The sequence below is a fragment of the Lycium barbarum genome, chromosome 3 (assembly GCF_019175385.1).
Source record: "Lycium barbarum isolate Lr01 chromosome 3, ASM1917538v2, whole genome shotgun sequence".
Lineage (NCBI taxonomy): Eukaryota > Viridiplantae > Streptophyta > Magnoliopsida > Solanales > Solanaceae > Lycium > Lycium barbarum.
This window is the reverse complement of record NC_083339.1, coordinates 143,046,945-143,154,090: the sequence shown is the minus strand read 5'-3', so window position 1 is coordinate 143,154,090 and position 107,146 is coordinate 143,046,945. Positions and strand designations below refer to the sequence as shown.

The 107,146-nt window shown below is 35.6% G+C and overlaps 7 protein-coding genes across 8 annotated transcripts; 5 read left to right on the top strand and 2 right to left on the bottom strand.

The window, feature by feature from the left end:
• The first annotated feature begins 13,060 nt into the window (after nt 1–13,060).
• LOC132634327 (uncharacterized) lies at nt 13,061–20,669 on the top strand. Its single transcript, XM_060350593.1, has 6 exons — nt 13,061–13,416; nt 16,270–16,419; nt 17,110–17,592; nt 17,799–17,875; nt 18,691–19,527; nt 20,296–20,669. The coding sequence occupies exons 1-6, from the start codon at nt 13,254–13,256 to the stop codon at nt 20,386–20,388; spliced, it is 1,803 nt and encodes a 600-aa protein (XP_060206576.1). The 5' UTR covers nt 13,061–13,253; the 3' UTR covers nt 20,389–20,669.
• Nucleotides 20,670–27,908: 7,239 nt separating this feature from the next.
• On the top strand, nt 27,909–30,990 carry LOC132633216 (RNA polymerase II degradation factor 1-like). The gene is made up of 2 exons (XM_060349485.1): nt 27,909–29,696; nt 30,079–30,990. Exons 1-2 carry the CDS (start codon nt 28,492–28,494, stop codon nt 30,929–30,931), a joined length of 2,058 nt encoding a protein of 685 aa, XP_060205468.1. The 5' UTR covers nt 27,909–28,491; the 3' UTR covers nt 30,932–30,990.
• A 1,827-nt stretch (nt 30,991–32,817) lies between these two features.
• On the top strand, nt 32,818–36,370 carry LOC132633218 (uncharacterized). The gene is made up of 5 exons (XM_060349487.1): nt 32,818–33,217; nt 33,306–34,145; nt 34,284–34,392; nt 34,932–35,067; nt 36,190–36,370. The coding sequence occupies exons 1-5, from the start codon at nt 33,135–33,137 to the stop codon at nt 36,309–36,311; spliced, it is 1,290 nt and encodes a 429-aa protein (XP_060205470.1). The 5' UTR covers nt 32,818–33,134; the 3' UTR covers nt 36,312–36,370.
• A 143-nt stretch (nt 36,371–36,513) lies between these two features.
• Nucleotides 36,514–53,617, top strand: LOC132633217 (uncharacterized). The gene is made up of 10 exons (XM_060349486.1): nt 36,514–37,794; nt 37,889–37,966; nt 49,978–50,092; nt 50,299–50,522; nt 50,665–50,767; nt 51,200–51,300; nt 51,413–51,587; nt 52,500–52,670; nt 52,779–52,879; nt 52,952–53,617. Exons 1-10 carry the CDS (start codon nt 37,582–37,584, stop codon nt 53,009–53,011), a joined length of 1,341 nt encoding a protein of 446 aa, XP_060205469.1. The 5' UTR covers nt 36,514–37,581; the 3' UTR covers nt 53,012–53,617.
• Nucleotides 53,618–54,361: 744 nt separating this feature from the next.
• Nucleotides 54,362–57,958, bottom strand: LOC132633220 (uncharacterized). The gene is made up of 5 exons (XM_060349488.1): nt 57,153–57,958; nt 56,059–56,214; nt 55,170–55,265; nt 54,935–55,087; nt 54,362–54,803 (listed from the first exon to the last, which is right to left on the bottom strand). Exons 1-5 carry the CDS (start codon nt 57,738–57,740, stop codon nt 54,669–54,671), a joined length of 1,128 nt encoding a protein of 375 aa, XP_060205471.1. The 5' UTR covers nt 57,741–57,958; the 3' UTR covers nt 54,362–54,668.
• Nucleotides 57,959–72,534: 14,576 nt separating this feature from the next.
• LOC132633215 (uncharacterized) lies at nt 72,535–78,537 on the top strand. 2 transcript variants are annotated; one of them, XM_060349483.1, is made up of 10 exons: nt 72,535–72,725; nt 72,848–72,917; nt 74,371–74,438; nt 74,825–74,886; nt 75,663–75,744; nt 76,163–76,396; nt 77,330–77,458; nt 77,534–77,595; nt 77,674–77,790; nt 78,162–78,537. In XM_060349483.1, exons 1-10 carry the CDS (start codon nt 72,687–72,689, stop codon nt 78,208–78,210), a joined length of 912 nt encoding a protein of 303 aa, XP_060205466.1. In that variant the 5' UTR covers nt 72,535–72,686; the 3' UTR covers nt 78,211–78,537. The 2 variants fall into 2 exon arrangements, with proteins under 2 accessions (XP_060205466.1, XP_060205467.1); XM_060349484.1 differs by having other exon boundaries at nt 72,536–72,725; nt 78,168–78,537.
• A 355-nt stretch (nt 78,538–78,892) lies between these two features.
• LOC132633214 (golgin candidate 2) lies at nt 78,893–86,540 on the bottom strand. Its single transcript, XM_060349482.1, has 10 exons — nt 86,237–86,540; nt 84,682–85,836; nt 82,707–82,817; nt 82,505–82,564; nt 81,847–81,904; nt 81,323–81,366; nt 81,120–81,212; nt 79,932–80,057; nt 79,633–79,680; nt 78,893–79,539 (listed from the first exon to the last, which is right to left on the bottom strand). The coding sequence occupies exons 1-10, from the start codon at nt 86,288–86,290 to the stop codon at nt 79,174–79,176; spliced, it is 2,115 nt and encodes a 704-aa protein (XP_060205465.1). The 5' UTR covers nt 86,291–86,540; the 3' UTR covers nt 78,893–79,173.
• Nucleotides 86,541–107,146: the final 20,606 nt, after the last annotated feature.

Genomic DNA, 107,146 nt, shown 5'->3' with positions numbered 1-107,146 from the left:
AAACCTTCTAAGTTTATCTTCAATGATTAGAGTCCATAACTGGAATATTAGGAGCATGAAGTTCCATGCCTCTACTGAAAGGCTTAAATTCTTGATTGACAATCATAAGATCTCTTTGGTTTCTATTCAGGAGCCATTCATAAAAAAAAAGACAAAAATTGAGAGGTGCAAGTATTCTCTAGGTATGCAAAATTGTTATGCCAATTGCAGCAAAAAAAATTGGGTGTTCTAGAAACAAGAGCTTAATTGTTCTATTTATTCTAGAGAAGACCAGATGACTACTTGTACGATTCAAATAGATGGTCAAACTCTGTTTATTTCAATAGGATATGCAAAATCTAGTGTATCTGGCAAAGAAGATTTGTGGATGTACATGAAAATACTTGCATCAATTATCAACTCCCCTTGGGCTGTAATAGGGGATTTCAATAGCACACTAAGCATGGAGGAGAAGCAAGGGGGTAATCCACACAAACTTAGTAAGAGTATGCCTTTCATGGAGTGTTTAAATGACTGTGCCCTTACTGATATTGATTACACAAGCAGTAATTTTTACTTGGTGTAATGAAAGGAAAGAGGGAGATATTATATGGAAAAGATTAGACAGAATGGTATGCAATAACAATTGGTGTGATAATTTCTCTCACAGTAAGGTACAACATTTGCCTAGAGTGGGTTCAGACCACTTTCCTATACTTATCACCTTTGGCAATATTGTTGAGCCTCATATTAAGTACTTCAGATTTTTAAACTTTTGGACAGATTTTGAAGATTTTTAAGGAGAATTGGTCCTCTCAGATTGCTAGCAACATATTTTGGCAGGTGCACCAAAAAATGAAGAATACTGGTAAGGCCTTAAGTATTTGGTCTAAAACAAAAATAGTAAACATTTTTTATAGAACTCAACTGTTGGAAGAAGAAACAGCTCAGAGTGAAGAGAAATACATGAGCTCCCTTAACCAGTCTGATAGAATGAACATGAAAAGAATTAAAGCTGAGTTAATCACTCATCACAAGCATGTTAATAATTTTTGGAGTCAAAAAGCTAATCTAAAATGGAACTTGGGGGGTGATGAAAACATTAGGTATTTTCACTCTATTGTCAAATGCAGAAGGAAGTTTCTTCAAATTCACAGAATCATAGTTGATTATAACTGGATAGAAGGGGATGATGAAATTGGCAAAGCTGCTACTGACTTTTATCAAAAACTTTTTTCCAAGGGAAATAACAATGTGGATAACAACATGTTGGATTTGATTCCTAAATGCATCAGTGAAGAGGATAATCAAAGTCTGCTTAAAGATCCAACAGATGAGGAGATCAAAGAAGTTGTCTTTGGAATAAATCCTAATAATTATTCAGGTCCAGATGGATACGGTGGGATGTTCTTTCAAAAGGCATGGGACATCATAGGATCAGATATAACTCTTCTAGTCAAAACAGTCTTCAATAGAGAGCAAATGCCCAAGTATTTCACAAATACTTGCGTTTTACTACCTAAAGTAGAGGCTCCTCAAAATTTCTCAGAATTTAGGCCCATTAGCTTAAGCAATGTTACTCAGAAAATAGTCTCCAAAGTAATGAACCAGAGACTCTGTCATAACCCAACCGGAGGGCCATGACTGGTACCCGGAGCTAACCTACCGAGTATCCCTCGTCATACTTTCATGATCATATCTAGGTGAGCCACATGGCTAACTCATAATTACCATGCATCCATAACACTAGTTCCATTGGACTGAAGCACTTTCATATAAACATCGTTAACTATGCCTATATATATACACAAGCCGACAAGGCTATTAAAATGATATACAAAATATGAACCCACAAAGCTAAGAGATATCTAGCTTTACACATCGGTCTACGAGCCTCTACGAAGAGTATGCATTGTCATAAAGACGGGACAGGATCCCGCCATGCCCATGTATGTACACAAAAGAATAAATACCAACTATTGCAACTCTAGATCAAATGGAGCTCTTCTAGGCAATCTCTGTGGAAGCAGCCTAAGGGTCAAGTCTGTCTCCTTGTCTACCTGCAGGCATGAACGTAGCGTCCGCAAACAAAAGGATATCAGTATGAATAATGTATTGAGTATGTAAGGCATGAATAGTAACATAATAAAAACATGAGGAATAGCATAACATAAATGAATCATTTATACCTCATAAGACGTTCATCATGCTAACTCAACCTTTCACTAAAGGAAATATTTCATACATGTACATATAATGATACCATACCCGACGATATAGGTTCGATGTCATCCATACCCAGCCATAACAAGGCTCAGTATTACCCGTAACCAACTGTAGTGGTGTGCGCTATAGGCTCAGTTTCACAACATAGCTTCATACATAAGTATTCGAGAGAAACATTACAACACTATCGGGGTGACACAAGGTCGGCAAACCCCCCGATTTCTATTATTGAATCACCATCATCATTATCATCATCACCATTATCATCATCATCATTATCATCATCACTATTATCATCATCATTATCATCATCACTATTATCATCAACATTATAAAGAGCTTTTACCAAAAGTATCTCAAGAATATTGGAGGTCATGAACTTCTAGCATTTCTAGGAATAGGACATTGCGAATATTTTAAATGGCATCTGTAGAATTGAACTCATCATCATAATCGTTATCATTATCAACACAAGGAACATTGTCAACATTATCATGAGAATTTCGAGAATCATGGGCTTATAGCATTTATGAGAATAGGAATATTGTGGCTATGCAGCATAGGTTCACAATAAGGAAATCATGCCTTTAGAAAGAAGGGTTAGCCTTACATACCTGTACGTCTTCTTAACTACTTAATGTTCTTCCCCCAAAGCCTGCAAACTCTACATTCAAGAGAATTTATACTAAGGTCAAGTCGTTGAAAACATGCTTAAGTTCAAATTAGAGCAACTAAAAGGCTAACGGAATTTGGGCAGCACTTCCCCTATTTCATCAACTTCCACCATATAGCAAAACAATTCCCAAACAACATCAACAACATCCATAATATCATAATCAAGAATTTATATTCAATTTAGTCTCAAATCTACCCAAAATCCCCTTTTTAAGTTCATCTCAAAGTCATCTTCTTCACTTCAACAATTACGACTTCTCCGCTTTAATTCTTTTCCTTTCTAAGGGGTACTAAACCTTTACATCAACTCAACCATAAGAATAGGATGGATAACATACCTTGTAGTAGTATAATTTCACCTTACTCAACTCTCTTTCTAAGATCAATTTCACCACAACTTTGAAAGAAAGCAAGAACCATCACTCTACATGGATTTACCTTGAGGTTTTTGATGTTGATTCTCTCTTTGGATGATATGGAAAGGTGTGGAGTGTTAGGTAATATTAAATAGCTCTCAAGAAGTCTCTAGAAATGTAGGGAAATAAGTGTGGAAGGTTGGAATGAAAATGAGGTCCTTGGGGATTTAAAAAGGTGGCAAAAATCGCTCCCCGACTCAATTGACGGTGAGTATGCGGCCTAGCACACTAAATGGACAGCCGCACACTCTCTCCATCGCTTGGGGGTGGTGTTGGAAAGTGAGTACACCCAAAATGGGGAGTTGGAAGTCAATATGCGGCTCAACATACCACACAATGCATAACACAAACAGTACACCCAAAATGGGGAGTTAGCGGTCGTTTGACCTCCAATCCTTATGGAACCTTCTTGGCACTTGTATAAAATTTCATTAACCATCTAAGGGGCCTTATAGCTTCCCCCTAAAGACACTATCACACAACACATAACTCAAATAATACGAAACCTTTCCAAAACATGACTCGAATTCCAATCTTTCAACAAACTTACTTTCACCGCTTCATATGACCCTGAAACTTTAAGGTATACATTTAAAACTATTAGATAACATCCTTAACCTTATAAGGGTTTCATATGCACTTTGGGCTTGTGCTAGTTTACTCATAACGCAAACGACACCAAAATTCCAAGGTGTAACAGACTCACTCTTATATTACCAAAGATAATTTCCCTCAATTAGAGTGGTTTGATTAAAGGGAGAGCAATTGGTGAAAATTTGCTTCTGGCACAAGAGATCATTCATGAGATCAAAAGGAAAAATAAAGGACGCAATGTCATTTTCAAAATTGATATGAATAAGGCATATGACAGGATATCTTGGCAATTCTTCTGCACAGTTACGAAAAGAATAGGTTTTGATGATAGATGGATCCATAATGTGTGGAATCTCCTATCCAAAAATTGATACACTATTATAATCAATGGCAAAAGACATGGATTTTTTAAATCACAAGTTAAACATGGAGACCCTATTTCACCTTCTCTTTTCATTATTGCAGCTGAAACACTTTTTTTAATGCTTAATAAACTATATGAAAAACCTTCTTTCAACGGATTCTCAATGGATACCATTAGACCAAGGATTAACCACTTGCATATGCTGATGATTTGATTATTGTTTGTTCAGGTAAGACAAAAACACTGGAACTAATCAGCATATGCTGATGATTTGATTATTTTTTGTTCAGGTAAGACAAAAATACTGGAACTAATCACAAAATGCTTTAGGAAGTATGAAAAAAGGTCTGGACAACAAATAACTAGAAGCAAAAGCTATTTCATCATGGACAAAGATATCTCCTCAAAAAAGGTCAAGATAGTGTCAAGAATCCTTCAAGTGAAAAAAGAAGAATTTCCTATCATATACTTGGGTTGTCCCCTATTTGCAGGAAGGAAAAAATAGAGTATTTTGCAATTATGGCCACCAAGATCCTCAAAAAGACCGGCTCTTAGCAATGCAACAGGTGGTAAGGTTATTTTAATCAAGCATGTTTTAAACACTATGCCTGTTTATCTACTTTCAATTTGTCAGCCTCCAAAGGCCATCATATATTAGATGGAGATGATATTTTCCAACTTTCTTTGGGGAAGCAAAGAAGGAAATCAAAAGTACCATTGGGCCTCTTGGGATAAGCTATACTTTCCAAAGAAGGAGGGTGGTATTGGATTAAGATCTACTATGGATATTTCAGAAAGTTCAGATGCTAAAATATGGTGGCAATTCAGAAGCAAAGACACTATTTGGATCAGATTCATGAAAGTCAAATATTCAAAAAGAATTCATCCAGTAACAAGAAAATGGAGATACAAGCACTCTCATAATTGGAGAAGAATGATGAAATCAAAGGCAAAATTGACCATATGATCCAATAGAGAGGGAATAAAGGCAACTCAAGCTTTTGGTGGGATAACTGAACATGTATAGGTAGGCTTTCTTTGTTTGTTGATGCATCTACCTCTATTAGAATCAAGATTTCTAATTTCATGAATAATGATGAGTGGAATGTCCATAAATTAAACCAATGCCTGCCAGTTCACTTAGTTAATTTGATCTAAGGAATTACTATTAAATCTTCAAATCTAGATGATGTTCCTATATGGACAATCAACTCAGATGGGAAATTTAGTAGTAAATCAGCTTGGGATCTTCTTAGGGTAAAAGGAAATAATGCTCTTGCCAATAGAATGATATGGCATAATAAGAGCCCTTTCAAAATTTGTTTCTTTCTTTGGAGAGTATTACAAAACAAGATGGCAGTGGATTTAAATCTCACTAGATTGAAAGTCCACTTGTCTTCTAGATGTTCTTTTGCAGGAATTTTGATCAGAAAACTGTTGAACACCTTTTTTACTCTGGACAAACTACTCAACTCACTTGGAAGCATTAAAACAAGCAATTTGGGATACTCTAAAGTCACAACTGCTTGAAATTATTGTTGATTAACTGGTGGATTTCAAAAGGCAAAAATCCTGTCCAAAAGCTCATTTTACAGATTCTTCCAAGCATTATTATTTGGAAAATTTGGAGGGCCAGATGCAAGCACAAATTTGAAGACATAAAAATGAATAACATAGGCATTATATATCACATTAATGCACAGACAGTGATGGTTGCTTATAAACAGTTCAAAAGCATCAACCCTTTCATGCAGTGGGAGCAATTCTACAACATCTATGAAATTGCCAAGGATAAAATCATTTCAATTCCAGTTATATGGTCAAGACCTAGCCAGGGGTACTACAAGCTCAACACAGATGGCTGCACCAAAGGAAATCTAGGGCCAAGTGGAGGAGATGGCATAATTAGAGATGATCAAGGCAACATGAAGATAGCATATGGAAAAGCTTTTGGTAATATCACCAACAACATGGCAGAGGCTCAAGCTCTAGAAATAGGTCTCCAATGTTGCATTGATAATAATATCAAGAATTTAGAAGTAGAAGTTGATTCCAAACTTCTAATGGACTGGATCCTTAACAACATTGATACACCATGGAGCCTATGGGACAAGATTTGCAAACTCAAGACTCTTCTTGAGCAGATGGATTATTGGAATGTATACCATTGCTTTAGAGAAGGAAATAAAGTAGCCGACTGCCTAGCCAACCGGGGTCTTCAGTGCACAAGTAGAGCATGGATTACACAACACCAAAAATTGCCAAGAGAAGATAGAGGAGAAGTTCTTATGAACAAGATTGGCATGCTTTCATTCAGAATGGTTAACAAAAAGAACTCTTTTTCGTTAGAAAGAGATATGCATAGATTCTACACTTTTGATGTTCCATGAGGAACTTGTATAGTTGAGGAAGCTACCTCACTAATTTTTTAGAGCTGACATAGAAATCCTACTATCCTTATAGAATAGGGGATGTCCTATTCTAAGTAGGTACAAGGAGGCTTTCCTCCACTGCTGTGTAATTTTGCTCAGCAATAAAATGCATCCACTCTCAATAGAGTTAGATGATTTAAAAAAAATATGAGATATACACTCAAATCGCGTCTCCGGAGAATATACTCAAATCTTTCGTGAAGGGCAGTACCAAGGCTGGCGATTGCGGTGGCGCAGAGGCAGAAGTGGCAAAGATGGTGGAGGAGGAAGAGGCGGAAGCACCGGCGGCGGTTGAAGAGGAATGGAGGAAGATGGGTTTTGAATTTTGATGCTGGGAAAGGAACTGTATGTTGTTATATTAGTTAGCTTGTGTAATTGAAATACAACATTTAGCTATCAAATGTAATTAAAGTGTAGTTACTAAATATAAATACCTCTTATATGTTCTCTACACCACATAAATTTCCCAATAATCTTTCTCCACGCAATGCATAGGATGAAAAACATCTGGAAACAAGATATATTGGAATAATCACTTAATAAAATATAGATCCCTTCTTATCTTTTCTCCTAATGAAAACATATTTAGTTGAGGCAAACTGTAAAGAGGAAGGAGAAGAATTTGTTTGAATTAATATAGTATGTTTTAGAAACGAATTTGGACAAAGGACCCCAACATTCATGGAATCGGCTACTCCAAATGGAATTGATTACTAACTTGCCCAAGCATGTTCGACTCATTTGACCAGTCGTATTATTCGATCCCACATTTGCATCAAACCCACGCTCTTATCATTTGGTCCCCCCCCCCCCCCCACACCCACACACACACAACATTAATAATTTTATGACTACATGGATGCTAATTTTATTTAGAAGCCATGTCATAGAATATAAGTTATATGCATCAATAGTGCGTAATGAAATTTTAATTTCATCGGTATAATTTAACCTAATATGATGTGTTGTTAATCATTTATTCTAGGTCATCAATGATGAAACAAACTCGAAATAACCAGTTCACACACAATGAAACTGACTTGTAGTATTGCAATTACTAAACAAACTTACAAGGAAATAGCAATGGAAATTACATAGGAGACTTGATAAGAAGAAGGAGATGAAAATTAGACTCAAAGAATGGGGGATGAGGGACGTTGACGTTGTCGAAGCATCACAATACGCATAAGCGTTCTTTCTAACTCCTAATCCTTTTTAACAATTATTGGGCCTGGATTCCAAATAAACTAGGGAAAATGACCTAATAATACTGCTTAAGATACTTAGATTACAAAACATAAGAATACTTTTCCTTATTTACAAAATATAACAACTTAATTACAAAACATACCAAATCTGAAAAAAATTAAAAATCCCAACCCTTCCCTTCCCTTCTGTTCATGTAATGAAAATAGAAAGAGAACAATTTCTACACACGGAGTGAGAAGAAACAGAGAGCAACGTTTTTTTTTTTTTTTTTTGCTAGCTTACCCGAACAACCACACCACCACCATAGATCTTCATTAACACCGCCGCTCTTCAGTCGAACTCAATCGATGTACAAACACAAGCGACATTAATTCGGCATTTGTAACTTATGACTTCGATTCGAATTTCGTGTAATTTTTTTTTTCTTCCTGATGAGCTACACTTTTGTTCCTCCTGGCTATTTGATGTACTTCGTTATTAAAGAGTATCAATTTGACATCTGGGTCTATGTTTTGTTTGTCACTATTCCTAGAGACTATACATCTAGCATTTTGAACTCAAAGGTAAAAGAATTAGAATGAATGGATGTTGTTTTTTATTTGATTAATTTTGTATCCTTTATTGATATTATGTTGCAGGTTGGTGAAAATGCTGAAAGGTTTGAGAAGAAGGGTGTCTCTTTGAAAGACTTAATATTTCAAATTTTAAGTGGATTCAAAATTGTATTAATATTGTATGATAATTGTATGTTGAGTTTGTATGAACATTGAATTTTAAGTTTTGTATGTTTTATTATTTATATTAAATTTGTATAAATATTGTATGAAAGTTATATACAATGTAGTTGTAGTTGTATTAAATTTTCAGAAATCTAACATGAACTTTATACAAATATTATACAGTTATATAAATATTTTATACACGAATTTGTGACCGAAATTCTGTGCCTTGAGCGATACAATAAAAATGTGAGAATTCTAAGCCTTGAGCAAGATATACATATTTCATACAGTTTTCATACACAAAATATTGAACGAAATTTTATAGCCTTGAGCCAAATATACATATTTCATACAATTTCCATAGAGTTTTCATACACAAAAAATTGAGCGAAATTTGTAAGCCTTGAAGGAATTTTTTTTATATGTTTTGTAAGAAATCTATTGTTATGTTTTGTAAATTGAAAAATATCGTCATATTTTGTAAATATACTCTGTTTTACGTATATATACGTCAATCTCCCATAAAACTATCCAACATTTTACTCGGCCCAATAATCTCAACTGAATCAGTCTTATTTATCACTTCTAAGCAGTAGGCCCTTATGGAGTCAGCATGGTTTATAACAAATGATGTAACTAAATGTAAGTACTTACAATTACAATTTGACTAACCTAATCGTGTAAATATATATTATGATCATTAGTGCGTAGAATTTAAACTCATGTTTGCAATATTATTAGTGCATAAAATTTAAACTCTATATTGTTAACACATTGTTCTCACTCAACTCCGTGTGTTTCGGCAAAATATTTGGTTGAATGAACATGGAGTACTTGAGCTTGCTGTTGACAAAGTATTTGAAAATGAAAGTTAGAATTCGAAATAAATACATGGGGAAAAAAAAATGAAGACTTGCGAGTGAAATTAATTATCACTTAAAATACTCTTTGAACAAGTTTTTCGATAGTTGACCCGTATCTCAAAATATTATGGCAAAACAGGTGTTGTCAAATCATGAAAAAAGACAAGAAGGCCTCATTGGAACACATATATAGTTAACTAATTTAGAAGTGGAATCTCATTCACCTTTTAGAGCCTATTTGGATGGATTTATGCCTATAAGCTGTTTGCAGTTTATAAGCTAAAAAAAATAAATTAGGGTAGTCTAACTTATTTTTTTTGGCTTATAAGCTGCTTTAGATAAGTTAAGTCAAATGGGCTAAATTATTTTTTTGAGCTTAATTTAAGCACAAAATAACTTTAAGCTGATCAGTCAAACACTCAAAAAAGCTGAAAACGGCTCACAAGTCTATCCAAACGGGCTCTTAGTCTTGGAAACTATTACTATCACAGTTCATAACACAGCCGGGTCGCATTCACGAATATTTTGGGCTTATTATAAGTATATCTGGGCTGAAACTTTAATATGATGGGTCACGCAGTCAGGCTTTGTTCAATTCTAGATTGTTCGTAGGACCCACAAGCATAATTACTTGGAACTCCTTCTTTTTTTTTTTGGATGGGCACAAGCCTTCGATTATTGTGTTTCGAATTATACACGTAGACAACTGAATGGTTTGTTTCTTGATAGAACAACCCCCACCTTCTTTTCTAATCGAATGGGATGTTGCTTAATGGTATTTTTATGTTTTAGAACGATTGGATTCGTTTTATTACATCTCTTTTCTTATATTTTTTTTTCTATGTTCTAAGATTTTCCATCTATTCTGAAACAGGGGTTGCCATATTTTCAAGTTACTCTCCACTTCTTTTGCAGAAGTTGCTACTGTGAAAAGTGACCTAACAAATGATGACACTTGCATGTCTATTGACAAGAAAACACAAACATTTTAGTTAAATTACTAGGAAACGTAATGCTTTTATAATTGCATTCTAAAGAAAATTTAAATATTAAGCTAAAGTTTGAAAAAATATAATATGAAAGGAATCATGATGAATGACGATACAACATAAAGCTACTTAAATGGGAAAAATAAAAGAACGAAAAAATAGAAAAGAAGAATTTATCAAGATAAGAATTTATTAGTTGATTCAAACATGACAAAAAAATGAACTTTTTAGAGAAACCCTTAACATGTATATTGTGCATCATTAATTCCTTCAAATGTGAAAACTCCAAAGAAAAAAATTAGACAAGATAATTATAACTATAATTATAATGTCATGTTTTCCTCCCTACTCAATTAGGCTATCTAAATAAAACTAATTCATCAAACAATATAACTTGCTAACAGTGAGTCCATTATTTCGAATTTAATCTTTATAAGATTGAACAAATAATAATAAGAAGAGTAAAACTAATTTATTCCGCCACATTTAGGATTTATCTACATATCTTCATTAGTGATAATTACGTTTATCACTCATAAGCAGTTAGTGTATTACTACGAATTTAAATCTTTCTAAAATCGAATTACAAATAATAATAATAATAATAATAATAATAATAATAATAATGATAAACCCAATTTATTCGGTCGCACTTAAGCGTAAGCAACACATGATCGATAAATTAAATTAAAATCATTATACCTAGCTAGTAATAATGATAAATATAAGAACAACAATAATAATAATAGAGATAATAATAAGAATTTCTTTGAGACTGGAACATAATTATAACTGAGATATAAAAGATAACAACAAAAATACACTTAGTAACACTTTTTAAAAGTTTCGTTAAACACTAATTGATTCTCAAAATTTCTTTTTAAATTGATTAGTCAAACACAAACAAGCTATTTATGCCACAGATAAGAATTATATTTCCACAATTAAGATTTTTTCCTTATTTTATTCAAAATTCTTATACGAGAAACCGTTTGGTTGTTTATCAGCATTTGTTCTGTTCTTTTCACATAATAACTGGTTGTTTTCTTTTATCATTTTTTTATGTTACCAAAATTCATAAGGCTATAATTTAACAAGAAAGACTAGGACTTTTTAAGAGAGTGATTAGTCTGTCAGAAGAAAAAAATAAAAAAAAAGAGTATACAATTCTATTTCTTTCACTTTCATTCATTTGGGTCTTGTGATTTGTTAAGTTATTATATTTGTATATGATTGTTTAATAAACATCAATGTGAACTCACATTCTTAAGCTCTAATTCTAATAGAAAATATTTATATTTTTCTAATTGATTCATCAAATTCAGTTTTATACACAAAAAATTTCGTCTCTTTTGTCTCAACTAAATTTTTAAATAAAAGATCATCTCATGACGTTACTTATGTCTTTAAGACCGCCCGAAGCACCGATATTTCTCTAGGTATTGTAATAATAATGGCGGAGGCTGGAGATAGCTATTTTGATAAGCAGTGACATATTAATTGCCCAAAGACTAGTAACAAATTTATTCACATAAAAATCTCAAATTGAAACAAAAAATTAGCTTCGAATTCCATCCCTTCTATTATACTGATGTCTGAAAACTTAAGTCTAATTTCTAAATTTTATATGACGAAAATAAAGTAAATAAATTTTAAAAGTTAAAAATGTTAAGTCAATTTTCATATTATGATTCAAAATTGAATTTCAATCTTTAACATGTCTATTCTAAATCAAATGTAAATATAAAAAATTTATTGGCCTGATTCAGACATGACCAAAAACGTTCTTATTAGATGTGCAACTAATAATCCGTGCCAAGTTTATAGTTTTTCTTAGGTATTTTGCCTAAAATATATGTAGGAATTAATTGGATATATGATGATTTGACAGTGATATATGAAGTTCGTGAGTATACAATTTAATGACAGAAAAGGAGAATGGAGGAAAAAATTTAGATAAAATTATGTTAAATGTTTATAACTTGCTAATACTAATGTCCATTACTAAGTGGACAAATGGAGGTAATGAATAACATAATTTCTTGAAATCGCATATTCCATAAGGTATACGTTACGACAAAATCACTATGGCTGTTTTTGGTATAAGAAAATATAAAAAAAATATATTTTTAATATTTTTTTCGAGATCATTTTCAAAGTTTAGTTATAATACAATGTGGAGGATATGATTGGGAGAAAATTTTATGACACTTTGGATGCTAATAGTTTAAGTGACAAGGGGGTGAGCCGCTCCAAGCGGAAAGCGATAGTGAATCCCGAACTTGCCCACGCTCATCTAAACCGATCTCAAAAAGCGATCGGAAAGCGAAGCCCTTCCTTCCAAAATAATATATAAGTATTGGTTGAAACAATTGAAATGGAATAACCCGCTGAGATTCCATAAGTAATTGAAGTCATTTTTCCTTATAAATTGAAAATATTTTCTTGAAAATACATTTAAGTAACTAAACACGGAAGAATGATTCTATCAAGTAAACATTAACTCCATACAAATCTCTAAGAGGAAAAGGGAAAAAAAAAAGACAAAAGTATACCCTTGTCTTGACTCAACAAAGAAAGAAAGAAAGAAGTAAAAAGGTCAAATGAAAATTATTTATATGGTCAACACTAAACATGCTCAATAGCTAATAGAGGATACTATGAGTAGGATTCGAGGGGAAAGTGCACTCCACATTAGAACTTCAACTTAGAAACCTACCAAAAGAGCTTAGCGTTTCACTAATAAATTCAGCCTTATTTTATTTCTTGTATCTCCTCCTCGTTATGTCTGAAGAAGAAAATCTGCAAACTGTTGAAGGAATAGATAAACCAATGACAACTCCTTATTATGGTTTGATAAAACATATTATTCGTGTGATGCTGATTGATCATGACAAAGAGTTTGTTGATGACAGGGTCGATTTGTTAAAATCTTACGGATATAAAGGTAAAAATGGTGACATCTTTATATAACTTATAACCTTTGTTTATTTAATATCAATCTCTTTTGAGATTTCATTTCTCTTGTAGATCGATCTTGAGTTTCTCTTTTTCTTGTTGTCATAACACTATTTCTCTGCTTGTTTATGCTGTTTTTTTCTAGTTATTAAATGAGTCTTTTAGTAGTTATAAAGAACCAAATTGGATTCTACTTTTGATCCTTGATATAAACATGTCACCCACTCGATTAGTTTCTTTTATAGAGATGTATATGATTTTCGGGGTCGATAATTTTATGTTAATCTTTGTGTCGTTCCAATTTTATCGGATGTCTCGATGAGATAGAGTTGATGTTAATCATTTTCTTTTATTTAATCAACTCGCATATGCATTTTACACTTGGTCTTTTTAGAAAAAAGGGGGCAATTTTTCTTTGCCTTGGCCTAGAATGACATAGAGTTGAAGGAGAAACTTAAATCCCTCAAAAATGAATATTGAAGGGGTAGATATTTGATTTTTACATATTTTCTATCATTTTAGAGAAAAAAAATAATAAATTTTCTTGGGTAGGGTGGTGGAGGAACGAGAGTAGGGCAATGAAAGGGAAGAGAAAGGGCAAGGGAAGAACTTGATAAGAAGCAATCTAACAAGCATTATTGTTGACCTTGAGATATTTTTTTTTGTCTTTTATTGGATCTAGACACACAAATAGAGTGGCCTGATTTTCATGAAAAAACATTTCTCTTTCTATTTTCTTTTTTTGTTCTATTAAAAAATTTCCTCCTTCCTTTTGGATTCATGATATCCATGGTGCCAATGTTTTTTTTTTTTTTTTGAATGTTTTAAATAAATAAGAAACAACCTTTTAAGCAAATAAAATCCAGGATGCCAATGTTTTTTTTATGCCCTTTTCATTTCATGGAGCTTTTATTCCTTTAATTTTTTATTGCAATTTTTTATTTAATGTTTTTTTATGTACACATGTTATTTCATCCTTTTGATTAGATGTTTCAAATGGGCGGGTTGGACTGAATTTTGGCGGATCAAAATAGACCGATTTAATAAATGGGCGGATTATTAACTCGCTCAAAATTTACTTCTGCTGAAATGCGTTGGGCTAAAATGGACCAAAATACATGTCATAACCCAACCCACCCAATTTTTATTAAGTTTTAATTGCTTTATTTGTTCTTTTATGATTTTACGTACCTTGCAAAATTATTGTTTTTCTTTATTATGACTGTATATAACATATCAAATAAAAAAAATACTTTTTTGAAAATATTTTGACAAGATTCCTCATGAGTCAATTTGGGCTACATATCAGCCCAATTATAATAGGTTGAAATGGGCTGAGTTAATAAATGAGCGGGTTATTGAACTTGCAGGATATGTTTTCATAGGCTAATTTTGCCGCCTCTACTTTTAACCTCGCACGCCTTGCTTTAAAAAAAATCATATTTTAAAAACTTTTTTTTTAATTTGAAACAAACAACCTTGGATCAACTATATTTTGCATTTTGCCTCAACCTTAATGGTCATTCAATAACATTCTCTAATTTAATTTTGTGAGGACTTTAAACAATTTTTAGAATATTTGAAAATTAAAAATTAATTAAATGCAACTATAATGATCTTATCGGAAACTAGCATAAAATGGTGATTCACTTGAATTATTTTATCCCGTAAAGAAAAAGTGCAACTGAAAATTTCAGTATAATTTAGGTGTGTTTTTATTTCTTTCCCATTATTTTTTGTTGGGTTTCTCAATTATTTTTTAGTATTCATTGATTATTCAAGAGAATCGTTTAGTTTTGAATTGCTTTGTTAGTTGTTTTTGTATGTAATGTAGTACACATGCATACAAGAAGTAATTTTGTAGTAGTAACAAAAGTAACTAATTAAGAGTAGAAATAAACTTAAATTTGCATGATAAAATAAAGAACACATATAGCAAAATCTAAGAGAAAAAGGAAGGGTTTTTAATATTTTTTTCTGCTTTTAGAAACTTCCGAAACTCAAAGTCAAGCCTAAATAGTGGGTTAGTGTTTCATTTTAGATATTAAATATAGAAAATAAACCACATTGTAATCCATCAAATACTATTATTTTAGGTAATGCCTTTTTTTTTATTTTTTTAGAAAGTATGATTTGTCGACGCGGCTCAATTCTATAAAGATTTATGACTTCTATCGACTTGTTATCTTATAATTGTTTGTGCTTTTGTTGTCATACTTAAGATTCTTGAATTCAATTAGACGATACTATAGTAATATATGAGACATGTGATAATTAACATGCGGATTTCATTAAACTTTCTATTATTATCTTCACATTCAGTTTTTTTAGTTATATGATTGATGTCAAGACTAAAAATGTCATTGCTACGATATAGACAAGTCAAATGAGAATAATTAAAATCTATTGATAAATCTGATCCTCTTTACTAAATCTTCTAAACTTAATAGATGCATATTCATGAAATATGATTATCTCAAAACTTTGGCTCCTGTTATCTATGGGTGTTAATAGTATTTTACATTCAGTGTTTGTTTACAACAAGTCATTTGAATAAATCTGAATAGATTCTATAACAGTATATTTCTATATAATCTTCTCTATTCTATATAATATAATTATTTATCCTAAACAATATATAAGTTTTTTTATGTGAACCTGTCTAAGATTACACATATTGATTACAATATAAGTTGATTAATATGTGGAATTACATAAAATAAAGTGTAGAAAGATAACATGAAATTTTATAATTAAATTTGTGCATGAAAAATAACAGACCCTCATGATAATATAATTTTATTTTTTGTTATTCACTAACTTTCAAAGTGCATTGATATAGTTACGATAGTTGATACGGCTTTGGCAGCAATGTCAATACTCTCCAAAGGAAAGGAAAAAATCGATGTGATTATATTCAACGTCCATTCACCCGACCTACTTTCTTTTCAACTTTTGGCTCAAGCTGTAGCCTTAAATGTTGTTTCATTGTGTAAGTATTTATTCTAGTACTCTTCTACTTATGACATCTATTGTTATAGTGAGTAAAGTTAATTATTTTAATCGATATAATATTTTAAAAAAATTAGCTATGAAATTCATCATTTGTATGTTGCTAAATAGCTCGTAGGTAAATGATTATTTCTATAGTTCATCGTTAAAAGGGTTAGCGATGGATTTTTGTTGTTTAGCGACACAAAAGTTATTCGTTACTAATTTCTATATTTTTGGTATATGATAAATTGTTATTTTGTCAAATTACTATTATAATGATAAAATTTAGTGAATATAATGAAATTAACTAGTCACATAATGTTTAAAATATGACATGGATATCATTTATGGATTCATCATTGTAGTGGGTAAAATTAGTTGTTTTAATTACAATACAAAAAAAAAAAAAAAGAATTAGCCACATAATTAGTTGCTAAATAATCTGTAGCTATGTTATTTGATAATCATCGTTAAATAGGATTAAGGATAGATTTTTATTACTTAGCAAAAATAAGTGATATGTGGTAAATCCTTTTTTTTTTTTTGGAGTTATATGATAAACAATTGTTTTGTACAATAGCAATGTTATAATGGATTAAGTTCAGTAAATATATGTGAAATTAACTCTTTAGATAATGTTTACAAGATAATTCAATTCTAATGCTAGCTTCCCGAAATAATTATGCAGTTATATGTGATGAAGACAATGACCTCTTAGCAATGAAGGCTTTGAACATTGGAGCTTGTATTTACCTGAAAAAGCCACTAGACGAGGAAATCGTGGAAGATTTGTGGCAATTTGTATTGAGGAGAACCATCCAAAAGGAAAAAGTTCGAGAACGATTAGAAGAAAATAGAGATAAGATGAATGTTGGTGATGTTGATGATATTGGTAACAATAATATTGTCGGAGATGAAGTACAAGTTGGAGAAACGAGTATACCTAATATTGAGAACCAGAGCAATAATATTGAGGCTGAAAATGATGTGGTATCCAATGGGAAATACAAGCTAGGGAGGAAAAGAAATAGAAAAAGCACAAAAGAGATAAATGAAGGAGAAAGACAGAGGAGTGCCATTAATAAAAGCGTTAGGCAGAAGCTTCGCATAGAATGGACTGTGGATCTTCACACCAAATTCATGAAAGCCGTGCAACAACTTGGTGAAGGAAGTAAGTTTACTTCACGATTAATTAAATTTTTCGACTATTTATTATATCGAGCAACATGAACAGTGAAAATTTATACTGTTAATGGTCATAAACTTGCTTAGAATTAAGGCAAAATAACTATTGTATTTAATTGTATGTAACTCGGCTTAATCAAGAGATATTAAATTTAAGTAAATTTATAATATTAGTATGGAAATAACATGTAGGTTGTTACCCGAAAGAGATTCTTGAGATGATGAATGTGCCTGGTCTTACCAGAATGCAAGTTGCTAGCCATCTTCAGGTACTTTCCAAAAAAATTCTAAGTGGTAAACTTTATATTATTTGTGCGTATTTTGATATGAGTGAAGTCATTTCCAAAAATTTTACTTATAAGGAAGTCATTTTCTTGTTACTATAAAGTGTTTTTCTCGAAAAGATTTTCCTTCATTAGTTATAAGAAGAAATCATTTTTAATACAACTGTCGCAAGTTTGATTTTATATCACTTTATTTAGCCAATAAACTTTTAGACATTATTATCAATATGTAATACTCAAATTTTTTAAAATACTAAATATTATTATCAATCCTTATTTTATATTTTGTCTAAAGATATTTACCGTTCGCCGATTATCAAACACAAAAATATTTTTCTTTTAAAATGACTTTCATGGTAGTAAAGACACTCAACTCACAATGAATACATATGATGAATATACCCAATTATTTTTAGAATATCACAGTTATATATCTATCTCCATGTTATTATCTATACGTTGAAGTAAGTTTTTGTTATCTTTTTAACTATGAAGTATACATGGTTGATGGTTTATGTAAACTAAAAATAATTTTCTTGGGTGAAGGAAACATAATATTTGATCTATTTCCGTATAGCTCATGATATATCTTAACTTGAAGTTCATTTCAAGTGCTACAGATGATCCTCCTACAACCTCTATCTCCTTTCTTTTTGAACCAGTCTATTCCTATCAAAAATCATATTAGAAGATTTAAATATATAATCTTTATTTTAATTATGTTCAACCGTAGTTCGTATTTTTTGGATAAAGAACTTCTTATTTAGTTCAACTCTCCTTTCATTTTTTTTTACTTCCAGAAATGTCGTAACGACAATTGGAGAGTTCCAAAAAAGCGAAAATCTATTCGTCACCCATCAGGTCAGAGATCTTCAAGTGGTTCTAAACAAATAAGTAGACTTAGAAGATTTGGGACAATGGCTCGTCTTAAAACAAATGTTACAAATCCGCAACAACAACAACAACAATGCTGCCTAGAAATCCGAAGAGTTCCAAAGTTTCCATTTCAACCACACAACATCAACAACATTTTTGAAAGAGGAGAGAGTTCAATTCAACAGCTGGTTTATCACCCACAACTTAATGTTGGACCCACCTACCTTAGCATTGACAGTCCATTCAATAACCCATTTTTGTCGGCACAAAATAATGTTGGCTGTGGGCTACAACAACAACAACATAGCCCATTATTTGAAATGTTGGGACCACAAGGACTACAAGGCCCAATTAATGGGAGCACTAATTATAGGCCTGGGCTAGTGTTTAATGATGGATATTATCATGCTCAAAATGACTATAAGTTGAATGTCAATGGGTACAATGTAAAAACATATTCAAATAGTGCAATGATATCTGATACAGATGTTGGAAATGCGACTATTATTAATGGATTAGGAGTAACCAATGCTAATTTCCAGCAATATATGGGTGAACAAAACATGTCTGATCCTAGCAATATTTTTGCGGCATCATATCCGAGTGATATGGAAGGAGGTGATTCAAGGAAGAATGAAAACTATGATGTGTATTTCGATTACAATAATATGGATTATCTCTTCCAAAATCTTAAACTTCCAAGTGATAACCTACCTAGTGACCAAGACAGTGAATTTGATCAAGTTTACTCTGGTGATCAGGTTAGTGCTTCTATCTAACTTTGCTTATCTCACAAATTTATTTATTCAATGTGTGTGTTTAGTATCACATAAGTTAATTATTGATAAATACTTTTTTTGGCGTATATGATTTGAGTAAAAAATATATTTTTCCAGAAAAAGTAATTTGAAGGAAAATCAATCTAAGAATACACAATTTTCTCAAGATTCATTTATTTGTTTCACTAGTCGACAATGCAATCACATGACCAAAACATGAATTACACTGCATAAACTTAGCGTCTATAATCATACTTTAGTTACATAACATTATTCGAACGCTTTGAAGAAGATCACTTTGGTTATTCCTACGAATCATTCACAAAGAATTCTAGGGAAAGAAATATATATTTGTTGTGTTTTCACTAAAGAAAAGTTACGGTGAAGAGGAATAAAAGTTCTATTTAAACAAGACACTTCTTGTTTAAATGACACATCTATTCTCAGTGTGCCTTTTTCTTCCTTTTTTTTTTTTAAAAAAAAAAACTTTGTTTTATTTTTTGGGTTGACCCACATAGGTGACTGATATTATTTCCTTCATATTTATTAAATATTGAAAATAATTATGAAAGGAAATAACTTGTGTCCAAAAGTGAGGGAACTCATTATCCCCTTTTTGCTGGAAATGTTTTTCCTGAAAATATTTTTGACAATCAAACACAAAATAAAAAATTGTTTCTCCAATATGATTCGTCATACCAAACACACTTGTAATCTCTAGTAAATTTTACCTTAAACTTACATATGCAGGTGGCACCAACATCGAGTGTCGAGTTTCCAGAAATAGCAAATTTTCCTCATGGCTCATCAATAAGATCCAATGCTATCAGAGACTACCAGTGACAACTCTCACAATGGCTCTTTGCAGTGATAAAGTTGTTTCCTCAAGTGGAAATTGCATCTTTCATTTCTCTGGAGACTATTTTGTTTCGTATGATTTGGATTGCTTCAACTAAATGACATTTTTTTCCCCATTTGAATTAATGGCCAGTATTTAATTGCAGGCTTGCATTTTTTTCTTGACTTGGGACTATCGTTTTGCTTAGTATCCCATTAATCGTCCCGACATTACAAACCTTTGGTTGACTGATTAAATATTATGGGATTGATTATCTTTGGACTAATTGCATCTCAATTAAGTATAATATTTGCTATATCCTTAGCATCTACGGGATAACGCTTTTATTATTGCACTCGATTGACTTTCATATAAGCTCTATGCAGTTTTTCATCATATTTTACTGTTCTTTTTTTTTTTTTTTTTTTCATAGTGATCACACCGCAAGTTTTTCTTTCAACATCGCACAACAAGTTTATTACTACTACCCGTTTTCTTTCAACATCGCACAACAAGTTTATTACTACTACCCGTTTTCAAATAAAACAATAAAATGTCCTCTTCTGCATGTCTTAAGTGTTTGGGCCCAATGTTTTTCATCGGATGTTCTCGAAGGATGATTTACAAGAATAACCATAAATGTGATGGTCTTGACTATCTGATCCCCCATGCTCCATGGATAAACTTCAAAGTTTAACAAGTCTTAACTTTTAATTTTGAATGTTTGTTAATGGGGCAAGCGAGAGTCAAAAATTCAAGACCACTCATCAATGGGTGTAATTTCCTGATCCTCGAATGGACGTTTTGGCCCAATTCATGCCAAACCTCTTTATGAGTTCAGAAGAGGGAGAGAACGCTCCTTTAAGTTTGGGTCCGGAGTGCTCAATACTCTCTATGCCCCGCTTCAATTCCTATAAAAATTAATTTCCACATTATTTTTAGTTTATGTTTGATTCACTAAGGTTTAAGAATCAACTGCAGGTAATTAAGTTTTACATTACATATGAATCAATCAACTTGAAACACAGTCATCGATAAGAGTTTCTCACACAATAGGTGTGATTTCGATTTTCGTTATTCCTTTATTCCTTTTCGTTCCCCGATCCTTATTTAATTAAAAAAAAATAATAAAAAATTCGGATAACATACAAAAGTCAGTGAAATTCACACCAAAATGCAAAAAGACTTTATATCGTACGCAAGAGGGAATATGTTTGACATTTGGCTGCTCAACTTAGTTAAGTCGTTCTTCCACAGTATACAAGCTATTGCTTGCGTAGAGTTCCAGAAAATTTAAAATAGAAAGGAATGACGACAAAAACAATTATAAAAGACATTCTTAGCATCGTCTAAAGTGTAGCTTCAACTTGGAAAAGTTGTCGCAAGAACACGAAATTAGACGTGGAAGCTATTTGTTGGAAAATGCGCCATAATACTTCTGTTAGATAAAAGTAGAGTTACTTTTACTCAGCGGGGATTAGCACCTCGCTTATAATACCTTAGTCCGTTTCCAAATTGTTTTATATGAGTACTTTAGTAGTTAGTAGAAAGAATTAGACTATTTTTGTTTGAATCTTAATCCACAATACTTACCTTGGTTAATTTCAGTCCTTTAATTTTGTTGAACTATACTTCTTTGAGTTGAAGGGAAGTTATGGCGTAACTGGTAAAGTTGTTGTCATGTAACCAGGAAGTCACGAGTTTGAGCCGTGGAAACAGTCTCTTGCAAAAATGCAAGGTAAGACTGCTACAATAAACCCTTGTGGTCTGACTCTTCCCTGGACCCTGCGCATAGCAGGAGCTTAGTGCACCACGTTATCCTTTTATACCTCTCTGAGTTGAGTAAAATATCTCGAAACTTTGAAAAACTACGCATATTACAAGTAAATTGGAGTCGATCGTATGGATTCTCACTGATCATGTTGCTCGATTTAATCTTGTCTTTGCGCAATAACAAAAGAAAAAAAAAAAAAAAAAAAGGACACCATTTGAATTTGTGAGGAAAAAGATTGGATTTAATTAAAATTTACAATTAAGCTAGTAGGTGATTTGTGTGGCCCTAATTATTTGTGTGAAACTAGGTACTATTGCTTTATGCGACAGTAACTTTAATTTCGTTATCCATTAATGTTGATTATGCATGAACTTAGGATTGATTATGCATGAACTTAGGAAACATTGTTGCTTTAGGTAGTGTAAATGTGACTCACTACACTTAACAAGTCGACATGCATGAATTTGTCATACAGTCAAAATACTTTTTGACTTATAATTCGACACGTAATATTATTATTTTTCATTTTGGCTGTGTAACATTTAAGTTATTTCTTTTAGTACCCATCAAGTATCCAACATTAAATAGGATGTTGTTTCGTATAGAGGATAGTGAACAAATACAAGTTATTGGCGAAGATTCATGCACATAAACTATGTATCAAGTTTGAATTTCTCTTATCAACATGACAAAGTAGTACTCCATGCCCATACTTAAATTACTCAGTAAAGTATATACATCTAACTCTATTTATATTTTCGAACATATATAAAATTTGATTTCGAAATATTAGATTTTGCCGAACGTACGAGTTCATGATTGAATCCAGCTATTCAAAACCTCAGTTGCTTCATTATACTCAAATGATGAACAATGTGATAAAAGATAAATCACATAGTAGTAATAAGAATAAAACAGAAGGATTTTTTTCCATTTCACTTTTATTTGTCCAGTTTGGACTTTGCACATCTTTTAAGAAATAATAATTGATATGAATATTTTACTACAAAATATTAATTGATATTTAGTCTTAAGTCTTGAGAAATCTACCTTCCAAGGTGGGGGTAAGGTCTACGTACACTTTACCCTTCCCAGACTCCACATTGTGGGATTCAACTGGGTATGTTGTTGTTGTAGTCTTAAGTCTTGAGAAATGATTTGGACAATTAGTAATTAATGTTAAGGGTAAAACATTAAAAAATCTTATATTTTTTTTCTTGACGTGCTAAAAGTGATACATGAAAGTGAAATTGTGTTTTTGAAATAGTGGACAAGTAAAAATAAATGGAGAAAATGTTATGGTGTCTTTTGGATCTCCAGGGCAATGCCAATGCAGAGTAGACTCCACGGGGTTTCCACGCGAAGAGTACAAACTTCGCAAATCTTAAGGAAACACAAAGCTAAAGTTTTTATGGAAACTTGGATTGCTTTTAATATCCGCCACTACCCTCACTACTTCTCATGCATACATTGCACACCACCAAAAACTAAAAGTAAAAAGAGACCACTAAGTATTGTGGTTGTGTGTAAATATTGGTACCTTACTATTTTTCAATAAGAGATTTCGGATCGACCTTTGAGAATGAAATCATTTTTTATAAGTAATGATTTATCTTTAAAGTGAAATTTTCTAATGTGAATTTAGATTAATGGAACCTCAAAATATATATTAAACATGAAAGTCAAAAACCCCAAAAGAAGAGAAAACAAGGGAGAAAAACCAAACTCCAATTTGCGGTAACATCTCATGTGCCAACTGCCAAGTAGCCTGATGTGTTGTCCTACCACACGTGGCTTCCCAAGTCTCAGCTCCCCTTTTGTCTCTTCGATAAAATCCCCCATGTGACCGTTCACCACCCCCCCCCCCACCCCCAACAAAACCCCCCAACACACTGCCTCCCTCCTTTTACCACAAAGAATCCATACTGGCAATTTTTTTTTTTTTTAAATACAGTACCTTTGATCCTGAAGAGAATAATGGGTCTTGCATGCAGTATAAAGATAAATATTTAACTTTTAGTGCCTATTTGGAAAGTCACCCAAGTAATTGAAAATGAGTGTAATTACACAGTTTTACCTATTTATTTGGTCAAGTAATTACAAAGTTAAGTGAAAATTGGGTATAATTACACTCTCCAATTTTCAAGAGGGGTTTGAGAATTGGGTGTAATTACATGATTACTTTTTCGTTTTATTTTAGTTTCTTTTTTTTTAATTTATTTTTTATTTCTATTATTTTAATTTCTTTTTATTTTTATTTTATATTTTATTTCAATTATTTTAATTTCTTTTTTAGTTTTACTTTTTAATTATTTTTATTTTTTAAAATGTATATTTCTTTTTATATTATTTATTTTTCATTTTCTTTCTTCTCATTCTCAACTTTTACTTCTTGTAGTTCCATGTAATTGCTCGTATTTTTTTATTCTATTCATTTAGCATAACCGTGTTATTATTCTAATTTTTGAAACTACGCCTCTTAATATTGGAAAGATTGAGTCACTAACAAACTTGGCATATAACGAGTGACACTATTAAAATAGATTTTCGTTTGAATGAGGTTACAGACTTATATTTTCCCTTTTTTTTGAATTATTTACTTAAGTTACGTTGGAACTTACTTATGTAATGTTGGAATTTGACATAAGAGTATTATGTTAATTTTTTTTTTTTTTTGGCTTTTGAATTTAGGTTATATTTAAGTTATTTACTTTAGTACCATTTACTTGTTAATTCACATTGCATGCTGTTTATTTTTCACTTATACAACAACAACAACAACAACCCAGTGAAATCCCACAACGTGGGGTTTGGGGAGGGTAGAGTGTACGCAGACCTTACTCCTACCAAGGTAGGACGACTATTTCCAAAAGACCCTCGGCTCAATAAAAAACATAAAAAGAGGTCAGATAATGCTAAGAAATTCAAAGCAATATGGAAATGCAAATAACGAAAGCGACACAGATAAAATAGAATAATCAAAGTACAGGAAATAACAGATAATAGCAGAAATCATAGCACAAGAAATTATACTGCGATAATGCGCCTACTAATAAGAAAGGATAACGAGACTATCTACTAGCCTTCTACCCTAATGTGAGTCCTCCAAACCCTCCTATCTAAGGTCATGTCCTCGCTAAGCTGTAACTGCACCATGTCTTGTCTAATCACCTCTCCCCAATATTTCTTCGGCCTACCCCTACCTCTTCTGAAACCATCCATGGCCAACCTCTTACACCTCCGCACTGGGGAATCCGTGTCTCTCCTCTTCACATGCCCAAACCATTTCAGTCTCGCTTCTCGCATCTTGTCTTCCACCGAGGCCACTCCCACCTTGTCCCGAATAGCCTCATTCCTAATCCTGTCACTCCTGGTGTGCCCACACATCCATCTCAACATTCTCATCTCGGCAACTTTCATCTTTTGAACGTGAGAGATCTTAACTGGCCAACACTCCGCCCTATACAACATAGTCGGTCTAACCACCACTTTGTAAAACTTGCCCTTAAGTTGTGGTGGCACCTTCTTGTCACATAGCACTCCGGAAGCGAGCCTCTATTTCATCCACCCTGCCCTAATACGATGTGTGACATCATCGTCAATCTCCCCGCTGCCTTGCATGATAGATCCAAGATACTTGAAACTACTTTTCTTCTGGATGGCCTGGGTACTAAGCCTAACTTCCACGCCATCCTCTTGAGGTGCTTCACTGAACTTGCACTCCAAGTACTATGTCTTGGTCCTACTCAGCTTAAACCCTTTAGACTCCAAGGTATGTCTCCAACCCTCCAGCTTAGCGTTAACTCCGCTACGAGTCTCGTCGATCAGAACTATGTCATCCGCGAAAAGCATACACCATGGCACCTCACCTTGAATTTGTCGCGTCAATCCATCCATCACCAAGGCAAATAAAAACGGACTAAGAGCTGATCCTTGATGCAACCCCATCACAACTGGGAAGTGCTCTGAGTCCCCTCCTACTGTCCTTACCCTGGTTTTGGCTCCCTCATACATGTCCTTGATCACTCTAATGTACGCCACATGTGCGCCTTTAGCCTCCAAACATCTCCATAGGATCTCTCTTGGAACTTTGTCGTAAGCCTTTTCTAGGTCGATGAATACCATGTGTAAATCCCTCTTCCTCTCCCTATACTGCTCCACCAGTCTCCTCACAAGATGGATGGCTTCTGTAGTTGAGCGTCCCGACATGAATTCGAACTGGTTCTTTGAAATAGACACGCGTCTCCTCACCCTCATCTCCACCACCCTTTCCCACACTTTCATAGTATGGCTTAGCAGCTTGATACCTCTATAGTTGTTGCAACTCTGGATATCCCCCTTGTTCTTGTATAGAGGGATCATTATGCTCGACCTCCATTCTTCGGGCATCTTTGCTATCTTAAAGATGACATTAAACAACCTAGTTAGCCACTCCAAACCTACCGAGCTCGCACTCTTCCCAAATTCCCCAGGAATCTCGTCCGGTCCGGTCGCTCTTCCCCTGCGCATCCTACGAACAACACTCTTAACCTCCTCAACCTTAATACTCCTGCAATACCCAAAATCGTGACGCCTCCCTGTATGTTCCAAATCTCCCAATACAATGTCTCTGTCCCCTATTTCATTCAAGAGTTTGTGGAAGTATGACTGCCATCTCCGTCTAATGAGAGTCTCCTCTACCAATACTTTTCCATGCTCGTCCTTGATGCACTTATAGTTGATGGATTTTTTCGTCAAACATGCAATCCATGCCGTTCTCACAAAAAAAAGTCTTCTTTTAAGTTTCATAATTAATTAAAATTAAATATTATTAATTAGAAAAATATATATCAATAATTTTTTACAATATTAGTTACAAATATATGATTATTAATTAATATATTTTCAAGAAACAATGTGTTATTAAATAAATAATTAATATCATTTATAAAGGCAAATATTTTTTAAATATTAATTTTAAATTTTTTATAATTACATTTTATTTTATTTTTAAATTAAACTAACTGTGTAATTACACTTGTGTAACCAAACAACACGCTTGTAATTACACTGTAATTACGTTATGACAAACAAACAGGTCGTTGTAATTACATTACTGTGTAATTACTACCCTAGTAATTACACCAATTCCAATTACCAGATGGCTTTCCAAACAGGCCCTTAGAGTGAACTCAAATATGAATTTCTTGAATGTTGAAATTATGTCTAAAATTTACAAATCTAAAGAACTGCATTATATGTATAATAAGTAACAATTTGTCATACTTTAAATTTCTTATAAAAATATTTTGTAAAGAAAATGAATCTTAGCTTGGATCTAACTCCTCGTAAAAAATTAGTTTACGAAGTAAGGATAGTGCATGACAACACAATAGTCTTCTCATAGCTAGGACTGGCCTTATGGAATGTTGACAACCACAATATGCTTGCCCAATTATAATATATAGTTTTGTATTAAACACACATATATTTTACGGATTCCGTCTGAAATGTGCTCGTCGAAAATTATTTCTGATGGCATTCCGCCGTAATTCCCAAATTTTTACGGGATTTCGATCGGAACGTTCGTTTGAAAAAAAAAGGCGTTTTTAGTAGCATAAACCAAGAACATAAATGAGTTTAGCTTTGATATCATTTGAAAAAAATAGACCTGGGTCCTAATGCATTCTCAATCTAACTCATGAGTTGAGAATTAACAAGGCTATAATATAATATGACAGCAGTTCATTCTCTCAACTATTATGGGATACTTCAATAAACTCTTGGAAAAATAAGTGTCAAATATTATATGTTGTACACTTACCATGGACTCCAAATAAAGTTCCATAGATAAATGGACCATTCACATCTTGAACACTTATTAGGTGTTGCCAGTAAGTTTTTGAACTCTGTTTCCCTCTCTCTGGTTGTATGCTAGCTGGATGAAATATAATACTCTAAGTGGTCGTTTGGTTTAAGGTATAACATGGGTTATACCGGTACTAATTTTTATACCACGTTTGGTATAAGGTATAGATTTATCCCGGGATTATTTTATACCTTGTACCAAACGTGGTATAAAAATTAGTGCTGGAATAACTCAACTTATACCTTCATAACCCACTTATACTGGTACTATTTTATACCATCTTTCAGATGGTATAAAATAATACCAACAGATGGTATAAATTAGTCCCGGGATTGTAATCCCGGGACTATTTTGACCTCAAACCAAACGACCACTAAAACTACCAAGTCTGCAACTATTTTAATTACTAGTCCCTAGTGTTACACACTATTCTCCCAAACTCCCTCAGCTGTAGATCTCTCATTAGTCCATTTTCATCTGAAATCAATGGATCCTCCACCTATTCCTTGCCATATCACTGCCACTCCCATAGTTACCAATATTGCCCAACAAAACTATCCAGATTCTGCAAGCTCCTCTCCGCGCTCCCGGCAAAATGATACGTGGGACCAGGAGTCTCTGCCACCTGTCCCCGGTGCAAAACTCCGCCTCATGTGTAGCTATGGGGGTCACATCATTCCCCGTCCACACGATAAGTGCCTATGTTATGTTGGTGGTGACACCCGCATTGTGGTTGCTGACCGTCATTCCTCCCTCTCCGATCTTCAAACTCGCCTTTCCCATACTCTCCTCAATGGTAGGGGATTTTCCCTCAAGTATCAGCTCCCTAATGAAGATCTTGATTCCCTTGTATCTGTCACAACTGATGAAGACTTGGAAAACATGATCGAAGAATATGATCGTGCAATGTCAGCTTCGCCTTTGAAACCTTCTCGTCTTCGTTTGTTTCTTTTTCTTGCCAAACCTGAGACTGCTGCTTCCATGGGTTGCCTCCTTGCTGATTCCAAATCCGAAACGTGGTTTGTCGATGCTCTCAACAATGCTAGCTTGCTCTCCAGAGGGCTTTCTGATTCAGCAGCTGTAGATAATTTCCTGGAAATTGAAACCATTCCGAAAAGTGATTCTGGTGTAAACCTGGATCAGGCTCAGAATGAGTCCTTGGCTGCAAACAATAGGCAAATGGAAAAGACTCCATTAATCCAAGAAGTGCAATCCACTATGCCTGATTCACCAATGGTTGAAACAACCTCATCATTTGAATCCAGTGTTTCATCCCCATCTATGCCAAATTTGCCCCCAATTAAGGTCCGGGAAGATGGTCAAATGACTGCAAGATTCCACGATCAGATGCTGGGGTTAGATGAGCAGTTTTCAAATGCACAAAAGCTGGATAATGGTTACATTCATGTGGCTGCACAAGCAGCAACACCCCCTCTTCCTACTGTGATTGGCGGTGCAGCCGTTATGTCATCAGCTACTTTGGTGAATGCTGCACCGGCTACAGGGGAAAATCATGGCCGGGTTATCTCTGATGATGAAAAATCAGATCATAGTGCGCTCTCTGCACGCAGAAAACCTCCATTGCCATTACAGCCTATTCAGCGGAAAGTTGGAGATGGTTATAACTTGCCATCACCTGATTCAAAGCATGCTGGAGGTTACAACTTGCAATCACCTGATTCTGTAGCAAGGTATGGCTTTCACTTCTCTGTTCATTTGGTCGACAATTAGTGTCATATCACTATGTTCAAGATCAATTACCAATAGCAGGATATCTAAGAAATAATCACTGCGATAACTTAACCCCTCTTTTTTTTCTTTTCATAAGTGAAACATCAGTAATTACTTTTCTCCGCGCTAATGCATCATACAACTCTTCAAAAGAATATGATTAGATTTATTATGTATATCTAAACAACAAAAAGGACTTGGGATTACAAAAACACTAAGAGATAACAGGACTTGAAGGTATTTTGTTGCTCTTCACTATTAGCATGTTTTAGTGTACTTGGGATTACAAAAATTGAAAAGCTTTTACTTTCATCAACTAAACACTTTTGGATTTTTTTCCAGTGATAGCAGCATTGCATCAGGTACATCTTTCTCGAAACACACGGTTTATCAAGATGCACCTCCAGCGACAGGTCGCGAAACCAGAGTGGCTCCTGCTGTAACTGACCCCAAAAATAATGTTATGGACTATAACTCTCAAATTCAGATGCAGCAGCAAGTTCAGGATTCTGTAGCTATGCAAGTTCCACAGCAAAATCAACAGCAGCAGCAGCAGCAGCAGTTTGTTCCTGCTAACGCACATTACATCCAACATACTGCAACAGGTCCAGTGGCTTACTATCAAATGTATGCACCCCCAACCCAGCAACCACTTCATCAACAAATGGATCAGCAATATCAAATGTATTATGTGCCAGTACCTCAGACTCAGCCGTATAGTATGACAGTGCAATCTAATATAGCTGATGCTAATGCTGCTACAGCTTCAAGCCAGCAACAAACACCACCAAATCCAACAACGCTTTCACCCTCAGCAATGTTTAAAGAAGCACTCCCACCGATTTATCCAGCAAGGACAGTCCAGTCCACTAAGCCTGAAATGCCTGCCAATGTATACAGAACAGCGACCCAGGCGAATCCAACAGTAGTTCAAGTTCCCCAAAGTCAATTTCATCAGCAGTATTACGGTGTTCCCCAGGTTCCTTCTCCATCACAGCAAATGGCTGCTGTTTCTAACGGCGCTGCTAATTTCGGCTATGAATATTCTCACCCTATGCATGAGCAGGTGTACTATACCCAACAAACAGCTCCACCACTTCCTTCTCAGTACCAAACTATGACCCCTACCACCGCAGTTTTATTATCAGCACAGATAGCAGCAGAGAATACCACAGCTCAGAACAGAAATTCATAGCCTCCATAAAAAACACTAGGCATTTCAAAGATTTGATATCAAGTGTATTTTTCTTTTACAGTATGGAGTATATCATGGCAGAGAATAAGGTTATAGCAGTATTCTTCATCCTACAACATGCTGCTGCTTTGATGGGGGTGAGAAGATACTTGCTTGTGGTGTCATAAGGCAAAACTAAGAACAGTGCTGTAATTGCTTCTCATGTAGTTATTACTCCCCTCCTGGTCATATATTGTCTTAATATTAACTGGTATTGGATAATAAACAACATAGACTAATCGTTTGGTCAACAATGTTACTAGCATGCTTCTCTAGATTATGTCAAAAAGGAGAATAATTGGTTTCCTCAGGTAACTCGTGCTTGATATCTGCATCATGTTGAGCTCAATAATATGTCTAAGCCTACTGCATTTCTTTTTTATAGTGCCTTATTCAGAAATGTGCGATTTATGGCTAAGAAAATCAAGAAGCTCAGTCCAGTGGAAGGGCACAATGAGTTGTAGTTCGGTCAAGTCAAATTCAACTCTTCCAAAAGAATTGCTGTAGGCACTTCGATTCAAAATTTATCTGCAGCATTATTAACAAGACGTAAGAAAAAAAGAACAGGATGATCTCTAAAGCTAGCAACACAAATCATAAATCCTTAACATTGCAAAGATTAGAGAAGCAGTTAGGCCAAAACAAGTTGAATTGCCTATTACCTTGCACTAAAAACTAATCATTCTTTCGTGAATCAGATGAGCCAAATCAAAATCTGTAAACAGATTATCGTCTTTTTCCTATAAACTCAGCTATGTTTATGTCTCAGCTTATCAGATAAACGATCATGATTATCTCATTTGGCTACTAGATCTAAGATACTGCAGCCTCAACACTATCAGGTAAGTCAACAGAATCATGTTCTCTTAATGTGGAGTTCCCATTGGATGCTCAATCCATAGCGGGATTTTGACTTCCAACTGGGCAATCAGATAGAAAATTGTATAATAGGTGTGCCGCTTACAAATGCAGCTAGCTGGCTTAATTATCTCATACTACTATAGTTGCTATTCCATTGTAACATGGCCTGTCTGACACTCCTTCCTTGGAAAAGGGAAAAACCTCTGACTTTTTCACTTGAATAAGAGCCGAGATTGTCAGAAATGAAACTCATATGAATATAATTATAACTATGATATCTACAAATTGCTCATTGTTTTCATGCTGCATACTGCTTTGCAAGCACGTAGTTTTCTTAAAACCCACATGCCGTCAAAATGAAGAGCATGTGCAAATTCATTTACCAGTTATCAAGAAATATAAAAAGAAAATGATCTCCGACGGATGAGTGACTTTAGCATCATAAACAGATGGCAACACAAATTTTTATCAGTCAAGACATGTTCAAAGTTCAGTATGACTGAAAGAAAATTTGCTGTATGTAAAAACTCAGATGGAATAGAACCCAATGACCATAAAGCCATTAGATAATAATAATGCAGCTGCACTCTCTCAGCGCCATTGCGAAGAAATTCCAGGTGGTCATTGGCAAATACCCACATAGTCCAATTGATTCCACAACTACACAATTTTTGAATCAAGCTCCAAACTTTTGGTCTAAATCTGTCACATACATGGTGTATAATATGTAACATATGTTTGGTCTTAAATTTGGCTTATATTACAGTTACTTCATCTAACCTATTTTTTGTTTCATTATCATATTATCATGTCATCAATATCAACCAATTCATGTCCAAACGCCTATTAAATCCATGTACTAACTGGAAGATATCACCGTTATCACCACATAAGTAAGTTAAAATTGAGATTTACACTCACCTGTGCCTTCCAGAGTTGAGTCCTCCCCGAACGACACTTAGACAGATCCATAAACAAATAACCGAAATTGTTTACGTCTTAAATCAAATAACACAGAAGTTAAATACAATTAAAGAACACAAGCCTTTGCAAATGTTGCTATCAGAAGACTCATTCACATATATAATTGGACCAGACCTGGGACCTTTAGCACAGTATAAGAGGTTGGAAGTTGTGTCAACATTAATCATTGGACAAAAAGCATGAACTCAAATTTCTATTCATCTACCAACCTAATTTAAAACACTATTATGAATGCAAAATCTTGTAAAGATCCAACCTTTGAGCAGACAAATGTGTCACCTGAATCTTGATTCTTCCTTCTTCACATTATTGGTCAATCATGTTCACGGCCATTAATTCACACTCCCAACTTTCTCTCAACTGTCGCTACTTTCAAACCCAATTCTCCGTTCCCAAATCAAGGCAGGCTCTATTTCTCTACTCTAACACAGTCCTCATCTATATATAACTTTTTTTTTTGTATCTAATGTGTATAAATAAATTCTTTCAGGTATTTCAAGATCAGTAACTGTTTATCTCTCAACAAACCCAACAACAAAACCACAAATGCATCAACTGACAATCTTCGAATCATATTGGCAGCAGGTGGGACAGGTGGTCATATATACCCCGCAATCGCCATTGCTGATGATCTCAAAACCCTTGACCCGAAAGCCCAATTACTCTTTATTGGCCGTCAAAACGGAATGGAAAGCACTTCAGTACCAGCAGCTGGGTACCCATTTGACCCGATAGCTGCCGCTCCATTGACCCGACCCGTTTACTCTCTTTACAACTTATTCATCCTCCCTTATGTGTTAACCAAATCCCTAGTTAAAAGTTTCCAAATACTTAACGAATTTAAACCACATATAGTTATTGGAACTGGTGGGTTTGTTTCATTTCCAATTTGCTTAGCTGCAGGCTTACGTGGCATTAAACTTGCAATCCAAGAACAGAATTCAGTACCTGGAATTGCCAACCGGGTGCTTTCTTTATTTGCTTATAAAGTGTTTGTTGCATCTAATTCTACTGTTGATTGCTTTTGGCAAAAGAGCAAATGTGTGGTGTGTGGAAATCCGGTTAGATTGTCGTTGAGACAATATGCGTCGAAGGCTGTGGGAAGACGTCATTTTTTTTCGAATGCTGTGGTAGGGAAGGGGGATGGTAAAGTCGTGTTGATTCTTGGAGGCTCTTTGGGTGCAAATGCACTTAATGTTGCTGTTTTGCATTTGTATTCTGAGATGTTGAACGAACGGGAAGACTTGTTTTTAATATGGCAGACTGGGGTTTTAGCGTATGATGAGATGGAGAGCCTCGTGAAATTCCATCCCCGATTATACATAGCCCCGTGAGTGTTTTTTCATTTTAACAGATTGTGTATTACTTACTATATGGCAAAATTTTGCATTTCAGGCTTCGAAGTTTTCTTTGAGAAACAGCTGTCTTTTTCTTCGTTTTAATCTGCTTTGTTCCTAACTTGGTGAAGGTTCTTGCACTCGATGGATTTAGCCTATGCAGCTGCGGACCTTATTGTATCTAGAGCTGGAGCAATGACTTGCTCTGAAATCTTAGCTGCTGGGAAACCTTGTATTCTGGTAAGTAAACACATTCTATAGGCTACTAAGATTGCTTATAAATGATCTAGTTGATGAAAGATCACTAAGTGTTGCCAAAGTAAATATTGGAGGATTGGAATGAACTAAATGTAGACGACCATTGTTGTCTATTATGTACAACTTCAATTCTATTTATAGACATTTAATATGACTACTTTTGGGCCTTTCCAAAACTTATTTTGGCCTTGTTCTCCTAACTTTTGTCTAAATTCTTTGCATATTCTGCTCTTCATGGCCTAGTATTATGGAAGTAGCTGTTAACTGTTGGTATTCCTTTCCTTAGGGTTTGCATCAGCTAACTGAATCGTTTGATGTAAAAAGGATTCTGTGATTACTGATCTGAAGTGTGGCTTCTTTTTTCTACTTATTATTGAAAAGAAATTCATGTTTACCTATATGTAGATACACATATTTTGCCTCCTTGCCTTTACAACTTGGGTACTTCGGTTTCCATGAAATATTAGTATATGAATCTTGGCAAAACACTTCGTTATATCTTTTCATTGAAATTCTTGCAGGTACCTTCACCGAATGTGGCTGAAGGACATCAATTTCACAATGCTTGTCTAATGGCTGATTTAGCTGGTTCTAGGATTATAGCTGAAGATGAACTCGACTCTCTGACTCTTAAAAGTTCTATTGAAGAAATTTTAGGTATGGTTTTCTGTCTCGTCTGTGCATTTTTATTCTAATTTTAGTAATTGAATAGACTGCAGCTAAGTTCATGTAAGTTGAGCTTAATATTAGAGATATTGCACTTTTAGTCTTGTAACCTGAAATATCTCTAAAGCTATCCTCACATTTTAGAAATCTGCTGAAAGATAATGCAGTTACATCTTTCCTGATGTCCTCTCAGATCAGTAATCATAGAAACTTTGACACGCTTGAGACATAAAAGGGGAAAGGGGTGGGGGTGGGGGGGTGGGGGGGGGGGGTTACCATCATTCAAGATGCTTAGTTTTCTGACTTTAGATTGATCAACATATACGTAGAAGCCTTTATACGTGCCTGTCTTTAGAATCCCCATATAAAGCAAGAATTCACAGAAAGGTGTAATTAACAATTTAGATAGGAATCCTTAGTTTCATAAGTGTCACTATAAACAAATGAGAGGATACACTCATTGATTATTTTTCCTTTAAGTTGCAAAAGATAAGAGATTTGTGTTCTTCTCACAGGTTATAATGTGTTCATCATCTCCTTATGGAATTCACAAATCCGTCATATTATGAACATCCTATCAGATTGGAATAATAATGTCAGCAGTACATAGGATTTTGTAAAGGGCCAGCGTGTGTTTTAGATGGCTTCGAAGACTGCAGCAATAGATATATAGCAGCCCCTTATATTGAAATGGCACATAGGAGGTATTAATACCAAACACCAAAATTTAGAAAAAGAACCAGGAGTCTTGCTATACATGTGTTCTATTCTTTTTAGTTGTATTTTTCTTCAAACGGAGAACTCTTTTATCATAGTCTTGTCACGGCCTAGTTTAACGCACTGTGTCTCTTTTGCCTTTTCTTGTGTTGTCTATTTTTTTTTTATTTTTTTTTTCAGCTGAGAGGTTTCCTACTTTTTAAATTTTTTGAGTAGGGAGTGGAATTGCCTATTAGTTTTGCACTTAAGTATCCTGTCCTTTGGTTGCTAGATGCATGTTTATAAGTGTTTTCTGAATCATGTTATCGTTCCTGGTCAATTCTGCTAATTATGTATGAATCACTGCATCGATCCTCCTGATGATGCACCTCCCTCTGCGTAATGGTGTTTTTGCAGATAATGAGGGATTGATGACAGAGATGTCTGAGAGAGCTCTCAAGACTGCGAAGCCAGATGCATCTGTTGAAATTGCTAAACACGTTCTTTCTCTTGTAAACTTGTCGTCAACACAAGGATAAAATTCTGAATCATGCTTGCATCTATTACTGAAAGATAAATATCTTAGTTGTGAACGTCATTTGGGGTGTTTAATTTCTCTCCGTTTTTGCTTATCAATCAACAACCACACCCTTCAAAGAAAAATCTCAATTTTTTGTGGAAAGATATTTTACTTGAACTGAATGGACATAATTTTTCAGAATGTACTTTCAGACAGCAGTTTTCATTTGCAATTTTGAATCTATATCCTCCACTTAAATGTCCAAACTTGACCTGGTATTTGTGTCCTTGTTGGCATTTGACCCTTTTTTAGATATTTCAATAGCTTCTTGATGAGATTTTACACTATTGAGAAGATTTTTGTGTTAGTGATGTCACTCAATTGCGTCCTTTTCTTTCACTGATTGGATAAGAATTCAAATATCTGAATTAAGGTAGTTCTCTCTTTCACGCATCATCATCTTTCTTCTTCTACACTTTTTGGGATAAGTGTCTTCCATCATTGGCTTTCCGCCACAAGACATAAGTAAGGAACAAAAAGAGGACTAGCAAAAAAGAAAAAAGATAAGGCAAAGTTTAAGCTTTCAATTGGACAATCATAGTGCAACAATCATTGTGCATTATTAGTACCAAAGAAGTTGATATCCATTATAAGAATATTTTTCAAATTCATCGTACATCAATATTAATTCTTCGAAATAGTGTGGGCCGACTCGGAGACCTGGGATCTTGGCTTAGTAATGAATGAAGGGAAGCTCTTCAAGCTTTCTACGCCAACGGCTTATGTAGTGATCGGCCTTGGGGAATGTTTTGGGAGACGACCTCCCGCCGCGATAATAGGAGCTTTCCCTTTCCTTTATGTTACACAAGATGCGCAATGGAATAGTACGAGGTGACTGATTACATTAGATATAATATAAAAATAAAAAATACTGAAAATTCTTTATATTTTTTACTGACATGATTTTTTTAAATATGATTAAAGTTACATCAACACTGAAAATAGAAGTGAGACAGAGGAATTACTGTTATCCACCTTGGTTACGAAATAAATCCCACCTAGTGGTCCCATGGAGTAGACGGAGCATTAGAACCAGACACGTTAACACATGTTGCATGCATATAAGATATCCCAGTAAGTATTGAAAACGAAAGCAACAAGGCATAAATGAAACCGGAACTTGGTAATTTGGAAATTCAAAGCTTACACGTTAATCATTTTACTGTTTAAAACGACTCAATGCATAACAATTAAATTCTTCCAATTCCTGAACAGTAGAGAATTATAAAATGATAGCGTTTCCTCAACCGATTCACACGGCTGCTGGCCCCGCCGCTGCCGTTGTTAGTCGGCCGCAGCGGCGGCTGAGATCAGTCTGCGGCGGCGGTGGTGATAGAAGGACACCTAAGCCATCGGTTTGTACGGCAGATGAGCTTCATTATGTTCCCCTTCCCAACAATCAATGGAAACTCGCTCTATGGCGCTACTTGCCTTCACCTCAGGTGCTCTACATTGGAATCATCAACATTCTATATATGTTTTATCGAAAATCTAGAAAAGGAATATATGTCTAATGTGTGAAAAATGTATGTGCAGCGGAGCCGCAGGAATCATCCTCTGTTATTGTTGTCTGGAGTGGGCACTAATGCCATTGGCTATGATCTTGCTCCTGGTGTAAGTCTCTCTGCTACTTCTCTATAGATATCTACGTGCATCTTGTTGATTGAGTAACTGCTTACTCCTTCGGTTTCAATTTGTTTGTCTGGTTTGACTTGGCACACACTTTTGAATCTTGTCGTTTTAAACTAAAGATATGTAAAATGTACCAAAATGCCCTTTACTCGCGTGGTCTAACACATGTCATGTAGATACTTGGAATTAAAGAGTTGTCAAAAAAAGGAAAGGCGCATTCTTTTTTAAAGGACTAAAAAGGAAAGGAAGACAAACAAATTGAAAAGAAGGGAGTATATTTTTCCAAATGTTGGTTGTTAGTCTTCTTAAATTTTAATCCTAATTTGCATTAGCAAAGAAATTTATGTATAAGCCGTGGTGCATAACAGCCGATAGACGATTGGAGGCCTGATGTTTTTCGTGAATTTGCCAAGGCTTTTTGTTAATTATTGAGCAGGCAAAGGTTGTGGTCAAGAGAATATTGTAGACTCATCTAAATTGTTTAAGCTCTTGTAGTGCAGTTCAAGCTTTCCGCTCATTCAAATTCTAAGTCTTGAACCAACTTCCAGCTGTGTTTCTGCTATAAGCACCAAGCAATACGTGGAGAAGTTGGTTTAACATTGTTTACCCCGAATTCGGATAATCAATTAAATTTGTGAGTGGGTATAGGATATGTGCTTGGATCTTGACGTGTATTTGGAAGAGAAAATATGTGTATGAGCGTTCTTCAATAAAATGGCTAATAATGACAATGATCTATGAATGTAAACGTTTATAAGCAATGTGGGACACTTGATAGAAGATACACGACAACAATGGACACATATGATCTTGTCACTCCTCGAATCACCAGTTCCTTCATTTTTCTCAAATTCCTCTCTTGAATCTTCTTTCCTTCATATTTCCGAGATGTCTGAATCCACGTCCCATGATGCTCCACTGGTGTCATCCCCGAGGGCCGAGCCTGCGTCTCCGGTTAAATTCGAGCCCACGGCTTCGGATATCATACCGGCTAAATTCAATTTCAACAAAGATCTCGAGGTCGAAAAGCCTTCCTCCGTTTCAGACAGGGGGTTCGACGTGAGGCGGTACCCCTCATCTATTACCGAGGAGAAGCTCAATATAGTCCGGGTCGACTGCGGGTGGGACACTCGTCCAGCTCGGGTTTTCGTCCCCGGACTAGATGAATCTGTTACTGACCATCGTGAAGGGTTTCTGTACGTTTACACATATCTTTTCACTCTCAAACTCGACCCTCCGGTGGATCCGGTCATTCTTGACATGTGCCGGACTTACGGCGTTACGTTGGCTCAGATCGGCCCAATTGTTTGGAGGGTCGTAGCGTGTCTCCGGTTGTTGGCCAACAACGCCGAGAAGGAGCTCACACTGGCCCACCTGATACGCCTATACTCCCCGAGGCTGTTTCGGGGTGGCGTAATGAAACTGACCAAGCGCAGTCGGAATCCATTTTTCTCAAAAATGGATGAAGACAGAGACCGGGGATGGTTGGAGCAATACGTCCGAGTGAAGACCGAGGACATTATTCCGGCCGATTACATGCCTTTCCTGGAGAAGTGGAATAACAAGCGTAAGTCCGAAACCTCGAATAATTGCTTTAGCACGCTTCGTCAAATTTTGATTCCGCTTTCTCACTGTTTCTTCCTTACTTTTATCAGCCAATGGGTACGTTCCTCCGGTCATTCGAAATCTGAGTGACTGGGTCACCGTACTCCTCGTCCAGCATCCTTATGACAACCAGACATGGGCCCACCTGTCACGTGGTCGATGGGTCGCCCAAAATCACGGTAGTCTTCTACTTCTATTCTACTGCATCCTTCTCCATTCGTTCCGTCCTTCGACCTTCGCTAACATCTTATCTTTTCAGGTTTGCCTAAGGGCTCGGCAGCCCCTAGATCGGAGTCGGGGACCGCTCCCCCAGCACCGGCGTCCGAGTTTGACACGGCGGGTTCTTCCCGTGTTCTCGCCGATGCTGCGAAAAGAAAACGGCCCTCCGAAAAGGGGCAGACGCCACAAAAGAAGAAAGCAAGGAGCGTTGCTCGGTCTTCAAGGGAAGAGACGGAGCCCGATATCATTGTTCGGAGAGTTGGCTCGGTTCCCTCCGTGGCTCCAATACCGGAGTAGGCGGTATCCGTTCCACCCCTTCTTTCTATCGGCGAAGGTCTCTTGGTTCCTGCTCTACGTTCAGGTGCGGAAGAAATACTTTCCCCGGCTCCTCTTCGGTCGATTGACTTTGTCGACATTTCAGGTGAAACTTCTTCGGAAGATACTCCCCTGCAAAGGAAAAGGGGGTCCGGGGAAGCGGCCGCTGCTGAAGCTGATCAAAGAACCGTCCCAGTACCGGAGAGCGAAGCCCCCACAGACGCTCGTCCGTCTCCCGAGCATGAGCCTGCTACAACTGCGGAGCCCTCGGCCTTTGCCGAAAATATTGAGGCTGCTCCAAGTTCATCTACCCCGGCTCCGCGGGTGGATGATTTTGATGATATGTTCTCGAGCACTCCCCCCGCCACCGGCGAAGCTGCGGGCTTTGGTCATCTCCCTATTCCCCGGGCCACGAGGTTGGCCAACCGGACCTCCGAATCTGGTGCCAGGGATAGCTTGGTGAATATCTTCCCGGCCCCGAGCGTGGAGCCAAGGAGAACCAGATCGGCCGTAATAACCGTCCCCGAGGACTGTAGCTTTCTGTCGCGTCCGGTGGGCGTAGCCAGCTATTTGCGACCCCTTGTCTCTGACTCGGATAGGCGCAAAATGACTGGGGTCACTTGGCAGTGCCTCATTAACGAGGGTATGCACGCGGGCAACCGGGTAAGATTCTTAGCCATCCTTGTAAACTATAGTTTATCTGAGGATTTTATCCTTACTTTGCCTAAGTCTTCTAACTTGTTTTACCTGCAGAGTGTGGTGCTGGTCAACGAAGCCTTCATCCGTGCCCAACACGAGATGGACGATCTTCGAGGCCAACTGGATGCCCAGGGCCGAGAAACGGAGAAATACCAGCATCTTCTTCGGGAGAAAGAGGAAGAGTTGAACCGGGCGGCCGTGTTGGCCAACCTCCGTCCTGAGCTTGATGCGGCTAAGGACGAAAACCGCCGTTTGAAAAGTGAACTGGCCGCCATGACCGATTATAACCGGAGCCTTGAGGCTGACAAGATCGGCCTTAGCCGGGATAAAGCCCAGTTTTCCTTGAGGCTAAATGAGCTTGAGACCACGGTTTCCTGCCTCCGGGGGGAACTGGACTCGGTGAAGGCTGATGCTACGGGCTTGGCCGAGAGGAACCGGCGGCTCGAGTCCGAGACTGCTTTGTTCAACGAGCGCAGGAGGGTGTTCGAGGAGAAAGCCGAGGAGCGGTCTCGGATATGTGAAGGCCTAAGAGCTGAGCTCGAGGAGGAGGTTATTGCCAATGACGGCCTTAAGGCCGAGCTAGAGGCGGCCACCCGTAGGAGAAGTATCCTTGAGGAGAACCGGGTTGATCTGGAAGCCAAACTGGCCAAGGCTGAGGCCGATTTGGAGGAAACCTGGAAAAGTGTGGAGGCGGTCGAGGCTCATACTGCTATTGTCGCCGAGTATGAGAAGTGGAAGTCTCGGCGGATCACCCTCGAGCAAGCTGAGAACGGCCTTTCGGATCTTCCGGCCCTGATACTCGAAGCCAAAAGGATGGAGGAGGAAGCCAACCGTGCTCTCGGGTCCGAGTCAGATGAATCCGAGAGGACCGAGTCCGAGCACTCATCCACCTTTAGTCATACCGGATAGCATAGGGCTTGTGCTTCGTCTTTTGTTTTTGTTTTTTGCCTTTGTAGGATTTTGATTTTTGATGTAAAAAACATCTCTTGTATATATAAAGAATGTCTTTTTCCTGTTTCTTCGTTTGAATGTTTGCTATTATTTTTGCCATAACCGTTGGTCCGTTTTAGGACAAGTCGTCCCATAGTCGTTAATTCGCCGTACCCGTGGGACTTATCCGACGCTTCATAAGTTCAAACGTCTCCGACTTACGATAGGCATTTCCTTTAGGGTCGGTATTTTTTCAGCCTTGGCAGAATTTTTGATGTAGCAGTCCCCGTTTAGGGGAGTTTGTCGAATTTTGGCTCGGATCATTGTGACCTTGTTGCCTTTGTCGAATTTCGGGCACAATCCTCGGTATAGAGTATATGAATGAGGCAGTGCCGGAATACGGCGGTTACCATCGGGGCAAAGTCCTTTTAACAGAAAGACACCCAAGATTTTTCTATCCAAGCTTTTGATAACTTTGTGTTTGCGAAATGTTTGTACATATGAGAATTTTAATTCCTTCTACCTTTGCTGTAGCAAATATACAACGGGACACGATTCGTTATGATCGTTTGGTCCTTACATCGAAGGCTATGGCCGGTGGCCGGGCCTTAGTTTTGCCGTAGCAAATGCTAAATGGGACACGATTCATTATGATCGTTTGGTCCTTACATCGAAGGCTATGGCCGGTGGCCGGGCCTTAGTTTTGCCGTAGCAAATGTTGAGTTTCCTCATTTTCTTTGACCGGGGTCATCTTCGGTGCGGGCATGGTATTCCTCTAGCACTTATCCGAGCTGCAAGGTCGGGTGAGTGCTATTAAGTCCCCAATCGGAGGGTGTGACCTCGGATTTCCGGGCGCTGGTCTTTCATCCTTGTCGAGTAACACGTTGTACCTGTTGCCTCATTAAAAACCTTGTCGGAAAACCCATTTCGGGACAAAACCGTACTAAGGAAAAGAGTGCAACACGTGTTTTCAGGCCTAAATTCTAATTTTACCCCGTTCTTGACTCCCTGCAAAAGAGAGGTTAATAAGAGAATACGGGGAGGCCATACCTTAGCAGTAGTATCTTTTCAGATGAGCCACGTTCCAGTTGTTACGCAGGTGTTGCCCGTCCATGGACTCCAATTGGTACGATCCTTTGCCCGTTATACCGGTTACCTTGTACGGGTCTTCCCAGTTCGGACCCAGCTTTCCCTCGTTGGGGTTCTTGGTGTGCAAGGTAACTTTTCGAAGCACTAGGTCCCCAACTTGGAAATGTCGAAAGTTGGCTCTTCGATTGTAGTATCTTTCCATTCTCTGTTTTTGGGCCGCTATGCGGACCGACGCGCTTTCGCGTAGTTCATCCGTGAGGTCGAGCTTCACGGCCATGGCCTCCTCATTTGACTTTTCGGTGGTGTACCTGAAACGGAGGGTCGGTTCGCCAACCTCCACGGGGATAAGGGCTTCGGCCCCGTAGACCAAAGAGAATGGGGTTTCCCCCGTGCTCGATTTGGACGTGGTTCTGTAAGCCCACAGCACCTCCAGCAATACTTCCCTCCAATGGTGCGTTGATGCTTCTAGTTTTTTGCTCAGATTTTGGATTATCGTTTTGTTCGTGGATTCTGCCTGTCCGTTTGCGCATGGGTGATACGGGGTTGACATGATTTTCTTGATCTTCAATCCCTTGAAAAAATTGTTGACTTTGGCGCCCACGAACTGAGGACCATTATCACAAGTTATCTCGGCGGGGATGCCGAAACGGCAGATGATGTGATCCCATATGAAGTTGATGACTTCTTTCTCTCTGATTTTTTCAAAGGCCTGCGCTTCAACCCACTTAGAAAAATAGTCAGTCATAAACAAAACAAAACGGGCCTTACCTGGTGCCCGAGGTAATGAACCCACAATGTCCATTCCCCACTTCATGAAAGGCTAAGGTGAGATCAACGAATGCAGCAACTCCCCGGGCTGGTGAATCATCGGAGCATGCTTCTGACACCCGTCACATTTTCGGACAAAACTTCTCGAGTCTTCGTCCATCCGGTTCCAGTAATAACCGGCCCTGATAATCTTGCGAACCAGAGCTTCTGCACCAGAGTGGTTGCCACAGGTTCCCTCGTGTATCTCCCTCATCACGTACTCCGTTTCACCGGGGCCCAAACACATAGCCAGGGGACCAAGGAAAGAGCGTCGATACAATTGGCCGTCCACCAAGCAAAAACGGGCGGCCTTGGTCCGTAGTGTCCGTGATTCCTTCGGGTCACTTGGGAGGTTATCATCACGCAAGTAGTCAATGTACTTGTTGCGCCAATCCCAAGTTAAGCCCATTGTGTATATTTCGGCGTGTCCGCTTTCTATGGCCCTGTTCGATAAGTGCACCGTTGCCCCGGGGTTGATTTCCTCCCCCTCGACCGAGGATCCCAAATTTGCTAATGCATCGGCTTCGCTGTTCTACTCCCTCGGTATGTGCTGCATGGTCCATTCTTTAAATTGATGAAGCACCACTTGGGTTTTTTCGAGGTATCTCTGCATCCGTTCGTCCTTGACTTCGAACACGCCGTTCACCTGGTTTGCGACCAAGAGCGAGTCGCACTTTGCCTCGATTATTCCGGCTCCCATACTTCGAGCCAATTCCAAACCTGCAATCATAGCCTCATACTCGGCTTCATTGTTAGTCAATTTAGCAGTTCTAATGGATTGTCGAATGATATCCCCGGCCGGGGTCCTAAGGACAATCCCTAGTTCGGAACCTCTAAGGTTCGAGGCCCCATCCGTGTGTAGAGACTAAATGCCCGTGGTCTTTCCCGAGGTCAGCAAAAGTTCCTTTTCGACCTCGGGGACCATAGCTGGGGCAAAGTCTGTCACAAAATCGGCCAAGATTTGGGATTTGATGGCCGTTCGAGGTTTATACTCGATATCGTAACCGCTAATTTCTACAGCCCATTTTGTTAACCTACCTGACAACTCCGGTTTATGCATGATGTTTTTCAAAGGGTAAGTGGTTACTACACATATGGGGTGGCATTGAAAATAAGGTTTGAGCTTTCTGGAAGCACTTACCAGTGCTAATGCCAATTTTTCCAAATAGGGGTAACGGGTCTCCGCATCCCCCAAAGTTCTACTCACGTAATAGACAGGAAATTGCGTACCTGATTCTTCTCGGACCAAAACGCCACTTACCGCCACTTTGGAGACAGCTAGGTAGAGGAAAAGCGGCTCGTCGGCCCTCGGTGTGTGCAGCAACGGGGGGCTAGACAAGTACCTCTTCAACTCTCGTAGAGCTTCTTGGCACTCCGGTGTCCAAACGAAGTTGTTTTTCTTCCTCAGCAAAGAGAAGAAACGGTGACTCTTGTCCGAGGACCTCGATATGAAGCGACTCAGCGCCGCTATTCTTCCGGTGTGCTTCTGCACCCCTTTTATGTTGTTCACAACCTCGATGTCCTCGATGGCCTTAATCTTGTCCGGATTGAATTCAACTCCCCGGTTTGACACCATGAAACCCAAAAAATTACCGGACCTTACCCCGAAGGCACATTTCTCCGGGTTGAGCTTCATGTTGTATCTGCGGAGCACATTAAAGGTTTCCTGCAAATGCTTTAAATGGTCCTCTATTTCCAGGGACTTAACAACCATATCGTCAACATAAACTTCCATCGTTTTCCCTATTTGTTCTTCGAATATTCCATTAACTAGGCGTTGGTAAGTTGCACCGGCATTTTTTAATCCGAAAGGCATGTCGTTATAACAGTAAGTCCCATAACGGGTGATGAAGGATGTTTTCTCTTGATCCTCCGGGTGCATCCGGATTTGGTTATACCCGGAGTAAGCATCGAGAAAACTTAACATTTCATGTCCGGCCGTCGCATCGATCATTCTATCGATGTGAGGTAATGGAAATGAATCCTTCGGGCATGCCTTGTTTAAATCCTTATAATCGACAAACATTCGAAATTTATTACCTTTTTTGGGCACCACTACTACGTTGGCAAGCCAATCCGGGTATTTCACCTCCCGAATGGAACCTATTTTTAAAAGCTTTGTTACCTCGTCTTTTACGAAGGCGTGTTTTGGCTCCGCCATGAGCCTTCTTTTTTGCTTCACCGGGGGAAACTTCCCGTCCAAGCTGAGCTTGTGAGATGCTATTTCCGGTGATATACCTGTCATATCTATATGCGACCATGCAAAGCAATCGGCGTTAGCTCGAAGAAACTCAATTAATTTGCGCCTGAGCTCCGGGGTAAGCCTCGTGCCCAAGTATACCTTTCTGTCCGGTAAGTACTCGATCAGGATGATCTGCTCCAGCTCCTCTACGGTCGACTTGGTCGCGTCCGAGTCATCCGGCATGACAAAAGATCTGGGTACCCCGAAATCATCCTCTTCATGCACTGGATCTGGCCCGGTATACTTTGGTTGCTATTGGGGGACCTCCCCTCCGGTTACACCCTTTTCTTCCTGAGCCAGCTCCTTGGGCCGGGGCGCCGCCTCCTCTACTGCGAACATTTCCTTTGCTACGGGCTGCTCACCTCGGATGGTTTTCACCCCCTCCGGGGTGGGGAATTTCAGCAACTGATGCAGTGTTGAGGGTACTGCCCTCATGCTATGTATCCAGGGTCTGCCCAATAATGCATTATACTTCATGTCCCCTTCGATCACATAGAACACCGTTTGTTGAATGGTGCCATCCACGTTCACGGGCAACGAGATCTCTCCCTTCGTGGTTTCACTAGCCATATTGAACCCGCTGAGTACCCGAGCCACCGATACGATTCGATCGAGTAGCCCTAGCTGTTCGACCACTCTCCATCGGATGATGTTGGCCGAGCTACCTGGGTCAACCAAAATACGTTTAACCTTAGTTTTAAAGATAAGTATAGAAATTACCAATGCATCATTGTGCGGTTGAATGATGCCTTCCGCGTCTTCGTCATTGAAGAAAATAGAGCCCTCGGTTGAATGGTCTCGGATGCGTTTTTCACGAACAATAGAAACCTTTGTCCGTTTCATTACCGGCCCCCGAGGGGCGTCAATACCCCCAACTATCATGTTGATTGTATGCTGGTGTTCGGCCGGCTCGGCCCTTCGATGAGCTTCCCTTTCCTTGTAATGATTTTTGGCTCGCTCGCTCAGCAGATCTCAGAGATGACCGTTTTTCAACAAACGGGCTACCTCTTCTCTCAACTGACGACAATCCTCGGTTTTATGGCCATGGGTTCCGTGATACTCACACACCACGTTCGGATCCCGTTGGCCTGGATCCGATCTTAGCGGTTTCGGCCATCTCACGTCCGGGACGCGGCCGATGGCCGAGACGAGGCCTGAAGTACTAACGTTGAAGTTGTACTCCGAAATTTTCGGTGGGCCCTTATTACCGGCAGAACTTCCGGCATCACTCCTGAACGAGAGCCCCCGGCTACTCGTCGGTCGTTCGACCTGCTTGCTACCCCGACCCGAGAAACGGCTCGGGCTTTCCCTTGACTTTTCCGACCTAAAATTTTGTCTCTCCGAATGGGAGTATGGCCGAAACCTTTCGCTCGACGATTCGGCCTTTGCTCCATAACCCTTGTTTGGCTTTTCAAAACTTCTATCCATTTTTACAGGGACCGGGGGGAGCTCGAACTAATCATCCTCCACCCGAATCTTCGATTCATACCGGTTATGGACATCGGCCCATGTCACAGCCTCGTATTCCAGCAAATTTTCTTTCAATTTGGCCGAAGCAGTTGAACTTAGCATGTTGAGCCCCTTTGTGAAAGCTTGTGCGGCCCATTCTTCTGGAACCGGGGGGAGTTCCATCCGTTCCCTCTGGAACCGGTTGACGAACTCCCGCGGTAACTCATCGTCCCTTTGGGTTATTCGGAAGATATCGGCCTTGTGGGCCTGCACCTTTTTGGCACCGGCATGAGATTTTACGAAGGCATCGGCGAGCATTTCGAAAAAAGTGATCGAATGCTCGAGTAGGTGGTCATACCACGTCAACGCCCCCTTCGACAGAGTTTCCCCAAATCTTTTCAACAACACTGACTCAATCTCATCTTCCTCCATATCATTGCCTTTTATGGCACAGGTATATGAGGTCGCTTGCTCGTGCGGGTTCGTTGTGCCTTCATACTTCTGTATATCGGGCATTTTGAACCTCTTCGGGATCAGTTTCGAGGCTGCACTCGGAGGAAAAGGCCTTTGGATGTACCTTTTTGAATTCGGCCCCTTCAGCAAAGGTGGAGCCCCCGGTATCTGGTCCACCCGAGAATTGTATGTCTCGACCCTCTTCTCGGTTGAGTCTACCCGTTTCGCCAAAGTTTCGAGCATCTTTAGGATCTCGGTAGAGGAGCCGCCGCTCTCAACCATTCGCGCCTCGTTTCTTCCGGTTTCGGCAGTACCCTTTGCCTTTTCCGGCTCTGCTTCACCTTTTCCGCTCTGCAGCTGGGCAATTGCTATTCCTTGCTCGACGATTGCCGCTCTTTGTTCCTGCAACATTTCAAAAATTAAACGTAAGTTAACACCGTCGTTTGGTGCGTCCGGTTCTCTCCGGCCCCGGGTCCGTGACAGTGTAACGGAATTATGAGTATTTAGGGGATCGGTGGCCGGTGGGGCGGCATTCTCCTGGTCCACAGTATTTTGCCGGTTGAGCCCTTCCCTCGAATTGACGAGGTTCGGGTCAGCGGGATTTGGCAATCCCCGTAGTCCGCTGCCTTCATTTTCCGCCACAATCTCGGTGTTGTTGACATGGCCGGATTGTTCGATGTCGGCCATTTGGTCCGTTTTCAGGTGTTTTCGGTTTTGATGAATATGATAGAAATCAAGACCAAAGATCACTATTATCCTAGCCCCACGGTGGGCGCCAAACTGTTTACCCCGAATTCGGATAATCAATTAAATTTGTGAGTGGGTATAGGATATGTGCTTGGATCTTGACGTGTATTTGGAAGAGAAAATATGTGTATGAGCGTTCTTCAATAAAATGGCTAATAATGACAATGATCTATGAATGTAAACGTTTATAAGCAATGTGGGACACTTGATAGAAGATACACGACAACAATGGACACATATGATCTTGGTCGAATCAGATATTTAGAGAGAGAGATTATATATATGAGTCTTTCTATTACAAATGTTCTTGGGAAAATAGAAGAGCCAACCCTTACAAAGGAGGGGGATGTGCTCTATTTATAGCGTGACCTCCATGGGTTTCATACAATGTGAATTAATAAAATAATAGTAATAAGGACAGCTCTGAACGGATTTGGTGGGATTAGACTGACGGCGCCGTCTGACACACGCATGGTGGGTAGTTGACCATGACAGGACGCTACTGGCGCGTGGCTCGCATGCAACGGCCACACGGACCAACGGCTATGCGGGCCAACAGCTACACGGACCAACGGCTATGCGGGCCAACAGCCATACGGACCAACGGCCACGAATGCTCGGGTCACCGGACTTGGCCATTTCAACGACGAAGAAGGCAGATTAGTCGGTGTCCCTCGCTTAGCTCCGGTCCAAGCGTTCCCTCGGTCAAGGGCGAATAGTATCCGGCGCATTCTCATTCCTTTCTTCCGCCAGTTCCTCGTTCCACCGGTTTGCCTCATAACCGGTTTTTACCGTATACAAACATATTTAAAGCTTTTGATTGGGAGAATAAAGCATCAACAGGGATTAGGATTCGGAGCAATAGTAGAATGCTGTCTTGCTCCTATAATTTTGGCTTTAACCTATCCTCTTTAACAATATATGTTAACTTTTCCATCGCTTGTAGTCGTGGTATCTCTAAGACATCCTTATAACATCATTTTCTCGATCGATATCTCATATTAGTGCAGAAGACCTTGAAGGTGGCACCACTCGTCATTCGCCTCGAATAATGGGATGGATGTTCCATGTTTAACAACTACTTATTCAAATGTCCAAAATTTATAACAGTATTGTGAAAATTAATGTACCATCTATGCTTCTGGAGATAGTTTCTCACACTTATTTGTATGTGAACACAATATTGTACACTCTGTGCCTGTCTAATTACAAAATGGAGTCATCTCCTCACCTTGAAAGTGTAATTGGCTTTCTTAGATTGATCTCACGGCTTTCATCAATTTGTATGTCAAGATACAAGCAAAAAATATCTGTCTGAGCAGATGTGGTCATTGTAAAACTTTATTCTGATTTCCCAGTTTCTGGTTTGTATTTGACTTTTAGATAGATATCAGTTTTGTGGTTTAACTTTCAATCAAGAATTGTGGTTACCCTGCAGTCATCTTTTGCACGATATATGTCTGGGCAAGGATTTGATACTTGGATTCTTGAAGTTCGAGGAGCAGGCTTGAGCGCAAAAAATAGTCTGGAGGAACTAAAGGAGCCTCTCCAAGGTAATACAGATCCAAACGGTTCAACTGTGACTAATGAGGCGTATAATGTTCCACCAATGGACTTACCATCCAAATCCAATGAATTGCAAATTTCTAAATTATCACTTAGCATTCAAAATCAATCAGAAGGAAATGGTGAAACTGTACTACCCTTTTATAAAGGCGACTGCATGGACATCATATTCATATTTGGATAAAAAATTCAGGTTTACGAGATGCAGCACAAGTTTCTGCCATCACGAGCCAACTAAGGGAATTTGGTCACAGACTTGGAAATATTGTTGATGAAAGTCAACAACTAATCACTCAGTTTACTGGTTTGCAAAACCGCTTTTCTATTACACTAGAAGATTTCTGGAAACAGCTTCAACTGATTGGGAAGTATAACTGGGACTTCGATCATTACTTGGAAGAAGATGTGCCTACAGCGGTGAGGTGACATCTCGTGGCATAGTTTTTGAACATATTGTTTTTTTATCTCCTCCTGTATCATATTGTAGGGGTTTTTCTAAGATTATCATATTTTTGCACTCAACGTGCATTAATTAGAACTTCTGTTGTTTCTTATGTAGATGGACTACATAAGGAACCAAAGCAGACCAAAGGATGGAAAGTTGCTCGCTATTGGCCATTCTATGGGAGGTATCTTGCTGTATGCAATGCTCTCACAAAATGGTACAACACCTTCTGATCCACCACTACTGTTGTATTTCCTAGACTTACTTATGGAAAAAATGGTTGGAGAAGTTAATCAAATAAGCTTTGGGTTAACTTCATCGCGTCAGTTGTTTCTTCAGCAAAGAGAATGATTACTAGTAGTATATTTATTGTTGAAACAAAAATACTCCTCGAGAGTCAATTTGACTAAATCTCAGAGTTAAAATTAGAGTAGATTAATTCATCTTCAAATTCAGATATTTAAAAACTAAACAACAAGTACTATATGTTGGACTTCTCCTCATATCAAAATGGTGATATTAGATCAAGGTTCACTTAGTTTGCTTCTTGAGAAGCGAAAAGTGTCTCATATTTTGGGAAAGAGGGACTACATGTGTATCGTCATGCAGTATGCATATACGTGTGTCTAAATGTGTATGAGTTTACCAGGTTACAGAGGGAAGTGCACTGAGTTGGCTTCAGTCATCACTTTGGGTTCATCACTGGACTACACTACTTCACGGTCATCTCTGAAAACGCTTATACCCTTTGTAAGTGAAATGAAACAATTTACATCCTGCACTTTGGGGTTTCATAAAGACTGCACCTATGTTTATCTCTAATGTGATGAGCAGAGGATTTTAATTGTTAGTGGATGCACAGGTAGATCCTGCACAAGCTGTGAATCTTCCAGTTGTTCCACTCGGAGCATTACTCGCAGCCATCTATCCTCTTGCATCTTATCCTCCGTATATCTTATCATGGTTAAATCCTCAGATATCTGCGCAAAATATGATGCATCCGGAATTGTTTGAGAGGCTTGTCTTGAAAAACTTTTGTAAGTATGGGATGGGTTTCTTTCTTCATCAAGGAGCATAATTGTCACTGAAATGAGACACAAAACATGATTGACGTGATGTTTTCTTTTCTTTTAAGGTTAGTTGCATCCTGCTAGTAAAAGACTTGAAGGAAAATGATATAATTGGTTCAGCCTTAGGTGAACTGTTGAATTACTGGAAGGGGTTAACAAGTGCACAAAATCATAAACAAGATTGGTATCATCTTATGGCTTTACACAAGAACAGCAATTTCCAACAGGCAGTCAAGTTTTTGAGCACAGTTCAAGCTAATATAGAAGCATTTGCCTGTGATAGGTGTCATTATACAAGAAATCTTATTTCATTTTATTAGATTTCCGCGGTTGTGGATTATGATGGCCTGCTATGTCATCGCATAATTGATCTAACTTTTAACTTCTCCATTATTGGGTCTTATCGCATATTTTCTACCTGAGGATGTTACAAAACAGTTGAACTCGGATAGTTTATAATGTTAATTCTTTGTTACTCTGTACTGCACTCCATTCAAAATTTTAACAACCTTTATCTTGGAAACATTCACATTTATTGTGGAAAAAATGACAAATTATTTCTGAAACTACTTTAATTTCTCAAGCGAACTAACTCTGTGTCAAGCAGAGCCCTGTCCAAGCAGTATTTGATGAATAAATTGTCTTTGTTTTTCATTTGTTGTGTTGCATCAATGGTCTTTGATATCATTAGACCATCGCCAACATGATACTTTGCACAGCTAACATCGATCTTAAAGCTTCAATAGATTAAAATTTTGCATCCTCCAAACTGCCCAGCACTCCCCACTGAAATAGTAAATAAGAAAAGGAAGAAAAAAAAAACTGTTTTACTTTTACTGCTATTATTCATGGTGTATCACATGGTCACATTTTATGCAGGCACTATTCCTGCTAAACTTCTGTCGCAGCTATCAACAGCCTTTGAAAAGGGGGGACTAAGGAATAGAAGTGGGACTTTCTTTTACAAGGACCATCTTCACAAAATCAATGTGCCTGTTTTAGCTCTTGCAGGAGACAGAGACCTTATTTGTCCTCCTGAAGCTGTGTATGGTAAATATCATTTTGTGATTTGTTATCATGTTTACTCACATATTTACCTTCCTCCGCTCATTTTCTTAGCCAACTGCTAATTTTTTACTGCTAATGTTAACGTATTAGAAACTGTCAAGCTGATTCCTGCGAACTTGGCCACGTATAAGGTTTTTGGTGAACCTTGGGGTCCACACTATGCCCATTATGATCTAGTCGGTGGACGAATGGTATGTGATACTAAAATAGTATCTCAAAAACTTTCCGCACTACTACTAATATATGACCCAATGTAAATGCAGGCATACTATCAAGTATATCCACGTATAATTGAATTCCTTAGTCGACATGATATCTCTTGATCTCCAGAGTGTAGCTCTCTGCATCCAGTTCCATGTGAAGGTTTAGCAGATAACTTGACCTCTACCACAGTGTAGGTATCATGTGACAGCGGGAGAAGCTGAAACCTTTAATCCTTCATCCGGTGCCTGGGATCATGAGATGGATGTAAAAACCAGGAGACCATGCAAGCCATATTAGTAGGAGGTATACGATCATTGAGGTTCAAAGATGAGTGATATGAACCATTGTGGGCCAGGGCGCACAGTATTAGGTACGGGTTTGGCCGAATCCACTAGCTTTTGCATAGACCTTGTATTTATTAGGAAATTCATTAAATATGTACAAATATTTTATTGCGAAGCCAGTAACTAAACAAACTATGTGTATGTCGGCATAATTCAAATCCTGGCTCCGCCTTTGATGGTGGATGAGAGATGTGTAGAAGTTCAATTCACTCATAAAGCAGCTTGTATTTAGGGCCATTGAGTGATTTGAGTCTGTCATTGCAGAATCACCGGATTAGAACCAATACCAGTGCTCTCGAAGTTTTTGTTTTGGTGGTATAGGTATGGAGGAGTTTGCTTGTATATGCTTTACTATATTTTTTTCTACTTTGATTTGACATCGTGCCTACTTCTGTTCCACAATATACTGATCAGAAAAAATGAAGGAATCAAGGTCCATTTTTATTTTGGTGAAAGTGATTGGCTGGTAGTGGCCCACTTTTAAAGCGATTGGCACTTCACTTAAAATGATAAGAAGGTCCACTCTTTAAATGCTTAACATGATGGTGGCAAGTTTTCTAGTGTTTTGACCAATATACCCGCCTCTATGCAGCACTTATCAATTTGAATTTTGAACCTCACATGTATCCCAGTAGGGCCAGTACTGTATGGGGAAAAAAAGAACTGGAAAATGGGAAAATTATTGAGGAGGAACAAAGGGTCGGGGAGACTGGATGAAGTTCTGGCCTTTTATGGATGTGGAGCAGTGGTCCTTCCCTCTTTCTTTTTGTTCTAATACACTAATTTTAAATGGCAAAATTTTTATAAATAATTAAAAAAAAAAAAAAGTGATCTCGCGACAGAAAAAAAGAGAGAGAATAACTGAGGAGATCAATGTAATGAATCATCACACTAGAGAAGAGATTAAATTTGTTAAACTAGAGGGAAAAGCTATTGGATTTTGTTCAGTTAGAAGGAAGTAATTAACCTAAATATGAAGATTAAACCATGAGCACAGTGGGATCGATCGTCTAGGCAGTTCTCCAATTTCCTGAGAAGGGCTCAAAAACATCATCCAATAATTTCCCCTCTCGCAATAAATTTGGGGGTTGGGATGTAAATATAAACAAAGGAACTGAACTGCCATGAAGAAAACAGAATTGTATTAAATAGCGCCAAATCAACCTTGACATAGAATAGCAGAAACTTATCTGTAATACATGTAAATTTTGTACCATTCAATCACTGCACTCAAACAAGAGGCCTAATACTGTGTGTACCACTCATTTCAATCCACATTGGGTTGCCACTCAAACAACCGAACCATCAGTTTCAGTAATCAAATAAGTCGAGGATAGAACCGCCCTGTAAAGAATTTTCTTGCTTGTAATGAAGACAGAAGCTATACATAAAGAACACAGGTTCATGAGGGGTGCTGAAAATGTTTTGATGTCTAGCTGTTAGACATAGCTGCAGATTTACAAACGGGGCAACTATTTTTTTGACTCAGCCACTGCTTTATGCAACGAATGTGATAGAAGTGTCCACAATCCAGCTTTCCCATCTCATCCTCGGCCTCATATTCCTCCTGTATTGTGAGAAGCAGAAGGACAGAGTGTCAACTGTTAGAAAAACCCAAAAAAAAAAAAAAAAAAAGTTTTCAAGAAGTTCAAGTGACGAAAATGACGTCTAACAAATTCTTTATTATTAGAAATAAACCTGACAGATGGTGCACTTCCTTTCCAATTCTGTGCGGATGAGAGATAAATTACTCAAAAAGAAGGGCTTGGTTCTTCTAACACATCGAGCTATCTCGTCTTCTCTCAATCCTGTGTTGACATATCCAATTCTATCACCAAGTTCCAGCAATTCCTGTTCTTTTAAATGGTGATTGTTAATTATGAGATTATGAAATAGAAACAAGGATGGCCAGATTGACAAGGGAATGACTTGCCTCATACGACATGTTATCCACGTCAAGTCTCCAGTTCCGGTATCGATCAAGACCATCTGTTCTTCCTCCCATGAGACTATTTTGAAGCATCACAATCTGCAATCACACCCCATAAAGATCATATATTATATCTTCAACACTGGTTCCCATTGTTTCATGGCAGTCGCGCAGAATTCAGGAGATAACAGTGACAGAATATTGCAAACAACTACCAGTTTTCATATCCTTAAGCAAACAGTATCCCACAAAGCTCATGAAATCAGTTCCACACACGGTTTTACCATTATTAAGATCATAAAGAAATTTAAGGCAATTGAGACAAAGAAATCAGATAAATCAGATTAAATAGATGCTAAGTCATGTGACTTAAGGCGCTCGAGCATTTCTTTGGGGGCTAAGCATGACCCCACATTTAATTTTATTTAGCACTCAAAACTACGTCACGATCACGAGAAACTGCTCTATCTTCCTAGCTAACCAGCATAAATAAACGATATGCTGGGTATCCTCCTAGCTAACCAGACATAATTGAAACACTAAAGCAAAAAATGATACGCAGGATTTATTCAGTATGTAATGCCTCTATACCAAGCTGCTCAGGTTGCTATTTTCCAGCAATAAACTGGACAAAGAAGTTGTGCAAAAACCCATCTTTCTAACATTGTTTGCATCTAAGAAAATGACAACTATAAACTAAAAAGATACTATTCTCCAAGACCGTTGACATGACAGGTAATGTGGTATCATGGGCTAGATGCTTGTGAGCACCGGAAAACTTACTTTTACTTGGACAGTCACGTAGGAATGACAATTCCATCTACATGATAAATGGAAGCCAAGAAGCAAGAGATAAGTAATCTGTTTGGCAGTAAAGTATGTATATACTCACCTCTGCAAGCCCTTCCGAATAACCATGGCGAGAATGTCGATGCTGCCTAGATGCAAATAATTCTACTTGCGCACGTGGTATACCATGGTTACTTTCTATGTCCAGAAAAGGGTTGTCTTCTGGGCTCACCATTCTCCGCACAGGACATGTAGATCGCTGCATAGAAAGGAAAGGAAACTGTTAGATTTGCTAGAATTAACTTACATGTAAACCTTTCAATCAACTTTATCAAAACTAAAATGTAAACCGTGTATTCAACATTCACTCACAAATCTTTTAAACTGAAGTTACCAATACAGAAATTCAAACATTAGGTTCAAAAGTGACAATGGTAAGAAAATTAATTTATAAAACCACCAAGACAATGACGCACGAAGGACAAGAGCGGGATAAACAAAGAACCAACAATGAGAGATCGGTGGAAAGGATCACCAAGCAAGACTTTTTTTTTTTTTCCAGATGCGTAGAATCACCAAGCGTGACTTACCAAATAACTTCGAAATCAACAACTTCAATTCTTTGAAGGAAGGATGTACTATGGAAGATCACATATATCAACAAATGACATGTCTAAAGGACGAAAGCTACAGCGATGACATCCTAATCCATTGAGGGCACCTTCCCCCTTTTGTCATCAGCTAATTATTAAGATAAACCAGCTAATGAATTACTCCATTCAGAAGACAATGTTACTATTAAAACCTAATTTCAGGCTGAAAAGTAACAAGAAGCCACAGCACAACTCGATTACTCGAAAGACCTGAAATTCAACCTCGTGAAAAATGCTATTTGCGACGTAAGAAACCAAACTCAATCAGCAAAAATCGAGTTTTTCGTTTTTCTTACAATCCTGCATTGACTACGTTTCTTTTGAGCCAAGGGTCGATCGAAAATAGCCTATCTACCCAAAAAGGTAGAGATAAGGTCTGCGTACACTCTGACCTCCCCAGGCCCCACCTGTGCGATGACACTGTGTATGTAGTCGTTGTTAGCTAAATGGCATAGAATGGGGTATCAGCAACAAACCTGGGCTAGCAATTAAGTTGTGAAAAGACTTAAAGCAATCTAAAATCAAGAAACATGAGTGATAATACCTCTCTAGGCGTAACTTTATCACTTTCAATTCTTCCTCTACCAGAAACAGGTCTTCTTGAAACAACACAATCAACATTAGTAGCATCAGTAGTTAATCCAATTCCAGGACCACACCAAACATCAGGTACAGTCACACAACTCGACGTTAAAGATAACGGTAACGGCACTGATGAAGAAGAAGACGAAGACGGGTTATTAACAGCGTTATCACCACCAACATTAACAGCAGAATTACCAGATTTGTTTTTGTTTTTCTGTTTTTTCTTCTTGACCCTCTTGTTATCCCAGTCAGCTGAAGTTCTAATTACAGCAGGAACCGACACTTGTGAAGATGCAGTACAACCAAGTCCACGAAATGTGGAAAAGTTCATTTTTTTAGTGGAGAAAACTGTAGGGGTAGTTGGGGTTGTTGAGTTTTCATTTGTGGGACTTGTAGGTGTAAATGGTGATAGAAGTAAAGAGGAAATGGTGGGTTTTGAGCGAGTTGAAGAAGAAATTGGATCCATGTTTTCTTGGGGTTCTTGTTGGTTTTGTGTTCTTGGTTTTCTGTATTTAATTTGGTCTGAAATTGTTGAGTTTTCTGCCATGGTTGCTGTGTACAGTAGAGGAAGAACACAACAATGGAGAATTCAAGGACTTGGGTTGCTATTTGTTTGTGGAGAAAATTGGTTTTAATTTTGTAATGAGAGTATTAAAGAGAAAATATTAAAGATAAAAGGATGGAATTTTAAAAGAGGTAGAATAAGGGTGTCAGAGAAGAAGAATATTTAGGAAAGAGAGAAACACGAGAATGATGAAGTAAGGGGTGACAAAAACCAGAAATAGAATATACTCTACTCCACTCTTACTGCCTTTTTAATTTAAAATACAAAAAAGGGGGTCAAAAATGTAACTTGATGTGATTGAAAATAGTTAAATTTATCTTACTTTTATTCAATTTAATTGTTTTTAACAATAATTTTTAGATTAAGAATATTTTTTTAATAAAATTATGAGATGAGATATATAAGACTTTAATTAAAAAAGACGATAATGTCTTTCATTTGAAACTACGTCTTTGTCTAAAACTAGTACAAGCAAGCTTCAATCCATTCTAGATTTAATTTCAACTCAACTTCTTCATCATTTAATAATGGTGGATTCTTAAAAGTTCAGCTCCAACAATTACCAAATAAATAAAATCAGTACTACTTATTTAACTAAAATCTCATATATATCATCTCATAATTTTGTTATTTAAAGGTTGGACATTTTAAACCCTAAAAATAAAGTTAAGAATAATTAGGGTCCAATAGATAGAAGGAAGAAAATTTAAACAATTTCTAATACATTAAAAATATTTTTGTACCTTTTCCATTTAAAATATCAATTTATGAAAATAAGCACTTTTCACAATCATATAATATGGAAGTAGATAACTTAATTCATTTGTTTTGTTGTTAAGATTCTATCTTATCCGACAGTTTGCTAATCTTTACCTCAATACAAAAAGTTTTGGAATGACAATTAATTTGTATTCATGCTTACTGTGCTAGATGCCAATTCACATTTCTTTTCCTTTTCATTTGCTATTGTGTTTTTTGAGGGAAAAGGTGAACGAGAAAATAAAGTGGGGTTTAAGGGGGAAGGAATATGACAAAGATGGGTGGGGAGGAATTTTAGCAAAGAAAGCATATATTTATTATATTCGTATTATGCACCTTTTTAGGCTCTTTTTGCCTTTCTTAGGAGTAAAGCATGGTAGAATTACAGCATAAACTTCTGTAACATTTACACCACACAAATATTAAAATATGCCTTTTAACTACAAGATTATATCTTCTTTTTTTTATCATTTACTCATAATTAATATATATTTATATGTATGATATTTATTGATTTTAATTTGTGAATGAGTTATTGATTAAGTTTGGTGCAAATGATTGGCATCATTTTGGGTTTGGTGGAGATGCATCAATTTGTCTGCTGGTTAGCAGCGTGGCTAGACTAATCAACTGAGTTGCAATAAAGATGTTGAGTTCTCAAATTTTCCTTTTGGCTTTACTTTAATTTAATTTTTTTTTTTTTTTTTTGGCAATAAACTGTGAAATATTACCATACCAACTAAAGAATCAATACACCTAAGAGAGCACTCAAAGTCCAGGCCACCTTCTAGGAAGGGTGCTAAGAACTAGTGAGTATAGGTGTCAACCGGTTCCGTGTAACCGGTTTTAACCGGTAACCGGTTAACCGGATATTAGTTAACCGGTCCGGTTCCAAATTTTTCTTAACCGGAACCGGACCGGTTAAACCGGTTAAAATTTTAAAAAAAAAAAAAAAAAAAAAAAAAAAGGAAAGAGCCGTTGGACTTGGGCCTCGGTAATGGACAGTTGGCAACGGTCCATTTGCAAAAATGGCCGTTGCCAAACGGTCATTTTCTTAATTTTTGGCCCCCAAATTTTTTTTTTTTAACACTTTAACCCCTCCCCCACCCCTATATAAACCCTTCTTCATTTTCATTTCAATTCACTCTTCTTCATCTTTCTCTCAAATCTCAATCTCTCAATTATAGTTACTTTGCAATAATTAGCCACAAAGTCTTATTATAGTTTGAACTTTCAATTATTAATTTTGCAATTATAATATTGTTGGTGGAGTTGGTGATTTTGCAACAATCCGAAGTAGCTTTGGTGGATTTGCAATTCTAGCCGCCTTCGCTTTGTTGGAAATTATTCCGGCAATTTGGTACCTTCGTTCCAACTCTATCTTTAATTTTTGCAATTTAATTTACGCAATTTATTTTACGCAATTTAATTCTAGCAATTTAATTTACGCAATTTAATTCTAGCAATTTATTTTTTGAAATTTAATTTACGCAATTTAATTCTAGCAATTTAATTTGTTGTAATTTATTTTCTTGTGATTTATTTGATTGTGATTTAAATTATTTCTATTTAATAATGTCAAAGAGATTAAGACGTGGTGCCGGTAGTAGTAGTCGTACTGTTAGGGGTGCGCTTAATGAGGAAACATTTGTGGAAGAAACACCTAATTTAGGTATTGATGTTGGTGGAAATAATCCACTTTTAGGTCATGAGGCAATGCAACAACATTTTACCGACACTTTTAATGAAGACTTAGATGATGATGATGATGAAACACAACCCCCCGAAAATTCTATAGGAGATACAGGTCCTGCACAATCACATACACAAGACAAACCGCCTAGAACTCGTAGGCCAACAGCTAAAGTTTGGAAATTTATGACTAAGGATAGGGAAAATCAATCAGTTACATTCACAGCCTACATCTTCTTCTACTGCAAACTTTGATGAATTTAACTTTTATTTGATGCAGCCAAATGTAGATATCAGCCAACTGGATGAGGTGGACGTCTTAGCATGGTGGAAGAAGTACAAGGCAAGCTATCCGATACTTTCAAGAATGGCTCGAGATATCCTTACGGTTCAAGTATCAACCGTGGCTTCGGAGAGCGCATTTAGCCAAGGAAGACAGCAAATTGGAGACCATAGACATTCATTATCCGGCTTTAGCTTGCAAGTACTAGTGTGCATTCGAGATTGGATTAGATCGGAGCGACGCAACCAAAACTCAGAAGCGGAGCAAGGCGAAGAGAAAGAAATTGAAGATTTGATAGCTAGTGGACCGGACCAAATGGAAGACTTTGAAGATATTTCCATGACCGAATATGATGTGGGGGAAATTAACGAAATGGTTCAAAATTGGTGATTTTATTATTCTACTATTTTTGTATAACTCATGTATTATTTGCAAGTTAAAAAAAAATACAACTTGCAAATAAATGTTATCCAAGAATGAATAAAATATATGGCTCATTGAGCTTTCTTCTATTTACTTGTGTTTATATTTTTACTTTTATTAAGTTAGGAATATACCTAAAATATACTAAGAATATACTTAAGTTATATAGTATACTTAAACATATATACTATATATAGTATATTCTTAGTATATTTTAAGTATATATAGAAGAAATAGTATATATAGTATATAAGTAAGTATATATAGTATATAGTATATAAGTAACTATATATATAAGTAAGTATATATAGTATATAGTATATAAGTAAGTATATATAGTATATATATTAAGTTATACACATATATAAGTAAGTAAGTATACTATATATACTTACTATATATACTTACTTATATATAGTATATAGTACATATATAGTATATAAGTAAGTATATATAGTATATAAGTAAGTATATATAGTATATATACTATATATATTAAGTTATACACATATATATAGTATATAAGTATATATATTATATAAATATATATAGTATATATATTAAGTATATATTGTATATATAGTAGATATGTATATATAGTATATATATTAAGTTATACCTATATATATATTAAGCTATCCTATATATAGTATATAGTACATATATATAGTATATATATTAAGTTATACATATATTTAGTATATATATTAAGTTATACCTATATATATATATTAAGCTATCCTATATATAGTATATAGTACATATATATAGTATATATATTAAGTTATACATATATTTAGTATATATATTAAGTTATACATATATATAGTATATATATATTTAGTATATATATTAAGTTATACATATATATAGTATATATATTAAGTTATACATATATATAGTATATATATATTTAGTATATATATTAAGTTATACATATATATAGTATATATATTAAGTTATACATATATATAAGTATATATAGTATATATATGTAAGTTATACATATATATGTGTACGAAAAGCACTATTCTGTATTGCTGACTTGCTGTTAGTCAGTAAATATTTAAACTTTAATTATAAAATTGTATAACATATGTAAATATACCTACAATATACAAATAAATACTATAATATATATATATAATACAAAAAACAAAAAAAAAATATTTTAACGAATCCAAACCGGACCGGTTCCGGTTTGGACCTTAAAACCGGTTAACCGGAACCGGTTAAACCGGAACCGGTTAAACCGGAACCGGTTAGGCGGTTCCGGTTTTGGAACCGGAACCGGTTGACAGGCATACTAGTGAGCCTCTGAAGAACTAAGTATAACTGAATCTATGAAAGAAACATTCTTCCTACCACTCTTGCTATTCCTATAGATGTCTAATCTTGCTCTCACTGCACTTTGTATCTGTTGTGTTATGTAACTAGTATTTCATTTTACTTTAATTTAATTGATAAAGTAAAATGAAAGGCTTTTCAAAACAAAGTGTCAAGCAAAAGCAGAAAATCAAAAGAAAAGAAAAAAGAGAAACAAATTGTTTTGCCATTTTACAAGAGCGCTTAGGTCCGAAAGGAACAGTTAACAAGTGGTCAAAAGGGCATTCACAACTTAAGTAAATGGAGAGTTGGATTTAAATCTCAATCAAACTTTAATGGAAGGCATAAGAAATTTATTTTGAAAATGCCCGCTAAATTTATTTTGAAAATGCCCGCTATCTAATTTTTCTAATTTTATTGAAGATTAAACTATTTTAGCTTCGGACTTGCATATGAATTTAGGCCTAATCTACATATACATAACTGTATCTTCCTTTAACTAAGCAAATTATTTTACCTGCAAACCATAGTCCCTATCATATTATACTGATATAGTTAAGTGAATTGGATCGAAAATGGTGTGCTTAAATTTGAATCAAATGAAATTAAAAAGTCATATTCATGAGAAAAAGTGTGGCACTTCAGAGTAATTAGACTTGTTTCCAAACGATAGGTAACCACACTTACACGTTAAAATCTGTAATTGCTGCAAGGTGGAGGTTGAGGTGGAACCAGCGTTTTTGCCCCACTAATCTTTACGCGGAGTAAATATAAATTAATCAAGGTTCCAACATGGATATTGAATAATGGGAAAAGGCGCAAATATACCCCTCGACTTTGTGATTTAGAGTAGATATGCCCCTCGTTACAAAAGTGGTGCATATATATACCCCTGTCGTTACAAAAATGGTGCAAATATACCCCTGCAGTTACAAAATGGTACAAATATACCCTTTTCACTAACGAAATTTTTTTTAAAAATCATTTAATTTATTTTTTAATTAAAAAAAAAGTCTACCTATATTTTCTTTAGTAGACATAATTTTCTAAAGCCACATGGTAATTTTTTTTCTAGTGGGTCGGGTCTGGTAAGTTTTAAAAAATGGGTAGATTTATTTTTTTAAAGTCACGGAGATATTTTTTGATCAAGTTTAAAAAAATGGGTAGAACAACTTATAATTAATTTATTTGTGATTTCAGTGTAATATATGAAAAGTTAAATGACTTCAGTTAAATTGATCCCTTAGATTGTTAATATCGAACGTGCAGGTTAACTACTTGTTCATTGTTTATTCAAGTTAAATGACAAAAAACAAAACGAAGAATGCTCGCCTGCTCTATGATTCCGATTCGAGCGGAGGAAGACTGATTTAGAGGGGAAGAATCAGATTCGATCTCCGGCTTCCCTTTTTCAGCTGCATTGCACTGCCGCTATTCCATAACCGACTCTTGTTGCCGAGTCGAGGGGGCTTGGCTGGTACCAGGCTCTTTGGCCGGCCGGCTTGTTGCAACCTTCGCAGCTTGCTTAATATTATTTATATAATAATAATAGATAGATATATTACCTTTCCTGTAGTTCTTTAATTTAGGACTTTTTCATTATACCAGCGGAAGCTCCGGGTAGATTTCGGTATTACTCAATGGAGAAGACAAAAGGAGTGTGGGGTAAGAGTTTTGGTACTATTAGTAATTTATATTTTGGAAGTTATAAGAAAATATAAAGGGTAAAAAGATAATATACTTGGTCAAAGGAGTAACTTTTTAAGTCAAAAAATATCTCTGTGACTTTAAAAAAATAAGTCTACCCATTTTTTTAAACTTACCAGATCCGACCCACCAGAAAAAAAAATTACCATGTGGCTTTAGAAAATTATGTCTACTAAAAAAAATATAGGTAGACTTTTTTTTAATTAAAAAATAAATTAAATGATTTTAAAAAAAAAAATCCGTTAGTGAAAAAGGTATATTTGCACCATTTTATAACTGCAGGGGTATATTTGCACCATTTTTGTAACGGCAGGGGTATATATGCACTATTTTTGTAACGAGGGGCATATCTGCTCTAAATCGCAAAGTTGAGGGGTATATTTGCACCTTTTCCCTTGGATAATTGATGAATCTGTGTACCATCAATCAAGTCCAAACACGTCCTATAATGTTCATATATTTTTGTTTCCGTTCATGTGACGCTATTTTCTTAGTATTTTATAATAACAGCAATAACATGCGCAGTATATTCTCATAAGCAGAGTCTCAAGGGGGTGGAGTGTATGCAGACCTTATCCCTATTTTTATGGGGTAGAGAGATTATTTCGATAGATCCTTAGCTCAAGAAAATTATTTTCAAAAAATGGTTTGAAAGCAGTACATATTCTCTTACTAGTTTAAGAACAATTAATTTTACACTTCCACTTTAATAAGAAAATTGTATAGTTTCACAAATGTTATCACATGTTTAACATCATACGTTTAAAAAACTTAATTGTCATATAAAGTTTATAATATATTTAAGATTACAAGTTTTAAAAAATTGATTATTTTTTTAAAATTTTTATTAACCACCGTCAGCTAAATGGAAACTGAAAGAATAATTCTTTATGGGGGTCCAGAAATCAAGAGTCAGAAGGTCAACAATGGCCGGTGAAATAACAGCATACTAATATCTATTCCGGCGTCATGTTTACACTTCCTTGAGTGGGAAAACAGATACTTCCTAGAAATCATGATCATGTGATAAGAAAAAAAGCTGTCCTCTATTTGTTTGACCAAAAAGATGTCTTCACTGTAAAGCATGAAAAATCTTGGAGGCCCCATTCTTAACACCCCGTGAATTTTGTTTTTTTACTCTATAGTCTATATTGGTTCATGTCTCATGAACGTGCCGTTGACATCTACTAGTTTTCCCTCCGACAACATAAATATCCATTAATCAAATCCATTTAGCTGTACAAACTACAAAGTAGGCTTGTGTTCTCCAGTCTACGGGTATATTTTCACAGCTGATTATCGCCACGAGAATTCTGGAAAAAAAAAAGAAGAAAAACTAAGTTACAAATTTAAGTATACATATCCTTCAGATATAGTCACAAAAAATCAACAGGAGAGAGGATTTTCTTTTACAATGGGTCTGAACATATGGATTAGGGTTGTTAACAATGTAGAAAGAAGACCATCGATGGAGGGAGGGTTGCTTTTCTCAATGTTGGACAGCGCTATCAATTAAATTGTACTCCCTCCGTTTCAATTTATATGAACTCATTTGACTGGGCAGGACATTTAAGAAAGAGGAAGACTTTTGAAACTTGTGGTTTAAAATAAGCCTTGAAAATTTGTGTGGCTGTAAATCATTCATAAAATAAATTTATTTTTAAATTAGAAAAGAGATCATTCATTTTGACACAAATTAAAAAGAAAATAAATTCAAACAAATTGAAACAGAGGGAGATTAAATAGGTACCACAACTTGTATGGCTGTTAGTAGTAGTGTAGTAGTAAGGATAAATGCGGTTCCAACGTAAACGGGGCAGATATCAAATAGAGTACTTTTGACCCGAAATCCTACACCATCTTCCACCTTGCATCCCAAAATGTGCATTAGACAAAATATTACTACTATCAATATATAATGCGGTGAAGTCACCAAAAGCAGTAAATTATCAAAAGTGATACTGCTCTAGTACTCTTCTGCTGGAAGTACTAAAATTTGCTGGATTTTGGCAAAGTATTACTTTGTTAGCTTTAAGTTGTCTCATAGTGCAATGAGCACTAATAGAGACCGCCAAAGAGTCTTTGAAAGGTTTAGAAAATTGAGGAGTAAAGTTAAGACTTGAAAGTGACGAGTGCTTTAAAGCAGATTGATAAGTAAAGACTAAAGAGAAAGGAAGTTGTTTGGTTCTTTCTTTTTTGGTACATTTTCTGACATTAGTGACCTTTACCTTTTGACTTCCCTCTTTTGCTTGCTTTCTTTCCACGGTAAATTTCATAAATGACCGCTAAATTGTATAGTAGTATTCCCCTAATTTAATTTGTATGAAAAAAATAATGATAAAAACACATTTATGCTTTTAAATAATAATTTTTGAAATTTATATAATATTTATTTATATAATATTTATATAATATTTGTGATCTTAAATATGCCATAATATTTATATAATTATAATATTCTTATACAGGATAAAATGGAAGAAAGTGGAAAAATTAATTATTTCATGTTTAGAATTGTGTCATTCATTTTAGAACGGACTAAAACGAAAATTGTATCACATAAACTAGAACAGAAAAAATAAATAAATAATTCACCAAAGACAACTTGTTTCACATAAAAATCATAAGTCTCGTTATTATAATAAAATAAAATATTCAGAAAAGCCGGAAAGCTTTTAAACTTCCGGTGGGATGATACTATTTTTGTTGAAGTGGCTCAAGTCATGAATTCACAATCATGGTTACACTTATACGTTTAGGATAATCTGACCTATTACATCTATATTTTTCTCTCCTCTTTTTGAAGTTATACAGATTCGTTAATAAACAAATCTAAATATAGTAATGGATTCTTAACTAACATGACTTTGTTTATGCTGAGAATAACAACTCTAGATTTTGTATATTTCATTTGGTACAAGCATATTATGAAGATAACATTTAGCTGAGAAAGGACATCCTATTCCATAGAGAGCACGGAGAAAGAATTAGCTATGGCTGCTGGCAAGTTTTTATCATTACTTGTAGGGGCGGATCTAGCGATTTGATCACGAGGTTGAATTCAACTACTTTCGTCAAAATCCAGTGTTTGTATTAAAAATTCATCAAACATATACATTTTATTTTAATTTAGATATAAATAATTTGAAGTATAAATTCATAAACATCAAATCCTGACTTAGCCTATGATTACTTGAGAGAGCCACACTAGATTTGGGCTCGCTCGAATATTGGAGTATTTAGTAAAAAAGAGAGGAAAAAAGAGAAGTATTTTCTCCAACTCTTTGTTATTTTCTTTCTCATTTGATGTGGATTTCACTTGGAAGCTTCATGGTAAAACTCAAATCATTTCACCTTATGGATTTGAACCGTCTGAACAATTTGAAGGAAGAGGTTTGAGTTTTATGTTTGCCTAAATTTTATTTGATTCGACTCGTTGACGTCAGTTCACTATTTTAATGAAGGCCAGTTTGGGAGGAACGAAACATGCGATTTGCACAAATAGAATACTTTCGTGCCAGTGTTTAAGTTTTGATCCTCAACTAGATAAATTTGGCAAAAATAGTTTAGGGTCAAAACTTGGTCGCAAATCCTCGAGAATCGCTAGAAGTCAGATAAATCGACATAGAATTTCTTTGGCTCATGTCCTTGGTGGATAATTATTTTTATACAAATTATGTTATAATATTGGAACAACTTGTTCACAAGTCTGACGATGAATGAACAAAAATTTGCGTTGGAACAAGTCCTAAGTATTACTAGGACTTTCATACAAATTATTTTGTAAGTTGGAACAATTTTTTACAAGACAAAACTTGCATAGTAATTTCACCAAGCATATTTTTGTTTCAAAATTAATCCAAATGACCAAATTTTGATATCTAACCATCTAATACCAATTCCAACAATTAACCTTCAAAAATTAGTAGACACTTTGTCTGTTTCGTCAATCAAGTTCAACAAAACCCACCAATTGTATTCTTCAATCAAATTAAAGGATCAACACTTTTCTACAACATATACAAAGAAGATGGAGAAGCACGGAGACAAAAATTGATTTCATGTCCTTAAAAAAGGATACCCAGTAAAAATTCTTGGAAAGAAACAGTTTGGAAATCCCTGAATTTTTGGGCTTTATAGTTTTCTTTGATGAATGTGATGGGCCATCTATTGTTATATTTTTGGTTAGGCCCACTTAAATAAACTGAAATGGGCAATTTGCATGATTGACCTTCATATGGACTGGTCTTTAATTTTTATCCCTCAATTCGCTGGTCTTTAATTTTTGGCCTTCGCTTAAAAAAGTGACCGAAAATACCCCGAGATTTTAGGTTCGAAACCCAAAAGAGTCGAAAATAATTAATAATTTCGCAAGGCATAGGTTTGTATGAACCCATGCCCATTCAGGAGAATTATTTCGCAAGGCATAGGTTTGTATGAACCCATGCCCATTCAGGCGAATTATTTCGCAAGGCAAAGTTACATAGAACTTATGTCGGAGACGGCAGAATTTGCCTGGTAAGGCATAACTAAAAGTCTGCCGAAGACGGCAATATGCCTTAATTATTATTATTTTCGACTCTGCGGGGGTTCGAACCCAAAACTTTTAGGTATTTTGGGCCACTTTTTTAAGCGAAGAGTAAAAATTAAAGACCAGCAATTTTGTCACACCCCTATCAGGAGTATGACGGGCTCCGACCCGTAGGCCGGGAACCACCTGACTTATCCGTTACTTTGAACATTATAAACCATAACTCAAAGAACACCTGCACGCAGAAAAAGCCTAACATAGGAATATCCGATCATTCAACACATATGTACATATGCGGACCGACAAGGTCGCCACAACACGGCGTATATCATAAATCCGGCAAGGCTAACAGTAAAGTATCAAGAGCTCAAAATAAGGCCGACAAAGCCACCAATATATTATATCATAATATGAACCGGTGGAGCTACAAAACATCTAATTGTACACACACGTCTACGAGCCTCTACATGGAATACAAATGACCATAAGGACAATACCAAATAGACTGCAGCTCCGAAGAAAATGGAGTGCTCCTGAGAATCCGCTGATAGAAGACCTACATGTCTGATCCGTCTCCCTGCTTACCTGCGAGCATGAGCGCAGCGTCCACAAGAAGGGACGTCAGTACGAATAATGTACTGAGTATGTAAGGCATGAATAACAACATAATATAGATATGAAAGGTAACATGAAATATGAGAGATAACCTATACATCTGGATGCCTCATAAGGCGGATGCCATGCATGCTTAGCCTTAAAAAAACATTTTATACATATACATAGTACCATGCCCGGCCATTAAGGCTCGGTGTCATGTATATAGTATCATGCCCGGCCATTGAGGCTCGGTGTTATCATCATTAGCCCGCGTCCGGGGCAATATCATAACATACTCACTGCAGTGGTGTGCACATCTACGTGCCATGCCCGGCCGACTATAGCGCGGCGCGTTGTGAGAAAATACATGCATATATATATATATATATATAAAAAGCATGCATGAGAGCCAAATAAGAGGTATAAATACATCGGAGTGACGTAAGGTCGGTAACCTCCGATTATATTATGGAATAATCATCATCGTTCTATCTCACCTTGAAGGAACAATTATTATAAGGCGAGATCAACAACAATGAATAAAAATCAAGAAAATAACTCAACATTCTCATATTTACATTGAAATCATAAGCTTGGGACTTTTAAATATGAAATCATCATCATCGTCGTAATCATCATAGAAACATTCTCATCTTTAGCATCGTCATTAACATTGCAAAAACATGTCCGTTGTTGTTGTCATAAAAGCTTATAGAATCATAAATCTTTGACTCGGAAAATAGTGACATTTTGGAAAACATTGATGGATTATCAAGAAAGAAGTCATACCTTTGAATCATGAACTCTAACTTTTGGAAGTAAGGAGGTTATGAAACATATGTAGGGAATTATAACATAGGAGTTTCTAGAAATAGGATCATCGTCATCACAAAACACGTTTATCTTTAGCATCATAAGAACTCCATGAATCATGAATCTCTAGCTTTTGAGAATAAGAATATTCTTGGAAAACATTTATGTATTCACATAAAGGGATCATGGGACATTTGGAAAACACCTATTGGATTCATAAGAAAGGAATCATGCCTTTAGAAGAAAGGGACTAGCCTTAACATACATGGAAGATAATTTCTCGACTTCCAACTTACTTCATGTCTTGCAATTCACTTAAGATTATTCGTAGCCTCGTAATCTACATATACAACCATTCATACTATTGTTAGGATCATCATTATACGCTCGTCTTAAGCCCTTAATTTAAATCCATTTAGAATCTGTCGAAATTCGGGTAGCATCTCCCCTGTTTATATGCCTAGCCCGTAATCATAATTCAACAACCAACAACAATAACAACAATAACAACAATACCAACATCCATAACATCATCTCCAACACCATTATGTATCATAAAACATCCCTCACGATGTTTTCCAATTTTCACAGCTAGCCAACCCGCTATGTGATTATTTAACGACTTTATCTTCGTGAATAAACCAAAAATAATATTAATAAGCAGAGATTCATACCTTATTCTTACTAGGACAGCAATATATTCAGTGTTTGCCAAGAATCCAAACCGAATCCACCGCAAAACAAGACTACAAACACAACCACGCTCTACCCGGACCTAAACTACTACTCCGTTACTTGAAAATTGCTCATTTTTTTATTCTCTCACTCCCTCTTCTGATTTTTCTGAAATTTTCTAGGCAAAATATGATGAAAAAAAGGGGTTATTACCATTTATATAGGGTCAAATTCGGGTCGGGTCACTGTAGCAGTACTGTAGCACGCGTTTCTGCTTTGTCAGCCGAACTTGTAACGTCCATAATTCTCTACTCCGATGTCGTATCGATAAGAGGTTTATTGCATTGAAAACTAGACTCGACGAGATTCATTTTAGGCTTTTGAAACACCTTAAAACTCCTAATATACTAGGAGATATGCCCCTCCAAAGTTGACTAAAAATCTGCCCAAAATCCTGCCAACATTTTTCAAATTTTCGTCAAACTTATTTTCTTCAATTTGCTTGATCTCGAAATCTTCCGAAACTCTCCATACATGATATTTATCATTTATTATACTTGATAATGGCCATGTTCTTGTGTTTCAAAATAGTTTTTCCCGATTACGACTTACGAGATCGTAATTCATCCTTTACTTCATTGTTACATACTTCCCATGGCTTGTACCTTACAAAACATCATGGGACGTCTCCGATACTCCATTACTACGGTGATGTACGTGGCATGCTCATGCTCTGAAAATGCGGGGTGTAACAAATTTGAGGGACAAAATTAAAGAGTAAAGACCACCCCAAAAGAGGACTATCCACGCAAATAAATGAACTGAAATGATGGACTCGCTTTCAAACTGGTATTCATGGATATATATGCAAGTATTTCCCTCCTCTTTCTTTTATTTGTATGTGATAGCTTAGGATTATTTGTTGCCCTTTTATTTATCGTAGGCCTCTATCGACCAACATATGAAATTACTTAGGATTTGACAGTAATGTACATACTCAGGGGCGGACCCACGTGGTGTCAAGTGGATTCAATTGAACCCACTTCGTCCCGAATTTACTGTTTATATAAGGAAAATTATTATTAAATTTGGTTATATAGAAGAAATTGAATCCACTTGACATAAAACTTGGGTGTGGAGCGATGGTCAAGTGCGTTCAAATTTGTAGTTACGATGCGGGATCGATTCCCTTCATAACGTTGCACAGGCTGCTTTTTGCTTTTTTGAATAAAATTCAACTGCTAGCTAATAAAATTCATTGCTTTTATATTGTCTTTCTTTATTCTATTTCATCTTTTATATTTTGATTTCTTACTCAAATTCACTAATAATAATATTCTAAAATCTATTTTAGTTTAAAAAAAATTAAACTTTTTACAAATTGAATTTTGGTACTCTGTTTCATAGTTTTTTGCTACAACATAAAACTATATTTGTTGAAACTATATATAGTTTGTTAATTTATTTTAATTTAGTTAATTTTTTATTATTTTTGTTTAGTTTAAAACTTATTGGTATTGTTCTTTTGTTAGTAAATAAAATTTATAATTATAAATGATTTTTCTAATTACATAGAGCTAATAATTTTTAAATTCTTGTTAATAAATTTTTTGAATTAGATAGTTTTTTTAAATAATAAATGTAAATATTTTTTCTGATTTTTTTCAAAAAAAGAATTCTCAACTTTGTTATATAAAAAAGAGTGGAGTTTAAAATAACTTTATTTTAAGGTTACATTATTAATAAAAAAGAACAAATAAAAGAGCAATGGACAAATCTAACTTGTTATGCTCGACATTGATTACATTATTAGATATTTATGGTTGATCCCTATTTATTAATTGAACTCATTTGTATAAAATTTCGGGTCCGCAACTGTACATAAGGTATGCCTAACACATTTCTCTCGATCAACAGATCATATAAATTGTATGGTCCCATTGCAAAAGGCGTCAAGAAATGTTATTAACCACACATATTACAAAGCCCAACCCAAGTGGTGACAGTCTAACATGTGATGACTTCATTGAACAGCCCGACATAAACAAAGAGAAAAAAAATTAATCATTAGATAGACACTACCGGAAAGGCAAAGGTAGTTTGATTGCCTTTGGAGACAGTTATGGACTCCCATTTCTTGGGACTCACTGCCATTGTTACTGTTAGTTAGCACTTTCTTTTTCCCTTCTTCCTTGTTTTTTACATTCCTTCATGCTCCACATGGACCTTAATTCTCTGCTGCTTTGAATTATGATCGGCTGCTTTTCTTTTTCTTTTTTGCAGTTGGGTTATCAGTGTGTTTTTTTCATTATCACAGCACTCCTCAAGTTTGATAAAGTTACAGACTTTGCAGGTAAGATCATTAGCTTCACCACATCAGCTTATCCTTTTGTTTCTTGATATTCAACCTTATCCAGAAAAAGAAAAAAAAATGATTTTTTGAAATTCAGCAAGAGGTACTTAGATTTTCTGGTATTATTTTGCTTTGTGCTTCTTGATTTTTCTCCTTTGTTTTGGTTGATGGGAGGTGTGGGATGGGTCTATTCTTTTGATATTTAGAGTAATAAGAGCTCGTTTAGCAGTGAACCACATTGTTAAAAGGCTATCACTTTCTTGTTTATTGTGACCTCTGTTTAATCACTGGAACAAAAAAGTAGAGTGTCATTATTTGTTACTCTTTCTTGTAGATGTCGATCCATCCATTTTGATGGTGTGCTTCTAGCTGTTGTGAACCATTTGTCCTTCATCGATTGCGAAGAGTATTAGTAGTGAGTTTACAGGCTGAATGGGCTCTCCGAGCTAATACTTAGTCTTTTGGGTTGGGCTATCTGTTCAGTCTGTAACAATTGGTTGATCAACGTCTGAGACCGACTCAGAGTGGTGCCAGCCATGAAACTGGGCCCTAAAAGAAAGAAAAAAAAGAGATTTCAGTTGTGACCATATGGGCAAAGGGGTGGCAGGAGTGGTGGCTTGAACCAAAGAAGTGGTGTCAACCATGACCGACAAGCAGTGGCGGACCCAGGATTTTGAGTTCGGGGGTGCTGGACCCAGGAATTTTGAGTTCGGGGGTGCTCTATTAACTATTTATATTTGTTTCCTTTATATTTTCTATACAGCTATACACTCTGTGACTGAATTTAATGGGTGCTGGAGCACCCAAAAATTGTACATGGGTTCGCCACTGCCGACAAGGTTGTTGGTCCTCAAGCGAGAGCCATTGTTATGAACCAATTGTACCTCGTTGATTGCAAAGAGTATTAGTAGCGGGCCTATAGGTTGAATGGGCTCTCCCACCTAATAGGCTAGTCTTTAAGCCTGTTCCATTTATAACACAAGCTTTCGAAGATGCTACTATAACCTTACACCAATGATCAATTTCTCTATGTTGTTTTACCTTTTTATAAGCCTAGTCTTGCGTAATTAATATGCAGTGTATTCTTGCTTAATCTGACATCCTAGTGCTACTTTGTGGTACATATATCTAGCTTTAAAATTTTAAGTTAGTTTACGTAACACATAATTCGCTTGCTGATGCCTTGTTACCAATGATTTGGACTATTCCACACTAGATTTTCCTATTATCTCCATGGTGGGTTGATACTTAACAAGTTGCCTCTTCAAACTAGTTATATTTCCTCTTTAAAGCCAATATTCTATATTGGCCTTAGATTGATGAAAAGGTTATCACGAATGGAGCCTCTTTATTATGACCGCCAATCTCTTTGCTTGAAATTTATTTTATGCTTATATTCTGCCAGTTTTGGGGGATAATTTTTACTAGTTTTCTGTCAATTGTTTCCATACAGGAAGTACAAACTTCATTGTACTTGCTATTTTGACCTTGGTACTAAAGGGTTCATGGTACTTTCGACAGGTACGATTTTACATCAGTTAGTGATTTGGCTCTTTTTTAACAGTTTGGTTATTTTTGTTAAAGTAACTTCAGAAAGTGTTTGTTATTCCCAGCCGGGATTTGTCAATAGTTACTTTCCCTCCCCTACTCTCCACCCTGAACCTTTCCTCTCTCCTGTGCCCCATGTCCAGTTAGTCAGTTGCCAGGAGCTCTGAAAATTGACAGTATTAGCTTTAGAAATCTAGTATTCTACAAGAAAATTTAGTCATTAAGCTATTTGTTTTTATCTCTGCCAATATTGGTGTCATGTATCTCTAAAAATCTTCATTTTGCTCGAATATGTGGTTGGAAGTGCTTAGGGAATTGTTCCACAACATCTTATTCTGTTTGGTTGTCCTGTCTTTCAGGTGGTTTTGTCTCTGTTTGTAGTGACATGGGGTCTTCGATTGGGGATATTTCTATTAATGAGGTAAGAGCAGTATCAATTCTACTAGTAAACTTGTCTTTATCTTTTTTCTTATTCCGCCTACTTATTATTATCATTTGCAAAGAAATAAGAAGCTATAATTTGGTCCTTTCATTCCAGGTCCTTTCTCCCTGTCTTGCTCAAAATGTCGAGAATTATAAATTCCTCTAGGAGATCTTATTACCCTTTCAATGTTGTAACTTGTGTATAACAGTTCCAGCTTTGGTGTTGCAATTGTCTGAATCATTTGTGCGAATGAGTATCGTAAAGAGCAGTATGATAAGTAGTCCTAATATTACTACCTCTCTTAGAATCTTCCAATATGTTCCCTCGGCTACTAGTAATACGGCCAATGTATATCTGTCCTGTCTGAACTTCCATCACTATTTTGAGATCTAAAAAGCTACATCATCTTACTTCTATGCTTTTAAGCATCTTTTCACATTCATGAATGGTCTATGTGGTACCTATGAAACTAAAAGACAAATGAAATTTTATTTGTAGTTTTTCATTAAAGAAAGGTCCTAATTCACTAACTTCTATAGCTTAAAAGCTATGTTTTCCTTTCCAATAAGAAGGCGCCCATTCTGAAGTAACTTCACAAATGTTTGGTTGAGATTATTATTTTCTCATTGTTCCTGTGGTTAATAATCTACATTCATCTTATCTTAGTTGTAGAATCATAAACTATATTGGTTTGCATGGTTATTAAATACATGCAGATATTGCAGCAATTAGACTTACATTAGCTTTGTCTTTTTGATTTTTGTTCTTATCAGGATATTACAGTGGGGGGAGGACAGACGTTTTGATGACAAACGCGACAATCTTGCAAGACTGGCAATATTTTGGATACTTCAGGTTTTGTTCCTTTTATCCAGCCATCTGTTGCTTGGCTTTTTATTGGTTTTATGCTCTCAGCGGAACTGATTTTGCTTTATATTCTGACTTTTGTGAATACAACTTACTCCCTCCGTCCCAATTTATGTGGCATATTTTCATTTTTAGTATGTGCCCAAAGGAGGGTCATACTTTCTTATTTAGAAATAATTTAACTTTAAACTTTCTATTTCACCCTTAATGAGGTGATTTATAGCCACACAAATGTCTATGCTTGTTTTAGACCACAAATTTCAAAAGTCTCTCTTTCTTTCTGAAACTCCATGCTCAGTTAAACTCACCACCACATAAATTAGGATGGAGGCGGTATTTCTTTTTTCAGGCAACAACAGAATGAGACATTATTGCTTTCTCTAAATGACAACTCATTCTATTGCAGGCAATCTGGGTATGGACTGTTAGTTTGCCAGTGACAGTTGTTAATGCAAGTGACAAGCAGCCTCCTCTTCAGGCTCAAGACGTCATTGGTTGGATTATGTGGTCTATTGGAATACTAATTGAAATTACAGCTGACCAACAAAAGTTGGCATTCAAAAACTCCCCAGAAAACAGAGGAAGGTGGTGCACTGTTGGACTTTGGAAATATTCACGTCATCCAAACTATTTTGGTGAGGTTAGTCCTTTGAATTGTCTCTTCTGCAGTGTTGGAGAGTATAGTAAGTTATCGTGAGTATTGATGTTCGTGAGGCTTAACCTAATGGAGCTAAAGATGACTTGTTTGTTTCAAGAGAACAAATATTGTATGCGCAAACATTGTTGTGGCATATAGAAGGTTTTAACCTAGTTATCTTCTTGCAAGAATCTCTATTCAGCCCAAAAAGACAACTGTTTTGGCTATTTCTAAAGTGCCAACTTTCCTCTATTGGAACCTTTACCCTTTGCTACTCTATTTTTAAAATTTTAGATGACTTCAAAAGTTATATGCGACGCACTCTTTGTATGAACTATCTTTTTGCTATACTATATGATTCTCCTCCCTTTAGAGTACCATGCAAGTTTAGGTTTCCTCTTAATAACTGCACCTAACCAAAGTAAGACTATAAAAATAGGTCTGCGAGAGTAATTTGAGTTCATAGCTAGTGTTGAATGGATGACATATTTTTAGTAAAGAGTAACCTTGAGTTAGGCATGTTTTGTTGAACCTATGCTACTGTATGATGGCTTAGTTAACTCATGTTTGGAACTTGGGACCTGTACATGGTGGATAGGTAAAGGGAAAAGGAGAGATGAAGATCATAATAAGAAAAAAATCGAGAAAGCAGTAAGATTAAGTGGACAGAAAGAGTGCCAAAACGGAGAGAATTTGCTGGAAGTGGTTCCAAAGCATCTTGGTAAATTTGATTTCTTGCTTGACTTCTCAATAAGTCTATGAATGTAATGTTTTTCTAATTCAACGTAGAAGGCCACAAGTTACTCTCCAAATGAGAAGTATGAAAACCATGTCAAGTTACAATCTTTACAATCTTCTTTTCTTGGTTTCAGTTTTCACATTTTCCAGTTTCATCTTTAACTAGACTATAGCTAAAAATTTTATACTGCTCTTCAGATTTTTCTTTGGTGGGGAATTTTCCTGGCTTCCACACCGGTGCTACAGGGTGCTGAGTGGCTAGTAGTAGTTGGACCAGTATTCGTAACCTTGCTGCTCCTTTTTGTTAGTGGCATACCCTTGCTTGAGGTACAATCATTGCTTTGTCTTACTACATTTGCCTCTAAACATGAACTTATGCTGTTACTTGCTCTAATTAAACAGGCATCAGCAGACAAGAAGTTTGGAAATGTTGCTGCATATAGATCATATAAGAGAAAAACTAGGTTTGTTTATAGTTTTAACTAATATTTCCTCTTATTTCAATGTAATGGTAAAATTGATACTATAAATTATTGTTTCAGCCCTCTTATTCTGCTTCCTCCTGGAGTTTATGGGAGTGTTCCTCAATGGTTCAAAGCCATACTCTTTTTTGAGTTTCCTTTGTACAGTCGCAATCTTCCCGAAGAAGAGCTAAGCTGGTAAAACTTAAATCTTTTCTCAAAGTTTGTCCTTCTCAATTTTTTCCAATTTATGTATATGACATATGTTGGCTTTAGGTGGTTCTTTTCTTCAGGAAGGGTTGACTTAATTCACTCTTCAACATTTTGTTTGTATGTATATCTACGTGTATCATGACTACTTTTTTGCTTCTACTCAAATCTCAAGTTCTGATAGTTCTCAAGGTTTAACCTTAACTGAGTAAACTTACAAGTACGACCGAGGAAGCTACAATTGGTTTTACTTGGGGCCAAAAGCACATTTGCATGTGTGATTTTGCTTATTTGCAAGACTCAACTTTACCTAGAAGACATTGTTATGGAATTGTTAAGAAATTTCTGTTGTTTGCAAGGAATAGACGAAGCCAGCAAGCAGGCAGAACTGACCCGAAGATGAGTTAACTGCTTAATTTTTGGGATTCCATACTAGTGCAAATAGTTTGCCAGCTTCTCGCTGCACAGACCTGATTGACTGCTCAAAAGTTCTATTTAACCTCTCACATTCTATGCATTTCCGTTCAATAGTGTAATCCTTTTAATAAAATCCATGTATGTGATTGTTTTGCATAATGTATTCAAACTTCTTTTGCTATGTTCCCCAATTGTATCCTGAATCAAATCTTGGCTTCACATGGTTGAGTTGGCTTATAGCTTCTTTGTCATTGCAACTTGAAAACTATCGCCAACAGTTAAACAGCAATATTCTTAAAAGTTCATATGTTTAATGCTTGTCAGAATGTTGTATGCTTTGCCCGCCTCAGCACCACCCCACATTTTTCTTGCTTTTGCGTTTTCTAGTGGCTTGTTGTAACTTGCAAGTGGTATAATTTTACACACGCAAAGACCTAAAATATGTCATTGACAGAAATTTATGTTAAACGGTTAAGAAATGGATGCAGAATGTGTCTTCCATATTAACCTTTAACACTTAATGATATGATTTTCACTTTTAACTTGAGTCTTATGATTAAATTGTTTGAATTGGTGAAAATATCGGATGCAAGTATTTCAATCAATATTTGCAGCTTGGGGAGTGGGGAGAGTCATATATGGGGAGGGAAACGGATAAGCATGGTCTCAAAAGTTAGTAAGAATTGTTCGAATTTATTACCATAACTATATCAATGAATTTCTATTTGCCATGAAATGCATATCTACCTTTAAAACTTATACATTCCTTGACCTAGATATACAAGGAGGATCACCCATAGATGACATAAACATAACCATCTGAGGTTTGTTTAACAAATTGGTGCATTTCTATACATCTGTGTTTTTGGCTGAGAGGGGATGGAGACACTAAAAGGATCTCAAAACAAAAATGATGGATCCAATGAACATGAATCAACGCATCTATAAATGATATCACATGCCTCCCGTTTTGTTGATATTCTCCAAGGAAATTACGGCACCACTACTATCCTCAGAGACAGGAGCATGAGACATTAAAATGTATATGACCCAAAGATGAAGGAAAACAAGGTAAACCAGAGACAATATTTTTGCGTTTGAGTTCCTTCTAAGAAACACCATTCCGGTGCAGAAGATGGAGTCCAACTGCCGAATCAGAGATCCTAAATGTTGCTGGCCTGATCGCATTCTTTCTTCAAACAAAGGCCTCAACTTTGAGTTGGAGAGTTCCCACAACCCAGACTCCAAATCACCCATTGATGAGGTACCGGGAAAATCAGTTAGCATAGACTTGTGTTCTTCTAGCGACCTTGAAATCGCCTAAACATGATATGAAAATTTGGATTGAAGCACTCTGAACTATTTTCTATTACAACTGTAATGGAAATATCTTACTCAAGGACAGAAATGTACCTCAATTTTAAATGTCATTGTGGCCTTCTCAGAAGACAGTGCCTCGACCTAAAATACAAGCAAAGTTCAGAAACCCTGTCTAGTGTCCATGTACTATTTATCTGCAGAAATCAGGTAAATGACTCCCTATTGGAAGTAAGCATGCTTGTGAGCATTTACGGAATTAAACGGTCGATTCGAGGATCTACTAATATGAACATATCGAATGTAGAACAGATTCATTTGTTTTGTTTACCAGCAAATATAAGAAATACTAGACAGCTTGAACAGTTGGAACACAGTAATTTAAGAGGAAGAACCTGAGCTTGTTTTTGAATCAAATGATCGGTCAATTGACTAAGCCTCCGCTTGAGCTCAATTTCCACTGCAGTTGGGTTTTCCAGTTCATGCTGTGTTGTCGCAATGCTACTTTCTAGTGTCTTTGCCTAGAGATCCAGCGGTCACACCGAACGAACTAGATGAGTTTAACATCATAAAGAAAGCTAAGCAACACCAATTATAACTTTCGGTTTTGTATACAACTCAATCATTGCTTTTACACTCTTACACAAATTTCTTGAAACAATGTCCAATAACATTCTGAACATACTGAAACAGTGTTTCAGTTTCATTTTTGCAGTCTCTAAATATTACCCCATATGCAAGACAAGTACCCTACAAAGAAAATGGTCCTTTTCTTATTGCTGTAAAATCACATAAAACATTTACATACTAACACAAAGGTTCATATAGCAGCAGAAACCATAAGATGCAAATACTGACAAAACGAGAAGGGCATCATAAATTTGTTCTGGCAAGTATATCATTTAATTTTCTTCAGATTGAAAGCAGGTAAAGAAATTGTCATGATCCATATGCAACTGTAGAGCACAACCAATGCGGCACTCTCCTTCCAATTATTTGTCTCAGAACTCATTTACACCCCTGAATTATGCCGCACAACACAGTGTCCAATGAACTATAGCTAGGTGATTTTTCCTAGGCTATTCACAAAGTAGACATAGAGCCTGTTTGGATGGGCTTATTTTAAGCAGCTTATAAGCTGCAAACAGCTTTTAAGCTAAAAAAAAAAATAAGTTGGGGTAGCCCAACTTATTTTTTTTGGCTTATAAGCTGTTTTCAGCTTATAAGCTGTTTTAGATAAGCTAAGTCAAACAGGCCCAATTATTTTTTTGAGCTTATTTTAAGCAGAAAATGACTTTAAGCTGGCCAGCCAAACACTCAAAAAAGCTGAAAACAGCTTATAGGCAACTTATAAGCCAATCCAAATGGGCTCATATTTTCTGGGCCAAAACCCAAATAGTATGGTTGTTCTTGTTCCAACAATTAAATGTGCTAACAGAAGTGCATGAAATAAAGATGGCATACACGATCCACTCAGATCTAGTGTTTCCAAAGATATTGTACTATTCAGCTCCTATATGGCTATATTAGTTCAAAAAGGTCCCGCAGAGAAGTAAATTTTGATTGTGCCAAAAGCTGGTTACCTTTTCCTGCAACAATCCCACTTTATCTGTTAAGAAAGAGTGTTCTGCTTCAAGCATCTCCCTCTCCACTTCAATGCCTTTTGAAGCCACTAACTACAATAATTTCATCAAAAAGAAAAGAGTTAGAAGATAGGGAAAGGAAAACTTAGTTATATTAGAGAAAGTAATCTGCTTAAAGACAAAGAAAAGCCGGCATTACTTACGTTAACACCACTTCCCTGTGTCCTAGATATCTTCCTTCTCAATTCTGCAAGACGAGAAGATTGTTAAAAAGCTTCAGTTATCTCTTTCCTGTGAAGAAAACCTATCATCGCAAAAGAAAAACATTTTTACAAAAAAATTGTCAATTTCAATTTTTTGTGTTTTCATTTTTTTCCACCAATGGATCTTATTCAAGAAATAGATGAACTGATCTACAGAAGCTGACTAGAAAACTGGCCTCCTGTCCTGTGAATCATTAAATCAACCAGCCACCTATATTGCAATGCAATTTGTACTATGTTGATGTCTCAAGCAGGAAATGCCACAAAATGACGTACTGTACCTTGCAGACTTTGACAACACAAGTTGTCTGAAATTCATATTATCACACATAACCAAAGATGTGTTTAATTTTTAAATGCACATCCAAATACAAGTATGGGTAACGCATTTTCCTGATTAGTGCGAAGTAAAAAATGTGACAAGATAACAACTTCTGACTTGGTCAAAGATACCAAAAGCAGACCTTCATAAGCCGCTTCTTTTAACTCAATTTGTTGGCGTAGTTCAGCAACCTGACAAACCTGAAGCATTAACATTAAACACTAGTGAATAAAATGCTTTTATTAACAGTTCTCATTCCTAAGCATATTCAATCAGAAATAGTAATCTCTGAAGTTGAAAAAGTAATTGATTCATATTAAAAACCAAATTAGTAATACTTTCTTTAAGCTGCTTTGTTCTCTTAGAAAGAAAAAATAGGGGAGGAGTGCGATAATAACATATGAGGTCTTGGCTCACTTGCTCAAAACGACATATTGTCTTACTAGGTGAGGCATGAACTCACTTATTTGTTCCTTCATTTATGTATATCCGCAACAACTTTTTTTTGGACAAAATGTATTGGCAACAACCTGAAGTGACACCGCTGCATCCCCTCCCTCCCCGAAAGGAAATAAAAAAGAGAACATAGATACTCGACAGGACCAAGTTAGAGGGCTGCAAAATGAATCAGCTACGACTAAGGAGTAAAAAAATTCTGTACTTATGAAACCACATCGCAGCAATGCTATTAACACCCACAAATGCGACAGAAAATGTGTTATAACTGTTTTGTTGTCGTAGAAGCAGAGTACAGCATGATTTCCAAATTCTGCTGAAACAAGGGTTAATATTTCATATACCTCTGCTTCAAGATTCCGTTGAACAGCAGCGAGAGACCTTGCAAGTTCAGCATTTACAGTCTGCAAGAAATAGCTACAGTGTTAAATATTCATTTTCGAATGGATGCTTTAGCCATAATATTTATGCAAGCCGTATCCTGCTTGCCCAACAACTGAACGTAAAACATGTACAAGCAGAATGGTTAAGCAGATTTCAAAGTACCTCAAGCTTTGCTAATCGTGTAAGAGTTTCCATTCTAGTACTATTATGTTTCTGTTTCTCCAACTCAACAGCTTCCATTGTTTCCATCATGTTCGTCTGTAACTCAGAAGCCTATAACCAAAGAAGTAGTCATAAGGATGGCAGTTGGCCATAACATTAAAATGTCTTATAATTCTATTTGTGACAAATGTAGGTGGACGTACTAGGGAGAAGTACAACCAAGACTAAGAAACATCAGCCTTTCTGTGGACATTACAAAGGAAACTGATTTATGCACGGAAAGAGCAAATTAGTGATTGAAGAAGCTGTATTCTCAAAAGATTTACTACTAGCTAAGCCAGCGTAGAATTAGCAGAATAATTCTTTATTGTTCTTCTTTTCCAACTTTTATTTTAACAAGAACAACCAAAAAGTTGATGAAACAAGTTCTCAGGAGACTAGGGAAAAGGTATGATCAGATCAATGCACAACATAAATGAAGTTCAGAACATCAATCTGGTAATTGAAAGTGTTATAGGAAATGGTCAAGAACACAACTAAATGTCTAAGCCTATCAAGGTAATATGCCTATGTGGTTTGATTAAAAAATGGTCCAAATTTTACTTCAACACCAGAGACTTTTGAATCCCTTCCAGAAGAAAGTTAAAAGAAACCTATCAAAAAGGGACAAATTTCCAGTCAAATTTATGTATAGAGATTGACGCCTCTTCTGAAAGACTTTCTTGTGCCAAATGCACATTTTATCTTTAGCTCCAGAACAACAAACAGATTACTGCCGTTACTTATTAAGAAAAAATGTTTATTGCTGCAAAGTCTGTATGATCTTGAGTCAGGAACTGCTTGCTCATGTGGTTGGGGGAGGTCAAATCCTTTCCTAGATAGCAAGCCAATTTTCTATTAAATAAAACTACAGAAAAGGGTCATATTTGCCCTTGTACTTTTAGAAATAAGCTACATTTGCCCCTCGTTATACTTTTTTGATATATTTGCCCTTTCCATCCTACTTTAGGGTCATATTTACCCTCGTCATCCAACTTTAGGGTCATATTTACCCCTCATCAGTTAAATTCAATGTCCCCACTTAAATTTTCCTACGTGGCACATTTGTTTCAAACTAAATCTACTCACTCATTTAAACTCTTCTAACCCGTCCGCCCGACCCACTAAAATATTAAAACCCAAAAGCGTCATTGTTCATCCATGGTGGGCTTTCATTCAACAGTAATAGACTATGTTTTGAACAATTAAAGGTCTAATATTCGAATTTACAGAAAACTGTTAATGGGTTGGTATTTCAGTATTGACAACTATATGTACTTCAACAATTGCACAAAAAACGTGTAATATCAACTAGATTTTCTAGACAGGATTTTCATGGTATATTCAATTTGCCAAGTCGTTGGCTAAGAAATAATTTGTTTAGTCAGTGCCTCAGTGGTCAACCACATCTTTTACATTTTCTGGTTTAAGTGAGAGTTGAATTTGCCCAAATCAAACATTACTAACACCCAAACTGCATATATCGAGAAATAATTGCACATCTTGAATGTTAAGATCTTTAATTGTTCAAACCATAGTCTATTACTATTGAGTATTGAATGAAAATCCATCATGGATAAACAATGAAACTTTTGGAATTTAATATTTTAGTGGGTCGGTGGGTCGGGCGGACGGGTTAAAAGAGTTTAAATGGGTGAGTAGATTTAGTTGGAAAAAAAATGTGCCATGTAGGCGCAACATAGGAAAATTTAGGTGGAGACATTGAATTTAACTGATGAGGGATAACTATGACTCTAAAGTTGGATGACAAGGGTAAATCAAAAAAGTATAACGAAGGGCAAATATAGCGTATTTCTAAAAGTACAAGGGCAAATATAACCCTGTTCCGATAAAACTATGATTTCCAACACAAGTTAAAACCAGGAAAGTAAACTATTCCAAATAACAACAATAAACAGAAAGATCAAGTATGTACCTCTTGAACTTGTTGTTTGGCCCGCTCTTCAAGTATTTTTTCTAAGCTCTGTTTCTCCCCTTCCAATTTAGCAACCTTGTTCTCACGTTCTTTTATAGCTTCCATTGCTTTTGCAGCCGCTTTTTCAGCCAGGATCTGTTGCCTTCTTCTTCTCCTTTCTTCTCTTTCACGTTCACTTTCCGAGCCTGATGAAGATGTTGAATCTGTCTCAGAATCAGACTCTGCATTACTAGGTGAAGAAGAGCTCATCTTCAGAGAAGTCGAACTTGGAGAGTCCATTTTTGGTCTGTCAACCGTAGCCTTCACAGGCCTAATCCTCTGATTATCATCCAGCTGATTCTTTATGTCCAACTCCTTATCAAGAGTGGAAGACCCAGGTACAATGCCAAGGCTCTTATCTTCAGAACGACTGTTCACTGGAGACTTCTCTACGTCCTTAACAACCTCCAAACCTTCATTCTTTACTTCAATTTGTTCATCCTTATTTCCACAGAAGGACTTCACATCCTCGTGTTTCCGATGACGGTCCCCTTTTCCCAAACCTTCCCCATCACTTTTGAGTTCAACATTTGAAGTTCTAGCTTTTCTGTCTAACCTTCTACTGTTTACCTCATTCTCTGAATGAATATTTGATCCTTTAACACTCTTAACAACCTTTTGAGGTTTCTGGCTCTGTTTCCCTCCTACAGCTGGCAAATTTGACCCGGAGCCCAAACTCTTTTGCTTTCTACCATCATTCCGACCACTACGAGTACTTCCCACTCCATTACTACCAGTAGTCGCCCCAGCAGTGGAACTCGGTGCACTTAGCAATTCAGTCCAATCATTATCAGTAAGCGCATTGGTACTGGACTTGGGGCTCGAATCTATTGGCGTCGCAGCTCCCTTATGTACCGAATCTATTGGCGTCACAGCTTCCTTATGTGCCTTATAACTATTATTCCTGCCAAAGCTATTGCTCTTATCCAGGCTAATAGAAGATGAATTACGATCATATTTGGATTTCTGGATTATATCATTTGTTTCGAGGCTTTTCTTCTTGAACTGGTCCTTAAGTGGCTTGTTTTCATTCGTTTTGGCTATGTTTTCGCGATCTATATCATCAGATCGCTGCTTCTCACTCTTACGAAGTGAATCAGCTGCTTGTTGATCTATCTGAACCACTCGAACATATATTTAGGGAAAATCAATTAGATAACTACCAAGTAGTAGTAAGTAATACCAGAGCAAAAATGTAGAATTAATTTCAATAGATCCCTAAGAAACATATAAGCAATGAGTGAATCTCCTGCTTGTTGACCACTCGAATAATAAATATGAGGGAAACGCAATTAGATAACTACTACAGTAAATACTAAGTTATACTCGCAAAAAATATCAAAATTAATTTCACTAAATTCCTAATACAAATGCAATATTTCATGGATGGAAAAAGAGGAAAGGAGATTTTTCGGTGAAAATCAATTAGAAATCTACTAGTAAAATTGAGCGCAAACATATCAAAATTAAGTTCACAAAATCTCTAAGCAATTTATTCATAAGATAAAGGAGGAACCTGATGAAGGAGGTTTTCGGCGACTTTGAGCTTGGAAGAGATCCAGTGAGCCATGGCCGTTGGATTAGTGTTTAGATCACAACACAGTGTATTGCTATGTGTACAACTGAAGCATTGTTAGAACAAATTTGATTTCAGTTAAAGGGCAAAAATGCGTACAGTGTTTGGTAACCACTTCTTCACCAGTCGAATTCTTCCCGGTCCAAACTTAGAAGATTTAGATTGAAAACTTGGGGAATAATATTTTATGGATTTATTATTTAGGCAACAATCAATGTTGTTGAATGTTGAGTGCTCTCTTTCCTCAAATTTCCTATTTTCACCTCGTAATAAATCTCCTGGTTTTAGAATTTGGAAATTGTTGTAAAATTAAGTTAAAAGAATAATAATAGTAAAGGATAAAAATAATAGAACCAGAGAGAGACAAGAGAAGAGAGATTTCTTATTCATCCAAATGTGTTCAATATGAATCCCTATGACTCTATTTATAGTGGTGCATAGAGGCATACAAAAGGGTAGATATAAATATGACATTCAACGTTTGAGAATGTGGGAAAGATCATCGTTTTCCGGTTTGGACTCGTTAAATTAATTACCAGATAACACTTTGTCAAATCCTTTATTTTCTACATATTAATCACTAATTATCATAGTATATATATTGTACTAGTTACTAAATTAGAAGCCCAAAATAATCAAAGTGGAGGAGGAAAGACCAACATTTTTCAGCCAATTAATGGCCCAAACGGACCAGCCCATCACTTATTTCCCACATGACCGGCCCCATTACCCATTCTCACCCGTCTGGCCCAAACAATTCACCCGATCCAGCCCATTCTTTGACCCGACCCGGCCCAATGAACTAATAACATTCCTTACCCTAATCCCTCATCTCTTTTTCACTCCCTTCTCCTCTCTTTCCTCTTCTCCGCCGCGCACCCCTACCCTCTCTTCTTCTTCTTCCTCTCCTCCTTCACTCTCCTCCCACGTTCCCCTGTCCCCTCATCTCCACGCCTCTGCACATCCACATTCCCTTGTCCCCCACGCCTCTCTGCTCCTCACCCTCCTTTCCTCACGTTCTCTCCACCATCGCCACTCCCACTCGCTGCTGTCCCCCACGCTTGTCCCCCACTCCTTCGTCTCTATCATACGCTCCTCTCTTTTCTTAAACTAAACGAAGCCCTATAAATTCGGGGCGAAGTTTTCTGTTAGAAAAGAAAAAAAAGGAATCCGAACATCAGAAGGGGATTTGGAACCCAAAAAAATCCCTTACAAAACATCAATTTTGATCAATAATATAGCCACATATTACTCTATTTTTACTTTCTAATCTGAAGCCTTAATTACTTTAATCGTTTTCGAGTTCGAGTAGATTCGACGACCTCGACATCCCAGTTAATTGCGCACAAAACAGGTAAACTTCGATACGTTTATTACTTCTAGTCTTTAGTTTCTGCTTTTAGTTAAATTTTAGCTGATTCTGCTACTTTTAAGTTATGTAATTTCTTTGTCGTCATATTATTCCTTTGATGTTTGGGAGCTGTTAGGATAGAATTTTAGTCGCCAAAATGAATTTGAAAGGTGTATACTGTAGTTTGGATGTTTAGACTGAATTCCCAGAACTTAGAACCCATTTAGAGCCGAATATACATGTGGTATACAATGAGCTAACAAGATAAGAAGAAGATATACATTCGGTATACACCCGATATACACACCCTGATACATATTCTAGGTATACTGTGTATATGGTTAAAACAGTTCTAAACTATCCCTCTTTCACTCTGTTTATTCAAGTAATATACTCTGACATGAATGTGATTTGTTTGGGTTAGATGTTATACAACCTTGAATCTGTTCAGCTTTTTATTGTGATCTAGTATGTTTTTGGTTAACCTATCCTAATTATAGCAATACATCAGGACTGCTAGGTTTACTAAGATTAATCAACTTATTCCCTGCTCTGATTACGCTATTGTGACTGTTGTCTGGCTAAGCGTAAGCTAATTTGGTCTGAATCTCGTTTGCGATATACTTGACGATTCATAAGTATGATTAAAAGATGTTATGTTTGGCTATATCTATGCTTATGAGTGTGATAACATGAACAATGAGGCTGTCAATTTGTCTTACAAATCAGTAGGTGTTACTTGCAGATTTTAGGACAAATATGCATAATTGTAGTTCGAACTACTAAAAATAACAATTTCTGTTTGTCTGGTTCTGTTTTAGCCTCATCTGAATCAAATTCGAAGCTTTTGAGTGATTGTCCTCAAGTGAATCAGTCACTAACCAAATTTACTCCTTAACTTTACAAAAGATCACGATGTGAACCTACTTATGAGTGGAATTTCGTTGACAAGCAAAATGCTTCTCTTTAGGTCCGTAACAAGTGTTGTTTACTGGATGCTTTCCCTTCATGAGCTGATAAAGTTCTAGTCAAGTTCATGCTAGTCTCAAATCTGTGAAGTATACCTCTGTGTTTGACTCTATTTCCCTGCTGGAGGAATATGTTTTTGTGGTTCTTCATTTGATGAATAAGATCTATGCTATATGTGTGTGAGTATTAAATTGAACTGTTTTCAGTTTCTGTGCGCAAAAGATAAAACTGGTTCCGGAAAAGACAAAAAGAATAAGTATAAATCCAGTGTTGTCTACGAGAGAATGAAAAGGTGTCTTAACTTGAACTTTGCAAGATCTCCTCTTTCAACTCTTTAAAATCTGTATGAGTGGTATTCGTCTGTCCTTCGCCATTTGTTAAAATTGAGTTTACCCTCTTTTAGAACTAAACATGCACTGGTTTCTCTTAAATACGAATTGATGATAGACATTTCCTTTCCAGCCTTCTTGTTAAATTATCATTTTCCTTTTGTCCCTGCAATGTTAATAGAACAGATAGGGATATCAAAACCCATCAGGGCGTGATGATTTTTTGTCGATGGAAATCTCTCTGATGGGAATTCCTGAATGTTTGCCTGTCTCATTGATTTAGTTTGTGTTCCGTAAATGATGTAATATACTGTGATAAGAAGACACGAATGAAATTTTCTTTGAATTTACATTATATACGTTTAATCTTATTTATTGATTATGTACTAATCCCTTTTCTTTTCACTTTATGCATGATCATCCCGCATACGAGTCCGAGGGACTCGTCACTTTCCATATTCTGTGTTGGGATAAAGCCCAACGTATTTCTCGAGTCATCCAATCCACAACTGTGCAAGAAATGATATTGGGTCGAGGCCCATATGCCATATAGTATCAGGCAGTCCGCAACAACACATATAAATTATTACTGGGCCGAAGCCCAGTTGCAAACAGATGGCAACAGTCTAAAATGGGATGAGCCCATTCTCATCATATCTACTCCTCTATTTTTATTTTGTATGTATTTAACATGTATTGTATGACTAACATTCGTGCTTGTTAATTAAACTTTAGTAACATTAAGGGTTTTAGTTTAGTTGTGGGTAGTTAATTTCACAAAATTACGTTCACTTCTAGTTATGTTTTAAACTACTTATATAGTATCGATAACATTTATTTGGAATAATTTTTAAATAGCATGACCATATATATTTGAGTTAAAAGAATCAATATTTATTCCTTTATCTTAGAACACTTGAAATACACATTTGTTAAAACATTAATGTAAATATGGCAATAACTTTACAAATACATTTTAATTTGCTAGTTAGCGTAACTCATATTCGGAATACATATGAAACATCACTCATCCCATTTCTTTTGGTTTATTTATAATTAAACTCTTATTAAATCACTACATTTTCTACAAGTATTATTTTAAACATTATTATTACACTTTCATTTAGAAATCAACAACATTTTCAAAGTAACATTAGGAATATTCTTTTATACAACTTATTATTTTTACATGTCTTATTTCTAATAACATTATTACCTTTTACTTTAAAAACTTTAGCTATATTTATAGGTTATTTTCCAAACATTTATAATACTATATTTACCCTTAGCCTAATTAATCATAAGTCCGGTCGGTTAACCATTGTTAATGGGTCTTAAAGGATGCCTAATACCTTCCCTTTAGACTAATTGAACCCTTACCTAGAATCTTAAGTTTCGCAGACTTTTAAAACAGAGTTAACTTTAAAATAACTATAATAAATTTAGGTGTCCTGATTCACCATAAATAATTAGGTGGCGACTCCTTAAAATAAACAAAAATAGGAATCACCAATATGTTGTACTCTACTTTAACCCGGTTAAAAATGGGGTATGACAATCGGTCCACATGATAGGTGACTAGGACCATATATATATCACCTTTTATACGTTCCAAAATCATGGGATACAATCCCATCCTTAGCTGGTAAATTAATCAATTTGTTATCATGAGAACAAGCAGCACAAGAGAATTCTTGAAGAATATTTTATTTCTTCAATTTATAATCACATGAATTCTCAATTATTTTCGCATCACATTTGAACCCGGGATGGTCAACCGGTCATGCCAACACATATTTCTTTCCGTAAACTTCTAGTTTACTATCGCATGTGATTTCATCATCATGCTTATATTTTTGTAGTTCAAACAGCAGGAAAAGACGGGTAACCTTTCACATAAATATTTATAACCTGCTTCGATTGTAGTAATATGAAGATATTAAATTTTCCCATAATCTATAGTCTCAATGTAATTCATATTTGACCAATGCCTTTGAAACTCAAAAAGTTTCTTTTGAGACTTACTATAACATCAATATTATGAACAATTCATTCCTCCAGGTTGTAACAAATTAGCTTTTTCAGAGCCCCCAATTAATTATATACTACCACATTTTTCATAACACCATCCATATGGTGAACATCTCCTATTAGGGAGTAATTGTCGTTATAGTCATGGCCAAAACCTTATAAACAATACTTATTTCTTACTTTTACCCTTTGGTAATTCATGATAAGACATATCACAATATTTATGACTTACTAAAAGTACGTGACCCTACCATTGACCATTTATGTCAAAAAAAAAAATTATTTTCTCTCAAACCTTCCGTAGAGGTGAGTTGTGTGGTATTTATTCAACCATATATGAGCACGGCCTTATCCATAATGTATTCACATTTCACTTTCAAAATGGGCGAGCATTCACAATGCTTATCACAAGTCACATTCTCTTCAAAGAATAGACTATAATATAATCATATATACGTGCTTCATAAATTTTAATCATAAGCTCATTGTCGTTATCATATCCATAGATCCACCTCAACATCACCATGAAGTTTTATTCCTTTCTTTTGATGGAGGATTTATAAAATTTTATCAAATTAGGTTGAATGACGACCGCGTGCCTAATAACTTTTCATAACATATTGATGACAAAAATTACCTTCATCTTTAGAAGGACCATTTAGAGAACTCATAATGTTCTTTCACTTATATTACGACAATGATGATTAACATTATTTTATTTTTGTCCTTTGCCACGTCCACGTTCATTTGTTTAACCACTTGTTTTCATTTAGACTTATTATGCACTGCTACCATATTCCCCTCACGGAATGAAGCCTATCAAGTGGGACGGGCTTCACGAATTTACATCAAATATACACATTATTTTGCCTTAGTCATCATTATATCATCAATATAGTTCATCGGGACTCAAACTCAACATCTTATCCATGTAAGGCGTGTTAGGACATAAATTGATGGGACTTGAACCCCTTATCTTATATTATCATTGTAGTGCACCGGGACTCAAACCCGATGTCTTACCCTCTTGGTGCGACAGGACTTGAATCCACCATCTTACCCTCAACTAATGGCATAATAAGCCAAAGGACAATAGGACTCACCCTTCAGCCTTTAAGATATGCTCTTAGCAATGCCAATTGGATCTTATGTAAGTTCATAGAATTTCCTGCACCACCTCAACAAAATAATTTAGTGCAAACGGTAGTACAAATCATGAAAACACTACATAAAATTCTCTTCTCATCGTTTGATTTTAAAAAGAAAACTTGAATGATCAAATATATATAAAGAGAGTTGTAGTTAGACAGCCTCACTATAGTGGAGTATAGAGAAACATTACAGAAACAAAATATAAATGGCATAATTTAGTCAAACCGTCTCGCTTAATATTATCAATGCGTGTTTAAGTACCATATAAAGACGCCTCATGTTTGTAGTAAATTACGGTCTTCACATATTCCAAGAATGCTTGTATACATTCAGAATACTCATTTACAGGGTGCACAATCAGTGATGATAGATTCACATATTTTGTAAAGTTAAAAGGCATCATAATTTATGACTCTACAAAACTATGCACATCAGTACCAATGTTACTGTGTGCATACATAGCAATAACATATTAAATGTTGATTCAATTTGTCATTGTTTTTATTTTTATTGTTTTGATATTAAATCTATTGGAAATCCTATGTACATGCACTGTAGGGAAAAACTAATGTCTAATACCAACCTTTGGGGGACCAAGTGATGAAATATGTGAATTCAATTTTCTAAGTACCTTCAAAACAGAAGCACGGTAATTTATGGTAGTTACCATTACCATGCATCTAAAATTCTTCATCTATTACTCAATAGAGAGTACAAGTTAGTCTGCCAAAATCAGTAAGCACAATTGCAATCACAGTTTAAAAAATCGAGAGAGTGACATACCTCAACAGGAGTCCGGACCAAAATGACCAAAAAAAAAAAAACGTTTTGAACCAAAATACCCCAACAACAAAAAAAGGTGACAAAAGTACCTTTAGCGCAGTAATTTACTGCGCTAAAGGGCTTAACCGTAACGGCGCGGTTAAGTCCTTTAACGCAGTAAAATATTGCGCTAAAGGTGCCCAGTAAAAAAAAAAAAATTCTATAACGCAGTATTTTACTGCGTTATAGAAACAGTAAAAAAAAAAATTGGCCAACTTTATTTTTTGCAACACTTAGTGCTTTTTCCCTACTTTGACCAACGATTAGTCGTGTGTCAAGACTCCAAAACGTCAATATTTTATATAGAACCTGATTTTTTTTCTGCGTACAATAATGCGGGCTCAATACATCAAGGATACGTAAATGTTCAGATCGTCATTTTAGGGGTTGAAAAGGTGCCGGAAGTAAGTTTTGTTTGAAAACTTTAGGTTTAAGTGTTCTATATACATAGACGTCCATTTTTGTTTGAAGATTTGTTGTCATTAGCTTAAAGTTTTTTATTTTTAGGGTTTATATTTAAGTGTGTTATTTTTTAAAGCGTAACTCTATTTCGAATATACGCGATTTTTTGCGCTCGGACGTCCGATTCACACGATTTTTTTTTTGCAACATATTCGAAATAAAGTTACGCATTAAAAAATAACACACTTAAGGAATACTTAGTGTTTTTTTTTCATAAAAAGATCGCAACATCTTATTTTAATAAATCTTTTCTTTGCAACACTTAGTGTTTTTTCCATACTTTGACCAACGATTAGTCGTGTGTCAAGACTCCAAAACGTCAATATTTCATATAGAACCTGATATTTTTTTCTACGTACTATAATGTAGGTTCAATACATCATGAATACATAAACGTTCAGATCGTCGTTTTAGGGGTTGAAAAGACACCCGAAGTAAGTTTTGTTTGAAAACTTTAGGTTTAAGTGTTTTATTTTTTAAGATTTTGATTTAAGCGTGTTATTTTTTAATCAAGACATAACTTTATTTTAAAAATAAATCTAATTCTAAAAAATATCAGGTGAAAAACTAGTTGCCAAGTGGTCAAACTTTAGATAGTCATAACTTTGCGCTCGGATGTCCGTTTTACGCGATTTTTTTTTATCTTGCGTATTTTTTCGAGATCTACGTGGACAAACGCCGCAAGGCGTTTTAGCCGAGCTAATTTTTAAAATAACACTTGTTATCCTATTCAATTTCAATTTTCCCCCAAATTGGCTTGAAGTTTTTGGTTTTCTTTACTTATAATATGATGATACACAATAGATTTCAACGTAAAAATTCCGAAGCAATGTATCTGTTAATGTTAATTTCACTTTTGTGGTTTCAATTTTTCAAAATAAAGCTGACTAATTTTCTCGACATATAAAGTTGACTAAAATACACTTAAACCTAAAGTTTTCAAACAAAACTTACTTCAAGCACCTTTTCAACCCCTAAAATGACGATCCGAACATTTACGTATCCTTGATGTATTGAGCCTGTATTATTGTACGCAGAAAAAAAATCAGGTTTTATATAAAATATTGACGTTTCGGAGTCTTGACACGCGACTAATCGTTGGTCAAAGCAGGGAAAAAACACTAAGTGTTGCAAAAAATAAAGTTGGCCAATTTTTTATTTTTTTTTGCTGTTTCTATAACGCAGTAAAATACTGCGTTATAGAAAAAAATATTTTTTTTTACTGGGCACCTTTAGCGCAGTATTTTACTGCGTTAAAGGACTTAACCGCGCTGTTGCGGTTAAGTCCTTTAGCGCAGTAAATTACTGCGCTAAAGGTACTTTTGTCACCTCTTTTTTTGTTGGGGTATTTTGGTTCAAAACGTTTTTTTTGGGTCATTTTGGTTCCAAACCCACCTCAACAGAGAGAAGAAAACTAAAATCAGCCTGCTTATAGTTAGAGATTCGTGCTGATAACGTGTTGTAAAATTAAGCTAAAAGAGTAATAATAGTAAAAGATAAAAATAATAGAAAGAGAGAGAGAGAAGAGAGGAGAGATTTCTTATTCATCCAAATGTGTTCAAGTGTGTTCAAGTATGTACAATATGAATCCCTATGCCTCAATTTATAGTGGTGCATAGAGGCATATAAAAGGGTAGATATAAATATAACATTCAACATATGAGAATGTGGGGAAAATCATGGGTGAAGTGGGAGACATTACATTAAACTTTTGAGATCATGGAGGAAGTGGGAATTTATTTCTAGAGTGGTGGACATCCACACTTATTATTTCATAACAGTAATTGAACTTTACAGTTGTTTTTATGTTTAATAAATCGTTAAATCCATATATCACAAATTAATTATCCTACTTTTTATTTTGAATCGTCCTAATTTTATGTTTACTTTCCTAAAATAATAGATGTATCTTTACATTTTCTCAAAAAAAAAAAAAAAAGTATACTATTAGCATATATTTTATGGAAATGTACTTGTAATTAATTCGTTTTTGCAGTTCCTGTCTTAATAGTCATGTCAAAATCAAATGAGAAACCCGAATTGATGGTTTTTTTTTTTGTCATATGTGTATTAGGTAAAATCCGTATCCGGGCTAGTTTCTGCAACCGGGAGCTCGGAGTGATTGGGAGGATCTTCACAGCTAGCACCCACTTCCACCTACTCGGGTCATATCAAGAAATCTCGATCAGTGCGCTGTGGCAGAGAAGCACGTGGAGGTACAGTTAGGTCACATCAGTCGACCGTTAGGGTTGAAAAGCCTTATTTTGGTTTCTATATAGATAGCTTATCGTGTAAGCTAAGGCACTTCCATCTCATCTTTGTAACACATCTCTTACTTTTTTTCTCTCAAGAACAATAAATCGAGGCATATCGATTACTTTTGTGAACATATTTATATTGTTTGATTTATTATTTTTTATGTTTGGTTCTTTCAATCTAACTCTTGTAATCACGAAAACTTACTCGAACGGAGAGTTTTCTGAATTGGATACAACTCACTTGTCTTCAAACCCTGGAAATACAATCTAATTGATTATCCGTTTTTCACACGAAAACAATATGATTTAATCATCATAACATTGAATTTGTTAGAGAAGTTATAGATTTCTTCTAGTTATTTTTACTATTATAAAGAGCAGTTCTAGACTAATTCTTGAAAGAGACATAAATATTTTAGAGATTAATGAGAACTATCGAAAGACTTCACAGGACACATCATTGAAATAATCAGATAGCATTAATAAAATACCTCTCTCCTTTCATTGTTATACTAGACGGTCTATGCCCGTGCTAGGCACGGGCCCAACACTTTAGATTATAGTCATTTATGTGTATGTAGTTGTTTTTTGAATAATGATAATATATATATATATATATATATATATATATATATATATATTATGTTCAAAACACGATTAATATAACATTGTAGTTTGTGCACCGTATCTAAAATTTTATTATATCAATGTTTGCTATGAACACAAAATCGACAAATTTATTAATATTTTTTAAAAGAGAAGAATTGTTTAAAAGGAAACTATTTTCTTCTCTTTGAGATAAAACAATAGCAATATTTAAGCATCAGTTGATACTTTCAATTTTAATTCAATTAATTTAAAGGTGTAAAATACTTATTATTTTTTATCAAATTTTGATTTGGACAATTCTAATTCAAATTATTAAATTAATTTTACATGTTTAAAACGAAACAAAGTAGAAATTATTTTTTTATTTGAACGAAGAAATACTATTTTTTAATTTTTAGTAAATATTCTCGATTTAGCTCATTTTACTTGTCATGTTGTCTTTTGCATGATGTTTTAAGAAAACGTCGATTAGAATTATAATTTGACTAATTTACCTTATTCAGTATTTGATCTGCATTTGATATATTTTTTTTACGACATTAATTTCTTTTCACATTTATTAGAGTAAGAATAAAAATAAAAAAGTAATTAAATTCTATCTTATTTTAAAATATAAATATTTTAAATATATTTATTTTAGTAAACATAACAAATAAATGACATGGCGGAATAGCAAATACAACAGTTTAATATCTAGATTAGATCTCAGGCTAATATAAAAAAAAATTGTATGGTTTGATTACTTAACCTTTTGAAGAAAAGCAATTTCATGAATTGACACGCACGTGGTAATGAATTCATCATTATTGACTTAATGAGATACATTGGAAATTACATGAATATTGTTTGATTTTTTAATAGGGGATGCACTTTTTTTTTTTGGATATTATTAATTTGCACTATTTTTATGCATATATATATATATGTGTGTGTGTGTGTGTGTGTTTAAAACACGATTAATATAACATTATAGTTTGTACTCCGTATCTAAAACTTTATTATATTAGTGTTTATTACGAATACAAAATCTGCACTTTTTTTTTACATTATTTTTTTTTTTAATATGCGGTTCACTTTTTTTTTTTTATATTACTTGATTTTGTTAATATGGGGTCCATTTTTTTTTACCGTGAGTTTGGAGATGGTGAGATCCACTTTTTTTTTTTTAAAATTGCTTGATGTCATTTAGTATGGGGTCCACCCTTTATGGGGCGCACTTTTTTTTTTTTGACATTATTAGTTTGTACTATTTTTATGCATATAATATATATACATATACTATGTTCAAAACATGATTACTATAACATTGTAGTTTGTGCTTCATATCTAAAACTTTATTATATTGGTGTTTGCTACGAATATAAAGTCTACACTTTTTTTTAACATTATATTTTTTTTAATATGGGGTTCATTTTTTTTTTTTTTTATATTGCTTGATTTTGATAATATGGGGTCCACTTTTTTTTTTCCATGAGTTTGGAGATGGTGAGTTCCATTTTTTTTTATTGCTCGGTGTTATTTAGTATGCCCCCCCCCCCCCCCCCCCCCTCTTTTTTTTTAAGGGACAACGGACGACGAATACAAAGTCTGCACTTTTTTTTTTGAGATTGTTTGTTTTTTTAATATGGGATTCACTTTTTTTATATATATATATATATTGCTTGATTTTGTCAATATGGGATACTATGTTCAAAACACGATTAATATAACATTGTAGTTTGTGCTCCGCATCTAAAACTTTATTATATTAGTGTTTGCTACGAATACAAAGTCTCCACTCTTTTTTTTGACATTGTTTATTTTTTTAATATGGGATTCACTTTTTTTTTTATATTGCTTGATTTTGTTAATATGGGGTCCACCTTTTTTTTCCCGTGAGTTTGGAGATGGTGGGTTCCACTTTATTTACTTCTTTTAAAAAAAAAAATATTGGTTGGTGTTTTTTATTTTTTTTTATTTTTTAATATTGGTTGGTGTTTAATATGGGGACAACATTTTTTTTTAAAATGCTTAATTGGTTGGTGTTTTTTTAAATTTTTTAATATTGGTTGGTGTTTAATATGGGGACCACACTTTTTTTTAAAAAATATTTTAAGTATATTGCTGTACAATAATTTCATTTGCTCCCACTAATGGGTTGATACGCATGTGGCGATAAATCCATCATTATTGGTTTAATTGTTTGATTTTCTAAGCACTTTTGTATTTTAAGTATGTTACTGTACAATAATTCTATTTGCTCCCTCTAATGGGTTGATACGCATGTGACAATGAATCCATCAGGCTATATGGGCCCACAATTTTTTTTTTCAAAAATTGAAAAACGAATATATTTATAAGTATTTTAAGTATGTTGTTGTACAATAATTTCATTTGCTCTCACTAATGGGTTGATACGCATGTGGCAATAAATCCATCATTATTGATTTAATTGTTTGATTTTCTAAGTATTTTTGTATTTTAAGTATGTTGCTATACAATAATTTCATTTGCTCCCTCTAATGGGTTGATACGCATGTGGCAATGAATCCATCATTATTGATTTAATTGTTGATTTTCTAAGCACTTATTTTTTTTTAACATTGTTTGTTTTTTTATTATGGGATTCACTTTTTTTTTTAATATTGCTTGATTTTATTAATATGGGATCCACTTTTTTTTCCTGTGAGTTTGGATGTGGTGGATTCCACTTTTTTTTAATTACTGGTTGGTGTTTAATGTGGGGCCCACGATTTTTTTAAAAATATTAGTAGTTGTTTAAAATATGTGGGCCACAATTTTTGTTTTCAAATATTAATAGTTGTTTAAAATATATGGGCCCACAATTTTTTTTTAAATATTAGTAGTTGTTTAAAATATATGGACTCACAATTATTTTTTTTGAGCCCACAAACTGTCGACGAAAAAGTGTCCAAACCTACCTTTCTATATAATAGTAAAGTAAAGTAACTTTCTCCATCCATTTCTTCTCACGTTACTTTCTTTTTAAATTGTGATTTGAAATCAAGTAAGTATAACTGCTTATTTTTTATTAGTTATTTACTTATTTATATTGGTCCTTTTACTTAATTATTTTTCTATATTATCATATATATCTTATCTAGTTCATCTGGTCAAAGACGTAATTGTTCGATCTATCCAATAGTTTATTATTCTTTGTGGATACAAAAAAAAAATTGGTCACATCATGTATCTAGTGATGTATATTCTAGTGCATATAATCTGTGGGTACGTAATGGTTCCACTTTTTTTTTTTTTTTTCTATTCAAATGTATTTGGTACCAAAGATTTTTACGAAAAGAATTTTATATAGACGAAAAGTAACCAATAACATTGACCAATCTTTAAGATAATTGATTCATTTTAGAATTACTCCTTTGATACTAACATTTGCTACTACTTTTTTAGCTTGATTAAAAATGACACGCACGTGTAGTTAGAGATGTTTAAACTTTACGTGTCTTGAATCTTAGACAATAACTTCAAGTTTTTATAATTGAACTTTAAATTTAATTTTATATGTATTTGATGAATCTTTTATGATTTAGGTCAAAAGCTTCTGAGTTCTACCTAGGCTACACCCATCCCTGTACGTAGCCACATACATATATATAGACAAAGTCCCTCTTGCTATAGTCGATAGTAAGTCGAGACGAGAAGGAAAATAAAATCAAATTTGACACTTAAATCTAATATGTCCAGCATACAATACATTTCCATAATGAAACAACACTACTTTTCATGGAGGACGCTGCTGTGTATCATAAAAAACTCCCAAAGCTAAGGAACAAAAGAGATTAGTTAACAAGATCCAATAACAGATAGAAATTAAAGCAACAACCAAAAGTAATTAAAATGTGATCCCTTTTTTTTTATCCAACTATATAATATGTCAAAGAAATTACAATTAGTAAATTCAGTATAAACAACAATTAGCATTTTGTTTAGTAGCCGTTACTTCATTATCCATCATGTTAATGATTTCTAATTTTTTCCCTTCCTGAAGAGACTTTGGTGTAGTTGCTTCATTCAACTTTGCTTCTAAGCTCTTTTGCTTCAATTTAGTTTGTGTTCCGTAAATGATGTAATATACTGTGATAAGAAGACACGAATGAAATTTTCTTTGAATTTACATTATATACGTTTAATCTTATTTATTGATTATGTACTAATCCCTTTTCTTTTCACTTTATGCATGATCATCCCGCATACGAGTCCGAGGGACTCGTCACTTTCCATATTCTGTGTTGGGATAAAGCCCAACGTATTTCTCGAGTCATCCAATCCACAACTGTGCAAGAAATGATATTGGGTCGAGGCCCATATGCCATATAGTATCAGGCAGTCCGCAACAACACATATAAATTATTACTGGGCCGAAGCCCAGTTGCAAACAGATGGCAACAGTCTAAAATGGGATGAGCCCATTCTCATCATATCTACTCCTCTATTTTTATTTTGTATGTATTTAACATGTATTGTATGACTAACATTCGTGCTTGTTAATTAAACTTTAGTAACATTAAGGGTTTTAGTTTAGTTGTGGGTAGTTAATTTCACAAAATTACGTTCACTTCTAGTTATGTTTTAAACTACTTATATAGTATCGATAACATTTATTTGGAATAATTTTTAAATAGCATGACCATATATATTTGAGTTAAAAGAATCAATATTTATTCCTTTATCTTAGAACACTTGAAATACACATTTGTTAAAACATTAATGTAAATATGGCAATAACTTTACAAATACATTTTAATTTGCTAGTTAGCGTAACTCATATTCGGAATACATATGAAACATCACTCATCCCATTTCTTTTGGTTTATTTATAATTAAACTCTTATTAAATCACTACATTTTCTACAAGTATTATTTTAAACATTATTATTACACTTTCATTTAGAAATCAACAACATTTTCAAAGTAACATTAGGAATATTCTTTTATACAACTTATTATTTTTACATGTCTTATTTCTAATAACATTATTACCTTTTACTTTAAAAACTTTAGCTATATTTATAGGTTATTTTCCAAACATTTATAATACTATATTTACCCTTAGCCTAATTAATCATAAGTCCGGTCGGTTAACCATTGTTAATGGGTCTTAAAGGATGCCTAATACCTTCCCTTTAGACTAATTGAACCCTTACCTAGAATCTTAAGTTTCGCAGACTTTTAAAACAGAGTTAACTTTAAAATAACTATAATAAATTTAGGTGTCCTGATTCACCATAAATAATTAGGTGGCGACTCCTTAAAATAAACAAAAATAGGAATCACCAATATGTTGTACTCTACTTTAACCCGGTTAAAAATGGGGTATGACAATCGGTCCACATGATAGGTGACTAGGACCATATATATATCACCTTTTATACGTTCCAAAATCATGGGATACAATCCCATCCTTAGCTGGTAAATTAATCAATTTGTTATCATGAGAACAAGCAGCACAAGAGAATTCTTGAAGAATATTTTATTTCTTCAATTTATAATCACATGAATTCTCAATTATTTTCGCATCACATTTGAACCCGGGATGGTCAACCGGTCATGCCAACACATATTTCTTTCCGTAAACTTCTAGTTTACTATCGCATGTGATTTCATCATCATGCTTATATTTTTGTAGTTCAAACAGCAGGAAAAGACGGGTAACCTTTCACATAAATATTTATAACCTGCTTCGATTGTAGTAATATGAAGATATTAAATTTTCCCATAATCTATAGTCTCAATGTAATTCATATTTGACCAATGCCTTTGAAACTCAAAAAGTTTCTTTTGAGACTTACTATAACATCAATATTATGAACAATTCATTCCTCCAGGTTGTAACAAATTAGCTTTTTCAGAGCCCCCAATTAATTATATACTACCACATTTTTCATAACACCATCCATATGGTGAACATCTCCTATTAGGGAGTAATTGTCGTTATAGTCATGGCCAAAACCTTATAAACAATACTTATTTCTTACTTTTACCCTTTGGTAATTCATGATAAGACATATCACAATATTTATGACTTACTAAAAGTACGTGACCCTACCATTGACCATTTATGTCAAAAAAAAAATTATTTTCTCTCAAACCTTCCGTAGAGGTGAGTTGTGTGGTATTTATTCAACCATATATGAGCACGGCCTTATCCATAATGTATTCACATTTCACTTTCAAAATGGGCGAGCATTCACAATGCTTATCACAAGTCACATTCTCTTCAAAGAATAGACTATAATATAATCATATATACGTGCTTCATAAATTTTAATCATAAGCTCATTGTCGTTATCATATCCATAGATCCACCTCAACATCACCATGAAGTTTTATTCCTTTCTTTTGATGGAGGATTTATAAAATTTTATCAAATTAGGTTGAATGACGACCGCGTGCCTAATAACTTTTCATAACATATTGATGACAAAAATTACCTTCATCTTTAGAAGGACCATTTAGAGAACTCATAATGTTCTTTCACTTATATTACGACAATGATGATTAACATTATTTTATTTTTGTCCTTTGCCACGTCCACGTTCATTTGTTTAACCACTTGTTTTCATTTAGACTTATTATGCACTGCTACCATATTCCCCTCACGGAATGAAGCCTATCAAGTGGGACGGGCTTCACGAATTTACATCAAATATACACATTATTTTGCCTTAGTCATCATTATATCATCAATATAGTTCATCGGGACTCAAACTCAACATCTTATCCATGTAAGGCGTGTTAGGACATAAATTGATGGGACTTGAACCCCTTATCTTATATTATCATTGTAGTGCACCGGGACTCAAACCCGATGTCTTACCCTCTTGGTGCGACAGGACTTGAATCCACCATCTTACCCTCAACTAATGGCATAATAAGCCAAAGGACAATAGGACTCACCCTTCAGCCTTTAAGATATGCTCTTAGCAATGCCAATTGGATCTTATGTAAGTTCATAGAATTTCCTGCACCACCTCAACAAAATAATTTAGTGCAAACGGTAGTACAAATCATGAAAACACTACATAAAATTCTCTTCTCATCGTTTGATTTTAAAAAGAAAACTTGAATGATCAAATATATATAAAGAGAGTTGTAGTTAGACAGCCTCACTATAGTGGAGTATAGAGAAACATTACAGAAACAAAATATAAATGGCATAATTTAGTCAAACCGTCTCGCTTAATATTATCAATGCGTGTTTAAGTACCATATAAAGACGCCTCATGTTTGTAGTAAATTACGGTCTTCACATATTCCAAGAATGCTTGTATACATTCAGAATACTCATTTACAGGGTGCACAATCAGTGATGATAGATTCACATATTTTGTAAAGTTAAAAGGCATCATAATTTATGACTCTACAAAACTATGCACATCAGTACCAATGTTACTGTGTGCATACATAGCAATAACATATTAAATGTTGATTCAATTTGTCATTGTTTTTATTTTTATTGTTTTGATATTAAATCTATTGGAAATCCTATGTACATGCACTGTAGGGAAAAACTAATGTCTAATACCAACCTTTGGGGGACCAAGTGATGAAATATGTGAATTCAATTTTCTAAGTACCTTCAAAACAGAAGCACGGTAATTTATGGTAGTTACCATTACCATGCATCTAAAATTCTTCATCTATTACTCAATAGAGAGTACAAGTTAGTCTGCCAAAATCAGTAAGCACAATTGCAATCACAGTTTAAAAAATCGAGAGAGTGACATACCTCAACAGGAGTCCGGACCAAAATGACCAAAAAAAAAAAACGTTTTGAACCAAAATACCCCAACAACAAAAAAAGGTGACAAAAGTACCTTTAGCGCAGTAATTTACTGCGCTAAAGGGCTTAACCGTAACGGCGCGGTTAAGTCCTTTAACGCAGTAAAATATTGCGCTAAAGGTGCCCAGTAAAAAAAAAAAAATTCTATAACGCAGTATTTTACTGCGTTATAGAAACAGTAAAAAAAAAAATTGGCCAACTTTATTTTTTGCAACACTTAGTGCTTTTTCCCTACTTTGACCAACGATTAGTCGTGTGTCAAGACTCCAAAACGTCAATATTTTATATAGAACCTGATTTTTTTTCTGCGTACAATAATGCGGGCTCAATACATCAAGGATACGTAAATGTTCAGATCGTCATTTTAGGGGTTGAAAAGGTGCCGGAAGTAAGTTTTGTTTGAAAACTTTAGGTTTAAGTGTTCTATATACATAGACGTCCATTTTTGTTTGAAGATTTGTTGTCATTAGCTTAAAGTTTTTTATTTTTAGGGTTTATATTTAAGTGTGTTATTTTTTAAAGCGTAACTCTATTTCGAATATACGCGATTTTTTGCGCTCGGACGTCCGATTCACACGATTTTTTTTTTGCAACATATTCGAAATAAAGTTACGCATTAAAAAATAACACACTTAAGGAATACTTAGTGTTTTTTTTTCATAAAAAGATCGCAACATCTTATTTTAATAAATCTTTTCTTTGCAACACTTAGTGTTTTTTCCATACTTTGACCAACGATTAGTCGTGTGTCAAGACTCCAAAACGTCAATATTTCATATAGAACCTGATATTTTTTTCTACGTACTATAATGTAGGTTCAATACATCATGAATACATAAACGTTCAGATCGTCGTTTTAGGGGTTGAAAAGACACCCGAAGTAAGTTTTGTTTGAAAACTTTAGGTTTAAGTGTTTTATTTTTTAAGATTTTGATTTAAGCGTGTTATTTTTTAATCAAGACATAACTTTATTTTAAAAATAAATCTAATTCTAAAAAATATCAGGTGAAAAACTAGTTGCCAAGTGGTCAAACTTTAGATAGTCATAACTTTGCGCTCGGATGTCCGTTTTACGCGATTTTTTTTTATCTTGCGTATTTTTTCGAGATCTACGTGGACAAACGCCGCAAGGCGTTTTAGCCGAGCTAATTTTTAAAATAACACTTGTTATCCTATTCAATTTCAATTTTCCCCCAAATTGGCTTGAAGTTTTTGGTTTTCTTTACTTATAATATGATGATACACAATAGATTTCAACGTAAAAATTCCGAAGCAATGTATCTGTTAATGTTAATTTCACTTTTGTGGTTTCAATTTTTCAAAATAAAGCTGACTAATTTTCTCGACATATAAAGTTGACTAAAATACACTTAAACCTAAAGTTTTCAAACAAAACTTACTTCAAGCACCTTTTCAACCCCTAAAATGACGATCCGAACATTTACGTATCCTTGATGTATTGAGCCTGTATTATTGTACGCAGAAAAAAAATCAGGTTTTATATAAAATATTGACGTTTCGGAGTCTTGACACGCGACTAATCGTTGGTCAAAGCAGGGAAAAAACACTAAGTGTTGCAAAAAATAAAGTTGGCCAATTTTTTATTTTTTTTTGCTGTTTCTATAACGCAGTAAAATACTGCGTTATAGAAAAAAATATTTTTTTTTACTGGGCACCTTTAGCGCAGTATTTTACTGCGTTAAAGGACTTAACCGCGCTGTTGCGGTTAAGTCCTTTAGCGCAGTAAATTACTGCGCTAAAGGTACTTTTGTCACCTCTTTTTTTGTTGGGGTATTTTGGTTCAAAACGTTTTTTTTGGGTCATTTTGGTTCCAAACCCACCTCAACAGAGAGAAGAAAACTAAAATCAGCCTGCTTATAGTTAGAGATTCGTGCTGATAACGTGTTGTAAAATTAAGCTAAAAGAGTAATAATAGTAAAAGATAAAAATAATAGAAAGAGAGAGAGAGAAGAGAGGAGAGATTTCTTATTCATCCAAATGTGTTCAAGTGTGTTCAAGTATGTACAATATGAATCCCTATGCCTCAATTTATAGTGGTGCATAGAGGCATATAAAAGGGTAGATATAAATATAACATTCAACATATGAGAATGTGGGGAAAATCATGGGTGAAGTGGGAGACATTACATTAAACTTTTGAGATCATGGAGGAAGTGGGAATTTATTTCTAGAGTGGTGGACATCCACACTTATTATTTCATAACAGTAATTGAACTTTACAGTTGTTTTTATGTTTAATAAATCGTTAAATCCATATATCACAAATTAATTATCCTACTTTTTATTTTGAATCGTCCTAATTTTATGTTTACTTTCCTAAAATAATAGATGTATCTTTACATTTTCTCAAAAAAAAAAAAAAAAGTATACTATTAGCATATATTTTATGGAAATGTACTTGTAATTAATTCGTTTTTGCAGTTCCTGTCTTAATAGTCATGTCAAAATCAAATGAGAAACCCGAATTGATGGTTTTTTTTTTGTCATATGTGTATTAGGTAAAATCCGTATCCGGGCTAGTTTCTGCAACCGGGAGCTCGGAGTGATTGGGAGGATCTTCACAGCTAGCACCCACTTCCACCTACTCGGGTCATATCAAGAAATCTCGATCAGTGCGCTGTGGCAGAGAAGCACGTGGAGGTACAGTTAGGTCACATCAGTCGACCGTTAGGGTTGAAAAGCCTTATTTTGGTTTCTATATAGATAGCTTATCGTGTAAGCTAAGGCACTTCCATCTCATCTTTGTAACACATCTCTTACTTTTTTTCTCTCAAGAACAATAAATCGAGGCATATCGATTACTTTTGTGAACATATTTATATTGTTTGATTTATTATTTTTTATGTTTGGTTCTTTCAATCTAACTCTTGTAATCACGAAAACTTACTCGAACGGAGAGTTTTCTGAATTGGATACAACTCACTTGTCTTCAAACCCTGGAAATACAATCTAATTGATTATCCGTTTTTCACACGAAAACAATATGATTTAATCATCATAACATTGAATTTGTTAGAGAAGTTATAGATTTCTTCTAGTTATTTT

What these genes read in the sequence shown, in the direction of transcription:
- LOC132633214 (XM_060349482.1), bottom strand. Translation starts at nt 86,290, where the DNA reads ATGGCTCACTGGATCTCTTCCAAGCTCAAAGTCGCCGAAAACCTCCTT. An exon ending in CACGATTAGCAAAGCTTGAG is followed by an intron (nt 82,565 to 82,706) that starts GTACTTTGAAAT and finishes TATTTCTTGCAG; the next exon opens with ACTGTAAATGCTGAACTTGC. An exon ending in AACGGAATCTTGAAGCAGAG is followed by an intron (nt 81,905 to 82,504) that starts GTATATGAAATA and finishes TTAATGCTTCAG; the next exon opens with GTTTGTCAGGTTGCTGAACT.
- LOC132633217 (XM_060349486.1), top strand. Translation starts at nt 37,582, where the DNA reads ATGATAGCGTTTCCTCAACCGATTCACACGGCTGCTGGCCCCGCCGCT. An exon ending in ACTAAAGGAGCCTCTCCAAG is followed by an intron (nt 50,093 to 50,298) that starts GTAATACAGATC and finishes TAAAAAATTCAG; the next exon opens with GTTTACGAGATGCAGCACAA. An exon ending in TCCTCCTGAAGCTGTGTATG is followed by an intron (nt 52,671 to 52,778) that starts GTAAATATCATT and finishes TTAACGTATTAG; the next exon opens with AAACTGTCAAGCTGATTCCT.
- LOC132633218 (XM_060349487.1), top strand. Translation starts at nt 33,135, where the DNA reads ATGTTCACGGCCATTAATTCACACTCCCAACTTTCTCTCAACTGTCGC. An exon ending in TTCTCCGTTCCCAAATCAAG is followed by an intron (nt 33,218 to 33,305) that starts GCAGGCTCTATT and finishes AAATTCTTTCAG; the next exon opens with GTATTTCAAGATCAGTAACT. An exon ending in TTCTATTGAAGAAATTTTAG is followed by an intron (nt 35,068 to 36,189) that starts GTATGGTTTTCT and finishes GTGTTTTTGCAG; the next exon opens with ATAATGAGGGATTGATGACA.
- LOC132633215 (XM_060349483.1), top strand. Translation starts at nt 72,687, where the DNA reads ATGGACTCCCATTTCTTGGGACTCACTGCCATTGTTACT. An exon ending in GACTCACTGCCATTGTTACT is followed by an intron (nt 72,726 to 72,847) that starts GTTAGTTAGCAC and finishes TCTTTTTTGCAG; the next exon opens with TTGGGTTATCAGTGTGTTTT. An exon ending in TCATATAAGAGAAAAACTAG is followed by an intron (nt 77,596 to 77,673) that starts GTTTGTTTATAG and finishes TTATTGTTTCAG; the next exon opens with CCCTCTTATTCTGCTTCCTC.
- LOC132633220 (XM_060349488.1), bottom strand. Translation starts at nt 57,740, where the DNA reads ATGGCAGAAAACTCAACAATTTCAGACCAAATTAAATACAGAAAACCA. An exon ending in ATAAAGTTACGCCTAGAGAG is followed by an intron (nt 56,215 to 57,152) that starts GTATTATCACTC and finishes CTTTCTATGCAG; the next exon opens with CGATCTACATGTCCTGTGCG. An exon ending in TGGATAACATGTCGTATGAG is followed by an intron (nt 55,088 to 55,169) that starts GCAAGTCATTCC and finishes TTAAAAGAACAG; the next exon opens with GAATTGCTGGAACTTGGTGA.
- LOC132634327 (XM_060350593.1), top strand. Translation starts at nt 13,254, where the DNA reads ATGTCTGAAGAAGAAAATCTGCAAACTGTTGAAGGAATAGATAAACCA. An exon ending in CTTAAATGTTGTTTCATTGT is followed by an intron (nt 16,420 to 17,109) that starts GTAAGTATTTAT and finishes ATAATTATGCAG; the next exon opens with TTATATGTGATGAAGACAAT. An exon ending in AAGTTTACTCTGGTGATCAG is followed by an intron (nt 19,528 to 20,295) that starts GTTAGTGCTTCT and finishes TTACATATGCAG; the next exon opens with GTGGCACCAACATCGAGTGT.
- LOC132633216 (XM_060349485.1), top strand. Translation starts at nt 28,492, where the DNA reads ATGGATCCTCCACCTATTCCTTGCCATATCACTGCCACTCCCATAGTT. An exon ending in TCACCTGATTCTGTAGCAAG is followed by an intron (nt 29,697 to 30,078) that starts GTATGGCTTTCA and finishes ATTTTTTTCCAG; the next exon opens with TGATAGCAGCATTGCATCAG.